The following is a 144,179-nucleotide window of genomic DNA, read 5'->3' on the forward strand; positions in this document are numbered from 1 at the left end:
GATGATGATGGTATATTAGTTTGTCGTGTAATACCTGATTCAGCACTGCTCTAGTTTTCTTTAAAACCATTGCAACAAGAGATATGATATCCACACGGATGCATTTATTGCTGTTGATACATCTCACTACACCTTGTCGATGCGGAACGTAGTCATTTTTAAGTAGACTGGAATGCATTACTAGATGCACTTTTCACGGTCGATTCAGATTTTTATGTTGGTATATCAACCAATTATTTATGTAAGTACTCCGGTTTAAGTTATATAAATTTGTGAATTTCAGATATTGTAGGTATTCTTAGAAAGGTATGTATTTTGCAGAGGACACCTAATAAAACATACCACTCAACCAATCCCACACCATACCCGCACCTAATCAATAGTATCACGATACGCCAATAAATAACTTAAGCCATAAGGTGTCTACAGTCTTACCCTGGTTATTATTAACACCTTTCATCCAATAGTGAGGTAGTTACGCGGTCAAGTGTGATTTTTGACTAAGTTAACTGAAAATAAAAATAGTGTGAAATATTATAAACTAATTAATATGATTCTTCGTGATGTGCTATACCTACGATCATGGCCCCCAGATCCTGAAGCAGGCCCCAAGGCCACGATATTTGACGCCCCCCCCCAAGGGGCAGTGTAATGTTCTATAGTAGTGTTTCCCAAATGATATTCCACGAAATTCCGTGTATTTTTTATTGTGAAAATGAAAATAAAGGGTATTCCGTGTATTTTTTTTATTAGCGATTTTTAGTATTTTAAATAAATCAGTTTGAATAATTGTCGGCACTTAGCATCACATTATGAAGCACTGATCGCGACCCTTTTTTGTGATAGCTAAGTTACATGTGACCTTTCGCCATGTAGGATAAATAATCATTTTTATTAGTTAGGAAACGCACTAAAAGTAATTATAAAATAAAATTCTATTCGTCATATAGCGCCGCGGGCGACTTTTTACTATTAGAGCTTATACATTTACGGTGTATTTATCTCACTTAACTGATTGACGTGCTACGCCAGGCCCCTTCTAAGCTCGGCCCCCCAGGCTAGAGCCCTGTCAGCCCCCCCTTTGTGATATATATACAGTGGCGCACCCATGGGGGGGGGGGGGCAAGGGGCCCTGGCACCCCCCAAAAATGAAAATTATCAGAATGATTTTAAACATTGAAATTGAAAGCCAATAAACTATACCTTTGGGCTTAGACAAATAAAGACACGACAAAAAAATCATTTGTAATAATTCTCCAGCACCCTTTTTAGAAAAATTTCTTAGATTTTAATTTCTAACACAAAAATTTCGAAACACTAATGTCAGGTTTTTTTAGAAACCCAATCCCTAATGGAACTGTCAAAAAATTCTCGGTGTCCACCCGAATTCCGGAGCGGTGTAGGTCATGGCTGGGGAGGGCTGACAGGGCTCTAGTCTGGGGGCCCGGCGTGTCGGGTTGACCAAATAAGTGAGATAAACACACATAATAAATTAGCTTAAATAGTAAAAAAAGTCGCCTGCGGCGCTATTATACTTCATGACCATGAAAATTTTCAATTACCTATATAATTGTGCAATATATTTTTGGACTATTATGTGTCAATACTCGACAGCCACATTACTACATAGTAGTAACTAAAACACAATTTGAAAAACGTTAATGTAGTGTTTCATACTTCCTTTAATCTTAGCAGTAGGTAGGGGGGGCCCAAATATCCTAGCCTGAGGGTCCGCTTCAGTATGTGGGGACCATTGGTGTAGGTACACTGAGTGCAATAGACAAAAGACCGATAAACGAGAAATTAGGCTGTGAAGAAGAAAAAGAGCCTATAGGACTAATTTACATTCTCTTCCTTGCCCCCCCCCCCTAATATTAAATCCTGGGTGCGCCACTGTATATATATATATATATATATATATATATACGTAAGGTTTAACATTGCAATCCATAAGTTAATGTAGCGATGAACATTGACCTTTTCAGTTATTTGTCCATGCTAATTAGAGGTGGGTGACAGCTTATAGAATTTGATTATGACTGACAGCATAAATAAATGATAATAGAGGAAGAAAATAACACCCACACGCTGGACCTATCACATGAAGTATTGTGATCAGAGTCATAAAAATAACTGTAGAAAAATCATGTGAAGGGTAAAACCCTAATATACCGTTGGCAATGACTGATCCAACGACTGAAAAAAATGTTTAATAATTTTGGAAAGATTTGGCCAGTAGGTCTGTAAATGTCTATATGCGGTGGTATACTTATATTTATTTTCTGTTTTATATTGCTTATTATCAGTCGTGGTGTAATGAACGGAGCAAGAGGCGTCCATGGACTTTTTCCAGGCTGGAGTGTAATCGGACACCTTTTCCAGTTCGATATTTTGTTACACACAATAATTTTAAATTCGGAAAATTATGTGGTTATTATTATGTATAATATATCCAGAAAAGTACCTAAACTTAAAATAAAAACCCGAGAGAAACTATGAATCAGTCCAATTTTCCAATCAGTCCAGTCCGGATTTTAAATACACAGCGACCCAACACTTTTTATTTAGCACTACACCGCTAGCTATTCCTTACACAATGCGGCTATCGACGGTAGTTTATCATATTTATGTATTGACACGGTTAATTGTTATAATAAGTTAACCATCTAAAGTTTCTAAACTGTCAAAAATGGTATGTTTTAACAGCCCCTCTCTTGCCTGTGTTAACTTTTAGAGCGAGATAGACAGTTATGACAGTTTGGAAGATTAACTTATTGTAATAATTAACCGGCCTCAATACATGAATATGATAAAGTGATAATATTTATCACTTTAGCCGTCGATAGCCACCTTGTATATAGGATCCGATAGTCGCACTAGTCTGCCTACGACGTTACAACGCGACAATGTTCAAATGTCAATCTTAGTAATGTCATGACTTTATGATTATAATATTACAATCATAACTTCATCAATTTTATTGTGTGTATATAATCTAATATTTTCCTTTGAGAAAATCATAATAATCAATATTGCAGTGTAATAATTTGTCAACTAAAGGAGATTTATTTTAGAAGTTATCACAAGACTGACTAAACCATTAAACTGGTGAGTCAGTACGGATTTCCAGGATATAAATATTCGTAAGTAAGACGAAGATAAATGTTACCAAACGACAAAATGAGCTTTCAAGAAAACCGATAGAATCCCATCCATATTATTAATTGTATTTACCGTGTCGCAGTCAAGGATGTTTCTTTTTTTTGTAATACACTAATAAACATTCCACTGAGAGGCGAAAAAACTATACGGTAGCTAAACTTGGACAGTGATTCTCAAATATTGAAGCATCATTTTAGACAGATATTTAATATATATTTAGTTACAGATAACATTTACTCTATAAAAAGATAAGCGAAAATCTACAACATTTTTCTGTTAAGTTTTTTTGACACACTCAATTTTTGATCAAAATAAATAAAATTTGATTACAAAAATGCTAACGTCCTGACAATGCATTCTATTAAAAATTGATAGTAGTCTAGATCTCCATACAATGTTGTTCCAAAAACTAACTACAACTAGCGCTGTCGATCTGAAACCTTCATAGAGTCCTCAGGGACTGTTTCAAGATATAAATGTAATATAAAATTATACTTGTCAATGGGTGTCGTCGATCTACAGTAGTGTACACATAACAGATTAATAAATATAATTTAGATAGATACTACATTTTGCAGCAGGCTTTTGACTGTGAGAGTGTCCTACGAAACGGAACATACATTATAGACGTGCAATAGTGCATGTTTCAACCTTCCAATATACCAATTTTGAATGAGCGTCAGTGCATAAAGCGAGAGCAGTTGTCTTAAAATGACGTATTCTTGACACGTGTTTAAGTTTACCCCATATTCTTCCTGACTTGAGAACGGTTGCCTGTTACTCCACACCCGTTAGGTATTTCAGTTCCCATTAATTCTGTGTTTCCTAGTAGTGTTCATGTAGCACAGAAATAGGGGCCCTGGCGAAGAAGTTGAAGAAATTGGGCTGCTAAAATTGCCAAGGGGTGCAGAACCCCACTAATTTTATAATATATTATTATTAGAATTCATATCGATGTTCTATCTTTCTGAATTGGTCAAAAATTCATAGCACATAAAATGTATCTGTAAAATAGATGTTTAGAGAGTTTATATTTAACACGTTTATTTAAATTATCGTCGGTTCGGTGTCAAAAATAAAAATTATTAATCGATAATATCAATGAATCCTAAAGATTTAAAATGACGTATATTATAATTATAATACGTCATTGCATGCAGCACACACTAACGTAGAATATACATAATCATAAAAACTTTATCGGGAATACTTTAAGGTCGTAATAAAAATGTAAAAGCCAGCAGCATTCTTTAGTTTAGTACCTAGGCAATCAAGGAATCTATTAGGTGATTGCATATGATATATATATGTAATTGATATAAAATGTTAATATATTTTGACAATCATTGCGGTAGTCTCCTTAGCTGACAGTGAAGTCGGCAGATGCGTAGGCATCCAACACTTTAATGAATTACATCTCCCCTAATCCTGAATGAGAGATAGATGTCACGTGTAGGGTTATCAAAACATAATTTATATGTCACCTAATTAGGTACTTCTATAGATAGGGGGTCTCGATACTTATATGAAAGTTAAGTTAAAAATTAACTTCTAGCGTACCTACTAATTTTTATACAAACTGTGGAGGTGGTTTGTGGTTGATGTTATACTCGTATGATACATCAAACTGGAACTAGTGTCAGCGATTGTTGTAGGAAAATGCATTAGACTTCATTTGGTAGAAAAAAGGTTTCTTCAACATTATTGGGTTTAAAAATATATTTAAGCTTAATCTTCTCCTTCTGGTTCCTTTATTAACAGAAGTAGGACACTACCTACCACCACGTTCCTCGATTCAAAAATTCTGAATTATGGTATCAAATTACAACTCTCCAGATTGTTAATATTATTATAAAGCAACCATTATTCGTAGGATGTTTAATCACACTTGAATGGTCAAAGACATAGCTTATAATGAGTATCTTTAGATTTTTTTGCCCATTTTTTGAATAATAAAATGCCTAATTCTTGTCAAATTTGGGATCACAGAGATTATAGTAAATAATTCACTATAATAATGTCGAAATAAATTATACTGATGGTTTTATAAATGCGTTTAAAAATTAATAAATGTAAAAAATCTTAACACCACTGCACATTTATGTACTGAAATATGACTATATTCTAAAACATTAGAGCGAGAGGTTTAAAAGAATACTATTTTATGTAATAAAAATACTTTATGCAGTCATCAAATGTTTAAAATAAAAATAAAAGACAATAAGGCTTCAAAATTATATAAATAGATTATCTACAATTTTTAAGGAATGTCCAGGATCATGCTTTGTAAATAGAAAAAAAGCTCCATTTTGAGCCACGCTGAGCACGTCCTCCCTTAAAGTGGAAAATTTTACGAACCAGAGCGCTTGATAATTTTACGAAATTTATAACCTATTTATCTAATTTATGGGTATTTTATAGAAATATATGTGTTAGATTTTTTGTTATATAGCCTATTTAGCTCAGACTGTCAAATGATTTTTTCCACGTGACGGAGCGATAATTTTGGGGATTTTATGAACCGCAACGGCTCCAGGGTTCATTTAGAGCCCTGTACAAAACCATATGTGATTTTCGTCTATGGATGGCCTGAAACTATTTTTTTTATTCAAACGAATAATACACAAGATTTAAGAATGTACCATTCTATAATCAATACGATGTCAACATAGCGTCTCGCTTAAGCTTGAAGAATGAATAGTGGAGACAGTCAGCACTTTTAAATCTAAGCAGTTATTATCGCGTTAGCTTAAAATACACACTATTAGTACAAGTAAATCCATGCACGTGTACAGGCGCTATTAAACACTCACATGTAATTAAAAATCTTTACACTAGTTACATACATATTATTATTTAAAATCTACTGACGTTTGGAGTAGGGAAACTTTGACAACGAAGTAGGGGAAAACAAATCTATTCTCAAAAGTTTTATTTTTCTCATTCATTCCTTTGCAAGTTCTTTTATTATGTATGTATTATGATTCGCCTATTATGGGACGTTACTTTGTTGTTAAATAGTATGAACCTAGAAAGAAAACGTATCGGTATTAAAGGATATTTGATAAAGGAGATTTATTTTTGAAAAGTGTATACATAATTATAGTCTTCGAATTACAATATGTCTAATTAAGTTTTTAAATGATTTGGATGAGTGGCAACCCTGTTCAGTACATATTATTGGAGGGGCATGTTGCGAACAAATGTGTCAAATAAAAAAAGAAAAAGAGCAAAGCGACCGAACAGACGCTCGAGCAAGACGCGGACGCTCGCGTCTCACAAGACATTCCTAAATTAATTACTTCGTTTGTTAAGGATGACGATCAATGCTGGCGATCTCATTGTTTGGACTGACTGTATGGCCAAAGGAAAAACTCATTTATTTGCTCGTATGTATAATATTTCTTTAGTAATACTAATAGTAATAATCCGATGAATTTATTGAATATACAAAATTGGGAAACACATCAGAAACATACCTAGTGCATTAACATATAATAAACTTTATTATGTACCTACCATACTAAAATGGTCTACCTATGTGACATTTTTTTTAAAAATGAAACTTCTTAGGCGTAACAATGAATAAATTCAATTTAGCTTCATCACAAAAAATGTCACATTTTACGTTTCCGTGTGTTCAGTTATAACGCAATATCGCTGAAACTTGCACAACTTATAGACTACATTATTGGTACCTATTAAGTATAGTTCATCTCGATATATCCAATGGGTCAGAAGCTAGAAGATAAAACTTCTCAAAAATAAAACACTTGATATAGTACTCATATAGAAGTGGTAGAGTAGTCAGGTGGGGTGCGGATAGAGATGAGCGCACCTGCGTCGATGTATGCACTCGCAACAATTCATAACGAATAGATTGACCTGGCAAAAAATGAGATGCCTCCACTAAAGACAAACACACATACCTACTTATATGTTTTTCGAAATATCAAATGGCGAATGGAGATAACCGCTTTGACTTCGGATAACCAGTACATTATTACATGGTGGCTTCGCCTTGATACCCGTTTAACATGTCCATGTGACGGATACATACAGGATTCAAACCACATCCTCTGAAAATGTCCTAACATGTGTATGAAAAGGCAAGAGCTGCTTGCCGTATAAAACCCATAAAACCGTCCGACGTCATGAAGTTAATAAAGGCCAATTTTGTTGCAATTGAAAAAAATTGCGGCGCCATTCTGCTAACTTGAAGATCTCTACACTTAGAATTTAGATTATTCGGAAGTTTTGAATCAGCTTTTGTTACTTACTACAATTTTTGATTTTGCCTCCTCACTTCCATGGGTAACTAAATGTTAATTCAGTCAAAGCACATTTGAGTGCATGGCGACCTCAGTCAGGGTAACTGCACCTGAGACATTCCCAGTCATTAAAGAAATGATGCTTCAAACCAAACTTAAGGTCCCGTGATACGACCGATTAAGACCGGGTGTGGTTTGGTTGGCCAATTATTTTCAATGATCCAACTGTTGTCTTGAAAAAAACACTGTTTTCCTTAACTTAAGAATGTGAACAAATGAAAGCTGATGATTACATATTTTCATTAAAAATAAAACAAACCGAAAAAATCACTACTATTGCTTGTGCCCACTATGCAGACATATTTTTTCAACAACAAAATCATATATTATATTTTCCACATCTTGATTATTTTATACCAAAATTTCATGGGGCCACGCTAAAAGTTGATACGTCTCAAAATCATGTCATGGTGTAAAATTGCAATTTGAAGTTTGACACGCCGTCTAAAATCAGACGTAATGCTAATTTCTTTGTGCTTTATGTACATGTTCTATATATCGGATGATCTAGCATATTTTTCTAGCATACATATTTATATATAGACACGCCATAATCTGCTGAGAACTCTAAATACCTAAATTATTGACTTACCATCTTTTAGCTGCTACCACACGATTTATCGTTCTATAAAAGCTAATGCAGTCGATCCAGCCAATATAAAAAGGCAACTGAATACCTATATGTAGGTGGTTACTTATATTCTTTAAATTGTCTACCTTTGCCACATTTTTCATGGCACAGTTAATAATAAATCCATAAGGGGCAACAATTAAATATTGTGTCCCGATTTGGTCCGTGACTGTGTGTTTGTTTAGATAGCCCTACGGTGACGGGCGTAACTGATGCCGTTTCACGCCACTCCGGCCCTGCATTCAGATCGGATTCTGTCCAGCCTAAAGGGGTCTTCACTATAATCTGAACTTTGATTAATAGAAGTCTGTTGAAGTAACCCTGGATTGGCCACAGCGTCTTGTGCACAAGCGTTTCACTACGTGACGTAGTTTTAAACTCAGTTGAAAAATAATGTTAGGTAGTTAAATATTTTAAAGAAAATCTGTAGACTAAATTCATTAATAACAATTACAAAAATACTTTGATAGGCGAAAGTGACAAATGATTAGGTACTTGCAATCGATTGATCAATGTTCCAGATCGATAGCATCCTTATTTGGTATCAACACACATTTACTTAGAATTTTTCTTCTTTCTGTCACTACAGCGTCAGCGTCAGGTACCCGGGACTTTTTTGCAAGGTCGGAGCAGGCAATTCTCATCAAAAATTCCCATATAGGTATATTGAAATGTATACCTATCGTTATTTTTAACTAAGTAAAAATCGAGAACTTCAATATAACTCATACCTAGATAACTTATACCGTCTACTCTATACCAGCGACGAAGGGATCCGATACAAATAGTGCATACTAAACTTTGTCAGTCATACGTATTTGTTTTCATTGACCAGTGACCTAATACTACAAATTGCAGATAGTGTTGGTTAGTTTTTATAAACCAATTGCCTTTATCTCCCATGGCACTTTTTATTAATTTAAGCCGACTCAGTAAACTCAGTCAAAGCGTACTTGAGAATGTGGTGACCTCAGTATTGTATATCTGCTCATTGCCAGGTGTCAAAAAAAACTGCTGATGCTTTACATCCAAACGTAGGGCCTCGCGATTCTCTTGATTAGTACCGAGTGTGGTGCGGGCACGTTGGTTTGGAGGGGTCATTATTTGTGTTGGAGGTAATTTTGAAGAAGTATCCATAATATTTTTTAATTGATTTTCCAGACCCGAAATTTCCCTCTCTTTTGTGTGCGCGCCTGTTACGATACTCTACAGTAAGGGATACGAAAACAAAGATACTGTACTTGTATAGTTAATAATTATATGAGTAGATACAGATACCTACATGAATTTAAGACAAGTATATAGTAAGGTTAGATGGATGATTATATCAAGAATTAATGGATGGAATATATAAGGGTTAATGAGAAGCTATTGACGGCCTATAGTGGCAGATTGTGGCGATTACTTGGCCATTGTGTGACCGTCTGCATACCGTCACACAGTGTGACCTTATTGTATGCTACGGGCCACTTTGGTATGCAATTGTATCTATTGTACTGAACTGATATTAAGTAGGTAAGTGCTACCTTAGTAAAATAATGAAATCGAGAGTTATGTGGTACTTCGCTGATAAGCCTATGACCACAGAACAGATTAAAAAGATAGACATGTGAAAGCCAGTCTCCAAGGTTTTTAAGCCGGGTTTTGTTTATTACTTTATACTGTAAAGTGTAAGGCTATACATGCAAGAAACATAAAGTGCGCGAAGTTTCCTCCAATATTACCAATTTAGAATGCGCGTTTTGTTTACGTGACAAACCGTCGCTATATGATTGGTTTGTCGAATATCCGTTTTTGTCGAAATCGACCTTTTAATGCAGAATGATTTTTTGTATCTAAACGGAACAGAACCATCCTTTTCTTTAAATTGCTTTGTAATGAATACAGCATTCATATGCTGTAAAAACAACAATTTAAATATCTACATGTATTTAAATATAGGATTATAAAAATTGTTTTTCGTCTGCCGAACATTTGACATTTGGTCTATTCGACAAATCAATCCTACAGAGCCGAAACTTTAACGCAGACGTGATTATTTGAAATAACATATTTTTGACACTTATTTAAGTTTATCATATACCTATATCTTGTTACAGCCTCGCCCAGAAGGAAATCCGATTCCCATCATTGTTTGTGTTCCCTATCTATGACTGATGTTGACCATGGCTATAAACATACAAAACGTGGAGCTACTCTAGATGTTTGGAAGTCCTCGCAGTCCAGTGCGTAAGGCATTAGCCATTCATCCGGGGGCTCCGGATTCGATCCCGGTAAGGTCACTGTATATTTATTTGATTTTATCAAAGCCTGAGTAGTTAGGGAAGTATTAGGGAAACTGGCTTTTACATTTTAATCTTATTGATGTGTTCTGTGAGGGTACATATTTTTAAAGATTAATTGATTTGATGAATCGAAGTAGACGCCCACGATGGTCGAGCGGTAATATGTTAGGTTGCGGGTCCTGGGTTCAAAGTCAGAATATGAACAAGTAGCTGACAACCATTTCTTGTGAAAAAAATCTGTTAATACAACCTCCACTCCGCGCAGACCCATAAATGATTCTCTTAGGATCTAACGTGGTGGTGTAATGTAATGTAATTTATAAAGATTTGGGGGCGGTTCTGATACCATGAGCACCCTGCTGTGTCAGTACATGTTTCTACATCCCCATTTTACGAAAGCTGTATTTTTTAAAACCAATATAACAATTATTATTCGTTATTAAATCCCATTGGATGTTTCAACTAATCCCGAAAATGATTACATCCGGCGCATGCCAACGATCTTTTGATTGTTTCAAGTTTAAGTTTAAGTATAGTTAGGTAGTAACTACCTTCGAGTAATTGCTTAAAGTGCTTAAAGTCAGACAACGTTATCTACAAAAAAGTTTTTTTTTTTTTTGAGATAACGTTATTTTACATTTACGGCTACATGATAGTCAAACAACGTTATGTCAATCTTTTCTAATTTTTAATTAAATCGTCAGTAAAGTTTAACGCTAACTACATAAGTTACCCTTTTTTTCATATTTTTTAAAAACTATCCCTATAAATTTTAACATCATCATAAGCAAGATAAATGTACAATACACAATAAAATATAAAATATTAACATTAGGTTTTAAATAGACCTTTCCCTTGTTGAGTTACAAGAATCTAAAATAACGATTTTTGGCTCTCCTGTAAAGTTGCACTTTTGTAGATAGTGTTGTTTGACACTAAGCCCTCGGCGTTAGCCTGATAGTTTCACTAATATTACTGCACTGCTGTCATTAGACCTCATGGCCTGGTGTGCTAAAAATAATATATAATATATTTTACAACATAAATAGTTCGGTAAGTACCCATTTGGCATTTATTAGAGTTGCTACGGAGTGTATTCACTGTATTCAATGGGAAATAAAATGGAAAATGGGATTTCAATAAAATGTGCACATAAGAAACATTTAATACTGATTTTATCTATGCAGATTCAGAAGATCATTGGCAATATAACATACTTTCTACTCTTATTTTTAGTTAATAAATCCTTAAAAGTCTATCTATTTCTTTTCAGTTACCTACCTACTTACCTTTAAATACCTGTGTAAAACAGATCGATGATTCAGCAAAAACGGGAGCTGATTTAGATTAATGATCTGGCTACCTTAAGTCATTGTGGCAAAATCTTTCTAATGAAATATAAAAAAAATATCGATCAGATGTTCCAACGATGTGCTTAGTTGCTGCAATCTGTGATGTGTAGGGTGTTTGGAAATTAGGTATGTATACCATAATTTAAAATGAATTAAACAAATATTTAAATATGAATCATTATTGAACATGCATACAGAATAATAAACAATATTATTATTCATACGACAAGTACTAACTACAATGGATAAAACGTCACAGTAGGTAAGTACCTAGTATACAATAAAATTTAGGTAATCAAAATAAAACATAAAAAACTGAAATACTATTTAGTACGCACTAATTATAAACATACTTAGGTATGATATTATTATTAACATCATTATTATCAGTGGGTCTATTCAATACATAAGGCGGTTATCGGCGGTTATCGACGGTAGTTTATCATATTTGTATATTGAGATGGTTAATTGTTATAATAAATTAATCGTCCAAACTGTGAAAAAGTACCATGTTTCTTTCTTGGCTGTGCTAACTTTTAGAGAAAGATAGGCAGTTTTGACCATATAGACGTCTAACTTAACCTACCTCAATACATAAATATGATAAACTACTGATAGCCGCCTTGTGTATAGAAAAGACACATTGGGTACAAAAACGTAACAGAACTATATTAAAGAAGAAAAATAATTATAATATACGCACACAAACATATATACATTACCATGCTCTATATAAAGAGGTTCATAATGTAGGTAGGGCTTCACAGAGTGGAAGATGAAATAAAAAAAATGTGTTTTTACGAGAATTGGATGTTAGATTATTAGGTCCATATTCTGGATCCAAACACACTTTGACGAAATAACAAGTGAATTTTCTAGATCCGGGATTTGAACTCGAGACGCACGACATTACAAGCTGACATGGCACCTCTATACCATCGTGGGCGTTATATATACATACGGTTATAACCAGTGGTGTAGTGATGGCTCGTTGTTTTTTTATTCATATCACCCTTACCCCACTTTTCTAAAAGGTGCATTTACAATTTTTGGAAAAGATATTTATTTCGATGTTTAGGTACCTATCGAAAATATATAATTTCACCGCTTTGACTAAAATGGTGACACAGTTTCTTATACTCACTTGAGAATTAGATTGACTAATCGCTTCTCTCTCATTTTTACGTCCAGTTTACTAGGTTTGGATATACTTACTCCCAAGTTAAAAATAACAATGGCATAATTTTCTATATCCACGAGATTCAAAAGTAGTTTGCTGCGCACTCTAGCCTGAAAAAAAAGTAGCAGGTCGCCAATTCGGTACGTTTCGACTCCACCTTTTTTTTCGGAATTTTTTTTCGGAATAGTCTGTACCAACTAGACAGTATTATATACGTACGTAACAAAAGTACATGTTATATATACTAAAAAGTAAAAAAAAACATGGGTATTTATTTACAAAAAAATATCTCATCGACTATAAAGACACAAAATTGACTTGTGAGATTCGAGCCCACACATTCCTCTGGCTGTTTAGTTGATTGGAACCATTGGGCTATTAACGGATGATAAGCAGTTTATGTTTTGATTTGTCCTTTTAGAGATAGTTAGTCAATTAAGGATGTTCAAGCCGTTTTACCTATCTACAGTATAATGTTTGTAGGTATGGGGAAAGAAGGTACATATGACGCCTTGTCTAAAATGCAAGGGCATGATTATTAAAAAAATAATTACAAGATAAAAAGATTTTTTTATATACAACGTTTTAAAATTTTCTGTAGAATTATTATGCTCAATATGCTCAAACTTGTACTTGATATGAAGTAAATAAAAATCAAACAAATATAGAATACTGAAATGTCATTTTGACATTGCATTTTGATTTCCATGGTAACGCACGTATATATTAATAATATTGTTGCTAGGACCACCCCCTTAGCAACCAATAATAGTCTTTTACTTTTTACGGATTTTTCTGAAATAACTTTCCATACAAAACAGAATTTACTGAAAATGAATTCAATTCTGCTTAAATATAGCTAAAGTATTAAAAGAATGCATTGGCATCGTGTTCTGATATATTCTAAAAGTTTCAAATGTCTAGCTAGTCGGGAAGTTAGTTAAAAATCGATTGCATGATTTGTACTGGACAAACAAGAATACGACCTAATAAAAACGTTGTAAAATAGTACGTAGGTAGCTACAGATAAGACAACTAGGTACATGCACCTTGTAAAGACTATTTTGGATATTGAAATGGAAGTATTATAATATCAGTATCAAGAACTTACACTGGGTTTTATAAATTTAAATTTATACAGTTTATACGTGAAAGGGATTATTCGAATATATTGTCAAACTATTGAAAGTCAATGAAAATGATAGAGGTTGTCAACTTTTTACCAGTGCATACAATGTATTCTTCTGCGTTGAGACATGGCTGAGGATCGTGGTTGATTTTTCCATTGACCAGCCCTAGTAGCATATTAAGTGTACGTCCTTAAAATGTATTGATCAGTCCTTTCGACTAAGGCCAGTATAATAATATAATATATTAGAATTTATATAACTCATTTCGTCTCGCAATCTATAGATAACCATGGCCCACAAATAGCTAGGTAGTGACACAAAACTATCAATTTCAATCGTAGTGCTAGTACAAAATCATCATAAAGTTAACTTTCCGTACCTAAATTTTACAATAAATAACTATGTTAGTGTAATAATCCAACTTTTATAATATATCTTCGCACAATATTTTAGGGGGTTAGAATGAAGGAAATAGAAAAATGAGGTTTTATCTAAATAACTATTATTGCCAAAATAATAATTCGATATCACTGTTTTATATTGTTCCGTAGAGTGTAGGTATAAAGTGTAGATAGTTCATTTAAAATCACATTTTTGTTAATTCCGTTTTCGAATTGAATGGTCAATCTTTTCACCATATTATTCTGGATCCTTTAGTAGCGACAGAAACTCGTAGGTAATCATCCGTAGTTATGACTACAGGTCAGCTGTTCATTGTAGACTCAAACTGTGGAGTGTCTGGATATGGGAAATATACCCGGAAGTCAGTAGACCGGTTAAATATGTTTACCCTTCCGGAAAAATGAATAATAAATTATTATATTATGGATATTTTTTCGAAATGGATCATACTATTTTTCTGTGTGCGTGCCTGATGTACCTTGTTATTCGACATATTATTAAATTGTTTATCAAATTTAATGTTGGTAATTATTCTGAATTAATCTGATAATTTGGTGCAAAATATCAAGTTAATGATGACATATGTATGTAATTTGGATGAAAATAAGTATACGTATGTACCATCAAAATCTCCGAAGAAATACGGGAGTCAATGCACATGCACATTTCAAGCGAAAGTGTCAATTACACGAATCGTTTCGCTTGCCTTGCATTAAACTCAATAAATTTTACGCGTCCTGCCTAACTAAATGGGAACTGTAAAAAGTGGATATTAATGTAATATACAAACCTACTTATATTATGTACAGTGAAGATTATAGCTTTAGAAAACGTTTATACTGTACAAACACGATAATATTATATTCTATATTAATTCCCACAGATTGACAGATATTTCAGTTGTCACACTATTACACTATTATCATGACTACTGGACTTACTGATATCTTATTATGATAATGGTGTGACAACCGTAATAGCTATATAATATGACTTAACTTATATGCGAATATTGATGAACATTTATAATATTATACATTTTGTAAAATCAGGCAAACATTTAGCAAAGTTCTTTGGTAGATTTTTGACATTGGAGACATTAGTTCTAAACTCGGCTGATGGACAACTTATTTTGGTGCGTCCACCGGTGAAAGGAATAGATTCTTTATTATTATTAATAATAATAATAGATAATAATACTAATAATTGTCACATTCTTCTTCAATTAATACATCAACTTCTTAAATCGGAAAAATGGTCTCTAAGTTATTTTAATCTAAAGCTAGGCTTAAATGTCCTGTAAAAGTTGTAAATTAAGAATTTGGGGTATCTTTCAAAGCTGCACGTTGTATAAAATATTTTTTATTCCTATTCTTCTTCTCTCCGATGCTACAACCCTATGTGGGTCTTGGCCACAGAACAGATAATAAATAGAATACCGATAGGCTATATTCTATACGCTGCTTGGTGAAGCAGGCTTTTGAATATGTGAGTGCACGCATTATGCACGTGCAATGGTGTATGTAATACACCAACATTAAATGAGCGTAAAAGCATAAACCGAGAGCAGTTTTCAGTATTCGACGTAAAACGTATTCTTGACACGTGTGTAAGTTTAACCCGGATTCTTCCTTACTCGAGTCGGTTACCTGCTAGCGCCTTATCCGTTATGTATTTCAGTTCCTATTATTTCTGAGTTCCCTGGTCTTGGCCTTCTTCAGCATTGGCCTCTGCCTCCATCAATGTCTGTCTAAAGCCGCTTTCCTCCAGCTTAATATATATATTGAAATCAAAACATTATTCCCAAAATATAGCCATTAAGTTGTATTTTCGTAATTTTAGTATCTTTTACATATTATATAATTATATAGGATATGGAATAACAATTACAGTCGACAGATTGTTCAGATATAGATTTTTTTAACTTTATGCCTACTACATAAGGTAGGTACCTATACGGGTCCGTAACAAATATAATATTATAATATGCACCATCTCATTCAATAGGCAATGTGGGACCTATTAATATTTATTTTGTACGTAGGTTAAACGTTTGAATTTAAATAACATTGTAACAGCTGCATTTCAGCTAAAATATACCATAAATTCAAAGCAATAGATTAAATTTGTCTCATAAACTTTATTATCTGCGGAGATTAAATATTTGATTTATAAATGTGATTAATTTCGTTATTTTCGGTCGAACGATTTTTGTGAGCGGTCGCGCGAATGTCGACCACGTTTCATTAACTATTGGCAATGATTGTAACTTATACATTTAACACTAAATAGATTAAATACATAATCATTAAGCTACTTAGTTACACATGTATTTAAATTGGAAACATTAAAAATATTTAACATCTAAATTTTAATAATAAAAATGTTCATAAAATTCGATGTAGGATGAATATTATACTGTTTAACTAAAAAAAATTAGATGCGTATTGATTATTTAAAATGAAAATCATCGGTAAAATGAATAAAATTGTAGTTAATTCACTTACACAGGCATTAGTAACGGTTTTTACAAAAAAATCAAATAATTAGGTAGGTACGTTTAACAGATAATTTTTATTTTAAATAAACTTATAATTTTAAAAAACCTAGGTACTTATATAAAATGTACAATTTTTGAAAATCCGATATTTATTAGTTGCTACCTACATCTTATTTTATGAATATTTTTATCATTTAATGTATGTGTTTTAATGTAAACTTCATTAGAAGGTGAAAAAATCACAGTTTTTATGTAATATTCGGTCAGTAAAATGTATGAAATTGCAGTTTTCACTAAAAATGTTACTGTCACTTTTAAAAGAGAAGAAATGTTATGAAGTTACAATGTTAATATGTAAAACTGCATTTTGTAAAATTATATTCATAATACGAGTACCTATTATAATAAGTATAATAAAAGTTAAAAAAAGTTTTCCCTTCTTTTTCAGATTTTCGCTTTTGTTTCTCTATGCCTGATGTATTATTTACATATTATTACACCTACTATAACGTCAAGTATGAAGAATATAAATTAGAAGCACTTGGGATGTTGGAAATTTCTAATTTTGTTTTTATTTTTGTGCCGCGCTATATTGCCCCATCATCGGATGACTAACGACTGTCTGAGCAGAAGAAAATTTGCCCAATTAGCATACCTTACATGAACGATATTATTATTTTCACTTTTCTCTTATTACAAGGTGTCAGTGTATCACAAAGGTATTCTAAATAACAGAATAAATAAAATATAATTAATTAAATCAAAAACATCAGACAAGAAAGCACTTTCATACGTCTTGTTTGTGTAAATGTACCAAGAAGCACTATTATAAATATTTTTTTTATATCCTGTGAGTGTCAAGTGTAAACCAAAAGATGTTTGAATCAACATATATTAAGAATTATTAATACTGACTTATTAAGAAGATACATCAATGAAACGGCAAATAATTTTTAACTATAGGCGCGACGAAATTTTGGACTCGCTGGCATTCGGAGAGTGAACGTCGAGGTGTGAATACGTAAATTTTTTTCGTGATGGCGACGGGGGTATTTATTTTTAAATCGTGTAAAGATGACTAAAAACGTTACCCATTTACTTGAAAAAGAAAACATGTCAATTAATACATTATTATTGTTACTAATAGAACAATAAACATTAAATTAAATTAAATGGACACATGTTGGATTTATATGACTAATTATATTTCGTTCAGCATGCGTCATTTGCACCCGCGACCCGCAATCCGCGCATCACCTAGCCACGATCTTTTTAGACCATGCCTCAACTGAGGTATAGCCGTGATGTATAAGAGGAAAAATAATCTCATGGCCATAATTATTATTGACATCAGAGAGGAAAATGTGTAATTTTGGACAATTTTGAAATGCCTCTGGTATATTATCATTCAGAAAAATCAAACAATATATACTTAAGTAATATAAATTTTAAAAAATAACACTTAAAAAACTTGTTTTGTATATTATTATACTAGCAGAATATGTTAATTATGATAATTATTAATGAATAACTTAAAGCAACTTAAAACAGGCATATTCAACGCGTCAATCGCCGGATAGATACTGGTCAGTGGTTGTTATACGCATACGTGATACCTACATTAAGTTGTGGAAATTGAAAAAGGGTTAAAATTCAATTTTAATAAGAAATTTTGAAAAGGAAGACATTCCTATGAATGTCGCATCTCAAAATATCCCTTATGTTTTAGATATGTATGATGGCATTTGTATTGAAAAAAAACATAACCCATATTTATGACTATAATGCTCATTGCTCAGGTATATTATGTTTTCGATTAAACTATGACATACAACAGTAAGGTAGATCTGACACTAGTGATGAGGTAGGTTGGTGGGTGCGGGTTCGATCCCACGCATACCAAAAATTACATGTTATTTTTCAATATGCATTTGAGTCAGAGCGACAGCCCAATGGGTTGTGTAAATGGCTAACAACCATTTTTCGTATTAAAAGCTTATTTATTTATATATAGTAAGTATTGTAATTATAACTATAATATGCTCTGGTTAGGGGCGAAAATTTAATGGTACTCGTAGATAGCCTAATGTGCTTATCTACATAATATTAATTTTAAATAACATTTAATCATATTTATAAAGTAACATGTGCCTAAGCAAGTAAATATATATGCAGGTACCTACTTAATTATTAATTTTAAGAACCGTTAATGTTAGTCTCCCCAATATAACTTGTCATCTACAAAAGTGAAGTTATCCGTGTGGAACCACTTAATTAAACAAAGTATTTGTGGAATGTGGGACCAGACGTTGTACGAGACCGAACCAATTTGTTAAATACAAATTGGATATTACCCCAGATGAATTCCACTAGATGCTGTTTCATTTTTATTTGACTTTTCCTAATTAATTACTGATAGCTGAGATTCCACTTGTCAGTGGGTATAATATACAATAATTGATTTTTAGTTTATGTACATACATCATACACAAATTGCTACTTCACAATACAGCATGTAAATTAAACAATACTTATAAAATAGGGGTGCAGGACGAAATCCCGAAGGCCGAAATCCCGAATGCTGAAATCCCGAATGGTCGAAATCCCGAATGGCCGAAATCCCGAAAGCCTAAATCCCGAAAGCCGAAATCCCAAAGGCCAAAATCCCGAATGCCGAAATCCCGAATGGCCGGAATCCCGAAAAATAAAAAAATACAAGTAGTATAGTAATAATTGCGCAATCGTAACATTTATCTTGAATTGCGAAATTATTAGGTATTGTTTGTATTTTTTTTATTTTTTGGGATTTCGGCCTTCGGGATTCCGACCATTCGGGATTTCGGCCTTTCAGAATTTCAGCATTCGGGATTTCGGCATTCGGGATTTCGGCTTTCGGGATTTAGGCTTTCGGGATTTCGACCATTCGCGATTTCAGCATTCGGGATTTCGGCCTTCGGGATTTCGACCCAAACCCATAAAATAGGTAGGAGCTGTATTGGATATATTGTGTGGATATTATAATATCGTTTACGTTAATGCGATATTTGGCACTTGCACACAGCCTGATGCCACGTCCAGACTAAGATAATAAGATGTCCACATTCAAATTATGCAATGATTTGTAAACTTTTGCCGCTACACAAAAATGCACGTGAAAAATTATTTCTTTGAAAATCAACCACACCTGCATTTTTTGGATACATTGGACAGTCCACATCGTAAAGAATTTGCGTGCTTTAATCAAAACAGAATAGTGATTGTTTTTACCTAATCTTTTCCAATTGCTTATTTATTAAACTATCAGAACATTTTCCCATGTTTTCCATCAGCGACGGATTACAAAAAAATAAGGGAATGTATAAAATTGTATACAATATTTTTATGCACATATTATTTGTAATTTTTTTATGCATTATGATGTATCTTGATTTAGATTCTAAAACTAGACTATGCATGATATTGCCACAATAATAAAAATCAGACATAAAATCCTGATTTTTCAGCCCGTTAATTCACTTTCCTTTTAACACGGTGGAGCAAGATAGCAATCTCTTTGGGTAATTTTTCTGATACTATTATACGATTAAAACCCCAGAGATATGCTTACTATCATTTTGGCTCTACATCTTAACATCAATTGACGGGAGGACTTGGCAATTAAAAAATCTTTTTTATCTTGGACATTCCAACCCTTTTCCAATTCTTTTGGCTAAGCAAATCTCCTGTCAATAACGTCCCTAGGCAAAGTGTCGCCCTTAAGCAAACTTAGAATAGCAACCCCTTTCATTTTTAGTTTCAAATTATATGCAAATTTGTTAGGTACTTACCTACTTACCTCTTTATTATTTGTCTTCGGATATCTTAAATAGCCAAAAAAATCGGTGTGTATACTTATGTACGCGCGTTAGAAGTTATACTTCTTTGGCGTAATAAAACAAAAACAAAACTTGTGATAAACTAGATTCTTTGTTTAGCTCTTAATTATCTTGTTAAATTACACACTCAAGAAAAAGCACCGCCTATTAGAACGCCGGTGGTTTATTTGTCTACACTTTAACTTATATTACTAAATTATATAATGGTTTCTCGTTGTTTTTATTTTTAAAGTACCAACTGTCACTGACGTTTAATCGTAAGGAATTGCAAATGGCTGACAATAATAAATTTGCTGCCTAGGCAACGGAACAATTCTAAACTATAATATTATAATATATAATATAAATCTATAAATTTTGACACACGCTACTGAGAATTAGAGCACTTCCGCGAAATCTATTCTATATACAGGTTTGTATTGCTACCACGTTTGGAGCCACCCTGATTTTTATTTTCTGTGTGATAAACCGACATTAAACTATGTATTATAGTGAGTATTAATTACAATACAATTTATATTGTCAGGATTTTTTATGCTTCGATTATTCTTTAAACTGAGATTTCGATATTTTCTAATAAGGCAACATTATCGTCTGAGTCATGGAAAACCGCCACTGCTCTCAAACGTCGTTAGATTTGCTGCCCTTTATTATGTGCCGCCCCTATACAACGCGTACCTTGCCTACCCCAAGGGGCATTACTGTGTCATGTGATATATGCCAGTCATCTCAGTCTCAATTGTCTAGGTATTTTACCCTCACAGGATACGTAGGTACATGTTCCTCCTTGCTCAATTCGGGCTTCAGAAATATGCGTATTATGTGATTGGGCTATCCAAAACTAACATATTTACGAGTATATATGGCATATTATGATAATTTATCATGTCACTCCTATAAATTGTATACCTCCTATTGGTTATATAGCACATACACATGTGACATAATAAATCTGGTACTAATACATGCACATATTTAAAGTTATCTATTTTAGACAATATTATTATCAACATCAATCAAAATATTACCGATTGTCCAAAGGTGACTTTTTGATTGTTATCCGGAGTAGCTTTATAAATATGAAAAATACTCAGTTACATTTCTGGAATAACAAACCATTATAATTATTAACGTAAAAATTGTGTTTGTGACAAAATACAATGCAGTTTTTTAATGAAGTGAGTTGCCAGTAGTTGCCAGTTGCCCGGCTGACGTGAATGAATGGAAATGCACCCCTTCCAAATACAGTGCGCTTCATAATATTAAGTACATAAAATTACTTAGTTAACTAATCAAATATTATTATTCAAGCAAGCACGATATACGTATAAAACGATTAAATAAAGACTAAATATTTAAATACGTGCTGAATAGTATGAAAATAAAGTAAAACAAGAAAACCAATTTTCATTTTTTCCCTTAGGTTTCAGTGAATTGAGAAGTGAAGTTTATATTACTAACTATTATTTATGGGATAGCCATTTTTACTTGGTATTTGGGTATCAAACACTCATTGAAAAAAAAAACAAATGTGATTGCGGACAGTTACCGGAGCGAACCAGTACCCTCAGGTTCAGAAACTAGCACTCTAGCTCTACTTTTTTGGGATCAAAATAAAAAGTTGGTATCTAATACTGGTGAAAAAATGTTCATTGAGTAAATAAGCAGCGCTCGGAATGGAAAATTTTACGAACCGGAATGCTAAATAATTTTCCGAAAGTATTAACATAGTTATCTAATTTTACGTATATTTTATAAAAATAGGTGTTAGATTTTTTGTTATATGGCCTATCTCGCTCAGATGGCCAAAGTAATATTTCCACAAGACGGAGCCATAATTTTGGAGATTTCATGAACCGAAACGGCGCTCCTATGCGCTCCGGTCCATTTCGAGCCCTGTAATAAGAAATGTAATATGTCAGTGTGTATAATAAACTAAACTTCCAGCTTAAATATACCATTGACAATATTAGTCTACCATCATATGTTATGATCGTTGTATATTTGAGCCCAATATCGATTATAAGGTTGTCGTATTTTTGATGAATTTGGAATATAATCCCCTGGATTACATTGTATTAATTGAATTTTGATGACTTAGCGATTTTCAACTATAGGATTGGTAGGACCGAGGGTTTGGAAGAGGTCATATTATGATTAAATTGTAATCGTATAATCATACACGTCACTAGGCAAAGCTAGACCACTCAGTGACGTCCCTAAATAAAATACCGCCCCTAGGCAGCGCCAAAATGCCGCCTCATTTTTTTATACAATATTTTTATCGTCCTTTCTAATATCTAAGAAATGTGTTGTATGGATACATTAAATGTAAATAATAATCATTCAAGACTAATTATCAGACTAATTATTCGCAAATCTGCATGTGTCGTTTTTGGTCACCAAGAACGTCGAAGGGCAACGGAAGTAAACTAGATATGGCAAACCCGATAAAACCAGTAAGTTGAATTTTTTAATGGAAAGATATTTTCGTTACCTATTACTAAGTTTAGCTATGTCTATATATTCCAAACGTTGATTTTCGATTTGCCGCCCTTCCAGTAACTGCCGCCCCCGAGCGACGCTCAATCTGCCTACCCCCACGGGACGTCACTGAGACCACTAGTCAGACATTCATTCAGTACCTAGTAGATTTATATCTTGATGTGTCGCTGTTTGTTTAATATTTAGAATTCCATTTTTAATTCTCCGCAGCTTATAATATGTCGCCCCTAAGCAACGCATGGCTTGGTTATCCTTAAGAGATGTCACTGCGTATATTGCAAGTAATAAATTACTTACATACGTCTTTTTGTGTAAGTGATAATATATTAATAAAATAAATATAGAAAGAATCGTTTGTTTTTGGGCAGAGTGTAGATTAACTGTGAACGCAAGCAACTTTTTGCATCCCCAGCGGCATCGCGATAAGAGACAATAAATTGAAATTTTTATTTTGAAGGAAAATATTTTTTAATTGGTATTATTTTACGTCGCGCTTCTATATCCTGAAAAATGAGCGCTACATGAAAAAAGGGGAATCCGGGGTGGAATACTACCTATATACTATTACATACCTAAACAAAATGTCTATGCTTTTTTCTGAAAAATTTGTTATACATTTTGTATCTCTATGACCTGGAATACAATTTAAAAAAACACAAGACACGTGTATCTATAGATCAATAATTATTTAAATAAAAAAATGAACGATTAGTATTAAAAGATTAGTCCGTGAAATACTAATTATCTACCAATAAAACCCATGGATATCGATGCAGTAAGCATTAACCGCATGAATTACTATCATATTATTTTGTATATAAAAATATTAGGTATGATAATTATTAATTGTAGATCTTTGTATGCTTTTAATTCGTATACTTTGGCGAGTGGCTCAAAGATGAGGACCCTATTGGGTTTACTTTTTGAAGATAGCTACAGAAAATATTGGGGATGAAGATGTTCGTGATATCTAGATAGAATCTCTCCTGAGCAACGACTGTCTTTAGATGTGTGGAAGGCATTGGTAAGCAGCGCTCGAAATATAAAAATTTACGAACCGGAACGCTCTAGTTATCTAATTGTATAAGATGTATTTTATAAAAATATGTGTCTTAGATTTTTTATTTTTTGAAATATCTAGCTCAGACGATCAAACTAATATCTCCACGAGACGGAGCGATACTTTTGAGAATTTTATAAACCGGAACAGTTCTTCGTTGCGCTGCGTTTCATTTAAAGCCCTGGGTATGCTTGAGAACCAGTTTTCAAATATGCAAGACCAATGTGAAAAGTGGGATATCATGCGTAATGATGACGATTGCTATAAATACGGAGAGGGCTGTCCGCAAATCACACATAGCAAATGCGACGTTTCGGGGCCGTCTAATAGAGAATTGGGTAAGTATTGTCGTGATGTATGAGAACATTTGTATGATACGTACACGAGTCTTAAATACAATAGTTTAATTTATTAGTTAAGTAGTTGTTATGTCACACACTTTCATTATCAAGGATACTTTGTTGCACTAGCTATTATCTAGATTAATAACCGCGGCGGCTTATGTACGCAGAGGCGAGGCGCTGACAGGCTTGGCAGTCCCTCGAGAAAATTGTGCTCATGAGATAAACCACCATTGAATAGTAACAATACAGAAATGGTTACATTATCAGGATTTTTTTCTCAGATTATAAAATATACGTAATTAGGTATATTTTTAAGATTTTCATACTTTCTGATCGTCTCTGCTGCTTCATGAATAAACCACCACTGATTGGCAATATATACTGTAACTTCAAAAAAAATGTTAAGCTTTAGAAAAACATAATATTATTAATTTTCGTAATAATTAAACCAGTTTCCCTCTCACGTTTTTATTGTAGCAAAGTGACAAATCCCTCCGCCAGAGGCGAACTGGTCGCTGTTCATAGAAAACGACTGAAACTTTATACGAATGTAACAATCGAAAAGAAATAATTAACGAAATAAAACAATAATAACAGCAAGTAGATATTTTATCCGCTGAGCTTCTAAAAAATAAAGATAGATACGATATTAAGTCTGTGTTGTCATTTTAATAAAAAGATGGCAGGGGTGGATTTACTTCTCGTCGGTTTGATTATTTTTGCAGATACTATTTATAATAATTACAATTTGGTAATTAATGACTATACAAATACTTTTACATATTATATAATATGTAATATGTATATCCTACAGTCAAAACAATACCTTCACCAGTAAAAAGATGAGCGAATCAGTCAATGTAACGGAGTTAACCTCTGAGCTACCAATTCAAGTACCTAACTACGTTTTTTTCTGTCAGATCGGAATACAAAAAAATATTTGACAATAATAATTAGTGTTTGAAACTGAATCTGTCAAAGTATATTTTTTTAATAAAAAAACTATTTGTACAACAAAAATTTAATATTATACTAGGTAAGTACTTAGTAATTAACTATTTTTTATTCAACGAATAATTCACAAGATTTAAGAATGTAATTTTCTAATTAGGTATTGAGCATACATAATTTTGAAAATATATTATAACTTATAACCAATAGAAAAAATATTTTTGAAAAAAGTAAGACGTAAAGTAATCGAACCTGCATATCTCGGGTATTGCACCCACGCATATAGACCACTATGCTAAAGACGTCATTACTTTAATTACTAACCGACGTCGCAGTAGTAGAACAATAGAAATGGTAACAGATAGTCACTATCAAGCGTAAGAGTGTAATATTTTTAGGACATATTTTCCGTAATTCCGATAATTCAATACAGTAATACACTATAGATACAGGGAAAGGTATACTACTTACTTACACCAAAAGAATAATTATTTATTGACTAAAATATTACAAGAGGCTTGTCAATATTATTTTAAATGTCGGAGAGAAGCTGGTATGTGACTTGGAGACCATGGATTATAATTTGGATTGGAGGAGAATTTTGAAATGCTTATGTATGATTCAATTATATATTTTATGTTCTAATTGCGACTCTGTATAAAAGGACATTTTCCACTCCACCCTTGATGTTAAACGAAAAAAAATGATGAATTTTTCGTAAATTACTGAAAAATGTTAATTGGCAGTTTTGTTTCATCTTTAAAATAATTGGAAATTAAAAAAAAATATCAGGGGAGTATGGCAATTATCGTATCTATTTGAGCAGAAAATTTAAGAAATATTTTTTACGTGTAATATTCATGTATAATTTTTTTGTGAATACAAAATATTTAGTAGGTATATTTCAAAGAATACATATTTTTTATTAACAAATTCCAGTCGTAAGCACCTCCTCGTTATAACATTAATGATTATAAAATAACGAGAATTAATGTTACTGATAAGTGATAGTTAACAATATCATTTATAATAAAAAATCACCATGTAATATTTATTTCTATTATATTAAAATCGAATGAATCTACTGTACAGTACAGATTTCTGTGTTCCCAGCTTCCAACGTAACATGATTTTACTGGCATCTGTATATCACGCGGGAAGCTTTTGAAAGTTTAACTTTGAGTGCTCGTATGATATATATAAAAAAGCTCTCACGGAGATGCATAGATGTCCATAATATGATTATCAAAAAAAGCGTCCCCAAAATATTTATTTTCATCGATATTGGATGTAAAACAAATATAAAATAATATGTTGTTTTAATTTTCCAAGAGGAAATAACACTTGGTTTACAACATATGTAATATAAATATTTTCATTTGGACTAAATTATTTTGGAGGAAAGTGATTCTATCGATAGTGAGTTATAACTACATAACGGCACATGAGACATGAATGAACATAAGGGATGAATGACAAGCTTGATAACAGTTCTAACCAGTATTATAATAAAATTTAAAAAATATACAAAAATAATAAAAAGAATCATATTGCTCACAAATTGAATAAAATACTACTCAAGGCATAACAAAACCCTTAAGACGAACACCAAAGAGACCCATAACACTCTAGTAGATACATAATTATACAACAAAATATTTACAAGATAAAAAGGGCTTTTTTTATATACAACGTTTTTAAATTTTCTGTTGAATCATATAAACTTGACTTGACTAGCTTAAACGATCAAAAATAATGTATTTGATAGAAATAATACCGAAATGTCATTTTGACACTCATATTGATTTCCATAGTAACTAATAATTTAGTTGTTAGGACCCTAGCAACCAATAATAGTGGATTGGATTTAGGATTTCTTCCGAAATAACTTTTCATACAAAACAGAATTAACTGAAAATGAATTTAATTCTACTTAAAAATGGCTAAAAGTATTAAAAAAATGTATTGGCACCGTGTTCTGATATATTCTAAAAGTTTCAAATGTCTAGCTAGTCGGGAAGTTAGTTAAAATCGATTGCAATATTGTCAAGCACTCCGGTTCGTAAACTTTTCCATTTCGAGCGCTGGTGTACTTCCATGTAGGTATCTTCTTTATAAATTTGTACCTATTCACTCTTTATACTATGTATTTGTTTTTTAAATGTCACGTTCTGAACGACTTAAATTAATATTTTGTAATGTTCACTATAATTATGTAAAAATAAATAAATTTGAATTTGAAATTTAGATATTAAGTATGTGATATTATTACTCATAAAAATCTATGGTTTTTGTCGGTTTACATTTAGAAGAATAAGGCGGCATACAAATTTTGAAAATAGCCGATATACTGGATTATTTTTTAGGTTAGGTTTTGTAAAGTTAGCTTAGGTTAGATTGGGTTAGATTTTCATTCTTGAATTCATAAATTTTGCCAAAATCTACTATGAAAATTAGCGCGGTTCCCCGCCTAGCTTCCTGTTAACCGACTTGTACCAAATCTATTTTAAAATAGCATTGACTCTAACCGTGAAATTAGGTACAAGTCAAAAGTAACATTAAGTTGATAACATATTTGACAAGTACCATTTTAAATTTGCCATTGACCTTGGTGGTGTGGATACGAGTGGTATGGATAAGAATTGAATAGCTAATGATAACAAATATCAAATTTACAAAAGAGCGTTCTAACGATAACCCCAAAAAATTATTTAAATTTTATGTAAGTGGGCATTTTCGCCAAAGTTTGTACATTGCGTTTTTGGCATGTCCCATGACTTTGATTGATTTTTTCATAGTTATTATATTATAAAATGTTGGAAAGTTATGTACTTTTAACATGCAAATTTATTAATTTACTCTATTCAATCAGTTAAATACAACTATCTGACCTGTATATATTTTTAATTGATTATTTAGATCGAAAGGTAGTGCGTTTTTACCATGTCCCACCCATAAATTCAAATAAACAAAGTCTGATTTCGTCATTAATTTTGAGTGTGTAAAATTAAATTCGTAGTGTTTTCAACAGCTTACATTATATATTTTTGGAAAATATATAGTTTTTTCGTAAATTTGTACCAATATTGAAAAAAAATCACGTTTAAAGTGTGTCCCAGGATATTTGAAAAAGTGGAATTCCACATTCCGTTACCACGATTTTAGCATGAAGGCGAAAAATTTTCACTATAAATATGTTTTTTTTTAATGTAGCAACATTTTTGTATAACACTGATCGCCATGTACACTTTAAATTGTTGGTGTGTGTCGGTATCGCTATCGGAACAGGTTGCTTTCTGGGTTGGTCATTTAAGAAGTTCCACTACTGTTACCACGATTTATAAGGTAAGAAAACACATATTTCTATTTCACATACTACACATATGGAGCTTATCTTTCATACTACAGATATAATAAAACATATCGCAGGTTTAACAATAAAACTAAGCTAAATTTTGGCTTCAAACACTTCTGAAACAGAATCCGTTACTTCCACTCCGAAACTATATTGGTGGTAACGTATATGTGGAATGTAAAAGTAACGAAATGGCATGCATAAAGTTGGGTTTACAGTGTGTGTTTAGTTCTTCATAGATTATAAAAAAAATTATTTTGTCTGTTCGTATGAAAAACAAAAATATTTTCATTAAAAAATATAAAAAATAACCTGACTATAATATAATAATATAATAAAGATTAAAAAAGTATGTGATATGTCTGAATACGCAAAAATAGCGCACATAAAAGTATGGAGATAAAAAAAAACAACAGAAGGAAAAGAAAAAACACCAGACTGAAATAATTGCGAGACAGGCACTGGCTCTGTCATACTCTTTCTGTTATACGCCACCAAAATTTTAAAACTTCTCCATACATTTTAGGCATAGAAATTTATAAAAATGTATGAAAAAGTATTTTTTTGTCACGTTTAACAGAAATGTGTACTCGATTAGATTTAATACCTAGAACTGTAGGTATTCACGAAATGTCAGAAAAGTACGTCTTGATTACAATCAACCTGTATAGCTACATTTTATGTTGATGAATACAATTAAATTTCAAGACAACATAAAGTCGAACTTGGTTATTACGAGGAAGATGGGACCGACTGAATTTGCTTGTTATAAGCGTTACTCGTTATATCAGAGAATAGGTATTTTTAAATGAGCATGTCACATTACACAAAAAGCCGAAAATAAAAAATTTGGAAACCATCGTAAAAATCCCCGAAACGAGCATGGCATTCATAAACTACAAAAGAAGTTGTTTATTGTAATTAACGCTGGTAGGTACCTACGGACTTCACAAACCTTGGATTTTTCAACCATATGCGTGGATACTTTTTTATTATTGTCGGTGAAACACCAATAAGGTAGGTACTTAGACACTTTACTAGTGTCATAAACGTAATCCGACCCCGGCGGCATCCTGTCCAATCGGATTTTATTGCTTAGGGTCGAAATGTTTTAAAACGGTCGACACATTAACAGTATTTTAGCTCGGTATATCCGATAAGTTGCTCGTTATAACAGTGAAAGAATTAAATGTATGGCGAAAATCATAAACCAATTGTCAACAAATGTTTCGTTATTACATCCGAGATCTCGCTATGTCAGAGATCGTAATAACCGAGTTTGACTATAATTATTTTCGTAAAAGTTATATACTCCGTGCCGCGCTAGGAACTCGCGTCTGAATCCCTTGCTGATTTTTTTTTTCATATATTGTTAATTTGCTTAAAAATATTTTTTATCTGAGTTACAAATAATATAAATGCCAAATAAAGTTATGGTAATGTATAGTGTGTCAAAATTATTACCTACCTTATTTTACAAGTATTGTGAAATTTATTATAAAATATGTCTATTTTAGTGATTAAGTTTGATTTGTTTTGTTATTTTGACGCACGTTGAATATTTATCTGTCTATCAAAAAATTCAAATAAATTTCATAAAACAAAAATTTGTTTTTATGGTAACATGTAACTTAAGCTTTACAAATTACACTCCGTTACCATTTCGTTCCATTCCGAAAATGTCCCCAAAAAAGTTGAACGTTAACTATTTTTCATTTGATTATTAAATAACGAAACTTATTTATTTTTCCAATAAAATTTAGTAAAAGTGATTATTGTCTTTAAAAAAATAGCAGAACGAACATTGATTGGTTTTTTCAAATACTAAAGGAAAAATGCTCTGCCATTATAGACATAGGGTAACGGAGGGGAACGAAATGAGCCCAAGAATTAAAATTCAATAATATTTTTTGACTATTTGTAGTTTTATTTTGAAGTGTATGGTTTTTTTAATCTAATAGAGCTCTTTTAAGTGATAAAAAGTGTTTCATTCATGTTTTAAAAGCTAAGTTTCGTAGTCACGGAACGGAAACTTATTATGCCCAATTTCATAATAAAAATGATATAAATATTGTATTAATCAATATTTTGCTGAAAAATTGCTATCACCAATTCAGCAATAGAACAAGGAATCTGCTAGCTATATAAAAATGGTTAATTTGAGTGAAAAAATAATATTACCCAAATTTCAAACATGTACAAACTTTGGCGAAAATGCCCAAGTATCAAGAATGACGTTTCATAATGTTTTTAATACACATTTTAGCAGTGGCGTACCAAGCTGCGTGCGGGCGAAGCAGCCGTTCCGTGTGCGCAGGTATGATTATGTGAAAAAGTAATGTTTTACTATTAAAATATCCAGCAAATTCTAATTACGTTATTGATTGTTAAGGGCCCACGTGCGCCACGTAGGTCAAAATGGAGCTTTGTGGTATTTTCAGAGCATAATCCTGGAAATTCCTTTAACGTTGTAGATAATCTATTTATATAATTTTGAAGCCTTGTTATCCTTTATATTTATTTTAAGCATTAAGGATAATAAGGCTTCAAAACTATATAAAAAGATTATCTACAACTTTTAAGGAATGTTCAGGCTAATGGTTTGAAAATACCATAAAACTCCATTTTGACCTACGTTGGGCATGTGGGCCGTTAAGCACTTTCATCAGATTAATTATTATATTCAATTATGAGAATGCATTGTTTTTTCTTCATCGCCAAGTAATTTTAATATAAAAAGTTCTATGATGTTTATACTAACAAAAAATGAGGGATCTTGATATTTTTTTTCAGTCTTGAACGAACATTGAAAAAAATCCTTATTAGTACAAAATTCATATTCTTTAATTCTTTTAATGATAACCGTATACAGTTGAACTTATTATTTATATGTACCTACGGTGCAACTTCTATATTAAATCTTCTTCGTCACCACGGTCGTTTCTGGAACTAATACCCTCCCCCGCATTTACTTTCTCCGATTTCATAATTCGTGTAAAGTGTGTGTTCGATATCGCGTAAAGTTTTATCAACATGGAATTGCTTAAAGCATTATTTCGAATGTAGAAGTATTTTATGAAGAGGAGAATCAGAAAAAGTGTCAGTGATATAGTATTTGCTATGACAACTTAACACGCAAAGAACACGCGATATAATGGTGTCAGCGTATGCAGTGTTGTGACGTAGGAGACTTGATATTGAAGTTGGTTGTTGGGCAGTAAGTATGCACAGGTACAAGCTTTGCATTACGTAAGGGTCGTAATGGGTGTATTTTTCGTTACTGCCCCTGGCGTTAAAACACCTTGTTATGCCCCTGCACATTAGACTTGATAACCATGGCACTGATTTTGTTATTATCAAATATCACCTACTTTAATTGAAAAAAAAAATGTGGGTACGTAGGTACCTACTTATCTAGTTTATTAATTATTTTTAAGATCACGGTTCCTGCCAGAATGCTTCATTAATAGTATTGTCTGTTTTCTTTTACACATCAATTTAATTTGCAAGTTTCTGCATTCTCCGTATATTTCAGAATATTATATAGATTTACATTCAAACCTAGGACCTCGTGATACGCTCGATTTATACCGAATGTGGTGCGGGGCGGCGGATTGGCTTGGAGGGAACTATTAGGTAGTACATATCCCTCAATAATAAATGTAAAGTAGGTGTCTACCTCTCATTAAATACATTTTCTTTGCCTACAATAAAAACAAGATATTTCAAAAAATAATTTAATTTTAATAAATAGGTACAATAATTATACAATATTGTTTACTATCTGCTAATATTAATGATTTCATGCTACGCGTAAGTATGAGTTACCAGCCACTAGCCAGGTCAGTATAATGTTAATATTTCATTCAAGAATAATTTGACTGTTCAGTGCATCGATGACTGAGAACTTTTTACGCCCCATCTTCGATGTTTTCGTTTCGTCATATCCGATATTCAATTCTTTTCGGATGGGTCTAAATATTTTGGGCCTGGTGTCCATCTTCGGTTTCACGCTGATCGTTGGAGGATGGTGAATTTTTGGCGAGTCTTCTGGCCAGTCGATGTCAGTGAAATAGTCTGGATCGATCACTCTCGTCTCGATGATGTTCTTGTACACGTGGTATGCCCTACGGGGAGTCCTCGTTTTGTTGGGCGATTGGAAGTCGATTTCAAATAGACCGAACCGTTTCCTTCAAAAATATGTATTGTTAATATATTGTATATAATGTTTATTTTAATGTAAAGTGGCAAGCCTGTAAATTAATGTGGATTTTAATTGGAGAAACATAAATATCATCACGAATAATTGTGAATGTGTAGAAATATTAAATAATATACTACTAAAAACAACAGATAACAGTGCTACTTGTAAACATTCTTGTACTATTTAAATAACAATACTTTCATAATCATTTCAATATAGAGTAGCAATATTGATAGCTATAGAAAGCGTCGATTTGATAGATCGGCAGCTATCTATTTCGATAAAGCCGGTGTATTTTACGTGAGTATCATCCAGAGTGACAGTTGCATGAGAGAGCTACCACGCGGATACGATTGCGCCATCATTTATATACAGTGCAATGCGACAGCTCTTTTGCAGAGAGAAAGAGTGTGTGTGTGTCTGTATAATATGTGTGCTGCGTAGAGTTACAGACAGACAGATACATCAAGGAAAATATATAATGTAGTTTTTGTTTCATAAAAAAAAAAAAAAATTGCGATTGCGTTGAATTTAAATGTACGTGTGTCGTTGATATTCACAAATTAGTCTAGGCGTCGCTAGCTATTTCGGTTGTCACACATTATCATAAGTCCAGTCTTGACAATATTGTAATAGTGTAACAACTGAAATATCTATTAATTTGTTGTAGAAATGAATATAGGGTGTGATATTATCGTTTTTGAAGTTATACTTCTTTTGGCGCGTTTGGTAAAACAGGTAAGAGTGTATTTTTGGTGTGTGACAAAGTTCCGCGCGCCGATGTACAATTATACCAAAATTTTTAGATTATTATAATTTTATTCAATACTGGACAACATTTGAGAATGTTTTATTATTTAATAAAAAATATAAATATACGTATGTAAGCATAACTGAATGTATGACTATCAGCTTTATACCTACATAATATTATGGTTATCATTAATGCATTTAGTCAACTCTGACACTGCAATATAAATATTGGATGGATATATAGATATTAAATATTGTTTTCTTACGTGTTTCCATGACGCCATTCAAAGTTGTCCATCAGGCTCCAAACAGCGTATCCTTTGATATTGACTCCAGCAGCAATAACTCTCAAGACTTCAGCCATGTATCTCTTATAAAACCATGCCCTCTCATAGTCATTAAGTCCTACGCCTGACCCTAGTCCGTTCTCCATTACAATTATGACGGGATTGTTATATCTTTCCTTAATCCATATCAGCAAGTCACCAAAACCTTTTGGTCCAACCTAGTAGTGGAAATTAAATGTCAATCGAGGTGGCAAATTGACATGGGTAAGAGGTAAACTGAGCGTTGATTTTTTGACTCTATATCACTTAGTACAGTCTAAAAATTGTAAGGAATCAGAAGAAATTTAGAGACTTTTTACTTATTATCGCCACAATTTAAAAACTGTTTTACGATGTGTCAGAACGGGTAATCGAAAATGATAATGATTTTATTGAAGACGGCAATTTTAAATCGTACGGATAAAGAAAATTCGGTATTGTTCGGTTATCAGGAATACAGCGGAAAATACATTTTGAAAATAACCGATAAACTGGATTATTTGTTAGGTTTACCTAACCAAACCTAACCTAACCTAAACCAACTCAAACTAACAAATAATCCAGTATATTGGGTATGTTCAAAATGTGTTTTCCGCTGTATTCCTGATAACCGAACAGTACCGAAAATTCTATATAGAGGTCTACCTTTAAATGCCGAATAGAACAAATATTCAAGAATAGTATTTCAGAATATATTTAGTTGTACCTATTTAATAGTTTGAAAAGCACATGTATCTTTGCTGTTGTTTTGTGATAAGACAATGTTATTTTTTGTTGTTGATATATTATGATATTACTAAAACTAACATAGTTTTGTTGATCTCACCGAACGATCAATCGAAATACTTGTTTGGGGTGAAAGTATATGGATATGAGGATTGAGGATTGATGATGTGAGATGCTGAGCTTGAAGAATGAGGAGTGATTGCGATGTATTAAAACCGGTTGTTGCTGGTGGACATGGCAAGCTTATTTTAGATTGACAACTGCAGTTTACATAGATACAATGATAAAAGATAGCGAGGTAGATATTTTAGCCCGAGGCACGATACATAGTGACAGTTCTCTACCAAGATAAAATGCGGAGTGAGATGTTCATTTAATCGTAATAGCATATTTATTGATTCCTTCACGATTGAATAATGCCGACAAGGAGTATCCCATGCCTTTTATGATAATTGCATTTTAACATAATAAATATTAATGAGGTAAAAGCTCTTATTTGGAATTGGTAATTATTAGATTCGTCGGAAATTCGTATGCTCAAATGTATGTAAGCATTTATCGATGAGTAAGCACTAACTGATAACGCTGACGGCCTGTGATAAATGTTTATAAGAATAATTAAATAATATTTCCGAGATCGATTCTCACAGGACTCGTTGATCGCCCCACTTATCTATGTAAAATAGTTTGTATTAGCCAAAATGGTTTTTGTGGAATATTAAATTAAGAATATGTCATAAACTAAGCGAAAAATTAATTATTTTTTGTAAGGGAAGGGGGGGAGAATTTGATATTCTGTCACTGGATACTGCCTATGGCTTCTAACTGCAAACGTGTAAATTTGACGGATAAACTAGGACTCATGATAATATTTTTTTACCTGTAGCCATTGCTTAGCGAATCTGTCCATAGGATCACCGATGGCAGCTAGATCATTGTCAAATGAAGGCACGCCCCAAGACGGCAACCTCACATTCCTATGCACCAGATAAGTGTTGTAATGGTCCAGCCCGAAGAAGTCAGCAGTGCCAACAATAGAGACATTACATGAAGGCTCTAATAACCTGGATTTTGGCACACGATTTTTTACTTCGGCTGGATATCCACCGTCTTTGGAGAAGATTGGATGGGAAAATAAACCCAGCTAAAAAAGAAGCAGAAGATAATTTATATTATAATCCATATTGTATTTGATGCTTTAAGGTGATACATCAGTGAAACGGCAAATAATTTCCAACTATAGGCGCGACGAAATTTTGGACTCGCTCCCATTCGGAGAGAGAACGTCGAGCTAGGAACACGTCAATTTGTTTCGTGATGGCGACGGGGGTATTAATGATTAAATCGTGTAAAGATGACTAAAAACGTTACCCATTTACTTTAAAAAGAAAACATGTCAATGAATATATTATTATTGTTACTGATAGAACAATGAACAGAACATTAAATGGACACATGTTGGATTTATATGACAAATTATATTTCGTTTGGCATGCGTCATTTGCACCCGCGACCCGCAATCCGCGCATCGCCTAGCCTCGATCTTTTTAGACCGTGCCTCAACTGAGACATAGCCTTAAGCCTGGAGTCGACAACCTTACGGGCAACATTCGATGTTTAGTTTTCACAAAGTGATTAAAAGCTTAAGTCAGATAGTGTAAGTTTATATTATTTATATCGTTAAACATATATAAATATTAAATATATGAGATTTGAAAAAAACATGTGGTATAACAATAAACTGAATAAAAAATATATTTGAGAAAAAACAAAAGTAATCGATAAAAACGAAATACAATCACTCTTTGTCTCCTTGATTAATGTAACTTTTGTAGCTCATTTAGTCATATCCAAATTATAATATATATATATATAATATAGATATATAGCGTTAAAACCTCAAGCGTAAAGCACGCTCATGACTTACACGTACATCAGTCAGTCGAGAAGAAAACACGGCGAAAAAAAGCTGATCACTTTATTTATACAACATGTATCATTGAAATAATTTAACATATAAGCCGCATGTTATCATGGCTAATTATTGATGCAGGTTTGGGCCACATGCGTGCCACCGGTGACCGACCGCTGATTTACGTTAAAACATAAAAAGCTTTGAACATTTTAAACTTTGAGGCTTCTGTTACGAGTCCGTGAGGCGGCCAACATCCACATCGAATTATAGTGCCAATTAAAAAATCGTTAATGTAAATTAAACAAAATTTTCAACAATAATAGGTAATTATTACTTACATGAAATTGCATGGCGTCTTCTGCAATCTGTCTACCGGCCGCTGTATCCTTCAGTGGTACGGCAAATGCAGAACTGAATACTATTCCAATTGTACCTAAAACATTAATCAGTGTAATTTATTCATATATAACTAAGAAATATTGGTTTATATTATTAGGGGGAAAAAAATGATCCGAGAAAGATTCGAACACACTTTTCGCTTGTCGAGTGAGTCATCTAACCATTAGACAACGACATCTTGCGGATAATTATTATCAATACCTAGAATGACACATGATATTTTCATTGATATTGAATTATAACAATAATAATTTATTATTAAACTGGATTCGAGGCGGTCTCTAGGTTATCACGATTATAGTATCTGCATATTGTTAGCGACGCAGGGAAAAAAAAATTATTTCCAGGTAATCTATATTAATTATAAGTTGTAATATTTGCATATATTAATTTATTTATTTGGTGACGTTGCCCTTAAGTAGCGTATGACATAGCAACATTAAAAATAACATAGTGGTAAACCTTTCTCTGAATAATAAAACAACGCAGAGAAGAACCGATCAAACTAAACCATCCCGAACCACAGTCAGCCTTAAGCGTAGGTACCAGAAAGTACTACGTTTAACTTGAAGCATTAGCAAGTTCTTATCGATGGTAATATCTCAGGAGCAGTTACACAATACTGAAGTCACCACGTACTCAAGTGTACTTAATATGCAAATAATTTTACTAATATGACAGTCTAATATAGTTCATGTATGTAGCCTATATTTTTTAAAGTCTTGAAGATGACTTAACCGAAGGCGTCAGTGGCAGCGTTTTGCGGAGCGGGGCGTACGGCGTGCATGTTGAACAAGTGCACACAATATGCACGCTTCACACTCCACACTGCAAAACGCTACCACTGACGTATTACGCTTAGATACTAACGAAAAGTTTAGTAGATACGTTAGTATCTAAGTTATTTGTTGCGTGCAATGACATTATTAATGGACGACGCACTCAGTACAGCAGCTAGCATGTGAATTCACTCATAGCGACATTTGCACGTGCATAGGTAGACGTCACGCAATATCCATTATGCGATATCACGCATCGGGAATTTATAGCAATATCACCTTTATTGTAATGGCGTTAGAACAGTGTTTCTAGTATCAATGTTCGTTTGAGCGAACCCGTTCAAGATGAACCATTCGGCAGACCCAACAAAAAGCATCGGGAATTTATAGCAATATCACCTTTATTGTAATGGCGTTAGAATAGATTATGCCATTCGGCAGACCCGACAAAAAAGTGAGTGTCATTTTTTTTCCAGATGCTTCGTCCATATTAATGTCATTGGTTGCGTGATCTAGTTTCTCATATTCAACTTCAACTGAACAATATTCACACCCAACACAGTCAATAATTATTAATCATTGATAATATTGTAACAATAAATATATACCTTTTTGAGTGTCTCTGAAAGTGTCGTTGTAGAGATGGTAAGCTAGTGCATGTGCCGATAGAAGGTTTTTCGTACAGATGTACTCTCCGTAACCATGGTAATTTACTTGTGGAGCGCGGTATTTCTGACCATATCCATCAACACAAATTTCTTTGGGCTCATTGATGGTGACCCATTGTTTGACCTATCCGTCAGAAAATAGGTACGTTAGTTAATTTATTTTATTTATTCTATATTATTGTTTACTTTTTAATATAAGAAAGCTTTTCATTGTATGGTGGGTTATAAACTGTAGTGGAGTGTTTCCTTGAGAACTTTGAATAGTCCGAATTCACAATAACAATTGTATATCCAATTAAATAAGTTATATAATTATGGTAGATTTTACTTGAATAATGCAACAACCATAAAGTAAACAAAAATTATTAAAAAAAAAAATAGTAATGTAACAATAAAAGAATGAACTTTCTAAATTTAAAGTCAATTTACCGTGAACCGGAAAGAAGTTATTAAACAAATTAAGTTCGTTAAATTTTTTATTTGTTCACGATTTGTACAAATACGTATCTGCTATAAAAATAATCTATAAAATAAATACATACTTAAGTATGTTGTAAAACTTCATAATAATAGAACACGAAAAATGAGATAAAAATATATGCCTACCTATTAACTAATCATGTAAGTTTAAGTCATGTAGGTAACTAAAAAACATAGGTACTATGAATTAAACTTACCCGATCTCCGAATGTTGTAAAAGCAAATCTAGCATAGTCTAGAAAGTACTCGGAAATCTTGCTATTCAAGAATCCTCCTTCATCTTGCAATTTTTGTGGTAAGTCCCAATGATAAAGTGTTACCACTGGTTTGATTCCATTGTCTATCAGTTCGTCTATTAAATTATTATAATAATTCACGCCATCTGGATTGATGAATTCTTTCTTTCCGTTGGGCATTATCCTTGGCCATGACAGGGAAAACCTGTAAAAATCCACTCCGACAGATTTGAGGAGTTGTACGTCATCTTTGTATCGGTAATAACAATTTGCGGCATCGTCTCCATTGGTTTGGTCGAGCATATCATTAGGCCTTTCATGAACCAATCTATCCCATATACTTTCGCCCTTCCCTGATAAGAATAAAAATAAATACAACGTTATTTATATCAACATATCAAATATTAATGTGATATTATATAGAATATATTATACTATATAAAAACAGGGTTGACAACTTTCCCAGTTTGACTGGGAATATCCCAAAATAGAAGTCTTTGTCTAGGATCGCAAAAAACGCGTTTTATAGAAGCCACCGAGCAATATTATTATCACTCCACAATTCAAAGTAGAATGTAGAATGTAGTAAATAACTAAATATTAGTTTACTTGCCAAGTACGTACTTTATAAAAAATATAGTTACCGACTATATTAATTGAGATGATAATGTCATGGAATATGGAATATAGGTCAGCAAATTGCTTAAAATTTAGTTGGCAACCATAGTTAAAACACGTGATGGGTAGATATGGATTTGGAAAAAAATGTATGAGATAACACCTATGTGTTGACAATTTATTCTCGGAATTTTATTTTTGATTGAATTAAATATTTTTTGTCCTCGTATACATCAATAAAATCAATCACCTTTGTTCACGATGTAATCACGAAAAAATCACGACGTTAAAAATGATATTTTTTGTTAAGTCATTTATTATATCCATGTATAGTTTATCTTATTGTCGAAATTACGTAACCAAGATAGTGAAATATTTTAATGATATATTGTGCTACTTATATTTTATAATGTTATTTGTATAATTAATAAAATAAAATCGATTATGCATTTCTGCAAATATAGGTACATATTTATTATTATATAAACATTAAAACATTAAAAAATGTATCAAATTGTTTTAGAATCTGAGTAGTTAATCTAATAAAGAAAGCACATAATGTACGTCTTAGAATATCAATAGTGAAACACTAAAGTTTATGGAGATTTTTAAAACTTTTTCGTCCAGTTTGCTTAGTTTTTTCCAAAAAAACTCTACAAAATAAATACTCGGGTGGTTTGAAAAGTTTGTTAAATGTCAATGAGATGGTGGTACTATTTATAAATTATCATAATCACAATCACTGCTGGTAGGTGTCATTCCTCAAACGACTTCAACGAGGCATAACTAATTCTTGACAGTCAACTGAACCCAATATTCTCGCATTTGGCAGCAATGGAACAAAATGAGTTGCATGCCATAAAAAATATTTGAAGAAATTAATCGTCTCTCAGATCAAAACCGAGTTGCAGTTAAATTTATAATTGTAATGGAAGACCATTGACTGCATGAGCGTCATTGGCATCTTAAAAAGGCTGCACAATATCCTGCACGCAAAAATATAATAATATAAAAATTCTGTAGGACTCGGCAAATACTCGCTCGAATGAACATTTCACTGCAATATTTGAGAATTTTAAATACTTTTCTTATTGACTCACGATCATTGGCAAAACTTTGATGCTACTCTATACATAAACACCAAATATCACTCAAAACAATGGGCGAGGACTGGTAAAAGTGCGTAAAGTGCGAATACCGTTTTGTCAGGTGGAAATTTAATGGCACACTTATATGGGAATCATGATTGATTCATTGAGAAAGGATAAGAAAATGATATGAATCCATTATGTGATGTTTTACAGGAGAGTTGGCGTACAATTTTTCATCCATAAGGATATAATAAAATTGATCATGCAGTGGCACAGTGGTGTCAATTGGGCTTTGAATTTTTTCACATTCCGGGAAGACATAGCCGGAGTCAATGAATTTTAAGCAGGGTACAACAACAACTAGCTTTCAGGTGGTATGAAACATATTAAATCATGTGTGTGGCCCTAAAAAGGAACTATGCAGGAGAATAAAACAGTGTTGCTCCAAAAAACCAAACTTTTCAAACCACCCTTGTAAATATCGAGAGATTTTTTAAGCTCTGATTTCCAAATGGTAACAATGGTAATTGACCTTTTATGATTCAAGTACCTATTCAAGTGAAAATAGTGAACACAAATTTATGACATACCTACTATTCAATAATTTCAACATAATAATTTCTTACCGCTAACATTCCATGCCCCTTCTGTCTGATAGGACGATGTTGATATTCCGAACTGAAAGTCTTTTGGAAATCTTGCTTCGGAAAAATCACTTTCGTTGTAAATTGCTGCTGGTAAAGACTGGGTATAATGCCTGGAAATAAAATAAACTGTTAATCACACATAATAAATTAATAATAAGCATCGAAATTGAAAGCTAGTCTCCCATAGATCAAGACTTTGAAGTCGCTTTTGGTTTACGACTTAAAGACAGTCAGGCCATAAAACGCGACAAATATAAATCCTTGCGGAATATCCTCAAATATTACCAACATTGAATTCCCGTTTAGTTTAGAGACGTATCTACTGAAAATAACATATTCTTTAATACGTGTTTAAGTTTATTACATATTTATACACACTAGAGAATTAAACTTTATTACAGCATCACCCAAAAGGCAATCCACTTCCCACTATTTTTGTGTTCCATGATTTTATCTCATTTCTCATACTTTAATCGTGGTGATCAGTAATATACAAAATAATTAAATTACGTTATACTTCTGGCATATTAATTTACTGGTTGATTTCATTCTTGCTAATGTTGGTCCATCATTTTAGTTTTTCCAGTATCCAGTCAACAGTACACTATTCTTTGGAAATCTAGAGTGATGATTTTGATTTGACCAGATAGTACGATAACTAATTGTAAAAATTTATTAAAGTGGATTCTGTCGGATGGCAAAATCATCAATAAATATGGAGATTATTAAGTACATTTTTAATCAATAGGTGAGGAACATGAGGTAATTTATTAGTTTAAATGTTGGTTACGTCTATATTTCCAAATATGAGATAATCACAGAAAAATCAGCAAATACATTGAGGATTATAATTGGAATATTTAACTTTTGCTTGAGATGGTTATAAAAACGAATAAGTCATAAAGTCATTCATACAGTTGTATGTATTAATAGGAAAACACATTTAAAGTTAGTAAACAAATATAAATATATAGTAGCTGACTTGCAAGCAACCTTTGATTTAATATAATTTTACTAACAAACTGAGCTGGATTTGATAGCTGATGAATATACATACGATGGGAAAGTAATTACAGAACCAAAATCAAGGAAAGTACAAAAAATAGAGGTAACTGATTTTAAAACCAATAGCCTCATATATAGGTAAATCAAGATATTATTATATTGAACCATTCTTGAGTAAGTAATAATAAACAGTATTTAATAATATTATTAATACTATCGACCAAAGGTACTTGATGGAATTTGAATTTAAATTCTAATGGATTTAAACATTAATAGTTTTAAATTTTATAATTAAAGATTTTAGTGAAAATAAATAACGTAATAATTATTATATATATATGGTGTATTATCACATTTTACAAAAAAAACCTTGCCCAGTTTTGTCATTTAGCTGGTATTTCTTTAAATTATAATGGCCTTACACCCATACATTGTAGAAAAAAAATATTTCTTGATATTATTTTTAATTAAATAAAATGTATTCTTATAATCTGATAAAATAAATTAAAATTTTCACAAATCTTAAAAGAAGCCAAAACATTATAATTATATGTAATTTATATTGTCTACTTACCATATACATATAAAACTTAAAGTACTGAGAAATTTATTCATTTTGTTTACTTAGGTATTTTAATAACGGTGGGTAAATATGATCTACTGCAAGTGGACAGTGTATAACTCGCTTATTGTATAAACTACTTAGTAAAAAATCAAAAAGATGTATTATATAGTAATATGTTTGAACATCGATTAAATTTAATGCTCCTGAAACTACAGTGTGGTCATTAAATTATCATTATATTAAATTTGTATTACAATTATTTACTAAAAAAACACCAGTGGTCATAGCTACATCGTGTAGGTACCTACATACTGATGAAAAAAGTGCGAGTATATAATATGTAAAATAATGTTTTTGGAATCATATAGTTAATCATGATGCCACAATATAATATATTAGTTGGTGCTTATATTATAATATGCTTATTTATTGAATTTTAAATGTGTGTCGCAACTATAATCTGGCAGGTGGCAGGTGGTATGTACAATTGCATAGGTATGTTATGTTAGAACTACTAATTTTAAGCAAATACATATGAAGATAGTTTTAATAAGTCATGAGAAAATTTATGAATCGATGTCACATGGTAGGTAAATAAGTACCTACGTAACTAAAAATATCTATAATATTCGAGGGAAGTGACTAAAACTAACAAAATATACATATCATCTAAGTGCAGTGTTTAATAAAATTTGGTAGATAAATATTATACATATATATGTATATCATATATGCAACTGGAGAGTGTCGGCGCTGGATAGTTCAGGATGGAGGAATTTTTTGAAGGAGACCAAGACCCGCCATTGGTTGTAGTGCTATAAATGATGATGATGATGATATATGTAAGTATATATTATATATTATTTATGTAATAGCTACCGAGCGGCTACGCTTCAGGCTTATAATATTGTGGGTCCCGGGTTTGAATCCCGGGTCTGGCAAAAAATCACATGTTGCTTTCAATGCGTATTTGGACCCAGCGTATGTTATCTAATAAGTTGAGCAAGTGACTAATTTCTCGTGAAACAAACATCTTCTAAGAAATGCGTTCGTGAAGCTGTCTACGTCCAGATTGTAGAGTTAATTAAAAAAGGCAAATATTATGACATTGTAATAATCATATGGCTATTTATTCTGCTAAGTATAGATGAAAACGTTTGTGGAATCAAACATATTTATCTGGCAAAAAAATTAGGCACCTAATAATATCAACAGCAACGTAACAATTTTTTTTTTTTTTTATAAAACTTTCATATTTAGAAATTATTTTCTTTTAGATACCTATCGAAATAAGTAATATACTTTTCAAACGGAACAACTACAAATGTTGGTATGTAAAAGTAGAATAAGTTAAAATTCGCCAGGAAAATATAAAACATATGGAACACCCTGTGTATTGATAAATAAGAAGATAATACAATATTTTTGACACTTTTAAAATTATCCTATGAATAAATAAGTAAATCCATATCATACAATATTAAATATAATAATTAATATTGTTATGTCTAGACTCTAGAATAGAGAAACATTGATAGCGTTACACTATTTTTTTTAAAACCAAACTATTTCTTTTTAGTCATAGAAAAATACGCAAGATTGAATAGTGTATCATTTTTGATTCAATGCTGATGATAGCTCACGACTCGTGATGAATTATTTCAAGTGCTTTATTCGATAACGTTTGGATATAGGCGTGCGCATTTTACCTAACCTCACTTCACCACCAATCGTTGCTAACTGACCACTTTACCCGTCGTGATGAATTGTTGTACGCGCGTAATTCGACATCAGTCTGTTGAATGTTCATGGGTACGTGTTCATCTACCTGGACCTCACCTCACCTCTCAGCCTCGGCTATTAGTCAATATTTCTTAAAAAATAAATATATATGTAACTTGATTTCTTTTAAGTTATATTGAATCGATCGTCGGTATTGTAGCCATACTACATGTACCTCTTCGTTGTAATAAAAACAGTTACCGTACGGTTGGAGTAAACTATAAAATAACAAAAGTAGAGAATGGCTACTATGTATTTTCTATCAGTGATGAATATGCAAGGCGTGCAGGGGTAGTGTTATGTATCCATTGTTATGGTAGTATGCCATGAAGCGTTTTGAGTCAGTACGTTATGTTTCACTGTAGATACACCTACTTATAAAAGACACTCCACAATCCACAATCCACAACCACACCCAACAACTCCCACTAAATACCTTTGTTTTTATAATTAGTAAACAATGAATGAAGATTTTTAAAATAATTTATTATTAATTTATAAATAGATATCTATAACAATCATAAACATCATCAATAATGTAAACTACGTTTTCAATAATGAATTCATATTGTATAAGTTACTTGAGTACCTACCTACTTGTCGAATAGCAATATGTTTTTGTAAATTTTTCATTCAAGTATAATTTGACTGTTCAATGCATCAATAACTGAGAAATTGTTATGCCCTAACTTCGATGTTTTCGTTGTATTATATTCGATATTCAAATCCTTTCGGATTGGCCTAAATATTTTGAGCCTGGTATCCATCTTCGGCTTCACGCTGATCGTTATGGGATGGTGAATTACCGGCGGGTCTTTTGGCCACTCAATGTCGATGAAATAGTCTGGATCGATCACTCTTGTATCGACCATCTTCTTAAACACGTGGTAAGATCTCCGGGGAGTCCTCGTTTTGTTAGGCGAATTGAAATCGATTTCGTACAGGCCAAACTTCTACCTTAAATAAACAATATTTTAATTAATATATCATTTTGTATATCGCATACAGCGCCATAACGTATAATATGTCAATATATAGCAGGAGCACAATAATAGTCTCAATACATTAATAATCGTGTTTGTTGGCGAATTTTTAAGAATATTAAATACTAAATGGAAGAGAAGTGGAATCATCCAAGAACTTTATGCTAGTATCTATGAATTAGATATGTGTCCCAACGCATGTAGCACAACAATACAAAAATTCTTAACTAAGTCTTCAAATAATAACGTTGGTACCTACTAACCTAATCCCAGTATGATATTTTACCGCTACCAAAGAAATTATGTCTGCTAGCATAGGTAATTATGTATAATATTATGTCCACACTTTAATAATAAATGCAATCACCTATGTAAATGGCTAGAATTTCGTCTAAAATCTTCAAATAAATCTTTCCCATGCTTTGTCAATAGTTCCCCATTGTTTAAAGGTCCATCCCAATATATTATTATATTATGCACGTATAATTTAAATATAATTTTTTTTCAGTGTGTAATTCGAATGTCAGTAACACTAATTTTGAATTATTTTGATCACCTGTCATCAACTTTTAAATTTCAAGTTTATTACAAAATACATTTATTCGTTTTAAATATCACTTGTTTGGTTTATATTTTCATGTTTTTCATTCAATATAAATATGACAGTTTAATGATACAATTAAGCATAGGTTTATAATTAAGTCCTAGATTTCCCAAATCCACCGTATAAGTTTATCAACGTTATAACATAATATAACAAAAACACATGATTGGATTTATGGCAATCGACTGCATATCTACAGCTTCCAATATTACACGTACCTACACTGATACTGAAATAAAAATATAAGGTAGCTAATAATTGATCAATATTTTCTCTTACGTGTTTCCATAAAGCCATTCAAAGTTGTCTACCAGGCTCCAAACAGCGTATCCTTTGACATTGACCCCAGCCGCAATAGCTATCAAGACTTCGGCTAAGTATCTCTTGTAAAACCAGGCCCTCTCATAGTCATCAAGCCCGTCGATAGACCATTCTCCATTATAAATATGACGGGATTATTATATCTATCCTTAATCCATATCAGCAAGTCACCGAATCCTTTTGGCACAACCTAGTATGGGAAATGAAAAGTTTATCGTGTGTTAACGATAATTGAGGTAGGTAAGGCGAGGTGATAGGATTGTGACTGGGTTGATTTTGATACCCTATATTAAGTACAGCCTTATTGTTAACCAAGAAGAGTCAGAATTAGATGAATCGCTACGGTACTGGTAAACTATTTGTGTCTTTTAACCTAAAATGCGTAAATTTGATGCTTAAACTAGAACTCTAGCTAAAGCTGTGGTGTGTCTGACGCCACATCAAATCAAATCAAATTTATTTATTTTACATATAATGAACATAACAAATTACAAATTCAAAGCGTTCACGATATGACATGAGGAGTTTTGCGACGTCACTTCCCGCGCATTCATTTTTGCGTCCCGCAAAAATCAGTTAAGATTGGCAGTAATGCTTTTCATATTTTTAAAGAATGGATTAGATAAAAATACTAATTATATACGAGAAAGAGGAGAAAGATGATATCGTAATGATGTTGAAAAGCTATCGTTAACGCGCTCTTAACGGAATCTGACGTTGTCAACTTTTTGGAGCTCGACGTCCATCTCAACCATATGACATGTAGGTGTGATAGACCGATGAACATCGTATTCCAAATGGTTGAAAATGTCCGGGATGGACATCAGGCTCCAAAACATTGAGAATCTATGGATCTAATGAAAAAGGATGTCAGACGTTAAAGACTGAGGTCCACAAGGATGATGTGTGTCAAGCTCCCAAAAGGTTGAAAACGTCCGGCGTGGTGTACTTTGAACTCCAAAAGGTCAAGTTCATCGTGATAGTGGATGTTAAGCTCCAACTATTGAGACATTCTGTGAATCGGCTAGTGCGGAAATACTCTTACGAGAGCGGCATCCAAAGAACGCCCCATATATCAGAGAAAACGAAGTGTAAGTTCATGACAGCAATTGGAGTGCGGATAACGCGGTACTAGAGAGGTGCCTACTCCCAACGTGGCATCAGACACACCATAGCTTTAGTATGATTTGAAAATGAGTTACCTGTAACCAATGCTTACTGAATCTGTAAATAGGGTCGTCAGTGACTGTTAGATCATCGTCAAACGAAGGCACATCCCAAGACTCCACCCTTGCATTTCTATGCACTTGATACGTATTGTAGTGGTCGAGGCCGAAGAAGTCGGAAGTACCAACAATTGAGACATTACACGAAGGCTCTGGTAACCTGGATTTTGGCACACGATTTTTCACTTCGGCTGGATAACCGCCTTCTTTGGAAAAGATCGGATGGGAAAAAAAACCCAGCTGAAAAAGGCACAAGAATTATAACCCATATTTATTAAAATTTTGTATTTAATACTTAAAGTTAAATGACACGAAGTTTGTAATATTTTTTTTTCTAAAATTATCACATTTTTTTAATTTAATAGATTTTTTAACAATTCCTTATCTTACATGAAATTGCATGCCATCTTCTGCAATCTGTCTACCGGCCGCTGTATCCTTCAGTGGGATAGTAAACGCAGAACTGAATACTATTCCAATACTGCCTGAAAATAATAATCAATAAATAAATACCTATATACATATTGTTGTTTTTATTTAATAAAACGCATTTTTTTTGTAGTACTTATTCCACTTTTAATCAAGAGATTAGGACCGGTTTCGTCCGCCTCAGAGGGACATTTTCAACTCAAGTGTTTTTTTCACTTGAGTTGAAAATGTCCCTCTGAGGCGGACGAAACCGGTCCTAATCTCTTGATTAAAAGTAGAATAAGTACTACAAAAAAATTGCGTTTTAATAAATAAAAACAACAATACAATGCAGTTCCACCATGAATTGACAGTTAACAAAATAAAAGAAACCTATATACATAGATAGGTACATGCATTAATACCTTAATATATAATAATAAACTTATTATAATATATAATAACCTTATAAAAACCTTATACAAAAAAACCTGTTATACATATAACTACAACTTATAGTCAGTGAGATTCGAACATCATACAAATAAGATAGTACGTCGCATTTAATTACATTCCTTCTTTTATTTGCGGCCATTTAGAATGTACCGACTCTAAGCATCGTATAGCTCACTAACTCACATGGTATATCACTGAACATAACATATTGATAAACCAATTTCTGAATCAATATGCAGCAAAATTCTTAGATATGTCGTATTTCGACAGTTAATTATTATCCCGTGATAAAAACTGCCAAGGGTGATATTTTTAAATACGATTCGACACGACTGGTTTAGAGCGAGATAGAATACGACAATTACATATTGAGAATTGATATGCGGTGATTTTGTAAGTTAATACTAATTTCCGACACTAACGCTACGATCGCCGCCTACGCTTGCACGAAGATCCGAGAAGTTGGCCGAACTCTGCAAAAAAAAAAAATAGATATAGTTCACACGACATGCGTACCAACTTAAATATTCTCTTATAACTGTGTTACCAATTATTATTGTAGATAACTGCCTTGTATACGGAATTGCCCCGAGTGTTATCCGTGTTATTTTGGATCAAGAAAAATAACGGAAACATGTTACCGTGCTAACTTGTTAAAATAGCCCTGCTGATATGGGAATGGTGTATCTATGGCTCTGTCTTTCATGTCCGTCAATTCAACCGTCAATTCATGGTGAAACTGCATTGTATTGTTTTTTGATTTAATAAAACGCATTTTTCTTTTGTAGTAGGTACTTATTCCATTTTAATAAATAAATTTGGACCGGTTTCGTCCGCCTCAGAGGGACATTTTCAACTATTAAATTATTCAAATATTGAAAATGTCCCTCTGAGGCGGACGAAACCGGTACAAATTTATTTATTAAAGTGGAATAAGTACTACATTTTTTTTGCATTTTATTGTTTATACGTTTTTGGGTGTCTCTGAAGGTGCCGTTGTATAGATGGTAAGCAAGTGCATGGGCTGATAATATATTACTCGTGCAGATGTACTCTCCGTAACCATGGTAATTTAATTGTGGTGCACGAAGTTTTTGACCATATCCTTGAACACAAATTTCTTTCGGTTCATTGATAGTTATCCATTGTTTGACCTGAAAATAGTTACGTTTGTTGCTATAGTTTAATTTATTGCAATGCCAAATGAAGTATTCTGGCAAAAAAACCAGAATTAAATGTGAAATGAAGTAAGTAGTTAATACTATTTAGTACAGAGTTAACCAAGTGCCTCGCTAGATATTGCTTGTAGCTTTTAATATGTATTTTTAATATTATTTATATATTTGTTCATCAACATGTTAAAATAAATATAAACCAAAGTGTATATATTATACAGTAACATACACATATTTTTTTGTAAACACCGATGTAGTTTTTGGCGATCACATCTCAACGCTTTCCATGTTATATTAATGTATTACCAAATCCTACTTTTTCGCCATCAGTACGTTGCTTTAGCTTTTGGTAAGAACGTTTCCACGTTGCCCTTATAAAATGATTTGGACATTGAAGCAAAATAAAATAATTTGCTTTTGAAAATTAATAATATTGAATAGCATAGTATCCGTAGATACCCACTATGCCTATAGGTAATTAAATCAATAAAATAAGTAAGCTGTGAAAAAACTGATATAAGTACTGACACTTCGGCGGTTTTGGGCGTACTTTAGAATAGACGGCAGAAAGCTAAGTTTTCGGATTTCCTTACAGGGGATAGGTAACTGAAACAAAGCCGGCAACCCGAGGCCGGACAATGCCTATTGGTCCTTTTTTTGACGAATTCCCACAACATTTAAAATATATATGAAACGGACAGATTTAGATCAAATTATCATGATGTTTGAAGTGCCTACTTATCAATAACCATGTCATATGAATTAACCACTAAACTTAATTGATTTCACTTAAGCAACTAAAATATTATTAATCAAACTTACCCGATCTCCGAATGTTGTAAAAGTAAATCTAGCATAGTCTACAAAGTATTCAGAAATCTTGCTATTCATGAACCCTCCTTCATCTTGCAATTTTTGTGGTAAGTCCCAATGGTAAAGCGTAACCACTGGCTTGATTCCATTATCTATCAGTTCGTCTATTAAATTGTTATAATGTTTCACACCTTCTAAATTGATGAATTCTTTTTTTCCGTAATTTTCGTATTTCCGTATTCGTATTTCCGTATTCTCGGCCATGACAGGGAAAACCTGTAAAAATCCACTCCTGTAGACTTCAGAAGCTGTACGTCTTCTTTGTATTGGTGATAACAGTCTGCCGCATCGTCTCCAGTGGTTTTATCAAGCACATCATCAGGCCTTTCATGCATTAATCTATCCCATATGCTTTCGCCCTTACCTGAAAAGAATAATATTCATAGTAACAACCTACACAAAACATCTTATTTTGATAACCGGGACTCACCCAAAATAGAAGTCCTTATCATGGAACCCGATTAGATAGATATTGTTTTGGAAAATATATGTGTTACACCAACAAATGCTGGAAATTTGTAACATGGAACATGCTTTGCCTACTGATTCTCTGAATGCTAGTTATCCAAATTCGAAAGAAAATTTATTTTTCAAAGTAACCGAATCCAAAGGATTCAAACAATTTTACTTTACTGGAAATTATGTAATTACAATAATAAAACTAAAGAAGTAATAATAACAGACGAACAATACGTCGCACAGAATGTAGGTTACTGAACGTAAAATGAAAACAGTCGGCGCACGTAAGTAATTGGGGCTGCGGCGGGCTGCCCGTCTATAGTTATTCTACGTCTATTTTTCGTAATGCTTTTGCGTCGGAGATCATGAGTTAAACATGTTCCATGCTAAAATACTCTTTCTGATAACCTCCACTCTCTGGAGTATATATTATATCCCTATATTATGCTCCGATCAGGTTTAAAAAAATGTACCGCTAACATTCCACGCCCCTTCTGTCTGATAGGATGATGTTTATACTCCGAACTGAAAGTCTTTTGGAAACCTTGCCTCAGAAAAATCACTTTCATTGTAGATCGGCGTTGGTAAACAATAGGTGTAATGCCTGGAAATCAAACAGAGTGTTGTTCTTTGGACTAATGTATTTTTAAATACAATTGTATTAATATCTTCTTATATAATTTATCATAATATATTAGTTACAAGAGGTTATGTCATATTTTATATTGTCCTATTATAATAATATAATGATACATAACATTTCACAGCCCATTAATTGCTCGTCGTAATTTATTGGTTTTAGGAGACATCTATGTAATTTTTTATTAAATGTTTCGTCAAAACACAATCACTGCTGACCTGTTAATTAATATTTAATCACCACATTTAAATATCATGTTAATTATATCTAATGGCCAGGTAATGCTAACGCGCCAGTCGCGTTGTTAGCACTGAATGAGTTAAAAGACGTCAAAATGACGAAAGTAATAATATGTTAAACCTAGAAAAATATATTTTTAAATTTTCTCCATCATTCGGCTACATTCCGCATGGTTTTAATTAAAACATTTGTATTATATTTTTCAGTTTCTATTTATTTTGGAGAATGGAAAAAAATGTGCGGTTTTAGATTTATCTCGACTTCCATTCATTGGATTCCGGTGAATGGACAGTACCTACCTACCTGTTAATTAAATAACATATCGAAAAATACATAATAATGAATATAGGTTATTTTGTATTTACACTTACCCTAGAAATATAACACTTAAAGTAGTGAGGAATTTATCCATTTTATTAGGCAATAAAAACTTTTAATTACCTACCGATACCGGTAGAAGTTATACCTACAACATACTTCCAGTGATTAAATTCCGGAAAGTGTCTAAAAGTATACTTGTATGTTAGGCAATCTATAGACTAATGAATAAAAATGTCAAAATAAATTTATTATATGTTTGGTAGATACCATTTCAATTTATTACAGTGTGATCATAATATTTCGATTATAATATAAATTTATATATATTTTATAAAATATCAAATATACGAATATAAAATAATGAATCGGTGAATGTTTTATAATTATTTGTATTTGAACTAGGTACAAAATTCTATGAATATTGGCGAGAATATTTTGTATTTTTTATTACATAATGTAGAAATAGTAGGTACTACTAGCTTTTTTCCTTATTATATAACTTCAAGATCTTGCTAAATTACAAATTTATCGTGTCTACTTGCACTTGCATTTTTTTATCATTATTAATTAATGGTTACCCAACACTAAACTTTACCCAACACTTTTAAAAAAATATGTTCAGAATCCGGGTAATGTTATTTAATAAATGAAGCTAACGGTGCGATCAATCACGCTGAAATTTCCTAATAATACGCATTTGAGGTTTTATTTTTAAGTATGTAAGAATCTAGTAAAGGTATTAAATAAAAAAAATGTTTAATTTAAAATACTATATTAATAAATCTAAGTCGGTTTATCAGATTTGGCAACCTCTTGACTACGTCTATGGATGAAAGCTAGTATCGTTAATAACCTGATTTTTAAATACACACTAGATATCTGAATGTAGGCTTCTTATATTATTTTAATTATTAATTTGTTTATTGTTTATACTGTTTTGTTTCCCACAGACTAATTTGCCAGATTTCTGGATCTCAAAATATTATTTGAATGTAATATATACTTACGTGTTTAGTTTTTTTCAGAATCTCTTACTGGCAATTCAGCATTATTGAGAAATTCATGAGTATTTAAATTAAACGAATAGGTATAAAAATAAAATATAGTAACATCTAATGATGTAGGTACACTGAACAGTCTGTCAAAATATATCACTCAGCATCTAATGTAGTGTATCTCTTCCAGTCCAGACTTCGGCCATGTCGACACAGAAAATATTTCTAATTATAGTTGGAATAATCAGTAAAACTAAGTATATTATTATAATAATAAAATTAGAGGTTGACTATGTAGATATGTATTATTTTTATGTGGTGCTTTGCGTCCGTTATTATGATAACATCATGTGCTTTCAAGCAGTAACTACGTGTATATCATATTATATAGATTCCAGTCAGGGTTCGAAATGGACCGGGGCGGACCGGCGTTATTTGGTTATGTATATAATTATGTTCTAGATTTGTGAAATTTTACGAAAATAATTAAATTTACTTTATATTTTTTCTTAAAATTTTAGACAATATTATTGGGCTCCGAATATGCGATATTTACAAAAGTTTCCCTTCTCGGAAGATTGTTCCATTATCTCGAAAAGTTGAGCAACAATACACACATTTTTAAAATCTTTATGTGGAAATTCTCCACGAGGAATCTATTACTTAGTAAAAGTTTCAGATCTATAGCGTCATTAAGAACCAAATTAGATTTTTTAGAAACCATACCACCCTCATATTTTAAACAAAATATCAGCACTCGAAATGAAAAAAATTACAAACAGGAGCGCTCGATAAGTTTCCGTAAGTACCTTTTTATTTATGTAATTTTATGTAGGTACCTTTATAATATAACAATAAATATGTTATATACCTGCTAAACTTAGACGGTCAAATGTAATAATAGTTTTAAACTTGTGAGATACAAGATTGGGTATGCGAATGCTGTCAGCGCCGCAGGTGAAAATTCGGGCTTTTGACTCGTCATCATTTTTTCCCATAATTCAAGCAAGTTTCGTACAAACTTGAAAAAGATTTGTATAACGAAGGTAGTGAATTTAATCACTTACTTTTTAATCATTAAATTTTAATAATAACATAAAAAATTAAAGCACAAAAAAACTATCGGTCGTAATGTACGAAACATTCTACAATTCGAACACTTACCTTTACCAGATAAATCTTCATACTCCAATTTGGTACTATCTAATACTCCAATAGCTCCACAACCACACTACTTTTCATTGTGTTAAAAAGGAGTAAACAATAAGTGAAAATATTATTAAAAAACTGCAATATTTAAAAAAATCTTTATAATTAATACAAGTATCATAAATAATTTAATTTACATGCTAATTAATGAATTCATGTATAATAAATGAAAATTTGATGAGAAATGTAGATATATTATTATTTTGTTGATATTTCATTGAAGTATAATTTGACTATTCAATGCATCAATAACTGAAAACTTTTTATTCCCTAACTTCGATGTTTTCGTTGTATTATAATCAGTATTCAACTCCTTTCGTATGGGCCTGTATATCTTAGCCCTGGTGTCCATCTTCGGTTTCACGCTGATCGTTATGGGATGGTGAATTATTGGCGGGTCTTTTGGCCAGTCGATGTCGATGAAGTAGTCTGGATCAATCACTCTAGTTTCGATAATCTTCTTGTATACGTGGTAAGATCGGCGGGGAGTCCTCGTTTTATTGGGCGATTTGTAGTCGATTTCGAACAGTCCAAACCGCCACCTTAAATAATTATGTAATTAATTGATGTGTGTACACTTCTGTGAAATGATATTTCATGTGCTCAATTCACTACTTTTCCGGAGGACCTAAACAAGAATAAATTTTCAGAACTATGTCCACGATGGCCGAGCGGCTTAAGCGTCGATTTTTAATGTCCTGGGTCCCAGGCTAGAATCCTGGGTCTGAGAAATACACAGATTGTTTTTTAATTTGTATTTGGAGTCGGAGTATGGACATAATAGGTTGAGCAAGTGGCTAACATCCATTTCTCGTAAAAACAAAAGGCATATGTATCCTTATTAGGATCTAAAATGTTTTAAAAAAAGGGTGTACTTAAATAATTTTTTTTTTGTGAATTTTTTTCATTTGCGGTATTTACTTGATTCACACCTTCTTTTCCTCTGCATACAATATGTAATTTGGCATTTTTAATTGATTTTAATCTCCCATTTCCTTTTCGACATTTATATCAAATATTGCCTGTAAATTATTGTGACAATGTGCACAGTAACATTTATATAAGTCCAGCACATTGTTAATTAGTACAGGATTCACCATTCCATATAATAATTTGAAGACAAGTGAGTATTTTTTCTATTATTTATCTATATCTAGTATTTAATATATTTAGAGTTCATTTTAAAGAATTGAATCCGTTGAGTTGGACCGTAAGAGCATGTAGTTTATATACTTATCTATATTATATAGGCAGTGTTTGGTAGATGTGTACGATCCACACGAAGAGCCTTTTAGTGATAACATCAAACACAAAGGACTAACGTATATTTTAATTATAATATAACCTATGTATTTTAGTAATCGTGATGCGGTTGTACCAGCGTACCCAGTAATTTAGCAAGAATACATAGGTTCTTCAATTCTCTAAACTAAAAAGCCAAAAATAGTCAAAAATAGTATAAAAAAATGTTTTTTTGTTTCCAAGAGGTAGAGAAATTGAAAATGCTTATAAAAATATCTGCTTCACAATAATTACAATATGTTATTAGCTAAACGTATGGCAATCAACTGCAAACGTACCTATAACTCTCATTATCAGACTTAGTAAACTGCCTGAAGTAGAAAAATTGTAGGCTATGAGATAATAAATGTTTTCTTCTTACGTGTTTCCAAAAAGCCATTCGAAGTTATCCATCAGGCTCCAAACAGCGTATCCTTTGACATTGACTCCAGCTTCTATAGCCCTCAATATTTCAGCCATATATCTCTTATAGAACCATGCCCTCTCATAGTCATCAAGTCCTATGCCTGTCGATAGTCCGTTTTCCATTACAAAAATGACGGGACTGTCATATCTATCCTTAATCCACATCAGCAAATCGCCAAAGCCTTTTGGTACAACCTAGTAGTGGAAATGGAAAGTTTATCAAAGTGACAATATTGAAATAGAAGAGTGAGCTTTCGTTTTTCAGTATCTTTAGGATCTATAACATACCTACTATGTATTTTCATTTGAAAAACTACTTGATACCTGAGCGATTCTATACATATTATGAATAATGTCATTTCTATATGTTTTATTACATTAATTTTGTATAATATAAACTATAATCTAATTCAGTAGTTTTAACTCTACAGAAGTATATTCTAATACAATGTCTTTCAAGCCAAGTAACACCCTCATCACTTCCAAAAATTGCCATAAAAGGGTGATTAAAAATAACCGTAAAATTAAATCTTCAATATGAATTATCAATTATCACATTTTGCCTATATTCTATAAGTATTTATATGTTAATTCGCAAACTTTATTTATTCTTTCATATGGATTGTCAGTTATTTCTTTCATAGTCTCTATTTGTTCTCTTTCAAACAATAAAATTATTCTTGACTTATGAAGACTAGAAAAGTTTTTATCATTTCTACCGGTAACAAAATGTTTTTGAGAATAGAATGGATATTATGTTGTCCGTTATAATTATATAAATTTTTACTGAGTGTGTTCTCATTTCAGTGAAATTCACAGAATTTTAGCTGATGTTAACGGAGTGTCGAGTTTTTTGAATATCACACAAATAATAAGTATACACATTGGTATCTACATAATAATATATATCAATAATTAATTGTATGTAAACGTGAATAAGCATTCCGTCCAAAGATTATAAATATTTGAAAGTCGGCTATTCAAAAATCGCAACAAAGATTAAAAAAATACAGTTGTCGTGCTTAATTTTGTATCTTCTTTATATATTATATTTCAGTTAATATTTGTCGATCCCCTGGGGGATCACAACCCATCAATTCGGAACTTGTCCTTTAGAGTTTTGTTAGACTCTAGAGTTAGACTATACCTAGAGTATCTGACAACATGAAATATTTCTTTACTTGGAGCTGACTTGGCATATAAATAATTTATATCGTCACTTTCAATAAAATTAATGTGTGATTGTTTTGCTTAGGATGATTTGAAAACATCTTACCTGTAACCACTCCTTAGTGAATCTATCAGGCGATTCATCAACGACTGCTAGATCATCATCAAATGAAGGAATTTCCCAGTACGGCATCCTTTCATTTCTATGCACCACATACGTGGCGTAGTGGTTTAGGCCGAAGAAGTCGGCAGTGCCAACAACCGAAACGTTACACGAAGGTTCTGGTAACCTGGATTCTGGCACACGATTTTTGACTTCAGCTGGATATCCGCCTTCTTTCGAGAAGATTGGATGAGTATATAAACCCAACTAAAAGAAAACCAGATATTATAATTCAGTTTTTAACGTGTTGTATTTGATGCTTTACGTTAGAAGAAATGAAGCCAAGAATATTTTTATAAACCTGCTTATTTCATAGTTTTTTTTTAAATTCATAATTATTATAACTTACATGAAATTGCATGCCGTCTTCTACAATTTGTCTATTGGCCTCTGTATCCGTTAATGGCAATGCAAAACCCGAACTGCATACTATTCCAATAGTACCTGAAAATAATAATAAATAATAAAAATTACCATAAGTTAGTTGTAATTATTACAATAAATGCTATATTTGAACAGCACCTCTCTTGATTGTGTTAAATTTTAGAGCGAAATAGATAGTTTTGGCTGATCAGACGGCTAACTTATTGTATGGATTTCAAAATCAGCCAAGTCCACCTTTAGGTACTTTTTATTTTTTTTTGTGAATTGTTGAAGAACTACCGCTTTCTAACATTTCTGCATTATCGAAATGTGAAACTTATTAATTTTAAATATTCTATAATTTAAATAATATAAACTTTCACCCTTGTGACTGTGTACTTGAGAAAACGAAAAGCTGTTTTTCTCCTAATCGTCCATTGTAGACTTGGGTGATTTTGAAATCTAGCGACACTAATTGTTACAATAAGTGCTAATACTTCGATACAAAAAATGAAAAACTACCCTCGATTAGATGCGAAATAATTATTTGGCGTCCATACTGGTTACTGTATTTACAACGTTCTCGGTTACAGCTTGGTAATGAGTACCTGGCGTTAAACAGCGCTTGAAATGGAATATTTTACGAATCGGAGCGCTCGATAATTTTATCTATATTTTATAAAAATATAGTATTCGTAATATGTATTCATTATTTTGTTATATGGCCTACCTAGCTCAGATGGTCAATTTAATTTTTCCACAAGACATAATCTCGGGGATTTCATGAACCGGAACTGCGCTCCGGCTCATTTCGAGACCTGGTTTTAAATATTTTTGAAGACAAGTGTGACAAAACAAAATACCTCACCACTATATATGGGCCCATAATTTATTTTCTCCAGGACATGCTCCAGTTTCCCTTGTTTTTGGAAAAAATCAGTTTATCTTTAAACTTTCATAGTATTGTTAAAAAATCTGTACAGATATTATGTACCTTTTTGGGTGTCTCTGAAGGTGTCGTTGTAGAGATGGTAAGCTAGTGCATGGGCTGATAATAGATTACTCGTGCAGATGTATTCTCCATAACCATGGTAATTTAATTGTGGCGCGCGTAGGTCCATTCCGTACCCGTGAACACAAATTTCTTTGGGTTCATTGAAGGTTACCCATTGCTTAACCTGAAATCCAGAAAAAAGTTGGTTCCATGAATAAACAGAACATGATATAACAGAACATTGATAAACGGAACACGAAGAAACAGAATACCTACAGATAAACAGAACTATGATATTTCAGGAAATACATAACATTTAATATTGAAATTGTCGTATCTCTATATTATGTTGTATAGATTTTTAATAATGCAGGTTTTCAATACGCCATAAAAAAAACAAATTATATAATGTCTGCCCTCCAAATCGCTGGAAAGCGGAACTCAACTCGGTGTTGCCGAAAAGCTAGGTATATCTCGTCTTAATCAATCTAATATATTGTTCAAAATGCTTCGGTGACTAGGTACAACGAAATAATGAGTTTAATAATTCTGTGGAGTCATGAATGATTATCAAATCAAGCAAATAAATTGAGGTTTTTACGCCGAATGCCAAACATGCAGTGATTACATATATTAAATATATATATATTTTATAAACTTATTTTCTATAAGTATTTAATTAATAAATACGACAAATGTATGTTTTATTTGTCCACTGGCTGTTTTGTTTTGTCACCGTTCTGTTTCTTCACGTTCTGTTTATTCATGTTCTGTTTTGTCCGGTTACCAAAATAGTTATGTTAGAAATGGACCTATTTATTTATTTAGAAAAAAAAGAACATCATAGTATTACAGCGATTGGCTAATGCGCCATAATACATTATAAATACAAAATATGAAAATGACAACAACCAATATAACAAGAAAGTAGAAGAGAACGTATGTTCTTATGTGAATGTTAAAGTAAAATGATAAAAACAATTATAAAAATAACATATTTAACATCCACAAATATTATATACCTAGTTCAGTACCATCATATATGTTAATCATAGCATCATGGAACATTACATCCATTCTGTGACGGGGTATCATGAAGACCGCTGAGTTACGAGTGATGTTTTTGTGGGGATTTAAAAATCTTATTTAATCGTTATTTTCTATCATATTATATACTTTTTCATATTTAGAAGTGTTTTAATTTAATGTTAGGTAAAAATTGTTGGTTAAGTTTTGAAAAAGTACTGTAAACATAACATTACCGTCAGTTTCGATAGTTTTGGCAGAAAAAAAATACATTATCGGAGGGGTGGCAAGCGAGATAAACTTATGTATTTAGGCTTGATGTAAGTAGGTACAGTCGACAATAAGATCCGTGATAATAATCACATTAGCAATTCCTAATATTGCTGCGCAAGACAAAAATAGCATCTGAATGAATCCATGAATATGGTTCAAATTTTCCATTTAATATAGTAAGTTATATATTATATAGTTGTAGTAAATACGTCCGACTACATCTAACTATTATTGGTTACTCGGCTCAGTCGACAGTGATATTTACGTACGTATCATACACTATCTTGCTTTAAAGCATAGCTTTTTCAAGACCCTTAAAAATATCAAGCTTAATTTCGAATAAGTAGGTATTCAGCACCATACAAATTATGTAACTGTCTCCTAGAATTTAGGTGTTCCTGGATACACTGTACAGCCGCTCAATATATTAAAATACACACTCAGTAAGTATATGCCTATTCGTCATGCCAATCTATATAAAACTGCATATGTATATTTGAGCCTTTGAGCCGCCGGACTAGGGATTCTAATCCCGGGATCCCGAGCTATTTTCGATACCTATGAATCCCGGGATTAATAAACATAATCCCGAAACTTTCAGGATTGGTTTTTTTATCAATTTTTATGGAAAATAAAATAAAAACGAAAATATTACAGAAAAAAATACTTTTAATAACAAATAACTACATTATAAATAAATTGAGTTTGAATGAAGTTTGATTTATACCCAGCGCTCGAAATGGAAAATTTTACGAACCGAAGCGCTCAATATTTTATGAAAATGTTAACATAGTTATCTAATTGCTTGTGTATTTTATAAAAATAAGTATGTTATGCCGTGTCCACATTGGCAACAAGTTGCTGACAACTTCATTAAATTTCGATTAAAATAATTTTTGGTCAAAGAAATTTTGATAATTATCGTGAAATTTAATGAGGTTACCAATGTGGACAAACTTTTTTAAGATAATATAGATATTTTAAATGATATATTTTATATGATAGATATTTTGAATAACAAAGATTTTTACGTTAAATGGCAAATCTAGCTCACTGTCAAATTAATATTTCAACGAGACGGAGCGATAATTTTGGTGATTTTACGAACCGGAACGGCGCTCCGGTGCGTTCCGGTCCATTTCGAGCCCTGTTTATACCCATGTGTAAGTTGCCGATTCATTTTATTTTTTCACATAAATTAATAAAAATCAGAAAGATTGGAATAAAAACAATGCTTCGCACTTTAAACAAAGTAATTCCACCATGATCGCATACGTTTTACGGCAGTTTCATATTTGGCTGACTAATTAGATTTATGAATCGGAAAGGCCTTAAGTACACCATGATTTGCTTTACTATTTTAAATCTCGCTAACCCATTCATTAAGTCTTTACTATCAGAAACAGCAATCTAATATTAAATTTACATTATTATTTATATTACAATATTATTTACTCCATCAAACTTATGTATTTCCAATATTTAACGTGTACAATATTAACAATTAATGTCTTAAATAGTATAAATTACTAGATTTATTTTTGACCGATCTTATCAATGTTATTTGTAAATATAAAAATTTTATATGAACAATGGAAAAAATGCCAATCCCGGGATTGTCAAATTGTAATCCTGAAATCCCCGGATCAGAATTTTGGCTCGGGATTGGATTCCCTACGCCGGATTATGTATGACTGGAAATTCATAAAAATAAAACCTTCTAATCAAATCAGTCTATAATTTCCGTATTTCACGCGGACGTCGAAAGTTGCAGACTATCGCTAATCCCATATAAATGCAGTAATTGTATTTAAAAACTATTGATGATAATATGTAATCCAACTCACCCGATCTCCAAATGACGTAAAAGCAAATCCAGCATAATCTAAAAAGTACTGCGGGAAATTGCTATCCAAGAAGCCTCCATCATCTTGCAATTTTTGGGGCAAGTCCCAATGGTAAAGCGTCATCACTGGTTTGATTCCATTGTCTATCAGTTCATCTATTAAATTATTGTAATAATTCACACCATCTAGATTGATTAATTCTTTCTTTCCGTTGGGCATTATTCTCGGCCATGACAGAGAAAATCTGTAGAAATCCACCCCGAGAGTTTTAAGACGCTGTACGTCATCTTTGTATTGGTAATAGGAGTTTGTGGCATCGTCTCCATTACTTTTGTCAGCCACCTGATCAGACCTTTCATGTACCAATCTATCCCATATACTTTCACCTTTACCTGAAAAGAATAAAAATATATACAATATTATTGATATCAACCAACATAACACGTTATTGTGGTAGTGATATTATTACTGTCAAAAATAGGGTTACCAATCGTCCCGGTATAGTAATGCGAGTAATTTTTGAAAACAATGTGTCTGTATAGGTATATTATAATAGTGGTACCCATAACTTAATAAATAAATTGGGTTTAGTTTAAATTACCTATATGTCTGATGTCCCGGCTACACGCTCATGCTTTACCGTGAGCTTACCTGCGCAAACCGGATTGTATCGGGAGGTCCAAGTGTATGGACGGGAAAACTGTAGTTCGCGCAAAGTGCTGTAAAAATGTGTATTTTTTGCACTAACTATACCGCACAGGCAAGTCGCTGTCGTCTAGCTGGCGCATAACATGTTTGTAAACTACTGTGTTTATATTATTATATTAATTTGGAAAAAAAACAACAAAAAGAATTCTATTATCTCAAAACAAAAAGGCGGCCTACCAAACTTCAGAAATACACATATGTTATTCCATTTTGTTAAATTTCCGATCAGTTTTTAACGCGACAACCCCGACAAAATATATTATATTATCTACTGAGTTGTTTGAAAGTCAATAAAGGTCAACGTAGCTTTGGAAATTTTTCGGTGGTGATTTTGACTTTCACTGATAATGTTCGAAGTGAGAGTTCGAGAATGACGCATCAAAATACTGGATATTATGTCAGATCCGAAATCAAATATGCAGAAAATAGCTGACACACTCGGGGTGATAATATAGTCGACATTGTGAAGACACCTTCACAAGAACGAAAAAGAAATAAGCAAGTCAGAAGAAAACGGGTTAGACTGCAGTATGATCATGCCCGACAATGCGATCCCTGCAGCAAATACAACTATGAAGAGAAACAGAATTACCATAAAATCTTACCGCATCCACACAATATGTGACAATATACGTCATCGGATTATCATTTGTTTAGATTTATGGAACATTAATTTAAAAAAATCGAAATGTCAATGATGTTTCATCACTCAATCACAGCATTTCTAAAATACAGCAAATATGGAAAAGGGTCGTGAATAATGATGGCGATTCCTCACATTATGTCACTGTCGACTGCGAATGATTAGAAAATAATAAAATAAAAATTGCGAACTTGTAATGTGGGGATATCTTAGAAATAATTGATTATTATTTTTATGGGTATATCTAACACGCAAAACGTGACAGAAAAAAATGGATAAAAAATACACCAGAAAACAAAATTATGAAAATAAAATCACGAAATTATCATTATTATCATTATACACAACTCTAATAAGTGTTGACATTTCTAACCTTCGTTTTTTTCTGAATGCAATTTATATTATCTCATAAAAATACTCAGAATTATATTTTTGATTGAATTTTCACATATCATTTCATAAACATTAATAACACCACTATTGTGATGACATTAAATATAATCATCTCTTATTTAATTAAATAATCACTTTAATGTCCAAATTGCGTAAGATACTTATAATACTTTTTATTTTAATTATTGATCTTGTAAATGTCGTTTTTTATAAACATTAATTTTGTATCAATAAATTATTCTTAGAATGATTAATTATTTATTCACAGTCACATTATGTCACTGAAATACGTACGCATCGCATACTATATAATCTATGTTTATAATCTTATACATACGTATGTACCTATACCATATATTATTATAAGTGAGATTTGCGTGTGAAAGTAAAAAAAACTGAATTTTAACCTCATAATCTAAATTAATATTATAAAGTATAACGTTGCGCGTCTATAGAAAAAAACATGAAATGTCACTGTTTTATAGCCTGCAGCCCTATGTTCTAACTGGTGATATAAAGTCACCCGACGACATGACGTAATTGTGACGTCAGCCAATACACGCTCGAAGCAAGCCGCCCAACACACACTGCTCACCATAGATATTATTATGCTGAAATACCTATTTGTGTATGGTGACAATGAATAACGCCACTATTTGACTAGCGTTATTTTCTCGAATGCTATTATCACTCCGGTAGTACGTCACAATGATGTCATATGACGTCATGTCGACCGGGCGACTAGAACTCGCAAGTTCTAACATAGGGCCCCTGGTTTAAGAATCTTATATATTATGATTTTTAACCACTGTGGAATGAAAACGTGTAGGTATATACCACAGAACAGATTAATAAATAAAATTCAGATATGCTATACCCCGATACACTACATTTTGAAGCAGGATTTTGACTGTGTCCTACGAAAATGAAACACAGGTTATACACGTGCAATAGTGTGTGTTGTAACCATCAAATACACCAATATTGAATGCACGTCAGTGCATAGACCGAAAGCAGTTGTCAAAACGAAGGACAAGCTTAGAATGACGTATATTTTCCACGTGTTTAAGTTTATCCCATATTTTTCCATTCTTAAGATTGGTTGCCTGTTATTCCACACCCGTTAGGTATTTCAGTTCTCATTAATCCTGTGTTCCCTGGTATACACATTCATTTTAACTCAGTAATACATAAGTCCGATTAATATAACAGTGTTATTATGATTTTAATTGTGCCCACGGTGGAGTAATAGCAGACCACTTACCTCTGTAATAATGACGTATTGCTTTGTCGATGAGTGTTTCATCCATAGCAAAAATCAATATGTTTGTCAAATGGCTAACAACTATTGCCATTAGGTTTGGCAATATCATCCCTCTAAAATGGTAATAATTTCTTTTATTTCCATTTTCCTGATCAGGTACAGAAAGACATTATAAATTGTTAAGCAAACAACAATGATTCGCAGTAAAAAAATCTGTTAAGATAACTTCAACTCTGTGGAGGGCCAGTGCTATTTGTGATTATAACATTCTTAAGTAATAATGATGTAAACAGTAAACTCAAGATATAACCACATGGGTATTATTTGACATGAATTCTTACCGCTAACATTCCAAGCCCCTTCTATTTGATAGGAAGATGTCGATACTCCGAACTGGAAGTCTTTTGGAAATCTGGCCTCGGAAAAATCTGTCTCCGTGTATATTGGAGCTGGCAAAGAATGACAGTAATGCCTGGAAATAAAACAGTTTATGGACTCTTTAAAAAATTTAAGCAGAGTTTTTATTTAATAACCTACGTAGTCAGTATTTTTTTACCCAGTCTGAACTTTATAGAAATCCCTATCACGCCATCTTCTAACAACATCGAATGTTTATTACAAGAAATTATTCCACACTTTAAAATAGCTCTAAAATCACGCATATTTGTTTAAAAAACACAATAAATAGAATGTCTACCAATATTTTTTCTAGAAAAAAACACTGCTCATAGTTAAAATGTATAGGTAGCTACAAGTTTTTTTTAAATTATTGTAAAAATATTTCACAATTGAAAACACTGTACTTATACTAGAAACCATTTTTTAAACCACATATGACGTCATAATTTGATAAAGTATAATATTTAATAGGACTTAGGATAATATTGTTTCAGTACTTACTTAAATATCTACTAGATATATTCTTTAATTAACAATTTTTTCATTCAACGAATCATTCACAATATTTGAAAATATTATATTATTCTTTAATGAACATACATAATAACCCTTCTCGGCACCATATTTTTTCTTTATATGTAGGTATATTTCTGACATGTTTTCGAATTATGTTGGTAGGTATATATCTTATTTTTACTTTTCTAATTTTTCTTTGATTTTGAATTTGCCTGTAGTATACGTTCTAATAATAAAATTGAAAGTAGGTAGTCATAGTAGATATTTTAAAATTTGATCTTCAATCTCGTTTACATGTCGACGTGGTTGGTTAAGAGTTTATTTTACGAAAAATTATTGTAAGCCATTTTTCACACAATATATTTTATTATTTCATGCATGTATTGAAAAATAATATGTGAATTTAGCAAATTCGTCATTTGTAGGCTTTGCTACGATTCCACCGCTAGTATCAATCAGGTATAACAGTTAATTATTTACCTTCTGTTGAATGTGCACTTTAGCAACAAAACATATTGAACAACAAATTAAAAACAAATGCGTCAGAAGTCTTTACGAAAGAGATTTGATGGAAAATGTAAGAAAATTAATGAAACCATTTAAAAGTTAATTGTTGTCATTATGTAAGCAGGTTAGCGATTACCAGATAAAATACTAATTATAAATAATTGTTTCTTGTACTTATCGTATTTATAAAGATCTGACAATCAGTAATTTATCAATTAATTATTATATTAACGATTTTTCAGTTCTGGAAAAATCATGTTTGCTGGCCTGACTACTTTTCTTAGTCAGTCCAGTTACATTTTTGATGAAGTTGGTCATTTAATTAGTGCATTCAAGTGATACTACTTCCTCATATTATCATTATGAATCAATAGTAGTTTTTTCTGGATATTTTGATGATATAACAGTGACTTGGAAAAATGTATTCAAATGATATAGTAAGTTCATAATTAATCCTGTAGGATGTCAATATGACGAACAATGAAGGCACATGAATGGTACATTTTCATTCATAATACACGTACATAATATAAATCATGAAACCTAAATACAAGTAAGTCGATATGAACAATTTTGTTTTTGTTTTATATTTATTATTATTAGTTTAAATAATTAATATAACATAATCTTTGAAGCCGTGGGCCCCTGGATATATCATACAAGTCATTTTTCAATGTACAAAGACCCAATGACTTGTTAAATGGGTGACAACCATTCCCCGTAAAAAAGTATGTCAATGTAACTTTCATTTAGTGAATGGAAATATTAGCATCCACTTAGGAGTGAATATTGTACTTAATTTACTTTTTAATTTAAGTACCTATATATTTTCAATTTATTAATTTATAGTGGGTTTCGTCTTATGATATTTTAATACTACTAATAAATAACACTAAAAATTATTATATATTATAAAGTGTAATTTTAATTAAGTACATAAAAAACTTACCCTATTAATATTATACCTAAAGTAATGAGATATGTATCCATATTGACTAGGGATTAAAAAATAATAATTAAAAAATCTAATATAACTACTGCCTGTGAATATTTTTTGGACAGAGTTTTTAAACTCGCTTTTGGTTGCACAATATATAAACTACTGAGTAAAAAAAATGAAAGAAAAATATTAAATATGTTTGGAAGTCATCGATTAAAATTTTAATATTTATGAAACTATAGTGTGATCATAAAATTGCAATTGTATTAAATTCGTTTTACACAAAATACGAAATTGTCACCATATAGGTATATTAATAATACCAAGAAAATATAATTGTGAATGTGTTTATATATTTACACACCATAATTGTTGAACCTCACTCTCAACACCTACGCAAACCCACAAAGGGATTGCAATACTGGTATTCAATTATTTATTGATACCGAAATACCGGTTTCAAAATTCCAAAATACCGGTATTTTCAGTATCAAAAAAGCATACACGTTTATGTTTTTCGAAAATAAATTTATAATAAAAATGTTATTTTTTCATTACTATCTACTATATTGTATATTAAATTTAGTTTATAAAATATTGTATGCTGCCAAAACGCAAATATATTGACTTCTTAAACCAACAAAATTTAAATAATATTAAAAATAATCCCTCAAAAATATAATTTTGTCGTAATTGTCGCGATGAATTAACATATTTCGAAAAAGAAAATATTCTTGAGAATATTTCCAATTATTCTATAACAATTGCTCCAACGTTGGTAGTATATCCAACAAACGGTGAATTTGAGAGAGATTTTCCTGTACCAGGACTTATAGTATTTGTAAAAATTAACGGTTCTAAAATATTACGATCTGTATATATTTATAAAGGTCAACATAATAAATGTAGGTAGGTACTTTGGGTTGCTATAAAACAGTCTTTTAAAAAGATTTTAAAGATAAAGAGAAAGAAAAAGATACCAACTTCTTTTTTATAAGTAGGTAATATATTTTGACGAATACTGGATTGAAGTATATTCATTCGGTATTACAATCCCTACGCACCGACAATATTAAGTGAAAGTGGAAAGTCAACATTCATTTACCTCACGCAAGTATAATAAAATATGTTAATAATATCTGAAGCCAACTGATTGAGCATGGTTATTAACCTCCCAATTAACATTACCAATGACAGGTTTGTTTGGTATTTTGGAAGAACAAACAACTCATGCTCCCGATTTATAAGACAGTTATCAGGGACATACAGGTAAAATATATATTTTTTGTATTTAATTTTAATTTTGGTATGGAACAAAAAAATAAAGAAGACTGTATGTTTTACCTTCTCGGTGTAGTTGTAAGAAGGTAGGAGTGTGGAGAAATATATAATTTGATAAGTTTAAACAAATGTTAGAATAATATTATATAATAATATTCGCATTAGGTGTTATCATATATTTTTTTTTGTGGGTAACCATTTAACTTTGGCTTGTTAAAGTTACAATAAACTATTTTTTTAAAGTAAAACAATTTCATAAGAAACGGTTCAGTCATACGGTAGATGGTACCTAGGTACTAACGTAATATCAAAGTAACAATATTTTGGTATACTTTTCAAGGAAAACTAGCTACTACAACTTTTAAAAATATAAATATTTAAGAGCAGTGTTTGATGAAATTTAGTTTGTTCGAAAGGTACCCATTTAGTAATAGTTACCTACAAATTATTCGGCTTCTCGTAAATTAGGCAATAACTGTATGTAGATCATATAGGTATGTCATACCGTTATTTCTTCCGCTAACATATTTTCGGTACATATCTCCTTCTCATTAAATCAATACCTAACGAAATTACATAATAAAGTTAGTTAATAACGAAATACAAATATGTTTTATTCTGATCTGATTTTTTTACATATGTAGGTAGTTCTTTTAGAAGGTACATATTTATATAGTATTTTTCAATCGCAACAAATATCTTCTACATATATTTATATTTAGTATCTAGGTACATATTGGAAAATTAAATAAAATTTAAAAAAAAATGAGTAGGTAAATAAAATTACGATCATACTATTCTAAAAAACTATTTTTGGATACTTTTAATATTATATCATGTATTCATTAAGTTCATATCGTTAAAATAAAAAAAAGAAAATATTATTATGAATGCAAAAAAAAAATCAAAAACATTGATAATATCACGTTCAACTCAGTTTTGAAGTAATTGACGGATAATTAAAATACAAATAGCATTACTTTGCCTTGAGAAAGCATAGACTTCCGGTATTTTTTTTTCTAATCGTAGTGCTTAAATATTGTTTCTATTATGTTTATGTCAAATTAATTTTACATTACCTCTTGTTTAGGGATGTGTGTTCTTAGATTCAGGGTTATGTTAATATTTTTTTGTTTGTTTTTAATGGCCATTCGTGGAGTTCGTCGTATTTAGTGGAAGTGAAGGACTATTATTGTTTTCGGATCATTAGGTTTCCTTCCTATATATTGTTATTGTTAATTGGCAATGACAATAATTATTGAGATATTATATTACATAGTTAAGTTGGTTACATCTTGGTATTATAATGTAATTTCGATAGATACAGGGGCGAATTTAAACATTCGGGGACCCACCTGCACCATCAAATACTGAAATATTTCGCGGCTCCCTGGCGTGAGCTCCAGGGCCCCAAGAAGTAGGTACTGATCTATAGTATGGCCTTAACCATGCATGTTCCACAATTTCTTTGTCTGTTATATTTTGAATAGTTATTAATCGAAATTATGTTTTAATGCGATATTTGTTCAATAATAATCGAAGGATTTGAACATTTAAAAACACGTATCTATTATGAAAGTGTAATGTTTGTTAATAGAAAAGTAGATATTTTTTTCATTGACCATCCCACGGTTTCGTAACAGATTTGGTATAAGTCTGTTTACTGGAAGCCAGACGGGAACAGCGGCAATTTTCATAGCCAATTTCGGCAAGAATTCATCAATTCAAGAATTATAACCTAACCTAACCTATCAAATAAGCCAGTATATCGGCTATTTTCAAAATTTGTTTGCCGCTGACTTCCAGTAAACAGACAAGAACCGATTTTTTATGAGACACGAATGTTAGCCACTTGCTTAACCTATTAGATTCATGCTCTAAACACACATTGAAAAATAAAATGTGAATTTTCTTACACCCAGGACTCAAACCCGAGACCCTCGATTTATCAAGCGGAAACGTAACCACTCGGCCATCACGGGCTAAAAGTAGATTTAGCCACTAAAATTACATACAGATACACGTCTGAGAAAAAATACACAAATGCAATGATTGTGCAGTTAAAAATAGGTATAAGTATGTACCTATAAAAATATTTACTGGAGATTTACTGTTAAAATCAGATGCCAATCATTTATAACAGCAGCGTCATGGCCCCCACATCCTGAATCGCTGTGATGCTCTCAGTGACGTCCCTAGACAAAATGCCGCCCCATTTTTATACGGTATCTTTTATCATCATTTCATGACTCAAATATCGATAAATGTATTAACAAAATATACCACTAAAACATACGGAATTAATTTTAGATATAAAAAGCGAATAGATATACAGTTAGACATTTACCCAAATCATCAGAGTCTGAGGTTCTGTTTGGTGGATATTTCTGGCACATTTGGTTTGTACCATTTAGCAATACACATATTTATTATTTTCACACTATTTTTACTATGCTATTATCGTACAACATGAAAAAAAATTATTTTAGTTATTCATATATACTAACAAAGCCAGCTGGCGGTCGCCAATCTGTCTCGCTAGGTCTTGCACACGGCTTGGCGGTGTTGGATTTTAATATAATTGTGAAGTATGCATAGACGCCGCCATAGTTTTCCCTTCTGGATGGATTTTCATTCACCTCAGACAGATTTGTGAAATATCGATTATATAGAAAGTATTAAGGGGGGCATGATCAGCGTAGGTCAAAATAGAGCTTTTGTTCTATTTTCAAAGCATGATCCTGGACATACCTTAAACGTTGTAGATAATCTATTTATATAATTTTGAAGCCTTATTATCCTTTATATTTTTTTTAGACATTTGACTACTGCATAAAGTATTTTTATTATATAAAATAGTTGTTGATATATATAGCCGTCTAATATAATAACATAACTAAATATTATAAGTAATAATATAAGAATATTATAAATATGTTTAACTACGGCACTGGCTGTCAGTCAATGCTAAATACTAATTAATACTAATTACAGTTAAATGTTCACTTGAGTGTCCGGCGTGACATCAGTGTATAATCGAAGGTCTATTGTAACGGTCGCAAAATCAATGTAATCTTTTACTCTGTATATTATTATTCATGATGATAATAATAAAGTTAATCATATGAAGAAAACCATGTTCATAATTTAACATCCTCTAAACGATCCATTATCCCAACATGGTAGCAGAACGTGGTTAAACATATTTATCGAATGTTTCGTACCACGCAAGTGGACTTTCTCGCAAACCATATAACGCTTTCTCTAGTTTGCAGACTTTATTTTTTTCTTTTTGATAGCCTTTTGGCTGGTAAATATAAACTTCGCTTTTAACTGGTCCATTGAGAAATGCGGTCTCAACGTCCATCTGGTCAATGAAGAGATTATTCGTTGTGCAATAACTCACAAGAATTTTAAAAGTTAACATTTTTCCCACCGGGGAATAAACGTTTTCCAAGTGTTCACTTTGTTGAAAGCCGCGTACTACTAGACGCGCTTTATATGTATCATCGCTCTTTCTTTTAAATATCCATTTAACATCGATTATTTTCTTATCAGTCGGCTTATCGACTAGACACCATGTTTTGTTTTTATTTAGACAGTTAATTTCTGAATCCATCGCCGCTCGCCAATGGTCAGAGTCTTTTGAGGTTAAAGCTTCCTCATATGTACTTGGTGCATTTGCGTTTATGTAATTAACGTATATACAGTGAGCTATAGGATTTCCGTAACGCTCAACTGTCTTTTTTTCGCGTGCGGATACTCGTCTAGTTTTAACTTTGACCGATTCGCTCGCCTGTTCATTTTCAACAAATACTTCATTATCATTATCATTTTCACGCTCATTTTCACTTTCGCTTAATTCGATCTCCGAGCCCTGCTCATTTAGATCAATGTTTACACGGTTTTGTGATTCGTTACTTCCGTCGAAAGTGTTTTCATTAGTCTGATTTTCTAGGCATATTAGTCTTGTACCTTTTTCGATAACCTGCACATGTCTTGCCTCGATCACCTTATTTTTAACCAAAACTCGGTACCCGAAATGTGCATATCCTACGAGTACTCCGATTTGTGACTTATCGTCCCATTTTTTTCTGTTTATTTCCGGAATTCGGACAAAAACTCTTGAGCCATAAATTTTTAAATGTTTGGCTTTCGGCTTAACCCCGAAAAATATTTCATAAGGCGTTTTATTCTCGCACGTATTTGCGATAGTTCGATTTTTTAAATAGGCAACTGTATTTATTGCCTCGGGCCAATAAATTTTACTTATGCGCGCCTCTTTAATTAAACATCTTGCTATGTCCATTGCTGATCTGTTATAACGTTCAGCGACTCCATTGAGTTCGTGTACGTTTGTCGGACATGGTAAAATTTCGATTCCCTTTTTGTTTGCAAATTCGTATATTTCTCGATTTAAATATTCGGTCCCCTTATCGCATTGCAATCTTTTTATTGATTTCCCGAATTGATTCTCTACAAAGTTAATGTGATTTTTGAGACACTCGGCCGTTTCTGATTTATTTTTTATACAATAAATTTTTGCACATTTGCTGTAATCGTCTATGACAGTCAAAAAGTATTTTTCACCTTTATAGCCCACAATATTGTGCGGACCGTTTAGATCGGTGTGTATTATTTCGTTTATTGCTGTTGTTTTCGCGCGATGATTTTCAAAAGGTAAATTTGCCATTTTACTTTCAATACATGTCGCGCATTTCATTTCTTGTTTTTCAAGATGGTCTGGTAGTCCATCAAGTAACTTATCTTTTACTATTTTTTCTAGATATCTAAAGTTTACATGGCCTAACGCTCGATGCCACTTTTCCTTTTTTGTTAATCTCGTTGTATTTGTGAAGGTTTCATTTGGATAATCATTGTATGTACTAATCTTGCTTGAATCTTTAGGATTTTTGACAAAGCTATTCATGTAGTATAAATCATTTATTTTATTAGCCACTGCTATAAGGTTTCTGGTTTTATTATTAAAGATTTTGGCGTTTGAATCGCGCGCTACTATCGTGCAATTTTGTGTTATTTTTGAAAAACTTAACAGATTTTGCTTTAAACCTTCTACAAAATAGACGTTTTTTAGTTCTACTAGCTCAACATTATTATGGTTTTTAAAGTAACTTACAATATTTCCCACTTTTGTTGCTCGCAACTTTTTGCCGTCGGGTAGGTTTACGTCGATTGGCTCTTTAAGCTCAACGCAACTTGAATAGAACTTATCGCTTTTCACTAGGTGATCTGTGCACCCGCTATCGAGTAGCCACTTTATTTCACTCTCACTTGTTTCTTCACTGTTTGCACTGAGTTTATGATGATTTACTTGAAGAGCCCACGTGTTCAAGTTTAGTTGTTGTTGCTGCTGCTGGATGCCTCTGCCTCGGCTGCCGCCTCGCTGGTATCTTGTGCCTCTGCCTCTCTGATATCCAAATTTCTCGTTATTGTTTTTGTTCGTCGGCTGTTGTGGTGTATTGCCGCTGTTTCTGGTGCTGGGCCCATATCCCTGCTGTAGATTGTCGGTTTGATTTGCGAACCAACACTGTTGCTGCTTGTGTCCTTGCTTATTGCATATATAGCACAGGGCTTTTGTTTTTGTTTTTGTATTGAATGTGCTTACATTCGTCTTTTGTGGATTTTCCGTGTTTGTTAGGCTTTTTTCCTTGATTTTCGATTTGACATATTCCATTGTTTGTTTTTCCGCCGGAACTATGTCAATGAAATCACCTATCGCACTATAGCTTAACGGTAGTGCCTTTATTAAATATCTTATCTGCTCTTCTTGTTGAAGAGTACCACCTGCATTTACATATTCATTGCAGGTTTTCTGGAAGTCTAAGAAGAAATCATCGACAGTTGCATAGTTTTTCATTTTAATTTCCTCGATTTTTGACCTGCAGATTATCTGCATCGGCGTTGATTTCGTTGAGTGTATTTCATCTAGTTTTTTCAGCATTGTCAATGTCGTGTCGCAGTTCTTGATAAATTCTAATTGGCTATCTGAAACTGCACTAATTAGAATGGTTTTGGCTTTTAAATCTAGTTTTTTCCATTCCGCATATTTTTCTGTTGTTTCCATTGTTCGGATTGCTGGCGCTTGACACTCGTTGTATTCTAGAATGTTCAGCAATCTGTATTTCCAGCTATTGTAATTCCTTCCTTCGAAGATTGGTATATTTACCTCTGTGATCTTCGTTAGATTTGCCATTTTCGTAATAATAATTTTATTTATTATTTATTTATTTTTCTTTTTTATTGAATTATTTTGCAGCCTTACGCCGCCACTGCGTTTCACTTAACCAAGCGGTCTGTTTTCTGATCCGCTGTGATCGCACTTTTATTATTGTCACCGGGAACCCGCGGTACAATTTACGGAGCACTGGTTTTACGTTTTTAAACCACGTTGCACTAGTTTTATATTTAAACCGCGTTCTGCTACCATGTTGTGCATTTCATTTCTTGTTTTTCAAGATGGTCTGGTAGTCCATCAAGTAACTTTTTTTTTTTTTTTTTTTTTTTCTTATTATCGTTTTCTTATTTTCCTTATTTTCGGTTTTTACATAAAGACAATTATCGTATTCGCTTCTCTTGAAATCTAATTTTTTTACATATTCATCGAATGTTTCGTACCACGCAAGTGGACTTTCTCGCAAACCATATAACGCTTTCTCTAGTTTGCAGACTTTATTTTTTTCTTTTTGATAGCCTTTTGGCTGGTAAATATAAACTTCGCTTTTAACTGGTCCATTGAGAAATATATGTAACGAAAGTTTTGATTTAAAAATAAATACACCAATCAAAATTCACGAGGACAATAGCGGAGCGGTCGCTATTGCAAAGTTTGGAAATTTTACAAAAAACTCCAAACACATTGAAATTCAATTTCATTATGTAAACGAACATTACCAAAACAAGACGATTGACATAGTAAAAGTTGATTCAAAAAATAATATAGCGGACATCTTTACCAAAGCATTGGATAAAACGAGCTTCCTGGAAAATCGTCAAAGACTGAAGTTAATCTAATGTACAAGTACAAAAGTAATTAAACGGCTAAGAGGCGTGTTGATATATATAGCCGTCTAATATAATAACATAACTAAATATTATAAGTAATAATATAAGAATATTATAAATATGTTTAACTACGGCACTGGCTGTCAGTCAATGCTAAATACTAATTAATACTAATTACAGTTAAATGTTCACTTGAGTGTCCGGCGTGACATCAGTGTATAATCGAAGGTCTATTGTAACGGTCGCAAAATCAATGTAATCTTTTACTCTGTATATTATTATTCATGATGATAATAATAAAGTTAATCATATGAAGAAAACCATGTTCATAATTTAACATCCTCTAAACGATCCATTATCCCAACAATAGTATTCTTTTAAACCTCTCGCTCTAATGTTTTAGAATATAGTCATATTTCAGTACATAAATGTGCAGTGCTGTTGAGATTTTTTAAATTTATTATTCTTAAACGCATTTATAAAACTATTAGTAAGTATAATTTATATCGACATTATTATAGTGAAATATTTACGATAAAAAATTATATTGATAATCTCTGTGATCTCAAATTTGACAAGAATTAGGCATTTTATTATTCAAAAAATGAGCAAGATTAACACATTTGAAGAAAATTTTAAAGATACTAATTATTATAAGCCATGTCTTTGACCATTCAAGTGTGATAAACATCCTACGAATAATGATTGCTTTATAATAATTATTGACCTAAGAATAAGGTAGTGTTTTTTTGACATACGCCATTTCTTTTGGCATTCCCCAGTGGTTAAGCTGCAACATACGGTCGTAGCCATAAATTGACAAACTATAATTGAAGTAGGGAGTAAAATGATGTTAACGCGCGTGTTTGAACATGTACCGTTAAAAAAAATCGGTTAGGTAAATTAATACAGTTGAAATTGTAAATTATCAAAAAAATCTCAAATTGCAAGCTTCGTATTTTTCCGCTAGGTTCTCTGCTGGCATGCCTCTCCCCCTTAAGATACGACATAAATAATCCACAATAAACTATGTGAGTCATACGTATTTATTTTCATTGATCTAAGAATACAATAATTTACAGATGGTGTTGGTTAGTTTTTTTAAATTCAATTAAACACTGCGAAAACCAAGCCATAATAGTTAATAGTCAAAAAATAATCGTCTATCTATAAAATATTTAAAATTATGAAATTAAATCATACATAACTTTGGATATTTAATAGATACAATAATATTTTTATCTAATATAGTTTAGTTTAGGCAGGGTTTAATGAATTAAAAAAAAACTAACCAACACAATATGTGTATATGTATTCTTAATTCAACGAAAACAAATAAATATGAACGAAAAAGTGTGCATTATTTTGCGAACAGCCCATAACATTCCAAAACTATTATGGTTTGATTTAGGCAAGGTTTAATTGATTTTTAAAAACTAGCCAACCGCATCTGCAAATTGTAGTCTTAGTTCAATAAAAACAAATACGAATGACTAACAAAGTTTAATGTGCACTATTTATGCCGAATCTTAATAGCCTACCTCCACCCTTCGCCACTGGACAATACTAGAACCTCAAGTATCCGGTCTAATTGGATTTGAAGGTAGTCCGGATAGGTACCTACTGAGAAATCCGGGTAATCGAAAAAAATCATAATTGTTAGGGAAAGTACATTTTGTATGAACAATTTTTATATAAGTATATACATATATTTTTCTAGTAAGTAAAAAATTTAATTCTTACCGATTGATTTTTGCGCCAAATCACGAATACTTTAAAGACATTGTCTTGAGATACATTCTTCTAGGTTCTCAAACCACTGCATGGTGACATCTAAACATTGAATGTTCAGAATGTGTAGGACCAATATTTCCCCCGTCGGGAATCTCCTCTTTGCCTTATTGATCTTGTTCCTCTGAGGCAGTTTTATGTACTCAATTATTTCCTCATAAAAAAATTGGAATCCAGGATCGTTCGCATTGCAATTTAACATAATTTGGACCCATCTGCAGTATTTTCACGTCTTGATGCTAAAAATTTCTCGAGTGTTTTTTCCTCAACAAACTCTATGTATAAACTAAATGTACCTAAGTAGGTATATACTTTTCCACGACCAAAATCTATCCCGTCATCGACGCGTAGGACGTTGGACTTGCCTGCCATATAGAATAGGCGTTTTTGTCTAAAATCACATAAATTTGATTACCTACACAATTTCTGACAATTAAACGACATGCAGCCAATGAGGTGTCGACTGATTAGTATGGATCGGTTTTCAGCTTGTATATCGTGATATTGCAAGTTGCAAGTACCCCACCCCAAACTGGAGGTAGGCAATGTAAAATTTTCGTTTCAAATCTCATTGCTAGAAACTGTAATTCAGTATTATTTATATTGCAATCTACTTTTTTCAGATGTATTCATCCGAAAAAAGAAATAAATAGGACCAGGCAATTACAAAATCCTCAAAATACATTATTCGTAAGCAACAGATAGATGGATCACACCAGTGACGTCCCTAGACAAAATACCCCCCCTAGGCAGCGCCGGAATGCCGCCCCATTTTTATACATTGTTTTTTATCATCCTTTCATGACTCCAATATCTACGTAATGTGTTGTATGGATACATTACTAACAACATATATACCACTAAAATGCGTTGTCGTTAAATGCGGGCCGTGTCGCTTTTCTTCTTCACAAAACTTGGCAACATATTTTGTAACGATATTTTTAGCTTGAGATCGCAAAGGTTTAGGCAATGTTAAATCGATAATCGATATAATGACGATGCGACCCTTCTATACAGTCTAACATCGTGGACCAGTGGGTCTATTCTATACTCATCGACCGCTAAATTGATATAGTGATAGATATTATCAAACTGAGGGTAGGTTTGTATAAAAGTATTAGCACTTATTGCAATAAGTCAGACTGTAATTATTCGAAGATCTGCTCGTGTCGTTTCTGATCACCGATGACGTTAAAGGGCAACAGAATTAAACTAGAAGTCGCGAACCCGACAAAAAAATACAGTCCTTTCAAACCATTAATGTTTATAATATATACGAAATGATTATCCTTGATCCGCCGCCCTTCGAGAAAATGCCGCCCCCAAGCGACGCTCAATCTACCTACCCCCACGAAACGTCACTGGATGCTCTACAGTAGCTAAATATGCCAATATTATCCCAAATTCTACACATGAAATGTCATTTAATTAAACAATCATAGTATTACATCCAGGGAACTCAGAAATAATGGGAACTGAAATATATAAAGGGTAAGGCGAAGCAGGTAACCGATTCGAGTAAGGAAGAATCCGGGTTAAACTTACACACGTGTTAAGAATACGTTTTACGTCGAATACTAAAAACTGCTCTCGGTTTATGCATTTACGCTCATTTAATGTTGGTGTATTACACACACTATTGCACGTGCATAATGCGTGCTTCATTTTCGTAGGACACTCACACATTCAAAACCCTGCATCAAGATGCGGTGTATTGAATATAGCCTATAGGTATTCTATTTATTATCTGTTCTTTGATCACATCAAATTGCATCACACAACCACATATTTTGAAATGTTGATATACCTAAAGTGAAATAGCGCCGTAGACGACTTTTTTAATATTCCCAAAATTTTTATCTGTGTATATCTCACTTAACTGGTGAACCCGCCACGCCGGGCCCTCCCTATTCCCGGTCTCCCTGGCTAGAGCTTTATCAGCCCCCCCCCCCCCTTATGAGGGCCGTGAACGGCATGCAGTATTGTAAGTGTGATGAAGACTAACCAACTATATTTTTCTGAAAAAAGTATATAGGTACCTATAAAGTTGATTTCATATAAAATTCTATCGGTTGCCAATTTACGGGCGCCCCACAGCTTTGCGGGATGATAATACAAAGAACGATAATTTTAGTGCAACCCTTTTTCGCTGTTGGCTGGTTTAAATGTCGCTCACTAAACAAGAGCCCTAAAAGAAACTATTATTCGACTTGGTTTATTTTTTTGTTTAGTAGAACCCATTGATATACTACTAGATGAGCAGTTCCCATACAAGTGTCATTTTAAAAATGTACCACAAAAGATATTACGAATATCGTCTTATAATATTTCCTTGTAGGTATAATGCGTTAAGACCGATATCATGGATTCCCGAATTTCACCCGTATTGCCCTGGCTGTAAAACTAAATTTGCGTTCTTGGAATAGTGAACCTAAGGGTGATGCAACGCAAAGCAGACAGAGCAAGTCGTCATGCGCTGACTATTAGTTAGAGTAAGATGCAAGCTAGTTGGGCTTACTCAGTAAGTTTTAACAAAGGCCGAGTCGCTGAAAATCGGGCGTCATTTTAAGAAGCATATGATTCATCCAGTAGTATATCAATGGTAGAACCCGAAAACTTACGCAGCGTTTCGATCCATGTAGGATTTTAATACTATATCCATGGCCCTCACAAAGGGGGGCTGACATGGTTCTACCCTGGGGGCCCAGGCTTAGGAGGGGCTCAACGTGGCAGGTCAACCAGTTAAGTGAGATAAATACAAAACTTCATATTTTACACGGAACCCTGGAGTTCCGCTGATAATCATTTTTGAAACACTACTATAGAATATTACACTGCCCTTAACTTTTAAGATAGGTTGAGGGGCCCGCCAAATATTGTGGCCTCGGGCCCGCTTCAGGATATGGGGGCTATGACTATATCCATCGATGTAGTTTTATATGTATAAGAAAAATAATAAATTCTAAACCGATGGTCGATGGCACATATTTGAATACATAAGTACCTACATGTTTAAAACAAATCAAAAAAACAAAAATTGGGTTGTGAATAATATTATTAGCCAATGGTGAATAATATTATTAGCCAATGGTGAATTAATAATTATACAAAATTTGTCTAAGGAGGTGGCCGTGGCACCCATGGATCCTCTTATGATGATGGGGTGAGAAAATAAGATTCCATTTTTTGTGTGTTCTGAAGACGCTGGTAATCATTTTTTTCTAGTGAAAGTCACCACAGGAGCGGGTTGTGTTGATTCGATCTTTGATGAACGATTTTCGTTGATCAACTAAAATTTAATCAAAAGCTACACATTTTTTTTAAATTCCATGTTTTCAAAATAAATATAAAATACATTAAAACTATCCATATTTTATTCAAAATATTTTCTATAGATAAGAGAAAACTAAATAATCTAGATTTTATTGATAAATATAACAATACAATAGTATTATCGGAAAATTCACATTTTATTAATTTTACCTAAGTTTATCTTTGACCTTTAATCTTTTTTATGTAGGTGCATTGATTAATATTATAAATAAACACTACATAAACATTGTCTCAAATTACAAGCTTCGTATTTTTCTGCTTGGTGCCTCTAATTTTAAAACACATGAACATACATTTTTTTTTCAATTATCCCTCAGTTTTGACGCAACAATAATTTAGTGAGTAATCTATCGTTGTAATATGTAAGCTTTTGAAAAACCGGGTCATCCTTGTGTTTGCGCTATAAGTTTACATTCACAGATGTCTCTGCTGTAAAAAGGCAACAATAATAATAATTATCGCTACAATTTTATTCTATCAAAAGAAAAGAAAGAAAAAAATAATAAATCATTTTCTTCGACATGTACCTACACACAACGGAGATGTGAGGAAAGTGTATGGACATTCTAAGTTTAATGAAATTTTTTGGGTGTTCTTGTTTTCCATAATTTATGAAAAAATATTCTTTTTCACTATCTACTAGCGCCATTAAAATCTTAAACTGATATAATTACAATATACAAATATCTCATGACTTCCATGCCTCACTCTTCTCTATACAGCACCCATCAGTGTTCCCATAGCTTTCAAAGGTGCGCCAAGCGAAATACCCGGGCGGCAGAATTTAAGTTCCGGCAAAAGTCCCAAGAACCAGTCACCAGAAAATGAACGATATTTTAGGAACAAAAAACTGTCTCATGAGCTTATTTCACGGATAGTAAAAAAGTCGCTTACGGCGTAATTCTTTCCATGTCAATAAAATTTTATACATTTGGGCTTCCGTGCTCTATTGACACCCACATATTGATCTTTCAAATCACTTCGCATTATAATTTATTCAGAATGTTATATTATTTACCTAATAGGTAAAATATGTCATAAGTTTTGTTACGAATATTTTGATGACAGCAAAAAAAAATTCAACTTTTCTTTGACTTTACCATATTTCCTCTTAAAAACAATTTTTAATTTTGGCCTGGTGGCAGCCGAGCGGCAAACACCCTACGCGCATCCCTGGCTTCTTCCACTCTTCTCAGTTACCTAGACCTTCGCTCCCACGTACCTACTTCCACTAAACTTGATGACCCCCTTTGGTAACACTGTGTAACTGCAGTTCTCCAGCGGTTATCCACTTTCCGAGTGACGTTCCGGTTCATTTCTATTGCATTTTAATTCGTAACAATTATTGAATTACACACAATCATGAAAAAATATCATAACCTATGAGTAATACCTATATCAACGCCTATAAAACCTCCGTATTTGCAGATATTTAAAATAATATCTTTTTTAAATTTATATTTGAATTAAAAATAACATTTGTAATTAGCATATTATTATTATTATTTCTAGATATGGCTTGAACCTATCTAGTATTCGCTGTGAATAGTGTAGAGTGAATCTTGCTAGTCTCTGAAAAATCCGTCATGATTTTACTTGCCAAACTAAATAAAAAGCAAAAGCAGCAGATGGCAACATAATAATATTATGTACCGTTCATTTAGCAAGCGCGCACGCAGGCAATTGCGCTATTTCGGGCATCGTATGATTGACAATTTTAGCTATTTGATTTACCTTCATCAATATTATAATATAACTATTGTTATTATTATAAGTAAGTATAAGTTTGTGTTAGAGCCACAGATCAGATTAATAAGATTGAAATGTGAAACCCAGTTGCAATGGACGCAGGTTTTGAAGCAGGTTCGCTGTGTGTGTGACAAATTTTAATGCATCTTTTGAAACATATGTAATTATTATCATATTCTTTAACACGTGTTTAAGCGTATCCTATATTTCTCCACACTCGAGCTCTGTACCATTTTATTTTATATTACCACACTCGTTAGGGTAAGCCGGTATAAATTAACATGTTTTATAAGTTGGTATCGAATACATAGTAATACCACCTTAATCTGTTTTATAATAATAATAAATAATATATTATATCCATGACATTTAGATCCAATTCGATGATGTGGTGTGTAAGTAATAAAATAACACCGGTTCCCTAAAATATTATTTGATCCAAGTCAATAAATTATCAGAAGGGTGTTATAGGTTATAGCCCAACCCCTATGGCTAAAGAACACAGCCAGTGGATTTATTTGCTTCAGACCATTACCTTATAGTCGATAAATTGAGTGTTTTTTGTTCGTTTGACACTTAATTCACCGTAGTTTGTACTAATAAAACCTTTGTCCAGCCAAATTAAGTTTATTAACTTAACCTATTAAACACGCGATGCGATTTTTTTGTATTTAGGTACATTTGTAGTGTAACGGTTTAATGTGACATTAACAGGGATACGATATAAAGAAAAAAATGTTTTTGCTTAAAAATATCAAAAAAATATCAATTGTAGGTATAAAAAAATATTGAAATACACTAACGTTTTGCGTCTTTTTGGTATTTTTTTATTAAGTATATGTATTGTCACAATTTATTTTTTTGGAGGATAAAATACTTTTTGTGATACTTTCAGCGATCGGAAAAAAATATGGTTTCATGTAAATTGTGCGTAAAACATTTTACCGTGGCACGGTTCGCCGTGAGTTTCTATCTGAAAGAGATGACCGTATACTAAACGGTCAATATGAACATTAATTAAATTTCCATAGCTGATTTTGACAAAATTCATAAATTCAACAATGGAAACCTAACCTAACGTAACAAATAATCCATTATATCGACTATTTTCAAAATTTGTTTGCCGAAACCGTGTTTTATCATGAATTTTATGTCAGTACTATGCGACTAAAAGAGGTTGGACGGTTTTTAATATACGGCTATATATTTTCGATAAAACATTTCACGGTGAAATGTGATACGGCGAATTACATACGTACAAGTTTCCGGACACGAAAAAATATTGTTCCCGTGAAAAATATACTTGCGTATGTTTGCAAATATCTAATCAATAATTGAGGAGGAAATATTTCCAATAACAAGTCATAAAAACATAAAAATCGTCTAATGACATGTGACCACCACTATTCAGAACAAGAAAAATGATTTGGGGGGGGGGTCCATTTTGGAAAAAAATATCCATAATAGATATGGTGGTGTTAAGATAATCAAGCAGGTGCCATTGACATCGACCCTCGCGCTTTTCCAAGTATATTTCCCGTACTCAAACACTCAACACTTTGAGTTTAGATAATAACACCTAGCCTGCGGGTTCACCTACAAGTTATTGCAAGCTGTCGAATCCTCAAATGATTATAGAATGGGTTGTCAAACTTGACGCATCGGAATATTAAAGTAAATTTAATATGGAATGCCGCTGATATGTAGTTACACCAATTTAAGAGTGCTAGGTTTTGCTTGTCATTGAATGCCGAGAGAAGTGTTGCCAACCCGTTGATATGGCTGTTCGACTGCGATAGATCGACACGATTCTGGTGATTCTTCACGGTCATGTGGCTCTGACAAAGAAGAGGAAGTATTATTCTATTTACCTAAGTGATTTGTATTTTTTTCTTTTTCAGGGGGGGAGGTTCCGGACCTGAAAACCTACCTTTTTGAGCGCACCTGATTCGGCCAACAGTTAATCTAACAAGGAATGAATGTCCTTAGAATTTATTTATGTACCTACTGGTATGGGCCCCACATCTTGAAGCGGGCCCCTAGGCCAGGATCTTTGGCGGGCCCCCCTACCTATCGCTAAGGATAAGGCTCTACAGTAGCGTTTTCCAAATGGTGTAGCGGTAAAATTAATGTGTAGTAATATTTAGTGTTTTATTGTATATTTTAATACACCCATTTGAATTATGGAGATGTCGAGTATTGATACACAATTAAAAATAGTAGGTATCGTAGAACCACATAATTTGAAATAATAATATTGCTGAATGATAATAGCGCCGCAGGCGACTTTTTTTACTATTAAAGTAAATTTGTGATGTGTGTTTATCTCACCTATCTGGTCGACTCGCCTCACCGGCCCCGTCCTGAGCCCGGGCCTCCAGGCTAGAGCCCTGTCAGCCCCCCCTTGTGGGGGGCATGCCTACTGGATATGTGAGTTTATAATAAATCAATGTAAGATTTTTAGAAAATGAGAACAGACAAAGGAATAATTACGGAACGAATATTTTTCTCCATATTTGGGGGGCATTTTCAGCGCGTTACCTACTCCTGCATGCACACACAGAACCAGTAAATCCTCCTTTCGACCCCTGTATAAATACAACAAGGAACCGATGAAAACTTTATTTACCACGATAATTTCTCCAGTTGGTTCTTTGCACTCATAAATAGTTGTTTATTTATTCGAAAAAAACTTCAACCCTGCAACAAAATGCTTGTAAATACTTTTGATCACGCGAAACTACGATAAACACAAGTCTTTTACACAAATTAAAATGTGTTTTGTAATCCACGGCTACGTGAAAACCATACAATAAAATCACAATTCAGCATCGAGTATGTTTTAAATGCAAAATAAATACTAAATTATTATTTAACAATGGAAAATAATATGTAGAAACCAAAATCAAAAGGTAATATTGAATTAATATTGACTTGAAATATTTTTTTCATTATTCATTGTCTAGCAATAGGAAAATATGAAAAAATGATGTAATATACATATAATAGGTACATAATATGAAATCGCTTTTAGGCACATATCGGTCAAAAAAAATTGTCCGTATGAACAACTTATTGCAGACAATATTTTTCTCAATTTTTAATTATTTTTACAGTAGTTGTTGCTTTAATTAGAAATTAATAAAATTGAAAATTCAATACCTAGTATAACTACTGTAACTCATTAAATAGGCTGAATTGTTTAAAATTCTAGACACACAAATCCATATCATTAAACGTTATTTGTCGCGAAATAGAACGGTCAAATAATAATTATGGTTAATTCCACATTTTTTAGTTGATAATTTGACAACCTGTATTATCTATCACTTACGTACTTATAAGTACTGTATACATACGTAACAAAAAATAATAATGTCATAACCAATCATCGTCATAATTTACGGCACTACAAACCCTTGGCAGGTCTTGGCCTCCTTCTAAAACTTCCTCCATCCTGGACGATTCAGCGTCGACACTCAGCAGTTGCTTTGACCGAGCATTTTTTAAATTTAATCTCCCGTGGCGCAGTCCAGCCATCTCAATTTCGGACATCCAGGTGTTCTCTTGCCAACGGGGGTTGCGTACATAGCCCGCCTCGCCGGTATATCCTCCTTCACTCTATCCTCGTGGCAGATTCAGCGCAGTCTCTGCATTTTCATATGCCACGTGATCTTTTCGCCTCCATAAAATATGTACCTACAGCTCCTCATTATACATTGACTTCCAAATGCCACTTTCTTGAATACCTCAAAAGATTCTTTTCAAAACCATTCTCTTAAAGATATCCATATTTTTCTCATTCTGATAATAAATAATACAGTTTAAATATTTATTAATACTTACCACTATTTTTTTTACATCGCATTAATATGGAAATGAGTAGGTATTATCAAAAAAATATTCAAAAACGATACATGTAGATTTCACTCTTTTGGATGCATAAGCTCGGTGAATATCACAAGCACAATGTGGCGACTACTATATTGTATTTCGATACAGTGGCAGTATTTTTTACCACGTTTTTCTTAGCTCGTATTTTTGTTTGTCGGGTGGTTGTTTATTACAAATTTTGCAATCGATTTTTAACTAACTTCCCGACTAGCTAGACATTTGAAACTTTTAGAATATATCAGAACACGATGCCAATCCATTCTTTTAATACTTTTTGCCATCTTTAAGTAGAATTGAATTCATTTTCAGGTAATTCTATTTTGTACGAAAAGTTATTTCGAAAGAAATCCGTAATCCAATCCATTATTATTGGTTGCTAAGGGTGTGGTCCTAGCAACTTAATTATTAATATATACGTGTGTTACTATGGAAATCAAAATGACATTTTAGTATTCCATATTTGTTTGCTTGTCGCAAAATAGCAAAAAAATCATTTGTTGACAATCGCCTTATTTGTCCTAAATTATTAATACTTACATAAGAATTGTCAAGTTTATATGATTCAACAGAAAGTTTAAAAACATGGTAGGTATATAAAAAGTTCTTTCTATCTTGTAATTATTATACATAATTATAATCCAATAGATAGTTTATTGAAATAATAAAGTAGGTACAAATTTTCTTCAATATTTCTATTTAGGTTACCTTTTAAAGTGACTCGATAACCTTTTTCAATATGTACCGTTCAATAAAGATTACTAAAGCTCACGATATTATTAATATTTGTATATAATAATATGTAAATAGACGCCTATTATAAACAATACTATATACGTACTTACTATACCTACCTATGGTGTATTTTGTGGTATTCAGAGAATGTTATCGTTGAGTTTCCCTGGCAGTGTTGCGTGTTGACTATCTCTTCAGAATTGCACTTAATTTAGTTAGTTAATTTGAGTGGGCCATTAGATTGCTACGGTTAAAGTTATGATTAAGCTCATCGTTCAGTGGCGGTAGGTAAAACGGAGCTTTCAATGTTATTGACATCTTTTTATACAATTATTATTACAATTTTCCCGCATATAAACTACTTTACACTATAGCAAAAATCAGAAAAGTAAGGCGGTATAATAATATCGAGTGTGGATAAAATGTAGGATATACTTGAACACGTGATAAATAATATATTTATAATTATTTAAACATTTTTCAATAGTTACGCCAGTATAATAATTTGTTATCGCGATAAAGGATTTGAATTTACATGCGCCTGGCGCTGGTTTCTTCATGTCAAGCCTATCAGGCATGGCCCCCACATCTCGAAGCGGGCCCCCAGGCTAGAATCTTCGGCGGGCCCCCCTACCTATCGCCAAGGTTAAAGTGACTGTGACAATCTACAGTTGTGTAGTACAATCAGTGTTCAAGGTAAAATTTGGGTATTTTATAGCGATTTTTTGTATGTTTAGGTAATACACCCACTTGAATTTAGGAGTTATCGAATATCGATAAATAAACAATCGAAAATTCGCACAAGTACATTCTTTGGAATGTTAATATGTTTAAAGTGAAATAGCGCCGCAGGCGACATTTTTTACTATTAGTGAAATTTTGTGATGTGTGTTTATCTCACTTGGCTGGTCGATCTGCCACGCCGGGCCCCCAAGATAGAGCCCTGTCAGCCTCCCCTCTTGTGGGGGCCATGCTATCAGGCACAATTGGCGAGGGGTGCAAGACTAGTCAATGCGCTCCCCAAAGATATAGACATTTTCAGTGACGTGCTGAGTATTGTTTTTTTTTTAAATTTCTGTACTTATAAAATTGTGTATGTTTTTTTATATTTTCTTCTTCTCTCTTGAGAGGAGGAAGGACCAAGTGACGGTAAGCTTGTCCGAGGGACATGCACATGGGCAAAGATCTTCGGATGAACCGTTATGCTTCAAACGTAAATATCTATTCACTTAGATTGATCCGTGTCTGGAAATTTATACGTATGCAGTTGGCCGTATCACAGTTCACCGTGAGATGTTGTTTCGGAAACCGATGGCCCTATAGTATTGAGATTAAATTCATTTCAAAATAAAAAAAAACTTAAAAATACGTAATAAAATCCACCGGAATACAAAAGAAAAGTAAATTAGAAATACATACAATCATATCGTATAAGTATATTTATATAAAATGCTGTTTGATTCAAAAATAGGTTAGCTCGTAAGTATCAAGTCGTACTTATAAAATATCTAATAATTATTAGTAGCTTTATTGTCAGATCTTTCATACCAATAACTATCAAATCCATGTTCTTATTGAAACTAATAAAATCCAAGAACAACGCGTCATTGTTTGATCTCAATGCTATACGGCAATCTCTTTCCGGTTCTATCGGAAAGAGATAGTCGTATAACTCACGGTAAATGATGTAATAGGTACGTACAATTTAAATGTAACCTGGTTGATGAACAGTTTCATATTAGCTTTTATTTTATATGTTATTATTTAATTTCTGTCTGTTCTCAGTGATTTTTTCTTTCATGGGAAGTACAAAACTATTTTTGAACTCGGTTAGATCACCCTTGAGTGCGTGGTGACCTCGATCTTTGGTAACTCCTGCGAAATTCTCAATCATAAAAAATGCTGACGCTTCACACCAAACGTAGGGTTCCATGTTACGCCTGATTAATACGGGGTGTGGTGTGGGGCGGATGTAGTTTGATGGGGCCATTAAATTCAATGTCGTACGTTACTGTTATATATTTGTGCGGATTCTAAGAGGCCATCCATGGACTGAAACCGTATGCGGTTTAGATCCGTGTGCCATACTAAACTTATGATTTTTGAAAATATATTGTCACTAAATTTGTAAGTGTAAGTGTATGGTATAAACACTATAAACGGATACAATCAGATGCTTATAATATACTTTGTGAAAATATATTTCCTTGAACAGAAAAGATAAGCTTAGTATGGCATACGGTTCGAAACCGCATACGGTTTCAGTCCATGGATGACCTATAAGACGTGTACGTTATTATATAGATACAGGCAAATTTGCTAATGATAAGTAGGCAGGGCATGGCCGGGCCAGGATGTTTGGAGGGCCCCCTAGGAAACCCCGAGGTTAAAGGCGGTGTATGGGCGGATTAACAGCAATGTTCCCTAAATGGTATTCCGTGGAACCCTAGAGTTCCGCGAGTTAAATCTTGCATTATTGAGTTGTCGGCACTTAGGTATCATCATTTATTATGAAGTACTGATCGTGACCATTCATCGCGATATTTTAAAATGTTAATATTCTTTAACTAAAATAAACCCACGAGCGACTTTTTTTCTATTAGAGCAAATTTATGGCGTGTTTTTATCTCACTTAATTACTCGACCCGCCACGCGGGTCCCTTCTTAGCCCAAGCCATCAGGCTGGAACACTGTCAGCCCCTACTTTCACTCTTATGGGGCCTTATGGCGGTAGAGTATGTAAGTGCCTATTTATTATAATGTAATAAAAATGGTACCCTTTTGATCTACGCCACTGAATGTTGGTCACTCAATCGAGCGGTGTTAAAAAATCGAGGTGTGGTACTCGTTACAATATTGCCGGACTAATGTTTCACTAAAATGCCACCAGGAGTCTCCTCTGGCCTCCCTCCGCCCTCCGCGCAATCAACCTCTGTCGAATCTAATTAAATTATTCCTATTCCGGCTCTGCCTATATATTATTATGTTCTCATATTCAAATTTCCGGAACTGAAGTGGCTAGGAATATTTGAATTGTGTATAAATTCAGACATTGCTAACACCTGCGCGTTTTTATTTTATAATATACATTATAATAATATGTTAAAGCGAATTTTCAATTGAAGTGATATTTTTTAAGTTAATAAGGTCCATGACATAATAGTATTATTACCAGCCTCTCTGGTGGTATTCAGAACAAATGTACCGACTACGTGAAGCGTCTCTTCGTCAATCACCGAGGGCTACCGTGTCCGCTCATGAACTCGACTGTATATAACGCGGTCGTATCAATGTACCCTTGTAAAATTACCTACATATTTTTTTAAAACATGGGTGTCTAAAAAGAATATTTTCGGAAAACACAATTTAGGAATTTTATGTTTCAGGTTTCAGGTGAGTTAACATACTATGATATTTTAGGTACAAAATCTGTACTATGTACTTAAGTCATTTCTATCAAAATCGTTCATATACGACACGCTGGCTCTTAGGTATAGAAATTAGATTCACAGAGGGTGGCTGGTTTGCTCCAAATTTATAATACGTTAATGCGAAAGAATTTATTATTTTAATTTTAGACTGAATAATATTGTTTATACACGAGATGTATAAAATGCAAAGCATTTTCGCAAGTGAAAGACTTGTAGAGATGTGTCTCTGTTTCTGAGAGTTATTTAGGTATTTCAATGAAAATGATTTTCATTCTAAAAATCTGGTATATATGTTTATTTAGTCGTGAATAAAAATAATTATTAATATAACTGAGGTTTACGTGGTAGAACTCCATTTTTATGGTTTTATAATTATTAAACCATATAAAAATAATTAAGTGTTGAAAGTGGTGTTTTCTAAATACAGAAGAAGAGAGAGTAGGAGAATAATAAATTACTACTAGGTATACTATTTTTATATATGGTTTGACTTTCTAAAACATGTTTAAATTATCAGTAAAATGTATAAAATTGCATCTTTTGCATTTTATCTCCAGATGCATCCAGTAAATATACATTTCCACTGCACATTTCCTTATGGTGAAGCCTTTACTGAGCCGTTTTTAAAGAGGCACTTAGCGGAAAAATACGTAGCTTGCAATTTGAGATTTTATTTGTTAATTTACAATTTCAACTGTATTAATTAATAAAAATGTATCTAAAAACATTAAAAAGAAAGAATTAAAAAGATAAACTTACGATTGTAAAAAATGTGAATTTGTTGAATCGGACCGCATCTTATTATTACATATATTGTATGGTCATATTTATTATTAAAATTCAGTTAATTGAGTTTTCTAAGCATCGCCTAAGATATTTTTGACTAATTCATAGTTTTAATATTTTTTATACTTATCTATTTTAAGAAACATCGATTTTTATAGAAAATATAAATGTGTATACCTTGAAATCCTTTTTAATTAATACAGTTGAAATTGCAAATTATAAAAAAAAAATCTCAAATTGCAAGCTTCGTATTTTTCCGCTAGGTGCCTTTTTAAGAAAGGCTCAGTAAAGGCTTCACCTTAATAACAATAATAATTACTGCTATTACATTGACCAGTGATAGGTTTATCAGACGGAATGCTTCACAACCCTTTAAAATTTCAAATGAGAGTAATTTGCTATTTTTAACAGTTTGGACGTCATGAAATATCTTCAGCCGTTATAGTCCTTGATAAGCTTATTAGTTAATGTACCAAGCAATTCATATAGTCAACCTCTAGTACACAACAAGGGAAGAATGACAAAAAATAATACCTACCGGATTTTCAATAAAAGTGGATACAACGGGTCCTTATTTCGTGGGTCCATTATTTTGGAATGTGACAAAAATGGACAGGTTTAGATTCGAGCATGCGATTTGATAAATTATTATGTGTCCATCGTTGACTGAGGCCCCTTTTATTTAATTTAATGGAGTTATTTATTTTATTTACTTTCATACTCGGTCGGGTGAGGCTACATAAATTTGATCATAGAATTATATTTTTCTTGATGATTTTGAAACAAAGCTTTTTTGTTTGTTAGTTTTGCTAAACAAATACCTAAATAACTTTGTTTTGAAATCATTATCCTACTAGAGTTCTATCACGTAAACGCCAGTTATTATAAATTTAACTTGAGGATAGTCAATAATAATATCGAAATCCTTGGCTCAAAATATTTCTCTTTTGAAAATCGTCCGAAGTACGTTTTTACATTTCAGTTTTTTCATAGTAAATTTAAAATACAAAAACATAGTACCTACTTCTTTTTAAATAAAATGTATTACTAACCTTGAAATTCTGTTAATTATCTAGAAAACATTCTGAAAAAAAACAATTAAAAAAATGTAGCGATACGGAAGAGAGAGGCTAAAATTATTGTCAGGTTATATGAGGCTGTTTTTATGCTTATTAAAACGATTTAATTAAAATAAAAAGGCGTAGGCCGTAGAGCCTCAATTATCTGTAATAAAGTCCAATGATGAATGTCGAAAAATAGGCTTAATTTACTCCGAAATAATTTTTATCCACATTTTAAAAATCACCCTCTTTGATTTATGCATTCTTCTTACAATCAAAAAAAAACTGATGATGGTTATATAGAGCAGATAATCAAAAATCTAGAAAATCGTGGTCTGACTACTAAATGATCTACTGTATTGGTACCGACTTTGTGTTTCTTAGTCCGGTAACAAATTTTATATATAGCACACACAGCTAACCATACTTATAAAATGACCATTAATAATAATGTTTAGCAATAGCCGATAAACTTAGTAGTTTCTTTTGGAATACGCAGTGCTCGAAATGGACAACCGGAACACTCAATATTTTTCCGAAAATATTAACGTATTTATCAAAAAATGGTCAAATTATTTTTTCCACGAAACGAAACGATAATCTTGGAGATTTAACGAACCGAAACTGTGCTCCGATTCATTTAGAGCTCTGAGTTTATGTTGTCTGCTGAGTAAGGGTGCTACATTATAGTATAATATCAATTGGCATGTTATTCAGTGATCAGTTTAGTTCCAAATTCAAACAGTGGACGATTTATGTTGTTAAATATAACTCTAACTTTACAATTTCAACTATAACTTCAAAATATACCAATTATCCGTATTCGTAAATCAAATTTTCATCGATAGTTACTATTCGATACTAGCATGACATTTTAGTTATCAGCTACAATACATTTTATTGTAGGTAACTTACTGATGGGTATTGTTTATTAAATCTTGGACATTGTTAAGATATGTCGGTTATAATTTATTTTCCCCTGAAAATACCACCCCTATATCCACCACGGGCGACATCTTTTTTCCGAACAACGCTTTTCGCTCGCGAGTTATTACCGCACATACTGGTGACCTCTAGGGACAATATATTAAACAATTACGCGTCCGGTTTGCGTCCTCGCTATTCGGCATCCAATACATAAATATCAACTCAGCTTTTATTGCGGAAAAATATTTACCTACCTATGGAATGAACCAGAAAAACCGACTTGGTATAATATTATTATCTATTTGGTTAACTTTTCCTAACGTAAATAATTATAATCATAATTGATTTCATGGAGTACGATTGAAGTCAATTTTAGTAAACTTACAAAAGAGCTTTTAGAATAAATATTCCCGTGTAACTTTCTATGACGTAATCTATAATTTTAATTTATTCATATTTTCCAATTTATCACATAATATAGCATTATATTACCTAATATTGTTATGTTTATTATTAAATAAAATAGTGCCTGGATCCTGGATTTTAAAAATAGTAACCACCCCTACCCAGTTTTCCAAAAGCACATTAATTTTTAGAGTTGGGTAAGTACCCAAAACTTAAAATTTAACCGCTGTATGTTAAAAAAGGTGATCTAATTTCCCATTATCATTTCAGAATTGGACTGCCTAATAGATTTTGTAATATTTTTACTCAGCTTCATGGCCTCCACTGGGTCTATTCTATGCTTATCGACCGCTAAAGTGATAAAGTGAAAAATATTATCAAATTTAGGGTAGGTTTGTATCAAAATATTAGCACTTATTGTAACAATTACACGAAGTTGGTTTTTAATGTTGCAATAAGTGCTATATTTTAACAGCACCTATCTTGCTGCTGTTAAAATATCGCACTTATTGCAACAATAAAAACCGGCTTCGTGTAATTGTTACAATAAGTGCTAATATTTTGATATAAACCTACCCTAAGTTTGATACTATTTATCAATTTAGTGTTCGATAAGTATAGAATAGACCCACACATCCTGAAATAGGCCAGGATTTTTGGCAACCCCCTTTACTTATCGCTAAGATTAATGGCAATCTGATGCTCTACAGTGGTGTTTTTCAAATGGTGTTCGAGGTCAAATAGAAATCAGTGTATTTATAGCGATTTTTTAATACATCGAATTATGGAGTTGTCGAATAACAATACACATCAACCGAATATTGCATCGCACAATCATATATTTTAAAATGGTTATAACTACGGTGTAAAATTAATAGTGCCGACTTTTTTACTATTAGAGCAAATTTTAGATGTGTGTTTATCTCATTTATCTGATGGACCTATCATCCTTTGGTCGGGCCCCTAAGCTAGAGCCCTGTCAACACCCACCCTTATGGTGCCATACTCAGGTTACTGGGTATGAATATTATTTAAGATGCCGATTTGTTTCCCAAAGTAAAAAAAAATATATATATGATTAAAAATTATTGTGTAGATACCTATAACACAATATTAATGTGAATTTTTTAAAGAATTAGTGCCAAAGCACACTCTGGCTGGAATAACTCAACCACTCCGTGGTCGCAAATTCGGTGTGAGAATGGACAACTCTGGTAGTGAGAGATAAGTAACATGGAATTATTACACTCAACAAATGTACGGATATAATAGGTATGTTAAGCAGTGGTATTCAATATGTGTGCAATGCAGCGCTCGAAATGGAAAAGTTTACGAACCGGAGCGCTCGACAAATTTTCTGAGTCAAAGTCATCAAATCGTATGTGTATTTTATAAAAATAAGTGTGTCAGATTTTCTATTCTATGGCCTATCTAGCTCAGACGGTCAACATATTTTTTCCACGAGACGGAGCGATAATTTTACAAATTTCACGAGCCGGAACGGCGCTCCGGTGCGTTCCGTTCCATTTCGAGCCTTGGTGCAATGATAAAATACTAGGGGAAACATAGACCGAAAATACTAATTTGTCATAATCTTAAATCAATACACTGATTCCTGATCATATTAATATATATTTTATATTATTCGGTAAAGGTTAAAGTAATAGAAAATGACTACTGATCTTCGTCTTTGGACCTTTGTTTTTTATAGGAAATTCCTGTTTTATCGCGTTGTCTTTCCGATATATTTTTCATTAGATATCCACATTTGTGTTTTATTTCGAAATCCGAACTTTATTAACATACACATTTGAAATAATTACAAGATAAAAAGAACTTTTTATATACAACCTTTTTAAATTTTCTGTTGAATCATATAAACTTGACTTGACTAGCTAAAACGATCAAAAAAATTGTATTTGATAGAAATAATACTGAAATGTCATGTTGACACTCATATTGATTTCTATAGTAACGCACGTATATATTAATAATTTAGTTGTTAGGACCCTAGCAACCAATAATAGTGGATTGGATTACGGATTTCTTCCCAAATAACTTTTCATACAAAACAGAATTAACTGAAAATGAATTTAATTCTACTTAAAAATGACTAAAAGTATTAAAATATGCATCGGTATCGTGTTCTGATATATTCTAAAAGTTTCAAATATCTAGCTAGTCGGGAACTTAGTTAAAAATTGATTGCAAGATTATTTGTACCGGACAAATAAGAATACGACCTAATAAAACGTTGTAATAATAAAATGGAAAGGTTCCAAAGTGCATACAATATAATATGAGAAAAAACTAAGATATGATTCTGATACATTCGATTAGCAATTTGGAAAAGCTACAAAAACTCCCGAATGTTATGATTCTGATGGGAAAATTTTCCACAAATCAAAATATAGTTTATTATTAAGTATTCATGCTAATTTTATTGTGTTGATTGTGTTCGATGTTATCGTTCTAAATCATTTTATAAATATTAATAATAACATTTGTATTGAAAAGGTTATTGTATATACATATTCTGTTATTTAGACTGTGTAATTTGTATATTATTAATTATTAATCAAATAATCACTTCTTTTCTGTCCCCTCTACACTTTCAGGTCACATCATACTACGCGACTTTTCCATTTATGATCTTAATTATTTTGTTGTCGGCCGCTTTTTTACTGCCGATGTTTTATTTGAACCGGGGGATGGAGACTTTTTACGATTTATGGGTTGGATTTTTTCGCTGTTTTCACGATCTACTAACAGATGGCGATGGTGTCAATTCATACACAGCTATATTTACGCAATTTTATTACACCAGCTCACCCCCTTAAAAATAATGGATCCAAATAAAATTTGTTATTGGTAAGTAAGTATTTATACAGATAATAAGTCTTTAATAAAATTATTTTTTATTCAAATGAGTTAGGTATATGATTTTAGAATGTAGCATTCGTTATTGACATAATTTTTATAATATTCATAATTTGAAACACCGCAAAAAATACCTATTAGGAAATATTCTTTTGATAAAATATTGTTACAGACTAATTACGACGAAATTAACTAGTAGCCACGCAACGGAAGATATTACTGAATATTGGACACCGGATTTAGTGGGTTGACCAATGTATTAATAATGAGTACTCACCATGATTCGTAGACAGCGTTAGAATTTTTCTGAATTTTACCTTTAACCTGCCTACTCGAATATGGTAATATTTTAGGTATTAGAATTTTTATTTCTGATAACTTACAATATTTAAAAATCTGGCATTCATTATTGAATATATACATTTTAGAGGATCTCAGAAACATACCTTTCCTGGTACATAAACTATATTATTATGTACTATGGGGCTCATTCATAAAATTTACGAAGTGCTATCGACTATAATCTACATCTAACAATGTGACCGGTAAAGCTTGTGATTTCTTAACTTTTTTCGTTTCTTAGTATTCGAGAATAATTATCAATTTCAAGAAAAAAATTCTCGAGAATTTGATACTTATTGGTTTCTCGGTAAAACTGAATAATTAGTTCTTTTTTAACGTATCCGGCCCAACATTTGAAGAATATAGCCTTTTTAACCAGCAATTTTCGAAAAATCTGTTCCTGTTAAAAGTTCGGACATTCTCATTAATGACAAATATCCCAAGAAATTCACCGAATTTCAAAAATTGAATTCTTGAGATTTGAGTTTCACCTTTTCTGCGTATTTCTCGAGAATTCCCTATACCCACTCTAGACTCACAACCAGTCCATCAAAGTCTTGGGGGGCATATCAACTTGCCCGAAGAACTAAACGTTCGTACTTCGTACTTTGGTTTGTACGGATGCACCCATCACCTTAGTTTTTATTTAACCGGGTCAATCATTCTTTGGATGATTTTATTTTCGACTACTTAGATAGCTTTTTATTATTAATAAATACTAAGTATTGTGTGATGTCAGAAATAATATAGATCATTATAGCAAAAGCTTTACTTCAAATCAATTCTCACAAATCTAACAATAAGCTTTTTATCCTTCGTCGATTATTAAGTGCTACAGAAAATTATTCATGCAAAAAACCGTAATAATAGTAATGCCCGTAATACCCAAACAAGCGAATGCATACGCACTAGAGACTAGACATACTTACTGTTTTCAATCCTCTCCCAAAATGTAGTAGGTATAGAAATAGAACCCTAGGGGTGATAAGTGAAATGTTATTTGGATTATTGTTAACTATTTTAATCGATTCTGTTAATGATGTGGATATAAATAACAATGTTAATTTTTAATTATTGCATAGTCAACATATACTATAATGCGATATAATGAAAAGATAGGTATAATGAAAAGATATAATGAAAAGATACAATTTAATATAATTTACTAATCCTTTACTTAAAAAAAAACTCCTGAATACGTTGATTTTTTACGATCTCGGAGATTGAAATGAGTTTTTTTTTAAAATAATTTATTGGTTTAATATTTCTAATATCAGACGCGCATGCAGAAAAATAGTATGGGAGGGGTCCATTTCGAAAGAATTCCATAATACATACACTCAACTTTTTTAGTCTAGCGATGAACAGCTGGACTGTAGCTAACTACGGTTACTCACCTACAAGTTGCTGCGACCTTGTATTATTTTGTTTTATGTTAATCAACATTTCAGGTATAATCAGTTGATTTTATGAGAAAAGCGAATGAAAATACGGTTTCCTACTAGATTGCCATATGAAATAATGGTACTGTTCGGTTAAAGCGGATACAGCGGAAAACGCATTTTGAAAATAGCCGATAAACTGGATTATTTGTTAGGTTAACCTAACCTAACCTAACCTAACCTAACCCAACCTAACCTAACCTACACTAACCCAAACTAACAAATAATCCAGTTTATCGGCTATTTTCAAAATGCGTTTTCCGCTGTATCCGCTTTAACCGAACAGTACCGAAATAATATATTGATAGTTTGTTTTATTGGCCCTGGAGTATTCAACGTACTTACTATGCAGCTATGGCTGCTCGACGGTCTTAATCATCCGGCCCACAATCCTCAGCCCCTTTGTGTGTGCGCCTCTGCCTTACAATTATTATTTTAAAAATACAAAAAAATGAAAATGATCATTTTATTAAATTACATAATTCCTTATTCGGTCCGCAGGACGTGCCTCCAGTAAAGCTATGTAAAGTACCTTAACACTTTGTATTAAGGCCGTATATTATACGTGAACATTATAGCAGTTAGCACTAATAATAAAAACTTTTCGCGCATCTATATTCAATTGTATGTACCTCCTGTAGTTTTTTTAATAGTAAACTATATTATAACGTACTAATTTAATCCGGATATGAGAATTTTTCAATCAACGTGCCATTGTGCATACTATTCACGGACGGACGAACCAAGATACCGTGGTGTAAACTTAATCGGTTTCCATAAGTTTTATGAAAATATACTGACATAATAGTTTTCTTTTCAGTGAGCTCGCTGTGCTGTTTGTTGAATAAGCAGGGCTCGAAATGGACCGGAACGCACCGGAGTGGCGTTCTTGTTCGTGAAATCGGTAAAATTATCGCTCCGTCTCGTGGAATAAATAATTTGACCGTCTGAGTTGGATGGTCATATAATAGAAAATCTAACACACTTATTTTTATGAAGAAAAAAAAAACACGTAAACTTTGATAACTTTACTATGTAAAAATCTTCAGAAAACTGTCAAGCGCTCCGGTTCGTAAATTTTTCCATTTCGAGTGCTGTGAATAAGTATAATAATATGTATTTTTTTGTGTGGCTAGACATATTCGGAAAACGAGTAATGATTACAACGAGACAAGACCCGCAGTATTGTTCACCATTTTTGATCATTCATTTCGCTCATTGTATTCATCAGATGTTTTTATGGGGCTACAGGAAAATAAAAACTTTGTGAAACTCTGTTAAATTCGTTAGTTACGCACTTAGTTACCTGTGGGTAAAATAAAATATTGTAAAAAGTATTCAATTATTTTTTTGGCCATTTATGATTGGTGAATGGCAAATAATGGCCACTGTTACGGAACTAGTGTTGTGAAGTGGCAACGCGCGCCCGTTGGAGGGCAGCACTTTCGCATAATGGGCTCGCATCTCGGCGGGAGGTCGGGAAATTTATAAAAAATTAACAACAATGATTCTCAAATATATGTTTTGTAAATTTACTCAAAAATATTCTACATATTATACCTATATATATTTGGTTTTCATCAGTATACGGTAAGTTGAATAGATTGACTTTGACGAATTTAAAAAAAATCTGTCAATATTTTTACATTTTAATCCATTAATATATAATAATATTTTTATGGTTAATTCATGATGGGAATGTATTTTATTATTAATTTTAATAATTTAACACAATTGTAAAGTACCTACTTATTCCACTTTTATTAAATATTAAGCTAGACCGGTCGCTCTATCAAAATAATTAAATTAATTAATATTAGCATTAATGTAATTTTAAGCTTTCAGCATAAATAAATATTAGGCACCTTCTTACAATTATTATTCTATTCACCACTATAATAATATTATGCATTGCGTTATTAAATATCTACAATTTTACATTAATTGATTGAAATTGTATGGCATATAAGTACCTACTTATATATATAATCAATAAATAGTTAATTTAGAATCCAATTAGTATTTGACAAGTCAAATATATTATATTATATACTTTCATTAGTAACAATGACAAATTAAAAAAAAAATAGTGGTATCATTATTTATCTGATTCACGCTAACATTTACGTATGGTTGATAATGTTGAAATAGTACAAAAACTATGATTGGCAATTTAAATTAGAGCACAATTACTAACTACTATTTTATACGTTTAAAAAAAACGATTTTTTCGGTTAGGTACATGTTCAAACACGCGCGTTAACATGATCTTACTCCCTACTTCATTTATCGTTTATCAATATATGGCTACGGCCCTATGTTGTAATTTAACCACTGGGAAATGCCAATAAAAATGGCGTATTTCAAAAAAATACTACCTTATTATTAGGTCAATAATTATTATAAAACAATCATTATTCGTAAGATGTTTATCACATTAAAATGGCCAAAGACATAGCTTATAATCAGTATCTTTAGAATTATCTTCAAATGTGTTAATCGTGTTCATTTTTTGAATAATAAAATGCCTAATTCTTGTCAAATTTGGGATCACAGAGATTTTAAGATATATATTTTTTATCGTAAATATTTCACTATATAATGTTAACATTAATTTTACAAATGGTTTTATAAATGCGTTTAAAAATTAATAAATGCAAAAAATTTTAACACCACTGCACGTGGATGTACTGAAATATGACTATATTCAAAAACATTAGATCGAGAGGTTTAAAAGAATACTATTTTATGTAATAAAAATACTTTATGCAGTCATCAAATGTTTAAAATAAATAAAGGGTAATAAGGCTTCAAAATTATATAAATGGATTATTTACTACGTTTAAGCAACGTTCAGGCTAATGCTTTGAAAATACCGAAAAATCTCCATTTTGACCTACGTTGGGTATGTGGGCCGTTAATACAACAATTATAAAATACGTGGAAGTAGGTACCTACACCAAATTAGTTGAGTAGACCTTATTTTAAGAATTTATAAAACAACATCCACCTACAGTCTACACGCATGCTCACGTAGATGGAATAATCAAGTCGAAGCGATTTAGTTGTACACTGTTATTGCCGGTCCAATTGTCATTTCCAATGGCAGGTTAGTTCTGCACATTGGGAGAACCAAATGATGTTTACGATTTATAAGATAAGTTATCAGGGATACACAGGCCACACTAGCAATAATGACATAATTCGCATTTACACCCCTTAAAAACATAACTACTCCATCAGGTTCTACTGAATCATGAGGAAAAGTTGCCATTTTAACTATTTTGAATGACACTATTCAATTAAAAAAACATATCTTACCGAATTAATAAAATACATTATATATCTATCAACATTATATATTTTAAATATAATAATGTTTTATTTTGGGAATCACACGTATTTTATGTACCCGCGGTATCGGTAACTGAGAGCAAAAGTGGAGTAAAAACTAACGTTGTGTTTATTGTAATAGTGCATTGTGCGCGAGTACCTACTTGATACAATTATTTTATAACAGAGTGGAGAGGGTAATCGGTTAAGCTGTAATAGAAATAGAGCCGACAGAAAATTACATTCAAAAAAATAATAAATAAAAGCTTTCAATATTTTTGTGTTAAAATAAAATTATTTACGGAATGAATAACAGTGTATTTTTTTAAAAATAAATCAATAGATTTTACTGTAAGAATTTAGGTATTAAACGATTATTATAGTGATAACTGAAAAAATCTAAGCCAATTTCTTACAACGTTTCTATAATACAGTAATCTCTCAGTAATCCGCTACCCCAAAAACCCGACAAGTGTCCAATTAGTGAAAGCGGCGGATTATACTGCATAGGTACATACAAAATATGGTAAAAATTAAAACAGGTATTTCGTAAAAATAGTTTTTTTGAGAAATTTGTAATAGCAAATTAAGGTTTTATTTATAATCAAAATCAAGTATTTACTAAATTATACATATTTATAAACCTTAGTTTATTAACAAATAATATTAAGACGATACTTCGGTGAAATGGCAAATAATTTTCAACTATAGGTGCGACGAAATTTTGGACTCGCTGGCAATCGGAGAGCGAACGTCGAGGTGTGAACACGTCAATTTGTTTCGTGATAGCGACGGGGGTATTAATTCTTAAATCGTGTAAAGATGACTAAAAACGTTACCCATTTACTTGAAAAAGAAAACATGTTAATGAATATATTATTATTGCTACTAATAGAACAATAAACAAAACATTAAATGGACGCTTGTTGGATTTATATGACAAATTATATTTCGTTCGGCACGCGTCATTTGCACATTCCGCGCATCGCCTAGCCAAGATCTTTTTAGACCATGCCTCAACTGGGTATAGCAGTAAATCACTTGACACAACCAGTTGTTCAGTGAGGTAAATGGCTTAGGATTCTTTCCAAATGACCAAAAGCTTCATGTTGTGTGTCCCGGTTTCAGTGGAGCATGGCATAATTTTATTGTGATGCGATCTTTGGGAACTTTCCTCCCTGGTACATTACTTTCTTCACGATAAACGTACGTTTTACGAAGGAGAAGATCCAAAATAAACCCGTCTCATCTGCGTTGTATACTTTTACACGGCGGAATACTGAATTTGACAATCAAATACCGGCGAATTATAGAGCGTGATTTTGTGCTTTCAACGAGTAAAAATAACGGCGGATTACAGTAGTTGTCGGATAATCGAGCGGCGGCTTACTGAGAGTGTACTGTAATTTCATACTGCCTAATATTAAGTAATAGGTACGCATTGAATGAAATGAGTAATATGTCTGATATTGATTATTCTCTCTACCTATCTATATAATTATAATACTTACAATAATATGTCTTATATAACTTTCCATTCAGGTATTAAATATTTTGATGCCGCATTTAAATTAAAGGATTTAATAATATGGTAGGTAGCTAGGTACTTCCATAAATATCATCAAATCACATTTCATTTATGTTAGGATATATCTGAAAATTAACTGGCCTGAAAAAACTATGAGAAATCTTACATTTTAGTCATTATTATTAAAATTAGTCGTCTTCGGTGATTTGGGTAACCGGTCAAAACAGAACAGCCAGGAGAAAAATGAAACATAAATTTTTGTGGAATCTATTTAGGTTAAGTTAGGTTAGGTTAGGTCATTATTTCGTTGTACCTAGTCACCCAATCATTTTGAACATATTATATTGATTAAGATGAGATATCCTAAGCTTGCCGGCAAAGTCCCGTTTATCTGAGACTTTCTAGCGATTAGGAATGCAAAAATTAGGTAGGTATATAATTTGATTTAATATGGCGTATTGAAAATCTGTGCTATTAAAAATCTATCAACATAATAGAGATAGGACAATTTCAATATTAAATTTATATTTTTCCTGAAAGGTCATAGTTATATTTATCGTTGTTCTGTTTTGTCACTGTTCTGTTTTGTCATTTTCTGTTTTGTCATGTTCTATTTTGTCATGTTCTATTTTTTCACTGTTCTGTTTTGTCTTGGTACCGGTGATTTGTGCCCACCGCGAGTGGGATGTGTCGCGCCTGGATTATTGAGTTACTACTCTATGCAATTTCTTGCATAGTTATATTCGGTTAAAATATTTCTTATATATAAATTTAAAATTAACTTTTATATTAATTGTTCAAAGTGCGGCGCTAATGACATACGGCCATTCAAGTATTATATACGATCACATACTCAATAATTGCATAATATTTAAAGGAAGTGCTTGTTTTTTACTATGAAATTTCATTATTTACCGATGAAATAATAAATAAATGCGGGTAATAGGTAGTATGTTTAATAAAATGACTATAATTGAATAGTACTGTTAAATAATATATAGTAGGAAGTCGTCGGGAAGAAGGGTTAAATATTTCACTTTTCTAAAACACATTTTTCAATATGTTAATGATTAGGCTCCGATAATTTTGTAATTGGATTATAACACTTAGATATCGATAAACAAAAATAGCATCATCAGTGATTAGTAATAATTTTAAATTGTAATTACAATTCTCTAAAACACTTTCTAAATTATAATAATCATTTTTTAACTTCGTCACAATTAGGTAAGGCACGTATAGTTTAGGGGTCAGGCACATGGGCGCGAATCCTGCTGGGTGTCATATTTGTTCCAATAACATTTTATTTAGTGGTTATATATTTAAGTGTTTTCACATTATGAACGTTCGATAAAATAATGTTGCATCCAGTTAATTATTCATTGAATTAAAAAATAGTTTATTAGTATTGCAAAATTATTTATTGAATTTATTTTGGACAATAAATGAATGACATTCTTAATATTCTCTGTTCAAAAGTAAATAAATTAAATGTATGTAACTTTTCATGAAACATTTTGGTACCTACCTACTTTAGCTGCATGAAATGGATGCATTTTATTTTAAATAAAACAATGTCTTTCACCAAGAATTGACAATTTTATTGATAGCTGCCGTTAAAGAAAACCAATTTTAATATAAAGTAGGTATATATATTTTTTTAATAATTGACAACTAGATTCATTATCATATTTGTGTAAATAATTCGTGCGCACTTACTTCTGAGGCCTCACCAGTTTATTTGATACGAAAACATTATACTCTTCATCAATTTGCCCACTATACATCGTCATTAAAATCGCGCACGTGTACATAATTATCGTCACACACGTGGAGATGATACGCTTCCCGGTGTAATTCGCCGAAGCCTACTTCTACAACAAAAGACTTAATGGGATCAATTCTGCTACCTACTTGTATTATTTTTCATGGCTTTGTTTACCTGCGGTGCGACTTTCAGATCTATATTGTGCGCCTCTAATAATAGATTATGATGCTATTGGGAGTCCAGGATATTGTGGGATGACACGAATGACTGATTTCCCAGAATCCATTTTCTTTTAGCACTATGAATGTGAATCAGGTCAAGAGAACATATTATTATTATTGTATTCTGTTAGAAAATGACCGTTCCATTCTCAAATAAATCGATAACAGAATCGAATACTAGACGAATAATAGACGGATCGTAAGTAGATACCTATACTTAGTCTTTAATGCAGTGGTGGAGGCTATACTTCAGTTGAGGCATAGTCTAAAAAGATCGTGACTAGGCGCTGCACGGATTGTGCTAATGACCGAGCCGAATGAAATATAATTTGTCACAAAAATTCAACACGCGTCCATTTAATATAACGTTATTGTTATATTAGTAATAATAATAGTATATTCATCGACATGTTTTCTTTTTCAAGTAAATGGGTAACGTTTTTTAGTCATCTTTACCCGATTTAAGAATATATTCCTCCGATGCCATCACAAAACAAATTGACGTGCTTACACCTCGACTGTCGATCTCCAATTGGCGACGAGTGGAAAATTTCGTCCCACCTACTGTTGAAAATTATTGCCGTTTCACTTATGTATGCTCTTAAGGAGTTGGGGCAGTATTTTCAACTCTCGTTGACAAAAACATGCCAGACAGGATATGAAAACAAGCAATTTTCGGAAAAAAACGCTAGATTTTTTGAAAATAGAATTGCAAGTAAATTTACTTATTCTATCAAGAACGAACTCAATACCTTTGTTTTTACGTATCGATAAAAAGTGCAAAAATCGATAAAATATCGATACGTGTAAAAACCACACATTTATTTTTAACAGATATATCTTTCAAAATTGATAACAATATACCTATATTGTGTCAACGGCGTTCAAGTTTCGTTTCATCTTTGAAGACGAGAGCTTCTTTCTTGTAGGACAGGCATAGATAATTAAAGAACATGCCATTTAGATGAATAAATGTTAAATTATTATTTTATATACGCGGAGATTTGGAATAAAATCAATACAAAAACATCAAATAATGCACGAAATTGTTTAAACGTGTTTTCATTTTTCATTACAATATGTACTTAAAACGTGCATTAAGTATCCGATAGTCAGAAATTTGATGCACATGAAAATAAATAAACTAAATATCTAGCGGTTTTGGTGGCATCAAAAAAACGCTAGTAAAAACGCCAGAAGCCAGATGCGTTTTTTGCAAACTAGACGCCTATCGAAAAATGATAAATTGGCAACGCTGAGTTGGAGACCGGAGAAACCGATTAATTTTTAGGACACTACTATTAAAAATTAATAAAAACGATAAATCACGTCCTTTAACTTTACTATAAATAATTATTTATTGATTTATGACAGTGACGTCACATAATAATATCAATTAATAGTTCTGCTAATTAAAATTAAAATTGATTTTTTTCATAATAATTATAATAATATATTATCGTATGTATTGAATGTCGTCACTGTTCAGTGTTCTGGCAGAAGACACTAATTCGAAAAAATGACATATTGAGTTAGTTATACCAAAATGTTCCTTATTTCAAACTTTACCGTCTGGAAACCTTCTTAATAAATAAACAGTCTTTATTTTAAAGTCATTCTTATTACGATTACTTAATAAACTCATATGATAGACCATTTCAAACATTTAAAAAACTTCAAAGTCAAATTACTCAAAACTAGTATTCTCCAGTTAGTGTGTTCTGCCAGAACAGAGACGATGTTATCTTATTTTGGCACATGCATAAATTTTTTTTTATAAGTAAATAGATGTTTTTAAAAGAATCATGAACTGGTAATTCCAAACACAATAAAGTAACAAATGAATAGCCGGTCGGTAGTTAATATTGTAAACATGCTCATACAGTTACAGTAAGTATTGAAGCATTGAATGGAAAAGTCTTCAGTGTTTGCATGAAAATCAATTTACAATCGTTAATTCAAAAATGTTGAAGGTCGTGAATTACAGGGTTTTTTTATACTTGGTTAACATTTTATACTCAATTAGTGAGAAATACGCATCGTTTAAAAAATTTGGTATAATAATTATAACTAGGTACTAACGTGGGTAGGTACCTAGTAAAAGGAATAATGTATATCTTTCTTAGAATTAGAGTCTGTAATTTAAAATATTTATTATTGAAGACGACAGTGATGACTGATGACACAGTAATATTGGCGGTATATTTGTTGTTTAAATCAAATCAGATTTACTTATTTTACATATAATGAACATAACAAATTACAAATTCAAATCGTTCACGACATGACATAAAATAAGCAATTAACAATTTTCAAAATAAAAATACAGAGAAATGTGACTTAATAATACAATAAATAATAAGCATAGAGCAACGAGGGGATAAGAGAACGCACCAAGCAGCCTCTCATCACGCTGAAAGTGAAGAGGCGACGTTGGACCTGGCTCGGCCACGTGTTGCGGATGCCAGAAGAGAACTTTAACCTGGCTTGCCTGTTCTTCAAGCCAACTGGATTCCGGCGATCTGGAAGGCCGCTAAATACAATCTACAGAGTGTATACGGCGGAGCTACGGGATGCTGGTTTGACCTGGAACGAAGCAAGAAGACTGGCGAGCGACAGGGATTCTTGGAGGCGCCGCGTGGTGTCCATATGCTCCAGTTAAGGGGCGGATATGGACAAAGAAGAAGAAATAATAAAATAAGAAATAAAATAAGAAAAGATATAAAATAAAGCAACAAAAATAAAAGTAGATGTAAGCATACAGAGATTTTGTTGTACCTACTTTGCGTAATATTTTATACCTTATTTGTGAGAAATACGCATATTTCTTGTAATGTTTTCCGCAAAGATTTTGGTGTAATTTAATAATACTTGTATGACTCATTTGAACCGTTTTGAGGCCCCTTTACATACTCTGATGAAATAATTGCGTCATCTGGGAAAATCGCCGCTGAACTAACTTGCTGTGTGTGGCCTTCCATCGTGAGAAGCTTCCTTATCCCTCTGTTCTAGTAACTGATAGGTAGTTACTAGTTAGTTTTTAACTGAATTAAATTAAGTAATTCTTGAGATGTAATATTATTTAAGTTGATGATATTATCGATAACTTGACTACCAAGCCATTTTCTATATTGTGTAATAAAAAAAACTCATACCAACATAATAAAATGACAAAAGAAAATATTTATTACCTCCATCGACCCATCAGCGGGAAAATACAACCCGAAAAATTCAACTCATAAATAAATAAATATGTTAGAGCTTTCTCATTCGCATGACAGATGCCGTTGTCTCCATATCAAATGCGCAAAATTTTCCCGGAATTTCGATGGGTTTTGAAAAGAAAGGAGGAAAAAGTTGACAATCCTGTTGTATCCTACTTACAAGATGGAATAGAACACAAATCTCCATAAATACATCAAGCCGGGTAATCGGATGTATTAAAGGTTCTCAAACAACTGCGAATAAATAAATATAATATTTAATAATAGGTATTCATAATATTGTGTATAGTGCCGACTGTAGTTTGGATTCAGGACGTCTTTAGAGTAGGTGCATGTAACAGAGTGAACTAATATTATAAATATATTATTACTTACATATTATTTAAATTTATACAAAATTAGAACACTGATATAAATCTCCCATTTTATTTAGTATTATTTTATATTATGGATTGCCCTCCCTCCACTTTCCAGAAGACCGGTTCAATCTGATTCATACTATATTCGGTCCATGCAATTTTTCAAGTGTACCTTCCTACCTGAATACCTAAAAACTCCAGTTCTAATTTCTGGATTCTGGTGAAACTGGGAAAATAAAAACAATAATCCGCAACCCATGTCATCACCATTTTATGGCACTACAACCCCTGGTGGGTCTTGGCCTCCTTCAAAAACTTCCTCCATCATGGACGATCCAGCGCCGACACTCTTCAGTTTCTTTGAACGAGCATTTTTAAATTTCCCGTGTCATTTTCACAGTCCAGCCATCTCAATTTCGGTCATCCAGGTCTTCTCTTGCCATCGGAATTTGCGCACATAGCCCGGCTCGCCGGTATATCCTCCGACATTCTATGCACGGGGCTGATCCAGAGCAGTCTCTGCATCGACATCCCTAGACTATCTAAAAATTCTCTTTTTACATAAACTCATAAATTATTCCCATAATATTAACGCAGCGACGACGTAAAATAGGTACTTACCTACTAATTTCTTAATCAAAGCATTTTCCATAATATAGTTATGGAAATAGTTAATTACAATATTCCTGAATGGAGCATTTAGACCTCGACAGTGTGGAGGTTATATTAATAGAATTTTGAAGAGGTATGGTTATTAGCTATTCGTATAATCCTTTATGTCTTTATATTGGATCAAACACATATTGAAAAAACAACATGATTTTTTTCATTAAACATAATATTATATAAAAAATCTAAATTGAATATTCAAAAATATGGATCGCTGTTATTTTAAGCCAGCTCGCACATCAAAACTCTTCTCGTCTGCAACGTGTCAAATACGTCGAAGTGATGTCATCGTTATTCACAAAACACACATTGCCAAATGAAGCTCCGCAGATTGGTCGAATGCGACTGTTTAGTTTAGTCAAGTACCTACGGCTATCAACAAATTGCATGTAACTATCACGGGCTGCGATTCGAAGACGCCAGAACCCATACGCACATCTACGAATTGGGCATTCCTATACCGGCTCGCCAGTCGCCGCATCCAAATAATATATAAGTTTCGAGAGGTTACGCGGGACTGTCGCTAGGTAGATGTGCGCAGTCTTCATATGCGACATCGGAGCGACGTTCATAGAAGCTTTGATTTATGAGTGTGCGGCAGATGAGGCGAGTTTAGATGTGAGAGCCGGCTAAGAGAGTTTTTAATTAAAAGATATTGCGTACATTAGACTGGAAAAATCGTCGCTGGCTCAGTTATTGAATCTGAAATTTTAAACACTCTTGCACGTAAGATAAGGTACCAATAATACAAAGATATAACAATTTATCCAGATTACATTATTTTATATTATAAGGTGCTAACGTTTAAAATATTTGAGTGCAACGTGGCGTGGAAAATATGAAATGTGGCGAATTTCTGTCGCTGAGGGTAAAAGACAAATGGCCACTCCCCCTCCCCTTTCATCTTTGGGGGTGTTGTTTCATGAAATTTTCTCCGGGATAATATCCAAGACGAAAATTTATGTAACAACACCGAAATTTTTCTTACATACATAGGCATATCTGGCTATGCCCATACATATTATATATTTTATTATAAAATACCTACAAACTGTAATCAAAGGCGGACATAGAAGAGTGTTATTAATGTTATTTAAGGTTATATTTAGCGGGGTTTTCCTTATATTTACGATTAACTCTGTGTTAACTGTCAGTTTTTAAAGGAAGAACATTACATATGAAAATTCAATAAATATGTGATCCGCTTTAATATGTCAATCAATTGAAAATGTCATATAGAAGGAAACCGATTCTGATCGTTATTGAAATATGTGAAATGGTGTTTGAATTATTCATAGTTTTAATTAATTTTATAGTTCATTAAAGAATAAAAATGTGTATAACTTGAAATCTTTTTCATTTATACAGAATCGAACTTCAGTATGGTCGTGACTAGGGATTCCAATCCCTATCAGCTATTTTCGATACCGATGTATCCCGGGATTGATAAACATAATCCCGAAACTTTCGGGATTGAGATATTTTTATCAATTTTTATGGAAAATAAAATAAAAACAAAAATATAACCGAAAAAATACTTTTAATAACATACAAATACATTAGAAATAAACTGAGTTTGAATGAAGTTTGATTTATTACCCATGAGATTCATTTTATTTTTTTACATAAATTAATAACACTTACAAGATAAAAAGAACTTTTTATACGCAACGTTTTTAAATTTTCTGTTGAATCATATAAACTTGACTTGACTAGCTTAAACGATCAAAAAAAAATGTAGATACTTGATAAAAATGCTGAATAATGAAATGTCATTCATATTGATTTCCATAGTAACGCACGTATATATTATTTATTAATAATTTAGTTGCTAGGACCCCCAAGCAACCAATAATGGTATCGAAATAACTTTTCATACAAAACAGAATTAACTAAAAATGAATTCAATTCTACTTAAAGATGGCTAAAAGTATTAAAAAATGCATTGGCATCGTGTTCTGATATATTCTAAAAGTTTCGAATGTCTAGCTAGTCGGGAAGTTAGTTAAAAATTAATTGCAAGATTTGTACCGGACAAATAAGAATACGACACAAGAAAAACGTTGTAAAAATGAGAAAGATTGGAAAAAGCAATGCTTCTCACTTAACAAAGTTATTCCACCATGTTTTTTAATGCATTTGTCATTTTTTTATTTCAATTGAACTTGTATTTGTTATAATTTTCATAAATAAATAAAACTGTTTTACTTTCACATTATTATTTATACATATTACAATATTATTTACTCCATTAAACCTATATATTTCCAAGATTGAAGGTACACAATATTAACAATAAATGTCTTAAATAGTAAGAATCCCGGGATTAAGATTTTGGCTCGGGATTGGATTCTCTAGTCGTGACCATAATATAAATATTTAACAATAATGCTTCATTATATGATTACTTTGCTATGAAATATAAATATATCAAGTAAAACACAATATTGTAATGTGATATTCGAGATAGAACTTAACGGCCCACGTGCTCGTCGTAGGTCAAAATTGAGTTTTTATTGTATTTTCAAACCATGATCCTGGGCACTCCTTAAGCGTTGTAGATAATCTATTTATATAATTTTGAAGCCTTATTATCCTTTATAGTTATTTTAAACATTTGATGACTGTATAAAGTATTTTTGTTACATAAAATAGTATTCTTTTAAACCTCTCGCTCTAATGTTTTAGAATATAGTCATATTTTGGTACATAACTGTGCAGTGGTGTTAAAATTTTTTACATTTATTAATTTTTAAATGCATTTATGAAACCATTAGTATAATTTATTACGAGATAATTTTTGTAAAATATTCACGATAAAAAATTATATTGATAATCTCTGTGATCCCAAATTTGACAAGAATTAGGCATTTTACTATTCAAAAAATCGGCAAGATTAACACATTTGAAGATGATTCTAAAGATATTTATTATAAGCTATGTTTTTGACCATTCAAGTGTAATAAACATCTTTTGAATAATGATTGCTTTATAATAATTATTGACCTAAGAATAAGGTAGTGTTTTTTTGAAATACGCCATTTCTTTTGTCATTCCCCAATGGTTAAGCTACAACATACGGCCGTAGCCATAAATTGACAAACTATAATTGAAGTAGGGAGTAAAATGATATTGACGCGCGTGTTTGAACATGTACCGTTTAAAAAAAATAAAAAAAAAATCGGTTAGGTACATGTTCAAACACGCGCGTTAACATAATTTTACTCCCTACTTTATATATAGTTTGTCAATTTATGGCTACGGCCGTATATTGTAGCTTAACCACTAGGGAATGACAAAAGTAATGGCGTATTTCAAAAAAACACTACCTTATTCTTAGGTCAATAATTATTATAATGCAATCATTATTCATAAAATGTTTATCACACTTAAATGTTCAAAAACATAGCTTATAATAAGTATCTTTAGAATCATCTTCAAATGTGTTAATCTTGCCGATTTTTTGAATAATAAAATGCCTAATTCTTGTCAAATTTGGGATCACAGAGATTATCAATATAATTTTTTATCGTGAATATTTTACAAAAATTATCTCGTAATAAATTATACTAATGGTTTCATAAATGCGTTTAAAAATTAATAAATGTAAAAAATCTTAACATCACTGCACAGTTATGTACCGAAATATGACTATATTCTAAAACATTAGAGCGAGAGGTTTAAAAGAATACTATTTTATGTAACAAAAATACTTTATACAGTCATAAAAATGTTTAAAATAACTATAAAGGATAATAAGGCTTCAAAATTATATAAATAGATTATCTACAACCATGGTTTGTCCATGTCCAGTGTGTCCAGGATCATGGTTTGAAAATACAATAAAAACTCAATTTTGACCTTTGACGAGCATGTCCCCCCTTCTACTTATTAATGATAAAAATAACTACAAAATAATTGACTAATACAAAAATGAATGTTTAACGTACATAACTTTTTTTGAGCATGTCTGATCCTAATAGAATCATATTATGGGCCTCCACAGAGTTGAGGTTCGTATTAATAGATTTTTATTTTTACTCGAAATAGATGTTAGCCATTATTTGCTTAACTTATTAGGTACATATTCTGATTCCAGACATAAATTAAAAAACAATATGTGTATTTGCCAGACTCAAGATTCGAACCTGGGACCCACAACATTATACATAAGCCGACGCGTAAGCCACTCGACAATCCTAGGCGTACAATTATTTATAATTTTTCTTAAATTGTAAATTTATCTTTATTTATATTTTTCATGTTTATGATACATACTTACATATTGAATAATTATAAAACATTTTAAAATATTGATTATACGAGCATTGTTTTAGATTTTATGCTTCGTATTCCGTTGCTAAATACCGTTAGTAGCATTACGCTCCACCTTAAAAGACTTTTGTAATTTGTAGTTTAGTCATTCGTCCAACCCATTGGATTTTTAAAATGGTGCTGATACATATATTTTTTTAAATAATAAAGTGGAATAGTACAAAACTTAAATCTATTAGAATATATTCATGTAGAGCTAATTTTTAAACTACCTACATTATGCATGTCCTTACACTACTTACCTACAGCACAATATACGGACACGTTAGCAAAATAAGAGATTAATACTGTAAAGATCTAAACGCGGTAATATTGCAATTATCGCCCTTTTTGCAATGTAATTAGAATTTAAATTCTAATTGATATGAAGATATAAATACATAGACATTTTCAATGACACACTTTGCATTTTATTTCTGAAACTTTATTTTATTGTATAAAATTGTTTATGTTTTCTTTTGTTATTAGATATTATTTTTTTTCTTCTCTCTTGTGAGAGAAATATTTGTTATAATATACTGAATCTTGATTTGTTATGCCCTCAATGTTTTATTTTCTTAAATAAATAAATAAATATAATATTGTAAATAGAATTCTTTTTTCAATCATATTATTCATTTATGAGTAACGTGTAGCGACCTCCAACAGTAAGTCAATGGTAAAAGTTCAATAATTTCCATTCCTCACTTAGGTACGCACATACACTACTAAATAATAAGAGTTAAATAATATTTTTAATAAAAGATTTTTAGTACGCCATTGAATGTTTGTTGTATATGAAGGTACTTAGATATTATGACAGAAAAGTAATTTTTAGAAACGTATTGTATTTATTTCGTTTAGAATTTAGGTAAGTACATACGTACAATTTTGGGCAATGTAGCAGAAAGACAGCATTGTAATATTATTACAAGCTAAATAATGTAGTTCTATAAGGAGTGGTTTTATCAGTGATGAATTTAGGTAGCTGGAGATCCTTGGCATTATTTGGTGACCCATGGCCGTACTTTATACCGTAAATAGGTGACTTCGGTGATTCCCTTGCGAAAATCTATTCTACCTATGCGATACATCGATAAGAAGTGATACGAATCTAATCAATGTTACCAGGATTTTTTGACTGATTACATTGACTGCTGACTAGATAATTACTTTTTAATTACCACATTTAAATAGCATGCTAATTATATCGAATGGCCACCTTAATCGTTACGTGCTGGACGTGTCTTTAGCGTCCAATGTATTTTAATTGATTTTTTACAGTCAGATTGTGAAAAATATACATCCTTTTAGGATTCTCATACATTACAACAAACCGACCGCCGTCCACCGACTATGTAAAGATTCAACAGGATGATGTTGATGTAGCAACAATACAGTTTATAAATTTATAAATTTATTAATTTATAAACGAGAGTTTCTAAAAAACACCATAATTTTTTGTTTATATCTACATTATATTGCATGTTCTTTCAGTTACTTCACTTTTACATTATCAAGTTCACGACTTTTGCAGTTGTTTTGCATTTAATCTCGAAATTGAAAAATTTGCAGATGCCTTGGTTTTACACTCACGGTGCGACAAGTCCGTTTTGAGATGTTGAGAATCGAGACGAAAGTTGGTAGCAACAATACATATAAATTTAATAAATTTATAAACTGTATTGTTGCTACATCAACATCATCCTATTGAATCTTCACATAGTCGACGGACGGCGGTCGGTTTGTTATAATGTATGAGAATCCTAAAAGGATGTATATTTTTCATAATCTGACTGTAAGAAATCAATTAAAATACATTGGACGCTAAAGACACGCCCAGTGCGTGTTGTTGCTACCAACTTTCGTCTGTAAAACCAAGGCATCTGCAAATTTTTCAATTTCGAGATTAAATGCAAAACAACTGCAAAAGTCGTGAACTTGATAATGTAAAAGTGAAGTAACTGAAAGAACGTGCAATATAATGTAGATACAAACCAAATATTATGGTCTTTTTTTAGAAATTCTATTTCTCCGAACAAAACGAAGACTTCAAACCCTAATATATCCAAAACATGTCTTTTGCAGATGCGTTGGTTTTACACTCACGGTGCGTGTTATAAATAACGCACTAGCTATGGTATAAGGTGAGGCGCGATACCAATCGGTCTGTTTATTCATTGTGTGTGTATGTGTCTACTTATTTACATAGTTAACGTAGACGAAGTCGTCCAGTCCGTGGGCTACGCTAGCTTGAATATGTTATATATGTATGTATACATGCAATAATTTACGAAATTGACTGATTCATTGTATCGAGAAGATTTTTTACTAATTCATAATTTTAATGTTTTTTTATATTTATTAAAAAAACATCGATTTGTATAAAAAATAAAAATGTTTGTACCTATCCTTAAATCCTTATTTGGATGTAGTGTGGTGATGGAGAGATTAGTGAAGAATAAATACTTGTAGTTACTGGCGGAGATGCCGAGTTTATTTCCGAATTGACAGTTACAGTTTACATAACTACAGTGAACAAAGACAACAGCGAGATATGTATTTTCGCCCGAGACACTATGATATTTTATGACGGTTCTCTACTAAGATAAAATGCGGAGTGAGATATTTGTTCAATTGTGATAACATTTTTAATGAAATCCTCCACGATTGAAAAATATGCTTACACTGAGTATCCCTAATCTAATATAATAAATATTCCTGAGGTGAAAAGTGCTTATTTGCAAGTGGTAATTCGATGGTGTGAAATTTGTATGCAAGAAAATTATATGTGATTTTCGGCGTATCCCACTGAGTCTTTAAAGTATTTAAAACTGCCGACGGCCTGTGAACATTGTTTAAGCAATAACTAAATAAATAATATCAATTTGAGAACTATTAATTTATATATCAGGATTTTGCTATGGCTGTTTATCATTTTTGTTTACTGTATATTATTTAAGAATTGATAAAAAGAAGTCTACTGATGTACATACTTAGTACATTAAATTTGACACTCCAATCCGTATTACTGAATGGTATTTATAGTGAGTAGTCGATACACAATTTACTGAAAATTAACGTATTTCCGTATCGTAAATTCCAAACCGTATAAAATGTACCTATGCTATGAATAATAAAAAAATGTTATCTTACCTTTTACTGTTTCGTAGACGGTAGGTACCGTATTTTTAATGTGCATACTTCAATATTTCAATAAAATATTAGTTACCTGTCTCAATGTCAAAATAAAAAAATAGTTTTTCTGATCTCGTTGCGTGCGTGTCTAATCTAAAAATCCTACAATGACGCAAAAACCTTTCAACTATTTACCCTGAATAATGTATGAGACTATCCACGTAATACGATTTTCTCTTTGTGTCTCTCCGCCAGATACCTACTTGTCCCATACTTCTTAACTTTGATATGTCACTGGATCCTGAGAAAAGCGCGTACACATCTGACCTGCCAATATTATTTTATTCACTGACATTTTATGATTGTGATACGAAAGGCTTAAACGAACCAAGAAACGGCAATTTTATTTCAAATGAAAAAATGTTCACAAGATCTGTAAAGTGATTATAATTAATTATGAATGAATAAATCTCTGAATTAGGATGGCATATAGGTAACTGAAATATACATACTGTCTTCTTTTTTGACATTTCTTTCATGTAGTGGCCGATAATTTTAATACAGTACAACGTGGTTTATAATATCATCATTTTGTCAATACGGCATAACATTGCACAAGCGTCTTATAAAATATCGTATTAAGCGCATAGCGCATGGTTGATGAATGACTGACCGTTAATAGTTGGCTTGGCAATTTATGATGTCAAGTGAGTAGGACTTTTTTGTTGTATTAAGACTACCTTAATTGACCTAACCAATTAGTAATCAAAATTAGATGTAAGTAAGTATTTTTCTGCAAATTTCTATTCTCCACTTAGTGGATAATAGTTTCGATTATTAAGTGGAACATTATCAAGGGTTCATCATTCAATTCACGATACTAAAAAAACGTAACTATTTCAAAAACATCAACAGTATCACCATATTGATTTAAACGAAAATTAGAACTGCATTTTAGTAATAGTTTCTTGTTGGTTAATAGTCAAATTGTTGTCAACTTGAAGCACAGGAAGCGATCACTTCGCTAAGCTGTTTGAAAATATTAAAGGTAAGTGTCTTCCAATTGGTTTGAGAATTATTGTACTATTCCGTTTGAGTCTTAAGTCACTATCTTCATGCACTATGCGTACTCACCAATGGAAAATACATACTGATACGAATGCAGTGTATTAGAATGCTATAATATAAAAAAATTGATAATGTTTAAATAAATGAAATGCCAAAAATCATTTCATCGCAACTTTATTGACATACCTACATGACCTATTTCACATAGGTACTCCATTTTATCAAGGGGTCCCTCAAAACTGCATAAAAATACGAAAAATTGTAGGTGAATAAATTTGTACGTTCGTTCACCAATTAAAGCAAATTAATTACATGCAATAATATCAAAATTGTATAAATTATTTTTTTGTTCACGAGGGGTCTCAAAATCACTCAGCGCCTGGGGCCTCCACGTAACTAAACCCTCCACTGCCTACTGGACTACTACAATCGAGTTTTAATAATGTTTTTTCTGTTAGTTTCGTATCTACACAAGAGTGAATAAAAAAGGGAAACATTTTTCGTGATTTTTTACACCAAAACAAAAAAAAACAATCCCCCTTTGCGTTTCATTTAAAAGGCCGATGGGGAGACGGGGGCAGATAAGTACACTGATTTTTTCCGCCGCCGAACGTAAAAGAAGAGAGTAATAATATGTTTCATAAACATAAAACAGATTCGCGGTGTGTGTTTTTCCTAATCCACCCGGTTCGGCTGCCGTTCCTTTAATAGCGAGCTTTTTATACAGGCCAGCCAAAAATATACTGATATTACAAGAATTTTTACTTTCGGACTTAATCAAAACGTTTTTTTTATACAAAACTGCAGAACATTATAAAACTTGAACATTTACTATACAGATAGATGTTCTCGATAATTTAATTTTTAATCTGGTTATAATTATATTTAAGTATGCAATTTCTGCGATGATTATTGTGAAGTTCTACCTTTACGAAAATTTATGCGAGATACCAACATAATAATACTCCATAAGAAGTGTATTTAATATATTAAATTTGTAATTAATATATTATTATGGATAGAGTTTTTTTTTAAATAACACCGCCGTTTCATTTTTTTTAAATTATTGAATATACATACTTTTCGTACCTACAAGAAAAAATATCTTTTTTGAAAAAAAAAAAAAAAAAACTACGACGTCCGACAGGCTTTGAACCTGTAACCGTCGGATTTGCGCCGATGTGCTTTACCAATTAAGTTACACGCATCCTATTTAACTGAAATTATCGAATGAATAGAATCTAATGAAATTAAATAGTAGTTTTAGGTGCTTATTAGGGATTCCAATCCCGGGATACCGAACTATTTTCGATACCTATGAATCCCGGGATTGGTAAACATAATCCCGAAACATTCGGGATTGAGTTTTTTATCAATTTTTATGGAAAATAAAATAAAAACGAAAATATAACAGAAAAAATACTTTTAATAACATACAAATACATTAAAAATAAACTGAGTTTGAATGAAGTTTGATTTATCACCCATGTGTTGCCAATTCATTTTATTTTTTCACATAAATTAATAAAAATGAGAAAGATTGGAAAAAACAATGCTTCGCACTTTCCACTGATTCCACCATGTTTTTTAATGCATTTGTCATTTTTTTTTAATTGAACTTGTGTTTGTTATCTTTTCATAAATAAATAAAACTGTTTTACTGTCACATTATTATTTATACATATTACAATATTATTTACTCTATTAAACCTATGTATTTCGTTTTAGTTCCGCTAGTTATCTTTGCTTCTTCATCACCACTATTAGTTAAGGTTTCAGATTGGATAGACCATAGAGTGCCATATACTATTATTTATAGAGCATATGCCTTAGACAATGTCTAAATTGAAATACAATGTATTGACACAGGAATAGCAACTGTGTACCAAATTTAAAGTATTTAGCTACCAATTATAAAGTAGGAACAAAAATTACCAGAATATGTGAAAAAGAAAATCTAACCTACACAAAAACCTGACAGAAAAACGTTACAATTTTTAACTGATCATTTTATATTATAGACTAAATAGAGTTATTAAACATCAATATTGCAAAGATATCCAATCTAATAATTTACTTAAATAAGTACTAAGCATTTCATTTCATAACTGATAATAATTATTTACGATGAACAAATACTCGGAAAAGCGCTATAAATTTCCCTTCCAGCCTGCCAATATTACCCCCACCATAGCCAAACCTTTAACATGCTCACTCGGTCTACCGCATACTTCAGAGTATTTTCCTATATGTAAATTATACACGCTTACTAACAACCCCCTCCTCTCGGCTGCTTTTCTGAGTGACGTCGATCTCTTTGGGCAGTCGCACAAGCATTTAGGTTTTTCACATCATGTCATAGTACCTACATACACAACCCGTGGAGCAGAGGTTAATCGATCGTTTTAATATCCGTAGATTGTAGATTCAATTCTAAAGGTTTTGTAAAATTCCCTTGTTATTTTATTCAATGCATTGCCAATTTGGTAATAAATAATTACAAGATAAAAAGAGCTTTTTATATACAACATTTTTAAATTTTCTGTTGAATTATTATGCTCAATATGCTCAAACTTGTAGTTGATATGAAGTAAATAAAAAACAAACAAACAAACAACCAAATATAGAATACTGAAATGTTATTTTGACATTTCATTTTGATTTCCATAGTAACGCACGTATATATTAATAATTTAGTTGCTAGGACCACCCCCTTAGCAACCAATAATAGTGTTTTACCTTTTACATTTTTTTCTGAAATAACTTTCCATACAAAACAGAATTAACTGAAAATGAATTCAATTCTGCTTACAGATAGCTAAAAGTATTTAAAGAATGCATTGGCATCGTGTTCTGATATATTCTAAAAGTTTCAAATGTCTAGCTAGTTTGGAAGTTAGTTAAAAATCGATTACAAGATTTGTACTGGACAAAAAACTACCGGACAAACAAGAATACGAGCTAATACAAACGTTGTAAAACAATAACGTGATGAGGACTTAAAATGGAAAGTTTATATTTTTTATCAACGCTGATTTCAATTACTAACATATTAATACTACCGAGAGGAGGGTACTTGTTGGAATTTGAATTTAAATTCTAATGGATTTAAGTTTTCATAAGGAATAGTACAAAACTTAAGTCCATTAGAATATCAATTAATAACATTCACCAAATTGACACCCTTTCGGAAATTATGTCGAAGCTGACTTTTGACGGTGTTATAACCAAGATTTGGTTGCAGTATAGTTTAAATCAACATTATTTTAGATGTTATGTACCTATTTGTACATATATTATTAAGTTTAAGAATTATAAAATGTAGCATACTACCTACTTAGACAATTTTTGCAACCAGTAAACTGTTTATGCGAATAGCACATCAGAATGGCACAACCACCACAACAGCTTTGGATAAAGTAGAAAGCCATTGATGAGCGAGATGGGGTGAAGATGAGATATCGTCACTTGAGATTACGGGTAAAAGAAAGTCGAATCTGGAATAATGCATTTTTAGTTAAATTATTATACCTGCATATTGTAAACTATACGCCATCTGTAAAATATTCATAGTGTGCTCCATCATGTTATACTGAATAAAGCTCAATTTTATTACGATATTATTGAATTTAATTAAAAAATGATAATCCAGGCCTAAATTCTTTATTTTTTTTAAATAAAGAGTGCTTCATGTTAAATTCTTATTTATTATTTATTATTTTTCATATTTCTTACATATTATCTCATCGCTTTTAATACATTAGACGCTAAAGACGCGCCCAGCGCGTATATTAATGTAGCACTTCGATATAATTAGCATGCTATTTAAATGTGGTAATTGAAAAATAATTATCTAGTCAGCAGTCAATGTGTAAAAAATAGTAAGAGCTTTTTGGCCGAATCTAAAAACTTATTGTTGTGTGACTATTTTCCGTTTACTTGAATGAATAATTACATCAAAATGTTTCAAGTCGTTAATATTTAGACTATAAAATAAAATATATAAGTAACAATAAGTACCTAATGATAATTTAATAATGTTTAAATCCATTGATAACAATTTGATTAAAAATAAGTGTAGTAGAAGGAAGTCAATTGGACTCTTGGAAACATAAGGCGTTTATTTGTAGATTGGATGTAATGAGTGATGTAGTACGTACTGCACCCGTTTAGTATATTGTAGTAATCATTTTGCAATCTGTGTAAAGACCTCCCCCTTTTCATTCAACCAGCAGTTTATCAAAGGGAAGTATTTTGTGTGGCATTACTATTATTTCATCACGCTTTTAACACGGTGGCAGACTGCTGGTTTGCGTACCTAGTTTATTATATATTTGACTTCATTTGAATTAAAAGCACACTTAATTATTATTTACCGTTTTATTAATATATAAAAAAATAAACAACCGTTTTAAAATACAATGCCTTCATAATATTGCATTACTCATAAAATTTTATGAAGCAAATCAAAAAATATTAAATACAAAGTGATTTTCTGTTGTTGGAGTGAACGCAATAAATACGCATCGCAGTATTAAAAATGTATTTTATTGTTATGTATTTAAATGTAAATAATACACCTTATAATTTATCCTTCATAATATTATACTTTTTTCTGTTTCATTTTTGGCAAAAAGGTTTCATTATATTTGCGAATCCAGAGCATTGGAGCGGAGTTAGGAACAGAACCACGGAGCAGTAGAGCAATCGGGTTTTACCTGGAGCACGGAAAATTTGTAGTGCTCCACTGCTCTCGATGTTTTTTTTATTATTAATTTTTCGTCCTAAAATTCAATGAAAATATTATATTTGACACTATATACGGCAACACTGCCGAATGATAAATAACTTCGCCTTTTTGACAGAAGAGGCAGATAATGAAAGACGGTTTGCTGCCGATTTTGTTTAATATAATTAATAATGAGAAGGACGAATAATAAACCTTATTTCAAAACTATTCATTTTTTAACATTTTTATACCAACATATTATAATACCTATACTTTTTACTCGGATAGGAGCAGACCCTGAAGCGGAGCTGGAGTAAGTATTAGGTCCCGGAGAGAAGCTGGAGCAGAGCAACTAACTCCAACCCTCTGATTATAATGTTTAATGAATATTTATTATAATTAATAGCGCGAATTACCTAATTTAATTTGAATTCATGAAAAAATGTTTAATAATTTCGAGGTAAGTTTACAAACGTATTTTACACTTATCTATTTATATTTATAATTCAAAAATAAAATTATTTGATATTATCCTCCTGCTTTAGAAGTGCATCATTGTCCCGTAAATGGTAAAGTTGATTATTTTTGTATTATGTAAGGTAAATTAACGTATGACTATAGCGGTAGGTTAGTAATGAGAAACACGTATTATATAAAACACATCCCGTTTATGGTCATTATTTTCGTCAATATTGCGTAGGTACTATATTTTAATTCTACTGTCAAATTCGGATGAAATACTTAATTTTATTGTAATGACATGTATCATCTTCAAAAAACATCTTGCCGTATTTGGAACAATAATCTCGCGATGTCAGTTCATCGGCAAGTACAGAATACACCATTCCGTTCATTATCTGAAAACAAAAGCAGCGCTCGAAATGGAAAAATTTACGAACCGGAGCGCTCGAGAGTTTTCTGAAGATTTTTACATAGTAAAGTTATCCAAGTTTATGTGTTTTTTTTCATAAAAATAAGTGTGTTAGATTTCTATTGTATGGCATATCCAGCTCAGACGGTCAAATTATTTATTCCACGAGACGGAGCGATAATTTTACCGATTTCACGAACAGGAACGGCGCTCCGGTGCGTTCCGGTCCATTTCGAGCCCTGCAAAAAAGTAAGTACTTTTTCTAGATAATATTATAAACAAAGACCAAAATCTGTAAGAATGGCCCTTATTGCAATAAAGGTAGAGTTAATTTTTTTTTAAATATATGCAATATATTTGATATAGTACATATTTAATACAATAAACATCCCAACGCGGCTTTTGCCCAATAGACGTGTTCGGAAAAAAGAAACAATAATGACATTTACAAATTAACACAATTATTTAGAAAATTACCCTTTTTACAACGTTTTTATTAGCTCGTATTCTTGTTTGTCAATCTTGCAATCGATTTTTAACTAACTTCCCGACTAGCTAGACATTTGAAACTATTAGAATATATCATAACACGATGCCAATGCATTCTTTCAATACTTTTAGCCATCTTTAAGCAGAATTCAATTCATTTTCAGTTAATTCCGTTTTGTATGGAAAGTTATTTCAGAAAAATCTGTAAAAAGTAAAATACTGTTATTGGTTGCTAAGGGGGTGGTCCTATCAACTAAATTATTAATATATACGTGCGTTACTATGAAATTCAAAATGAACTGTCAAAATGACATTTCAGTATTCTATATTTGGTTGTTTGTTTGTTTGTTTTTTATTTACTTCATATCAACTACAAGTTTGAGCATATTGAGCATAATAATTCAACAGAAAATTTAAAAACGTTGTATATAAAAAGTTATTTTTATCTTGTAATTATTACAATTCAGGTAGAGTTCATTCTTCCATTACGTTCATCTGTGTTTAACTGTTTATTACAAAATTGTAATTGTAAAACATTTTGTATAAGAGAGTTCAGGCAGACTAAAATATGTGCGGTTTGGTGTCATTTCATTTGTTATATTACTTTTTTCCCATTTAGTTATTGTTAAATATAATATTAACGCTGTCACCTAGGCGTATTCATAACAGTTATTTATGCCGAGGAAAACGTGTCGGAACGTCTACTTACTCCTCCCAGTACCTACGAACTCCAGCTTGAAAATGATATAAGAAGAACATCATTCACCAGTTTAATTTAGAAGTTTGTCAATACGATAAAACATTAGACTACTGTCCAATAATCAAATATATGCTATTTTTACCACAGTTTTGGTACCCCTGAATTGGTAAAAAAAAAAAAAAATAATAATAATAACAGCGAAAGAATGAGGATGAGAGAGGGTGAGTTCATTGTTTGCAAGCCATTTGGCGAGGTCAAAGGTTTTTGAATTAATCTACGAAATGCTTTCTATCACAAAATCATTTGTACAAGAAACGCTTTTAATAGATATCTATATCAGAACAAAGCGCGAGGTAAACAAACGTTAAGCAAATGACTCTCGTATATTTTTTATTGTCTAAACCAAAAACAAGTAGGTACATACACTATTTATTGTTTGTATTATTTAAGTACATTTGGCGTAATCGTTACTGAAAATTAAATGTCTAATCACTACTTATTATTGTTTTTTTGGTTACATATTAACAATGACTTATTCAGCGTCTGCCAAATCCTATGCTGCAAGAGGTTCCGCGTGGCTATTCTAACATATCACTTAACTTCCAAAAAGAGTTAGGTACATTGTGATAAATATAGCACATTTCTTAATTACGTATTCAGGCGGTTAATTAAGTGAATAAGTTAACAGTTACTTAAACTTAGTTTCTTTTATTCATATTATAACATATATGTTAATAAAGTGTGATTAATCTTTGCGGAATTTTTATTTGGGGGATTATGGGGGATATAATATCATTGGCTTTATATCGCTTCAAACCGCGTCGCGATTGCGTTCGCATCGACTTCGCCCACGTAAACTTTCTAACGAAGTGACCGCCTCATCTGTTTCATAGAAAACCGCCATTACTTTAAATATTTAACAATACATATGTATATAATATTTGTACATTATACCCACATAGTTATTAGATATGGCAATTTATTGTTATTTTTAACTTCATTGCGTTCGTTGTTATATTTTTTATTTCTTCTGAATGTTATACGAAGCAAAATAACATCAAGCGATATTTTTTTTAAACTGTATAGATACCATTATATAATATTTTTCGCGTAACAAACGGACCATAACAAGTGTTTTTTTTTTATTCCAATCGATTATAAAAAACAAATATCTTTCACGTGAATGCTCTGACTTTTCTATTGTGATTGTGTTTTTAATATTTTTGATATCAAAAGCGTTTGAAGCATCTCGTTACAAGTTCATTTAATACCCCGGTTATATGCATTAAAAATATTCATTATCATTAATATCTGAAATTAAATTATATACATACAAAGACTATTAGAAGAACGCATTATTACAGAATAATGAGTGTGTACCACTTATATACACACATTATGTAATATTTTTAATATACTGTCAGATTATTTTTTTAATCAAACTAAATCAAATCAGATATGTAGGTGGTTACCTATACTACCTACTAACATTTTCAATACTTTTGGCTTTACAATTCGACGTGGATCTTTGTACTCTTCTAAAGAAGTTTACTAGCAGAATTTTTACGAGAAACGGTCATTACACATTCATTCATTCAACCCATTAGGTTTATTATTTGGATTCAGTGACGTCAGGTTGGAACAGATACGTCATGCGTTGCTTAGGCATATTCTAAAGGGCGTTAAATTAAAGAAGGCATTTGAATAATGCAACTTTTTAGAGAGGATTCCACGAAGACAAGGTTTTTCTTTCTGAAGGGCTGGCAACAATATTTGATATATCGCACACTGAGATCTATAGGGTCATAACAGTAAATAACATGATCTTGAGTTTGAATGTTAAATGATTAACAACAATTTATTTAATTGCAGTAGACTGCTGAAAAATACGGTGGTCTAGCACAATGCATATTGTACCAAAGATGAAATATTTTTTAGGAAGGGCCTCTTGTAAGATAATGCCTCTATATAGCTTTAAAAAAATTATACTATAAAATTTATATTACTATATTTCATTGAAAAATACATACTATTAAATTACAAACACCCAGGTTTTGAGAAAATCACATACATAAATTAAATATAGACCGTCACTGACAGTTACATATTGTTTGAATTTTGTTTCACTTATAATTAAGTTTAATTATATAAAATATATGTAGTTTAATAAGCAGCACCTCAACTATCTCGTAATTTATTAAAACAGTTGATTTTTTATACATATTAATATTATATTATAGTATGCTGTATGAAATTAATATGCATAACCGAGGTTCGTCACAATATTTTTCTGCATCGTTTGCTTTTATAAAGTTCAGACAAAATGTCTTTAGGGACTCGGAAGAGTATTGGATCGCAAAAATGGATGTCGGTATTAAGTTCTAAAAACCCACTCGGGCGTGAATCAGAGATTCGAATTCGTTTTGTGAAATGAAATGAATCAAAAGTTGAATGATTCCATACCAAGGGAAGAGATATGTATATTATTATTATTGTATTTTATCCTGCGTTACTGAGAAACGTAGGAACTGTTTTTAAAGAATGATATGAAATATACACATAGTATAATAATATATTGTTAAGAATTTAGTATTGATGACAATAATTTGAAATAAATATAATGAAAATAGAATTGAATTAACAACTCATATTTACTAATTGCTAAAGTAGTTATTAATAAAAAACATAATGAAGGGATGATGACATGTGAAGAGAGAACAGTCGTAGTTACGTGAAAGTTTCTAGGAGTGAGTTTATTTATCGATACAAGAATAATATATATACAATGATAAAGATGACAGAGTGAATTTGGATCTTGGTGAGAACTGGAGTTGAATTGAATGACGGTTGACTATGTCGAGTGACCGGACTCGAGATGAGTGATGAGTTATGGATCTTCCTCGCTATATATACCCATTAAATCAATACATTACATGAATCATTATCGCAATTTCGCAATTGACACAATTGACACATTGACTGCTGACTAGATAATTACTTTTTAATTTTTTTTAATTTCCATATTTAAATAGCATGCTAATCACATCGAATGGTTACTTTAATCGTTATGCGCTGGATCCTAGTTATGATTATGGAAATGCTGAAAATCGCTTCCGCCACTCCAATTTGTTTTGAAAACACAATATTAATATTGAAGTGTGTCACACTTGTAATGTTGAGTGGTATGATTGCTACAATAATATATTATGAACGATCATTAGGAAATATATTTGTACTAACATACTTAAATTGAATAATTATCAGCATTCTATGGACTGTAAAATACCATAGTATCATATATTAAGTAAATTACTACTTTTCTAAGATAACGTTATTTTATATTAAAATATTCATGTGAATATACTTCACGAAATATTTGTTCGAATATAGTTACATAGGACAACGCTCAAAAATCGGCATGGCTGTGAGCAAACAATGATCATGACACACACGCATTCAACTGCGACCGTAAACTAATATAATATGAGACAACTACTAATTGTTGAAGTATTATATACTACTTAAATAAAATAGCATAATTTTCAGTTTCAGTAGGCAAAATTCAATTCGTCACTTAGGTATATGTAAATTGTAAATACTTATACTTTTGCTCCCTAATGGCATGATACTTAGTTTTGCTTAAATTTTAAGCCCAATTAAGTGGAGTTTCATTAGTTAAATGATCACTTTAAACTCAATTCATCGGTGACGTTTTCGAAGTCACGCACATTATAATATTTACCCACCATATTATATGAACGGTGCTTTAGGGATCACCGCTTACGCTAAGTGCAGGGTTGAATTAGCATTGGCCACGTTTAATGCAGATACTTAAATGAACTATAAAATAACTAAAATTATATAATTCAGTAACTATTTTTTAAATGTTTTTATTAGCTTGTATTCTTATTTGTCCGGTGGTTGTTTGTCCGGTACAAATCTTGCAATCGATTTTTAACTCACTTTCCGACTAGCTAGACGTTTGAAACTTTTAGAATATATCAGAACACGATGCCAGTGCATTCTTTTGGCCATCTTTAAGTAGAATTGAATTCATTTTCAGTTAATTCTGTTTTGTATGAAATGTTATTTCGGAAGAAATCCGTAATCCAATCCACTATTATTGGTTGCTAAGTGGGTGGTCCTAGCAACTAAATTATTAATTTATACGTCCGTTACTATGGAAATCAAAATGACATTTCAGTATTATATATTTGTTTGTTTGTTTGTTTTTTATTTACTTCATATCAAGTACAAGTTTGAGAATATTGAGCATAATAATTCAACAGAAAATTTAAAAACTTTGTATTTAAAAAGCTCTTTTTATCTTGTAATTATTAACTAGTATTCTTTAACAATTTTCTCAGCAACAAAAAACCCTGCAACAGACGTACAGTATTATATAGTCGGATTAAATTGGCGGTTCAAACTGAAGCTGAGTCAAGAAGAAAATTAAGTCACCAGAATTTATCAAACAATGTTCAAAAATATAGCTTAGGTGTTGATAAATTGAAGCGCCGAGGGCTCATTAATCTCACCAAAGAGGTAGAAGGTTTAAACTTGGAGAGGAATATCAGACAGACAGTTAGTGAAACAAGGAAATAATGCGAGAAGGAACTTGGACGAAAAAATGTGATGTCCAGGAACGCTATGAGTCGAAATGCTCGAAAAAAATACTCGTCAAAACGATAATATTTTAAATCTTCCTATATGGTGTTGAATCCTGGCTTTTAAGAGAATCCAATAGGAAGAGAATAAAATCGATGGTTTCGAAATGTGGTTCTAGTGAAGGATGCTCCCCATCCCATGGATCGCCAGACGTAAAAAGATCTCTATAATTAAAGAACTTCGTATCAAAGAACGTCTCTTGATCAACTGCAGGAGACACATTCTCTTATTATTCCGTCATATTATAAGAAAAGATTTAAGCAGCCAGGAGGGAAGAGTGATCTTTGTTAACATCGAAAGGAGGAGATTACGAGGGCGTATGTCTTCTAGATCATCAGGGAAGCTATTTAATTAATAATCACCAAAGCAGCTCAGCTTAAGATTGCTCTAGATTGAAGAAGATTATTGGTACTTATGTCTAGACTTTGCTTGAGGCGGCAAACACAATATTGTCATCCTGTAAAGTAATACGATTAGAATTGAATAGATTTGATATTATTTTTTGGTCTCTACAAAATGACACACTCCAGCTGCGTCCCACCCTGTCTCCCCGTACCTAGCGAGTGCACAGCGGTGCAAAAGTAATCACTCAGACGACGTGTTCGCTCAAAGCGCAGACGTCATTTCACCTTTGTGACGTAGCATCACGTCACTTGATGTCACTAGTCACCAGTCACCAGTGTGGTGGTACCTTTGCTTGATGACTTTTCTCGAAAAGATAACGCTACATAATGTTATGATTTTTTTTATTATATAGGTACATTAAAAAATATTTTTTATTGAGACGAACTGACAATCGATAAACTGTTTCTCAAGGTGGTGGAATTAGGAATGAATTAAAGGTATCCAACTGGCAAATGTTTCTGTATTACTTTTTCTAGGTCAGGAACCCCGATTATAGAATTATATTGTATCAAAAAATACATTAAAGCATCAATCTGAGGCGAAAAATCTTCAGATAATTTTGTATTTTTCATTATTTTTTTTACTCGCATATAACTTCTACAGCTCTACGTGCGAGTAAGCTTCTAGGATTCATCATGCGACAATCCAAACCATTCAAGAATCCAAATGTCCTACGTCTCATTAGTGCGTAGCATTCTTGAATATGGGTCGATTATCTGGTGTCCTTATTAGGTTTCCTATAAGCTTATTTTAGAACGCGTCCAGAAGAAATTTCCTTTGGATAATTCGTGAAATGACTATTTTCCCACTGCCTTTCTACAAGTCATGCTTACTTTTCACTCTCTTGAATCAAGTAGGTCTCTTCTGCTCTTGAAACACTTGTGGAATGGACACCTGGGTGGTTTCTTATCCTGGTGTCATAATGAATTCACATGCGCCTGTTAATTACCTACGTAGACGCAGCCATGATTTATTCTGGATCGGAATTGTTTCCTCGTGTCAAGCCTATCAGGCACCATTAACGAAAGGTGCAAAACTAGACAATGCGCTTCCCAAAGACGTATATATTTTCGGTGACGTGCTATGTATGTTGTATTCGAAATTTTATATCTATAACATTGTACCTATGTTTTTTGTTTTCAAAATTTTATTTTTCTGTATAAAATTGTACAGCTACTATAATTATGTAGATATGTTTATTATTATTATATATATATTCTCCTCTTCTCTTTTGTGAGGGCAATATTTATTATAATGTAAATCTCATGTTGTGAAAGTCTTGAATTTAGATTTGTTATATCCACAATGTTTTGTTTTCTAAAATAAATAAATAAATAAATAAATAAATAAATAAATAAATAAATAAATAAATAAATAAATAAATAAATAAATAAATAAATAAATAAATAAATAAACGAGTGTATCCTGTTTACTCGTGCTCCTGTATTGTTGTAATTTGTGAGACATCGCATTTCACCAGGTATCGACTTTTGAGCTTTGAGAATCGATGTCTCCGCCGAATCTTACAGGTATACTGGAACAATCGCGTTACAAACAGTGGACACATCAGACCTCGGTGATTGAAGTAGTCACGAAGTGGTACTTCACGTGACTTTAATATAATATGTTATAATATGTTTTAAATGCCACCACAGAATACGACACTCCGTACACTTGCGCACAGCTTCAAGGATTCTATCGCCATGACCGACCCTCCCTTACCCTGCAAAGGTGCTACAAAAGCGATCTAACGATCTCCAGGTCTCACATGGCGGGAGGTGCAAGACATGGCAATGGATCTACCTTCACTGACTGTTGTCCTGAAATGTTTTGTACGTCATGTAACAAGTCGATATTAAGCTCAAATTTTCATTAGGAGACTCAGATCTAACCAGATCCAATAACTCATGCCAGTTGTGTGCCTCGATCGTGAAGTATGATTTTGGATCGACCCAACTCTCACCGATCGTCGACCGAGTCGTGCCTAAAAATATAAATTGGGTACTTATTCAATTTTGGTCACGATTCCCGGGAATAATCCAAAATGACAAGATATTAATATCTTTTCTTAGCAACAGATTTTTAAAATACTCTCAGGACGATAATAATAATAAATGTACAAATTCATGGCCCACAATCACTGCTTATCTTTTGATTACCTTTGAATTACCACATTTAAATAACACATTAATTATATCTAATGGTCAACGACTCCAAACGCACCAGTCACGGTGTTAGCACTAAATGAGTTGCTCTCGATCTCCATCTCACTGTACACTGGTAGAGTCTGACTGTGCTTGCAATGCAACGTTAGGTAGTACATTATTAGACACAATTTTTTCTCATATCAATTTTCGGCGCTAACTGTATTAAAAAAAATGAATATCGTTCAAAACTCAACGTGAAATAAACACTTATCTTACAACAGTAATAACGTCATGTTAGAATATATATGATTATATCGTAATATTGAACTGTATTGTAACCATTGGCGGCTTAATCCGGAATAAACTAGCAGGTCAATTTTGAATATATTATTTTAATTTGCCTTTTCGTTGTATACTGAAAAGACGTATTGCAAATTGACTTTTTATACATTATAGAATAAGTGCTAGAAATTGTTATAGGTAGGTACCTACTTACCCTTCAAAAAATGTCCGTTTTTCATAACGCCAACCCATCGTTAACCGAAATTGCACACAACGCGTTATAATTTTTTGTAAATTAGGTCCACTTTTCTTTCTTTGCTTTTTGAAAAATCATCAATCACACGATTATAAAAATTGTCTATTTTTCCCACATATTTTTTTTCAATACTGAGCATTGCAAGAGCGGTCAGTCTATCCTGGCCCTATTGCGTAGAAAGATTTTTATTCTTTTGAGAGTGGAAAAACATCTTTCACTTTCAACTGTTGTCATTGGTATGACGCAAATAAATTGGAGAACTTTGATCGACTCGGAAAATGTTTCGTTGAAATTATTGCTGAGTAAAAAATGTAGAAGAGAAACTGCACTATTAGCGCCATGCAAATCATCTCGTTGATAAAACACCAATAATTCATTTTTTAACTTGATTATGTTTATTTCTTCTAACAGTTTTACCAAATTTACTTGACGTGTGGGAAAATTATTTTTAAAATCAGTGTAATTTTTTTTATTGAACAAATCGGATATAATGGAATGATCGTTGGATGCGAATCGTGCTTCCATTTCCATTATAATTGTATCACAGACTTCAATTGCTACTACGTGCGTACTAACTGCTTCACAAAAATGTTATAAATCACTAAAAACCAAACGTTGTGTGTATATGCAATAACTGCACCAAAAACTCCTTACATATGATTAAAATAACCAAAGGCATTCATCAAAACCTGTCAACAAATCCGAACCGCATACACAGTTGCGTCTTGAGACCAATTATCTAGTCAGTGTTATCATTCTGTTTCATTTAATTAGGTGAAAAAATCTTTTGTCTCACACTCGGGCATTGCCGATATTACAGTAATTCACGCACCGTTACAAGCTTCGATCTCGTATTTTGTGTTATATCGATCTCTGTCTTATGTATGAGAAACGAGAGAGAAAATTTTATAAAAATATTCAATTTGGGTCAATTTTCAGACTGCCGGCGAACACAATATTTTTGTTCGGGGAATTATCGCCCAAACAAAAAAAAGCCCAATAGACTGGGTCGACACAATATCGCGCGCCCTATAATTTCAAATCCACCGATTATTATTAATATTATTATATATGACATTGCACATATTATTAATATTATTATGTCGATTGTAAGGTATTTATTTTGGCAGGTCAATGACCGAATGACCTAAGCAAGGAGCCGCCAGTGATTGTAACCTAACCGTTGTTCATTGAATGACTGGGAATCTACGATGTTAATCAAAGTTTTTAAATAGGCTTTCGTGTCAGAAAATTCGTACGTTTTCAGTTGGGCGTATCTTTGCTGAGAGATGATATCGACGGTCCCTACGCAAATTTGGACATTTACCAACAAAGTATTTTTTACTCTTTTCCGCCAAAACATTTAAAATACTTACATAAATTAAAGAAATAATAAATAACACTTAATTTCTAAAAAAAAATGTACGTAAAAACGGACTAATACTTTAATTTTATTAATAAACCTCGTAAATGCGGATTTAGTCCTTACATTGGGCACCAGACGGACACATAAACAGATAAATGTCAGTTGTCTTTATGTAATCCATACACGTGTTCTAAGTGTATTATTTTGGAAGATAATATACCCCTAAAGTCTAAACAGTTCGAATTATGATGATTTCAATTAATAGTGAACATTATAGTTGCTAATAATTAAATACGTGTATTAATTAAGGCGCTAAGTACCAAAAACAAAAAAACTGTCATTTTTATAGAAAAGTGTTCTACATACTAATGCCAATAACTTCAACTATGGTCTAAGTGCCTCACGTAAGTCAAAAAAATACAGCAAAATATTTAAACCTGTCGACGTTGTAAGTCTGTTGGCCTGTTTTATTTATAATGGTGTAAATAGCACTACAGTGGTCAACCTCATTCAATATAAAATGGCTAACGATGGTGTGTTGACACTTGTGAGTTCTTAATACCTAAAATTATAGAAGCTGCCGTGATTGCTTCAAACTGTAAAACCACATTTTTCAAAAGGTCTGCTTCATGAAATTTTACTGCAATGATTCGGTATTTTGTAACTACAGGCAATACTACTTTTTGGTACTCAGAGCCTTAATTAATACACGTATTCAATTGATATGACGTCATGACGTCATCCCACATAAAGTGAGACAAGTGGTAGTCGTCTCATTAACGGATGTTTAAAAGTCGACGTAAAGTCGGACAACTACAATTCTGCCAAAAGTATATAATTTAGAAAGAATGTAATAATTCGTAAATAAACTATGAATATTATGTACCTATAATATTCACTGAATTTCAGATGCCTAGTCATATAAACATAGAAGGTCTAAGATATATCTATCTTCAAATAGCCCTCCTGTAAAATCACATTTTTGTAAATGTCCAAGTTTACATAGGACCGTTGATATATGTGAAATAGATGGTCGTATAGTATTGAGATCAAATTCATATCTAAATAAAATACGTAAATGTAATAAAAACCTCTGGAATACAAGGAGAATAAAATAGATAGGTAAGTAAATTAGATTATTATAATCATATCGTAAAATTTATATATAAGTTTTGTAGGTGCTCGTAATTATCAAGTCGTACTAACAAATATTAACTTAATGTTCTTTATTGATTCTAATAAAATTGGAATATTAGATACTGTCTGCAATGCTTCATGAATAAAGCGTATTTTTTTATCACAATGCAATATGGCCATCTCTTTCCGTTGAACTGTGAACTGTGCTAAGGCGAAATATATAAATTAATATTAATATAATAAATACGTAGATATATAACAATATTATTATATATCTACGTATTTATTAAATTTTATGACGCACTCATCTACACACAGTTACAAATGTTTGTGTATGTATAGATACAGCGTATCTAAATACTATTTACAAATATACGAATGCATGGTGGGCCTAAATAAACGGTGATATCGTAACACGAAGTCGATGAAAATTCAGTACAAATATAACAATTTTCAGTTGAATAGGAATGTATGAGATTTTTATTCCCAGTCAATAAAGGATACGTATTATATGAATAATAATCTCTCGTGATCTAGAAAGACTACCAGGTTTAGCAAGTAGGTATGTGGAATAAATATTTATAAGTAGATATTATAAACACGATATAATAGTATATTACGCCCACGGTGGCCGCGCGGCTTGAGCGTTGGACTATAACGCCGTGGGTCCCAGGTTCAAATCCTGGGTCTGGCAAGTACACATATTGTTTTTCAATTTGTGTGTGTCAGGGTATGGACCTAATAGGTTGAGCAAGTGGCTGACATCCATTTCTCGCAAAAAACCAAATCTGACAATACAAACCTCTACTCTGTGGAGGCCCACATGATCCTATTAGGATCGGACATGGTCGAAAGAAAAGAAAAGAAAATAATAGTATTATATCGTTTATTTAATCTAATCTTTCTATACCATACCAATTCTAGATATATCTAAGGTAGGTCTGGTGTTTGTATTATTTGAATCATATAATATGAAATTGTAATATTACGTAGTTATATTATGTAATAAGACAAGTCATATAATATTAAATGAAACATTGGTTCGTTAGATAACGGATAATCGTATTATGAAGTTGAATTATTTTTACAAATTTTCTGACATATACCATTGATTTAATCTTCTGTCTTTATTTGCAGACTTGATTTACTAAAATATGCTTTTTGCCTTGTGCTCTTTATAATTTTTTATACATTTTTTATCATAGACACATCATAAATATTATAAATTATTCCTATTTATCATGGTCATCCAGCTGCGTATTCGCGACACAACCGATTCGTCAGAAAATTTTAAAGAAGACCCCAAACCAATCATAGTCACAGTAAAGTTATATAATATATAACTGTGATAGCCAACGCACTATATGATACTATATAGTATATATGAATAATACGGAAAATCCACACTCAATATCCCATCTTTCGACTTCAGCACGTTACGAAACTACCGATGCCGTATTGCATTTGCACGAATATAGATAACAATACTTATAACTTGTTGCACAGTGTTACTTAAAATAGTAGCACAGAGATTTTGTTTATGTACCTACCATACAATGAAAAGAAATGAAGACATTTGGATATGTTAATTCTTTTTTTATCTGTGCAATAAATCCTTCATATTTTCCCATCATAGAAGGTGCACCGTCGTACACACACTCACTAAATTAGTCAAACTAAAAAATTTTGACTCAGTCAAAAGCCCGTACTTGAGACCCTAAAAGGCCGCAGGTTCGTCACCCCTGGAATAAAACAAGGAATCACTACAAATTTGGAAAAAGTACAAATAAAAAGTATTTAATAATTAGACAATAAACATAACGATTGGTTCACAGCACGTTCGTGATTTTAAACCTAATCAGCTTAGTTTGATTTCGATATAGACTAGTACCTACTTTTCTCCTTAGTGATTAACTGAATTCTAAAAAATGGCAGTATTCAAAAAGCAATGTTCCATTGCAAGTAGATATACTCTATTTTATTATAGAGCCTTGAAAAATCTCATTAATACAATTTCCGGAGGGCTTCGAGACTAACAGGCAAGCACCTCTTATAAATTGGAGATATAGGTATATTGCGACACTGTAAGTACTTATTCTGACTTTACCTTTTACCTACTATCTCATTGTGCACTCTCGCATAGTCAATGGTAATAATTACAAAAGACGTCAGCAGCGTGTGGTTGTTCAAAAAAGCGCGGGAAAATACAGAAACAATGGCCGCCGAACATGTTGCTGCGCATTTTGTTTCTCTTTTTGTAAAGGTTCCAAAAGGATAAGACGCATGCCTCAATGGATTATACATGAGTTTCATTCTTAACACTATCGTAACCCAATGGACTTTTTTTCGCGTCATCTATATCGGAGTAAAATAAAATAAGTTTTAAATGGCGCCGAGTGACAATACACAAGTAATATCTACACACGCGTATCTTCATAATGTTTTATACTGAGATGAGCTTAGTTCTAAATTCAAACACCTGACGATTTATTTACCAACTTAGATAGTTTTATATATTTTTAATTAATGTGTGTTCAACTCGTTGGGCTCCTTGCAATTGCACAGTGTCTGTGAAATGTCAGTTTGAAATCTCGTGAGATGCATTATAGGCATGGCCCCCACAAGGGGGGGGGGCTGACAGGGCTCTAGCCTGGGGGCCCGGCGTGGTGAGTCCACCAGATATGTGAAATAAACACACATCACAAATTTGCTTTAAAAGTGTAAAAAAGTCGCCTGCGGCGCTATTTTACTTCAATAGTGTTATTACATTAATATATGGTTATGTGTTACAACTTTCATCGTGAAAACACTACTGTAAAGCGTCACACCGACTTTTAGCCTTAGCGATAGATAGGGAGGCCCGCCATAGATCCTAGCCTGGGGGCCCGCTTCCGGATGTGGGGGCCATGATTATAGGTGTCACATATTATTGATTTTTTTCTCCCAAGTAATAGTGTGTCTGTCTAAAATCAATATATTATATGGGTACAATTGAACTACACCCCTTTTTCTTTCTTTAATAAGAAAACCCATTTTGTTGAATGATTCTTCCTAAATTTATAGATATTTATATTATTATATTCCATCCAGATCCACATAATATGTAAATATAAATATTTTAGTTGTTACCAAAATGACAATCCTGTTTCCATGGGTAGAATGTGTTAAGTAATCTGTAGGAAAAATATGCATGAGGAATGATGTACTGTAGTTATGCCAAGTTCTACGTTCTATATTCAATGTTTTCTTGGGTTCATCTGTGATACTATTTTTCACTGCTTTGTCACTACAAATTTTACTCTACCAGACAATGATTTTCTTGTCACGAACATGACGTATGTAGATACATCATCTACTTATAAAACAGGAATGTTGTTTAACGTTTAACGAAATATTATTATTTATAAGATACGAGGGTGGGTCAATAAGTCCTTAGAAAAGCCGACAGGTGGCGCGACTAGTACTGTAAGCGGTTTGTTTTCATGCAGCGGCACTACCGATTCAGTATGCTGCGAAGTTTCAATCAGATTGGTCGGGTTGTTGTGTGTTTCTCGTACATTTAAAAAAAAATTTGCTTGTGGAAAATGGAAAAATGGAAAATGGAGAAAATTGAGTTTAGAGCTGTTATTAAACATTTTAATATAAAAGGGTTAACAGCAAAGGAAATAAAAAATGAGTTGGATTTAGTTCACGGCATATCTGCTCCTTCAATTGCAACTATTTATAACTGGTTAAATGAATTTAAACGTGGTCGTACATCAACAAAGGATGAACCACGCTCAGGACGTCCTGTAGAGGTGACTACACCAGAAATGATCAATAAAATCCACGATATGGTGTTAAGTGACCGAAGATTAAAGTTGAGTGAGATAATTGAGGTTACAGGGATCTCAAAAGGTAGCGTCATTTCTATTTTACATGACAAATTGGGCATGAAAAAAATTTCTGCAAGATGGGTGCCGCGTTTGCTCACAGTCGACAATAAACGCAATAGGGTGGTGGCCTCTAAAGCCCTGTTGTTGCTCATGCAACGCAATCCGGATGAATTTTTTCGTCGCTTTGTGACTGTAGATGAAACATGGATACACCACTATACTCCCGAGACGAAAGAACAGTCAAAGCAGTGGATTGCGAAAGGCGAACCATGTCCAAAGAAGGCGAAAACCGTAAAATCAGCTGGTAAGGTTATGGCTACTGTATTTTGGGATGCACGTGGAATTATTTTCGTTGACTATTTGGAAAAAGGAAAAACAATAACAGGGGATTATTATGCATCTTTATTGGACCAGCTAAAAAACAAAATTGAAGAAAAACGGCCTCATTTAAACAGGAAAAAAATCCTCTTTCATCAGGACAATGCCCGTGTTCACACATGTTTACGATCAATGGCTAAAATTGAAGAATTGAAGTTCGAATTGGTCGACCACCCACCGTATTCGCCAGATTTAGCCCCCAGTGACTTTTTCCTTTTCCCAAACTTAAAAAAATGGCTAAGTGGACAACGTTTTTTTTCAAATGAAGAAGTCATCGATCGGACAAATGCTTATTTTGAGGACCTTCCGAAAACTTATTTTTCTGACGGTTTAAAAAAAATTGAGAAACGTCTAACCAAGTGTATTGAGCTCCAAGGAGATTATGTTGAGAAATAAAAAAAAATACAAAAATAAAAACTGTTTTAATGCTTTTTTCTAAGGAATTATTGACCCACCCTCGTATCATCATAAATAGTTTATTTATATACTGGAAGATAATATATTGCTTCTTCTTGACTTGAAATGTAGAGAGCTTTTTTTTAACTCTTTCCTTAAAATGTTTCTTTATACCCTGAAACAAAGTGTGAGAGTATATTTTTTTTAGCTTTTCGGACCATTTTATCCATTCAGAATCATTGATAAACTCAAGACTTTTCTATATAAAAAAAATCAAAAAATGCCACAACGCTCCTAAGATTCGCGGCACAAAATTTGGATCCCACTGGTTTAGTATATTATATTAAGATATAATAATTAAATATTTTTTTGTATTGCTTTATAATTATTTTTATTAAAGGCGGACGTGCTCAGCGTAGGTCAAAATGGAGCTTTTATTGTATTTTCAAAGCATGATCCTGGATATTCCTTAAACGTTGTAGATAATCTATTTATATAATTTTGAAGCCTTATTATCCTTTATATTTATTTTAAACATTTGATGACTGCATAAAGTATTTTTATTACATAAAATAGTATTCTTTTAAGCCTCTCGCTCTAATGTTTTAGAATATAGTCATATTTCAGTACATGCATGTGCAGTGGTGTTAAAATTTTTTACGTTTATTAATTTTTAAACGCATTTATAAAACAATTAGTATAATTTATGTCGACATTATTATAGTGAAATATTTACGTTCAAAAATTATATTGATAATCTCTGTGATCCCAAATTTGACAAGAATTAGGCATTAAGGTATGTTTTATCTGTGAAGTCCAACAAGTTTATTATGGAGCATTGACCGATAACTAACTGTAATGCCAAGCGTAGAAAAGAGTAAGTACATAATCTAAGAGAATAAAACAGTTTTTAAGTAAATAAGATAACTCATTTTTAATTCACTGTACAGTTTAACCACTTTCATGACAATTCGCCACTCGCTTAAATTGCTACATCGTTACTCTGGATCATAACAGACAATATTGTAAAAATAACATGAGAATTTTTCATACACGGGATTCGAGCTTGTAGCGTATGGATTTAGAGGCCGGTTTTCTGTCAATACAGCCATGATATCCAAAAAACTCTATAATAGTCATCAATCTTTCTTAGATTTTTTTGATACTCATTCAAATATAAAATTATGTAAACATAAATCGCTATCCAATAAAGCTACGAGTCAACCAAAAGATATATATTAAAATGTTTATTGAATATCAGAAGAGGTTGCTCGGCGGGCGAGTGGTAAATTAAAGTTCTTTTGAACCAAAAGTATGTAATTCGCGACAGGGAGTGAGGAGCCATTCCTTCCGTAGCGCTTTCAATACAATCTCCAAACTCGTGGACCGTATTAGAAATAATTAATAAATAATATGTTTTATACTAAAATTATATTTTATCTACACTATATTATTTAAATGGTAGCATTGGCAATAGATGAGTGATCATTTGCATTCAATTAGTTTGCATATTTTCTAAAAATTATAATGTTTCTTACTATCTATATCTAATTATCTTAATCAATTTTATCTACCTATTATAATTTATATAGGTAATTACATTATTTATAAGTGTACATATTTCAGTAGTATTTTACATTTATACACTATTTTTTTTTGTAGAAAAACAATGAAATAAAATATAGATATAGTAGGTTTGTTAATGCACATTAGCATTCAATAGTGATAGTACCTATTAGATGCCTATCGGGTGCCCTTACCTGCTAAGTCAAATGTTTGAGTGCTTACAATGATTACACCGTCGCCAACGCGCGTTTCGAGACGTCAGTCGAACCCTGCCCTTTTAGCAGGCTGGCGCACCCCTGCTAGCTGTGTTTTATTAATTAATGTATACGGTTTAATCGGCCCTATTAACAAATACACATACGCTGCAAGTTGTCATTTATTGGATTCACCACTCTCAACTTTAATAATAACCAGAAGAAGATATGCCATTTTCCTAAATAATTTGTTTTTTTTTTCATTGGTGGGGGAAGGGTTCGGATCCATAAACGCCCCTCTTGTGTGCTCGCCTGGAAGGTATTTGCGACCTGTATCCACACTTTCTTTTTTCGCGTTGATCGTCGGTATTTCCGATAACAATGACTATTTCTAAATTATTGTTTTCCACTGTATCAAGGAACTGCAGAATTATTTGTTAACAATTATTTTGAAGAGCCGGTCTTCTACGTTTATTTTTGTCGTAAAGAAAATAGTCTTATTCTTTGCCAATCATATAATATGTGCAGATATCAATATTATTATGTAAAAAATTATGTATTATAAATATTCATATTGTTACTTTAATTACGAATCCGCTCCTGTAAAGGTAAGCACTTCATCTGAGAACATCCCATTCAAGATTTGATCAAATTTATATTGCAACCAAGTTACCTGAAAATCGGAAAATCCCAGACATTTCCTCGAATAAACATGACTTCAAATGTGCTGCGGATATATTAAGATTGCACATAATATACCGTTTATACATATATCTACACGGGTAGGTAAACGTGCACTGATATTGACTCAGAATTTCTAAAATTTAATATAATATTTAGAATTTTTTTTTTTATTTGAATACTATGTTTTTATCTGTTATGGTATGGATTTTGGATAATAAAATATATTACTATATAATATTATTCTTTTATCATAATCCACTTTAAATTAACAAAATAATCACACATTACTTTATAATTAAGTAGTTAGAATATTATAACAATATAAAAGTTGGGATTTGTTCGGAGTCTAACAAAAGAGTGTCGATTTTCATATAGGTACAGACCGACTGTCCAACAAGAAGATTTAGGAACAAGCCAAAGGCGCTGTCGTCGACTAAATACGAGGAGCTTGTTAGTTTATAATAGAAGTGCGGTTAAAAATGGGAGGGGCTTGTTAGTTCACAGTTTTAACAAGTAGCCAAGAAGTTCCAGTTGGACAGTACAAACTTATCTGAAGAATGGATGGAGGAGCCACAGTCGAAAACTACCCAATCAAGACTCGCAACTCGACAGAATCTGACATTCGAATAATGTTTTCAAAATGGCGTCCATATGGTAGTTCGTAGTTCCATTTTTGATCGTTATTCAGATAAGTTTGTAGGACTGTAAGAATTTTCAATAATAAACAAAAGAAAATCGATTGGGCCAATTCGAATTTGACAAAAAAAAATGAATTATATTTTCAATAGGGTGTAACTCACTCAACACCGTCATTAAATTTAGAGTAGACATAACATATCTGAGATATTGTCGTTATTGAAGATTTTTAATAAAGATATTTAAAAAAAACATTCTACCGTGGAATTACAACCCAAATGTATGAAAATGATGACAGAACCACCAATTCTCACATAAATTTTGAAAAAATAGTGTTTATATATTTTTTTCATTAAATCAAGCAATTACTTATTGGTGTTTTACCAAATTCTGGAGTCGTGTTGCAAAATATTATTTCGATAATTTTAAAAATCTAAGTTCATGAGTATTTTTTCTGCTTTACGATAAAACAGTTTAACAAATGAATGACAATGTACACATACTTAGATGGGGGTATATTTTTGACAAAGGCCTTTTAATAATCATTACACGCGGTATTACAATGTCACATAAATACAATTTAGTATGCGCACAAGTACCATGAAAAGCTTCTACTGTCAC

The 144,179-nt window shown here is 32.2% G+C and overlaps 3 protein-coding genes across 5 annotated transcripts; all 3 read right to left on the reverse strand.

Moving 5' to 3' along the window:
- Positions 1 to 32,787: 32,787 nt before the first annotated feature.
- On the reverse strand, positions 32,788 to 43,614 carry LOC147067071 (myrosinase 1-like). The gene is made up of 8 exons (XM_085953991.1): positions 43,485 to 43,614; positions 41,885 to 42,015; positions 39,511 to 39,902; positions 38,774 to 38,957; positions 37,326 to 37,420; positions 35,953 to 36,216; positions 34,287 to 34,525; positions 32,788 to 33,253 (listed from the first exon to the last, which is right to left on the reverse strand). The coding sequence occupies exons 1-8, from the start codon at positions 43,523 to 43,525 to the stop codon at positions 32,926 to 32,928; spliced, it is 1,674 nt and encodes a 557-aa protein (XP_085810117.1). The 5' UTR covers positions 43,526 to 43,614; the 3' UTR covers positions 32,788 to 32,925.
- Positions 43,615 to 45,835: 2,221 nt separating this feature from the next.
- Positions 45,836 to 53,186, reverse strand: LOC147067072 (cytosolic beta-glucosidase-like). Of its 3 annotated transcripts, XR_015071486.1 has the most exons (8): positions 53,014 to 53,151; positions 52,243 to 52,366; positions 51,253 to 51,662; positions 50,226 to 50,409; positions 48,782 to 48,876; positions 48,368 to 48,631; positions 47,124 to 47,355; positions 45,836 to 46,214 (listed from the first exon to the last, which is right to left on the reverse strand). XR_015071486.1 is itself a non-coding variant. In XM_085954129.1 (7 exons), the coding sequence occupies exons 3-7, from the start codon at positions 51,505 to 51,507 to the stop codon at positions 47,333 to 47,335; spliced, it is 804 nt and encodes a 267-aa protein (XP_085810255.1). In that variant the 5' UTR covers positions 51,508 to 51,667; positions 52,236 to 52,366; positions 53,014 to 53,186; the 3' UTR covers positions 47,222 to 47,332. The 3 variants fall into 3 exon arrangements, 1 of the variants encoding a protein (XP_085810255.1); XR_015071487.1 differs by lacking the exon at positions 52,243 to 52,366 and having other exon boundaries at positions 51,253 to 51,667; positions 53,014 to 53,186; XM_085954129.1 differs by lacking the exon at positions 45,836 to 46,214 and having other exon boundaries at positions 47,222 to 47,355; positions 48,385 to 48,631; positions 51,253 to 51,667; positions 52,236 to 52,366; positions 53,014 to 53,186.
- A 2,067-nt stretch (positions 53,187 to 55,253) lies between these two features.
- Positions 55,254 to 68,248, reverse strand: LOC147067073 (myrosinase 1-like). Its single transcript, XM_085954468.1, has 8 exons — positions 68,090 to 68,248; positions 66,060 to 66,190; positions 62,711 to 63,102; positions 59,565 to 59,748; positions 58,557 to 58,651; positions 58,151 to 58,414; positions 56,831 to 57,069; positions 55,254 to 55,709 (listed from the first exon to the last, which is right to left on the reverse strand). Exons 1-8 carry the CDS (start codon positions 68,128 to 68,130, stop codon positions 55,382 to 55,384), a joined length of 1,674 nt encoding a protein of 557 aa, XP_085810594.1. The 5' UTR covers positions 68,131 to 68,248; the 3' UTR covers positions 55,254 to 55,381.
- Positions 68,249 to 144,179: the final 75,931 nt, after the last annotated feature.

This window comes from Rhyacophila brunnea, unplaced genomic scaffold (genome assembly GCF_057557595.1).
Source record: "Rhyacophila brunnea isolate RB1 unplaced genomic scaffold, BYU_Rbru_1.0 scaffold_4, whole genome shotgun sequence".
Classification (NCBI taxonomy): Eukaryota; Metazoa; Arthropoda; class Insecta; order Trichoptera; family Rhyacophilidae; genus Rhyacophila; species Rhyacophila brunnea.

Bases quoted from the DNA above. Each gene is read 5' to 3' on its own strand.
- LOC147067071 (XM_085953991.1), bottom strand. From the start codon at position 43,525: ATGAATAAATTTCTCAGTACTTTAAGTTTTATATGTATATG. The intron at 38,958-39,510 runs GTAAGTTTAATT...TCTGACGGATAG, and splicing joins TTACAACATTCGGAGATCGG to GTCAAACAATGGGTCACCAT. The intron at 37,421-38,773 runs GTATATATTTAT...TTAATGTTTTAG, and splicing joins TTTCAGAGACACTCAAAAAG to GTACAATTGGAATAGTATTC.
- LOC147067072 (XM_085954129.1), bottom strand. From the start codon at position 51,507: ATGGCCGAGAATACGGAAATACGAATACGGAAATACGAAAATTACGGA. The intron at 48,877-50,225 runs GTATAAACAATA...TATTATTTTCAG, and splicing joins CTTCAGAGACACCCAAAAAC to GCAGTATTGGAATAGTATTC. The intron at 48,632-48,781 runs GTAAGATAAGGA...TGCCTTTTTCAG, and splicing joins AAGATGGCATGCAATTTCAT to CTGGGTTTTTTTTCCCATCC.
- LOC147067073 (XM_085954468.1), bottom strand. From the start codon at position 68,130: ATGGATACATATCTCATTACTTTAGGTATAATATTAATAGG. The intron at 58,652-59,564 runs GTACATAATATC...TATTATTTTCAG, and splicing joins CTTCAGAGACACCCAAAAAG to GTACTATTGGAATAGTATGC. The intron at 58,415-58,556 runs GTAAGTTATAAT...GTTTTCTTTTAG, and splicing joins AAGACGGCATGCAATTTCAT to TTGGGTTTATATACTCATCC.